At 39.1% G+C, this 144,179-nt stretch overlaps 6 protein-coding genes and 2 long non-coding RNA genes across 13 annotated transcripts in view; 4 read left to right on the top strand and 4 right to left on the bottom strand.

Moving 5' to 3' along the window:
* MSTN (myostatin) overlaps positions 1–2,777 on the top strand; it is a 6,845-nt gene extending 4,068 nt beyond the window's left edge. For both annotated transcript variants that reach the window (XM_052791391.1, XM_052791390.1), the window contains exon 3: positions 1,035–2,777. In XM_052791391.1, the coding sequence (XP_052647351.1) occupies positions 1,035–1,415 (381 nt within the window). In that variant the 3' untranslated portion in view covers positions 1,416–2,777. The remainder of the gene's footprint in view (positions 1–1,034) is intronic.
* Positions 2,778–36,883: 34,106 nt separating this feature from the next.
* Positions 36,884–90,169, bottom strand: PMS1 (PMS1 homolog 1, mismatch repair system component). 2 transcript variants are annotated; one of them, XM_052791388.1, is made up of 13 exons: positions 90,131–90,169; positions 86,939–87,092; positions 81,928–82,110; positions 79,754–79,856; positions 77,923–78,086; positions 67,803–67,919; positions 63,895–64,017; positions 61,685–61,828; positions 59,433–60,328; positions 53,776–54,231; positions 53,106–53,236; positions 45,164–45,324; positions 36,884–42,448 (listed from the first exon to the last, which is right to left on the bottom strand). In XM_052791388.1, exons 2-13 carry the CDS (start codon positions 87,068–87,070, stop codon positions 42,257–42,259), a joined length of 2,802 nt encoding a protein of 933 aa, XP_052647348.1. In that variant the 5' UTR covers positions 87,071–87,092; positions 90,131–90,169; the 3' UTR covers positions 36,884–42,256. The 2 variants fall into 2 exon arrangements, with proteins under 2 accessions (XP_052647348.1, XP_052647349.1); XM_052791389.1 differs by lacking the exon at positions 63,895–64,017.
* Positions 90,170–90,281: 112 nt separating this feature from the next.
* Positions 90,282–97,062, top strand: ORMDL1 (ORMDL sphingolipid biosynthesis regulator 1). 3 transcript variants are annotated; one of them, XM_052791393.1, is made up of 5 exons: positions 90,282–90,364; positions 91,468–91,620; positions 91,914–92,107; positions 94,516–94,667; positions 96,169–97,062. In XM_052791393.1, exons 3-5 carry the CDS (start codon positions 91,934–91,936, stop codon positions 96,302–96,304), a joined length of 462 nt encoding a protein of 153 aa, XP_052647353.1. In that variant the 5' UTR covers positions 90,282–90,364; positions 91,468–91,620; positions 91,914–91,933; the 3' UTR covers positions 96,305–97,062. The 3 variants fall into 3 exon arrangements, with proteins under 3 accessions (XP_052647353.1, XP_052647355.1, XP_052647352.1); XM_052791395.1 differs by having other exon boundaries at positions 91,465–91,620; XM_052791392.1 differs by lacking the exon at positions 90,282–90,364 and having other exon boundaries at positions 91,465–91,620; positions 91,927–92,107.
* Positions 97,063–98,169: 1,107 nt separating this feature from the next.
* On the top strand, positions 98,170–103,828 carry OSGEPL1 (O-sialoglycoprotein endopeptidase like 1). 2 transcript variants are annotated; one of them, XM_052791960.1, is made up of 8 exons: positions 98,170–98,235; positions 98,886–99,135; positions 99,775–100,162; positions 101,060–101,264; positions 101,348–101,496; positions 102,009–102,139; positions 102,286–102,357; positions 103,486–103,828. In XM_052791960.1, the coding sequence occupies exons 2-8, from the start codon at positions 98,924–98,926 to the stop codon at positions 103,595–103,597; spliced, it is 1,269 nt and encodes a 422-aa protein (XP_052647920.1). In that variant the 5' UTR covers positions 98,170–98,235; positions 98,886–98,923; the 3' UTR covers positions 103,598–103,828. The 2 variants fall into 2 exon arrangements, with proteins under 2 accessions (XP_052647920.1, XP_052647921.1); XM_052791961.1 differs by lacking the exon at positions 98,170–98,235 and having other exon boundaries at positions 98,424–99,135; positions 99,780–100,162.
* Positions 103,829–105,785: 1,957 nt separating this feature from the next.
* LOC128143922 (uncharacterized) lies at positions 105,786–110,671 on the bottom strand. Its single transcript, XR_008235929.1, has 2 exons — positions 109,699–110,671; positions 105,786–108,602 (listed from the first exon to the last, which is right to left on the bottom strand). It is a non-coding gene; the product is annotated as an uncharacterized LOC128143922 (long non-coding RNA).
* Positions 110,672–112,174: 1,503 nt separating this feature from the next.
* Positions 112,175–116,950, bottom strand: ASNSD1 (asparagine synthetase domain containing 1). The gene is made up of 3 exons (XM_052791958.1): positions 115,469–116,950; positions 113,642–113,823; positions 112,175–112,504 (listed from the first exon to the last, which is right to left on the bottom strand). Exons 1-3 carry the CDS (start codon positions 116,948–116,950, stop codon positions 112,243–112,245), a joined length of 1,926 nt encoding a protein of 641 aa, XP_052647918.1. The 3' UTR covers positions 112,175–112,242.
* Positions 116,842–120,396, bottom strand: ASDURF (ASNSD1 upstream open reading frame). Its single transcript, XM_052791962.1, has 4 exons — positions 120,233–120,396; positions 118,594–118,647; positions 117,974–118,049; positions 116,842–117,043 (listed from the first exon to the last, which is right to left on the bottom strand). The coding sequence occupies exons 1-4, from the start codon at positions 120,314–120,316 to the stop codon at positions 116,973–116,975; spliced, it is 285 nt and encodes a 94-aa protein (XP_052647922.1). The 5' UTR covers positions 120,317–120,396; the 3' UTR covers positions 116,842–116,972.
* A 390-nt stretch (positions 120,397–120,786) lies between these two features.
* Positions 120,787–123,055, top strand: LOC128144508 (uncharacterized). The gene is made up of 3 exons (XR_008236102.1): positions 120,787–120,870; positions 121,911–122,036; positions 122,754–123,055. It is a non-coding gene; the product is annotated as an uncharacterized LOC128144508 (long non-coding RNA).
* Positions 123,056–144,179: the final 21,124 nt, after the last annotated feature.

Below are 144,179 nucleotides of genomic sequence, written 5' to 3'. Positions count from 1 at the left end.
GGGAGAAGCGTCTCCAGCAGCTGGACAACTTGCAGCCATACAGGCGGGTATCTGGGAAGGCACAAACCTGCCTAACAATGTTAGCTGGGCTGTTATTTACTCCTGAGGAACCTCTTCCTTCATGGGACAGCCCGGTCAGTGCCAAACCGACACATGGGGCTGAAATCAGTGCGTAGAAGGGAGGAAACGTCGGGAGCTTTTTCAAACTCGTGATTGTAAAGGTTGCAATTTCTTTCTATTCTCAGTTGGTGACTGTGGAAACACACCTTCAGTAGGAGGCACGTGGCTCGGAGGCCTGCCAAAAGTACATTCCTGGCCACAGGGCTCTTTCAGGAGTCAAAATATTAGCTGCCCCTCCAAATTCAGTACGGCAAATTCAGCCCTCTGGCAGAGGCTGAATTTGGCTGTGAAGCACAAGTAACCTGTCCCAGCAGGTGAAGCATTCATTTCTACTGCCACTGCAGTCATTCAAGAGCAATAGCAATTACAGAGTGAATTTTGTCCTCCTTGGTCTGGACAAGAAGCCTTCCTTGATATCCAGAAAGCCTGAACTGAACAGGATTTTAATGGAGGGAATTTCAGAAAGACTCACAAAAAGGAGACCAACACCAGTTGGTCCTGCCCTTTAAAAGTTTTTGGAGTTCTTCTATGGCAAAAAAGTAGCTCTTATTATCAGTTTTAAAACAAACAAATCCCACAGCAAAAGTAAAAATCCAGCATCCTCAAGATTTCTGAAATGTTCTTTTAGAAGTTAACAGAAATGATGCTAGCACTGAGATGATGGTGATTTTAGGAGATGCTGGTCCTCAGTGTGAAACAGAGGAATAATCCTTGAGCAGACCTCAAATGTAGTGGAGATTTGGAGGAGGACAGAGTTCTCCGAAGGGTGTAACTTCAGAAACGTCTGCAAATATTATTTGAAAATACTGACTTGATACAATACATCAATGTCTGAAATATTATATATTTGCATGGTTTTACTGAACTTAGGCTTACCTCAGTAATGCTTCTGATTCCTTCTCCTCTCCTCACAGAACCCATTTTTAGAGGTCAGAGTTACAGACACACCGAAACGGTCCCGCAGAGATTTTGGCCTTGACTGTGACGAGCACTCGACAGAATCCCGGTGTTGTCGCTACCCGCTGACAGTGGATTTTGAAGCTTTTGGATGGGACTGGATTATCGCACCTAAAAGATACAAAGCCAATTACTGTTCTGGAGAATGCGAATTTGTATTTTTACAAAAATACCCGCACACTCACCTCGTACACCAAGCAAACCCCAGAGGTTCGGCGGGCCCTTGCTGCACGCCCACCAAGATGTCCCCCATAAACATGCTGTACTTCAACGGGAAAGAACAAATAATATACGGCAAGATACCGGCCATGGTTGTAGATCGCTGCGGGTGCTCATGAGATTATTGTGAGATCCACTGCTTCGTAAATTGTGGAAGCTACGAAAAAAAAAAAAAAGTTATAGCCCCTCACCAGTCTTTGAAACTGTGAAGTTACGTACGCTAGGCATTGCCGACATCCTATATGCTGCATGATAGGCTATCGTACAGATTTAGTGCAGCACCAGCTACAGAACGTGAACTAAAGGACGATATAGTTATCTAACGGCTGGCTTTGAGCCAGTGAAACAGAAAAGCTACAATCAAAATCACCGGATTTAACACATGAAGTTCTTACATTGCGAGGGAATCAATATTCAGTCATTCAGATGCAAAGTTATACGCAGGTTTCAATACACGTTGGTAATCAAAAGCAAGCTCCTTCTCATCTGAGGACGGAAGGAGCGGGCTTTTAAGTCCATTTCTTCACAGCTTCACTTAATATTGTATTTACAGGAAAATATATACTGGTCAACATATACACCGCTACACAATACCACCAGAATCATCCTTAAACACTTGAATATATAGTGCAGAATTGTGAAATGTACCAGATGAAATTCCACATAAATGGACAAATCCTGAATTAGGGATGGCATAGTGTATTTAGCGTGTTTCCATTCCTTTCTCTCATTAGTATGTTAGTAATCAATGGCAATGGTGCTATGTAAGCAGGCTGAGTAAATAGAAAGATAGTTATCTAAGTGAAAGAATTTAGACTAATAACGCATTTGCCCTATCCTCAGGTACACTATTCAACATTCGCAAGAAATAGGTATTTTTTAAATGAAAGGGAATAGTTTTCTAGACGTGGTAAAACAAAAGGCAGCAGACAAGTCTTAATGTTCAAATCGTAATCCCACATTATAACCTGCCTTTGCAACATTACCGTTTGCACTATGATAAACCAATGCAAATAGTTGGTTGCTACAGATATTGTTTAAAAAACCACTTTGATATAACTGACTTGTGTAATATGTATGCATCAATATTTTGTAAATAAATGTTTATTTTTTAATCACTGTTGGTATATGTTCATCGCACGAAAAGAATGACTTTAACCTGTAATTTAGTTTAATAAACAAAAAACAATATTCTCGTCATAATATAATTTCCTGGATTTTAACACAAATAACATGTAGGAACAATGCAACAAAGTAAACCATATGTTGAGAATTATACTACATTTTATATGTTTTTTACATTGGTATGGGCCATCTGTGATAAATGATGGGTGTTGACATGTTTATAAGGTTCTTTGGGTTACTGTTTTTATGGTCATTTTGATCCAGAACTGAATTTCCATACTTTGAATGTTATGTCCATAAATAATGATAATACCACAAAAGATTGCTATTAAATGCATTTTATTATAATTTAAAAATTTGCAGCAAAGTATTATCTTTATTTGAGTAAACACAGTACATGGATTTCCACACAAATTCTGTACATTTTCCTTAGGCTAAAAAATTGTTAATTGAAATTAAAAATTCTATTTACTATAAGTCCATTTCATTTCACATGTGAAATACAACTGATAAAACAGGTGTTTGTTAAGACAACGAAATCATTGTTAAAACATCTTCATGTTAGTATGATACACATTTTTGTTATATTCTGGAATTCAGTTTCCTTTGTGTAAAACCACCCTAAAATTGCAAAAATGCTTGATTTTCTTTCCCTCCCCCTTTTATTCATTTTCTGCCTAGGTGGTAAATATTTTGTATTGAGTTTTCTACTTTTTTTTATTTGTATGTAAGGACATTAAAATTTAAAGTTTGAGTGATGCGTTTTGAAACTTAAAAGCAAACAGATTTTCTACAATTTCTTTTGAATGATTAGGAGTTCTGCTAAAGCTGTGTCCGAGCATCAAGCAGATGTTCAACCTCTCCCGATGGAGCTCATCCGAGCAGGTCTCTGGGGCCCTTAAATACACTTTCAATTTAGTTTCCCACAAAACACAACCAGAGCAAATAAAAGATAATTTAAAAACACTTAGAATATGGAGTCTTGGTGAAGCCACAAGAAGTAAAAGTACAATGCAATTCCTTCTTGGCCAAAACCCAAGCTTACAGAATTAAGGGAGAAATCCTAGGTTTGTTGAAGTTAATAGCAAAACTTCTGCTGGTTTTAAGGGAGACCAGCTTTTTGCTCTTCAGTTTTTAACTCGTGACATTCAGGCACCAGACAGTCCCGGCTCATTTGAACTACCAATAGTATCTCTCTGCACGAGGCATACCAAAAGCCCCACAAACTGTTCAGAGACTTCAAACTTCCACTGTATACCAGGTAGTTAGACCTTCACTAGCTTTATTTGGGTCAGTTCATATAACAACAGCCACAGAGATGTGGCAGCATGGATTCTGGAGCTGAGAGCAAACAGAATGTATTCCCAGGCTGCACTGAAGTCCTGATACAACACCTGCATGACTATTTTTACTCATGACAGCTAAACTAAAGCTAATGCAAATTCAGTTACCCCCACATAAGTGACATCATTGGCTGCCTAGTAATAACTGTACCCTGCACAAATGCAGTGCACAAGTGATGGAATTTTTTTTTTTGCTGGTATCAGTGAAAAGAAAAATTAACCAAAACTGAGAAAAGAAATAATATGAGTTCCCAAAAGCATCTACTCCAACCAACGTTCCATCTGGATGTTCAGATAAATTTTATTCCATGGAAATTTTATGCAGTGTGTGTCCTTCATATTTTGCCAAGCTTGAAATTGTCGTAGAGCAGTCCTGGCTCCCATGTTTTTAGTATTGACCTCACATACAAGTGGCTACTCAAGGAACATGTACTGTGCTTTGGTCTTGTTGATTCTAGCTGCTGAATGATTCATAATGAATGTGTTTATCGACAATCAATTTGAGATGTCAAGCATTCATTCAGTTCTTATGGTTAGGTCCTTCTATTTCCAAGGCTCAGGTCCCAGAGACTTCAGCAGCATCCGTAAGTGCTTTGTGTGTCAAGAACTCAAATCTCACTGTTAAGCTGGGTACGCAGAAAGCCAGAAATATGCAACAAGGGATAATTTCTGAGAAATAAACAGCCTCATTTCCTTGCCTGACATCTTAAGAACCCTATAGGAATGACACAGGTAGAATCCAGCTTTCCAAGGCAGCGTTCACGCGCCTCAAGATGCGTGTGCACACCTGCGACGGGGCAGTCCCTCGTCTCGATTTTGCATTAGCTCTTCCTCCTGGCTCTACTGCCCAGCTCCTCCCCTCCCAACACGAGCCAGTCCTTTGCCAGTGCTATTCTACCCCTGCCTCTCACCCAGTTCCACAGTTCCAGTTACACCGTGGTTCAAGTAGCGCTTCCCCTCCCATTTTTCCCAACACCTCCCAGCCCAGCCCAGCCCAGGTCCATCCCCAGCTCACAGCACGCTCCGCGCTCTGCCCCACGTTCCCTTCCGCAGGGGGAACAGCCCCCGCCGCAGCATTGCCCTCCTGCCCCTTAGCCAGATCCAACACATCCTGCTTCTGCGGAACACTGTGGCTTGTGGGGGAAACCTTCCAATATGCTCGAATGGAGCCTTTGGGGAATTTAACAGCTGACACAGAAGTCATCACCACTAAGCATATGTGAACTGCAATTTTTCACAGATGTACTGTTTTGCTAAATATGAGCAGATTTCAAAGGAACAACTAAAGGCCAAATCCATTCATAGCTTTAGGTAGCTTTTCCTCAATTCTGTAGAGTCTGTCTGGTTTTTATGGTTGTTCATTGGTGTTTTGGGTTTTTTTGTAGGGTTTTTGGGGTGGTTTCTTTTTTAATCAGGGAGATTATTGAGTTGACTCATTTTTGGATGTGAATGAGCTCTTTTGGCTAAATGTCTTAAAAAAGAAATCAGCCTGAGACTAGGCTTGGACAGTTCAGTCCAGGCAGTTACATTTCATTAAAGTTACAGCAAGACAAAGCAGGGTAGTATAATGTGAAGTACTGGATGGACAAACTTAATAACCAAATGTAGTGAATGATAATTTTAAAAAGTTAGAAAATAGTAGGTTATGGAAGGCACTAATAAGAAGCTTTATGTGACAAGTTTTTTTCAAAACAACATTGCACCTATGCAATTCAGCAAAAATGTCATGAAGAACCTTAGGTATCTGTTTTAACTGACCCAAGTTAGCCGTGTGCTTGCACTTTAGCTTCATCCCAGCTATGATATCTACAGCAAGTAGATATCTATACATTGATTTAATACCAAGACACATGGCAAAGAACCACTCAGTAAATTACTAATGCGACTGCATCTGCTTCTCTATGCAATCTTCCCCTGCAAGCAGTACGACCGTAACTCTCCCTTGAAATGCATGTGTAGCATGGTTGAATCCATAAAAATAAGATGTTAACAAGCTCTGGAAACACTGAAGCACCAATTCTCTCCCCTGTGTAGTTTATAAAGCCCTGATGAGATCCAAAGGAAGAAGTTGGCTACAGGCCAACTTCTGAATTTGAATAGGGAAGAAGTACAGCTCTGTTCACTCTTAGCAATTTCTAAATAATCAAAAAATAAGTGATAGTGCCAGCATCTGCTGAAGCAATCTTGTGGGAAAAAAAGCAATGGAGAAGTGCAAACATACAGTTCATTCAATGGTAAAATACTGCAATTAATTATTAGGTGTACTGACAAATTAAGCAGCATCATTCTCTTTACTGGTTGGACAGGGTGAACTTGAGGTATGAAGAACTATTACAGTGGGTATTCTACTGTCTGTTTTTCAGTACTCCAGAAGTATAGATGACAACGAGCTTTGAACCCCTCTGTAGATGTGGTGGCAAGATCAGCAATGAGCTTTGCAGCATTTTGGATGTAAATCTGGCTGAGTTTCACCAGCCTTGACCACTAAGGCTTTCTGAGGCTACAGGAAAGACTGTTCCTTTTCTTCAGAAATGGACATAATTCACACTACGCATGCTTTCAAAATAGCAGTTTCCAGAGAAAATAAAATAGCTTAGTGTCCATGAGTCAGCCTGCGATGCATCAGTTCTTAACCTAGAGGCTATTTGTGCTTTAAGTCTAATTATGCATCCAAAGTAACCAGTGACCCTAAAAGCTCTTACCTTTTGTCCCTATAGAAATGTCTTTCACTTACAAGTCAATGATCAAGTTTAATTTCAAACCTGTTGCTTTTCTGTTCTATTTATCATACTACCTTGAGTCTGTAAAACTAAAGCCAATCCCTCTTCAAGAGCTGAAAGGATTTGGTTCAAATGAATCCTTCCTGTGGAAAGGCAGAAGGACAAGCCCTGGCTCAGCCCTGTCTTTTCTGTTACTCCTGATGAATGCTGCATGACCTTTGGGTGAGATCTGGTTAGGTTCTCTGGTTATAAAAACATAATAACACTCGGTTTTGGCAGGGAATGCACCTTATGTTCCATGTTTCACAAGTAAAATTAACAAGAGCCCTTAAAGACTATGATGGTATGGAAAGAGTATCTGGGAAAGCATTATGGAGGCATTACTTGGTAGACAGTTTCCACAAAACTTAAAAAAGGCAGTTTGGGAGACAACTGCAGAGACAGAACAATATACTGAAATCACGTAAGATGCAACTTTCATTGTAAAGCAGTCGTGCGAAGAATGGTCCGCTTCTATGTATTTCAAGGAACTGAGCATATATAAAAATTGAAATTTAAGGGAGTTAAATAATTTGATGGGATATACCCAAGACAGCAAGAAAGATTTTAGCTTCCCAAATCCAGGATGATATTGGAGGCATTTGCTAAACTTTGACTTCCTCTACCATAAGAATACTTAAACTGAAAAGGTCTGTCCTTTGCCAAGATTAGAACGTGTTTTAAAGCTGTGCTGCATTGACCCTGGCTGGACGCCAGACGCCCACCAAAGCAGCTCTATCACTCCCTCTTCTCAACAGGACAAGGGGGAGAAAATATAAGATAAATAAAGGCTCATGGGTCGATATAAGGACAGGGAGAGATCTTTCACCAATTAACGTCACGGGCAAAACAGACTCAACTTGGGGAAAACTAACTGAATTTATTACCAATCAAACCAGAGTAGGGCAATGCTCTGGCGTGGGGTCCTCCACGGGCTGCAGGTGGATATCTGCTCCACCATGGACCTCCATGGGCTGCAGGGGGACAGCCTGCCTCACCATGGTCTTCCCCACGGGCTGCAGGGGAATCTCTGCTCTGGCGCCTGGAGCATCTCCCCCCCTCCTTCTTCACTGACCTGGGGGTCTGCAGGGTTGGTTCTCTCACATGTTCTTACTCCCCTCTCTGGCTGCAGTTGCTGTTGCACAGGTTTTTTTCCCCCTTCTTAAATCTGTTATCCCAGAGGCACTACCACTGTCGCTGATGGGCTCGGTCTTGGCCAGCGGCAGGTTTGTCTTGGAGCTGGCTGGCATTGGCTCCGTTGGACATGGGGTAAGCTTCTAGCAGCTTCTCACAGAAGCCACCCCTGTAGCCCCTCTGCAATGAAAACTTTGCCAGGCAAACCCAATACAAAAGCAAATCTAACTTAATCACAATCTGTTTCATCATAATCTGAATATGTAGCAATCCAAAATATAATTACGCATGACTTGGTTAATAGCTTGCAGATATGATTATTCGATTCATTGACTCTTCCTGCAGAAATACAGTCAAAACTTCTTTTTCCTCACTGTTTTTTTTCACCTAGGAGGGGAGCAATTACCTTCCCAACCAAGCAATAGTATTAGGAAGATAGCACTGCAAATTCAGTGCCATAAAGCACTCTGAAATAATGCTCTTTCTTAAGCATCATACACAAGACCATGCAGAGCAAAGACTTGCTTTATGCTTTAGCATCTGCACCTTTGAATTAGAGGTTTACTCTGATCTTAGTCAAACAGCAACCTGCTCTCCTACTAACATTTTCACCATCATTTCTCACATTGGTATTCATCGAGTTTGGTAACGCTGACATATGAAACAGCAAAACTGAACACCTGGCTGTCACGCATTGTAGCATCAGGTTGCAGCTTCGCCTCGCACACGGTGCCAGGTGGTCGGAGGAGCGGGAGGCACGTCAAACACATGCCTTCAGGCTGAGCTCAGCTGCCTACTGTATGCTGCTGTCATGTGGGACAGCGCAGCCTAGGTGCTCGTCTAGAGGGGGGAAAAAAAGCCCGTTGCTTCGCTGCTATAGGTGACACCTACCACAATATGCTGAAGCTTCAGCTGACTAGCTGGCCAGTGGTTTCTGTTCAGTTGCGTTGCTCACCCATCGCAGTGTGGAACAACAAATCCCATAGGATTCCAGTAACGATCATTGTATGCCCAGGGGTACCAAAGACCATGAGTTACTCCAACTAACAGCAGCATCGTTTTGTCTTAACTGAGTATTTTCCTTCTAGACAGGAATTATTCCAAAATTCCAAATTCCAAAGCCCATTAAAATTGGGCTTTTCCCCAATGCAGAAGCATTCCTCTAAAGTCACATCACAAAAAGCAGCCACAGCATCAAAATTCTATACACTGACCTGCAGTCAGATCTCATGGATCTGAGTCTGCGCAATGCTATAAACCAACAGTTGCCAACAAACTCGATAAATCAAATTAATAAAATTTATTTAATCTGTTTTTGTTTGCTTGTTTTTTCTCCAGAGGTAGTTGTTACCTGGCACCCATTCAGACAGTACATCCCATTTTGTTTAATATTCTCTTTAATATCTTCATCAATGATTTGGATGAGGGGATTGAGTGCACCCTCAGCAAGTTTGCAGACGACACCAAGTTGGGAGGGATGGTTGATCTGCTCGAGGGTAGGAAGGGTCTACAAAGAGATCTGGACAGGCTGGATCGATGGGCCGAGGCCAATCGTGTGAAGTTCAACAAGGCCAAGTGCCGGGTCCTGCACTTCGGTCACGGCAACCCCATGCAGCGCTGCAGGCTTGGGGAAGAGTGGCTGGAAAGCTGCCCAGCAGAGAAAGACCTGGGGGTGCTGGTTGACAGCCGGCTGGATATGAGCCAGCAGTGTGCCCAGGTGGCCAAGAAGGCCGACGGCATCCTGGCCTGCATCAGAAATAGTGTGGCCAGCAGGAGCAGGGAGGTGATTGTTCCCCTGTACTCGGCACTGGTGAGGCCGCACCTCGAGTGCTGTGTTCAGTTTTGGGCCCCTCACTGCCGGAAAGACATTGAGTTGCTGGAGCGTGTCCAGAGGTGGGCAACCAAGTTGGTGAGGGGCCTGGAGCACCAGTCTTATGAGGAGCGGCTGAGGGAACTGGGGCTGTTCAGTCTGGAGGAAAGGAGGCTGAGGGGAGACCTTATCGCTCTCTGCGACTACCTGAAAGGGGGTTGTAGTGAGGTGGGTGCTGGTCTCTTCTGTCAGGTGGCTGGAGATAGGACAAGAGGAAATGGCCTCAAGTTGAGGCAAGGGAGATTTAGGTTAGATATTAGGAAAAATTTCTTTACTGAGAGGGTTGTCAAACATTGGAATAGGCTGCCCAGGGAAGTGGTTGAGTCACCATCCCTGGAGGTATTCAAAAAGCGAGTAGACAGGCTACTCCAGAACATGGTTTAGTGGGCATGGATGATGGTTGGACTCGATGATCTTGAAGGTCTTTTCCAACCGAAATGATTCTATGATTCTATGATTTTCCTAGGGAGATAGAGAAGGCAGCTGCCCAAAATATTCTCTTTTGAGGCCACTGTGTTGCCTCTGAAATATTCTCAGGCTACTTGCCTCACCTTTTATTTGTTAGCTTTCATGTATAACTTGTGGCTTATTCATTAATCTACTCTTTTGTAGTGATGTCTTTTAATTTTAGTTTTCCAATATCTTACTAAAACTGGAAATACTATTAAAGCATCCTTACAGAATTCTCTTCTGATTTCTATGAGCATCTTACCCTTCTTGTTCCCAAACAACTGTCTCAACTTTCCTTATCAACCAACTCAGATCTAGACTCCAGCTCTAGTTGCCACAAAATGATAAGCCCAAAGGTGACTATCATCTTAGGTTTCTTTGCTCGTCAAAAATTTTATCTGCTCTTAAAACTCTCTTTTTCCTTCTTTTTTTAAAGCTCCTTCTTTGTTCATGAAAACATTCACTGTAAAGTTAAAAAAGTGCATCGACATTTTCAGATTCCAAGGAAAAAATACACAGAAAAACCCCTAGCTTTTTAGTACTTTATCCTCATTAAGAACTTCCGAAGGGATTAATTTACTTATTTATATTAAAAAATAGGAGTCTTAGGAACATTTAAAAAAAAATTAAAAAAATATGTTTTTCAGTAAAAGACCTTTTCCATCTTAAAAACAGATTTCAGACAGCAAGGTATTGGTCTGGTAACAGATCCTACACTGACCTGTGCCTTTTACCACCATTTTCTTCTGGCGACAGTGATACTCCTGTTACCTTACTTTTATCTGTGTACTTGTGTGAAGACCACTGGCCTTTACAAAATGCTTCAGAAGTCTGTAGCTGTCCATGACCGCCCACTTCTTTAAATCTCCCACCACACTCATACAAGATCTCATCTGACTAGAGCTACATTAATTGTTACTACCACATAACCACATATGACAATTTTCTTTCTTTTTTTCTGGTTTCGAGTGGATCTCAAAACAAATTATGTCTATAGAAGGTACAACACAATCCTCGGTGTCTGTTGTTTAGATTAGATATGGCTGAATTTCAGATCTTTAGCTGAAAACCAACCAAAAATTGGTTCCACAAATTTCTCTCGACTGTGATTAAGCAGCAGCTTAGTTAGAACAAAATGCGATTACTCAGCTTTGGCCATGCAGCCTTCAGAAGGCTTTTCCAGATCCGCTCCCACGCACCCTAATTGTGGTTTGGAAGCCAATTGTTCCTTGGCAGCATTACCATGGATCTCACTCAGAGATTTAGCAACACCTTCTCCACCAGCTTACAGCAAACACCAACATCTCCAGTACGCCCACAGCTTGCTTATACCACAATTCGTAAGTTATCCATATTAGATCCTGCCCATCACAATAACAGGCAGGGTGGAATGCTTTTTCAGTTGAGATTGAGCTCTTGTAACCATACCCGATACCGTGCTTTCACAACAAAAATGTAAAGCTTCTTGAAAGTAGAATATGCAGTTACAGACTAGGTAGACATAACTGCACTAAGCATAATCTACTCGATGCAAGCGCAATAGTCAAGCTGCAGTGGCAAAGAGTTGGATGTATGCCTGCAAGTCAGCACTTGAGCTGCTCTCGCTAGAGCTGGTGAGGTTGAATCAACCTGGGCTTACCTAACACCACTGCACAAGCCTCATGGTTTAGTTCTTTCTACTTGTCCACAGAGAGACGAAACTATCCCTGCTGTATAAGTCTTGTATCTAAGGCAAAACAACATGGTTAGTACTTTAGCAGCAAGGAAGCCAGGTCAGAAAAGCCAGCTTCGCTCCCAAATGTGCCACCACGTGCAGATGAGGACCTGACTTCCCCATACATACTTGACCTACATAGTTTCTGCATGGTTCTAGAAGTGACACCAACTCATACATGGTTTATTAAAAAAAAGTATTAAAGTTTCATTTAAACAGTTAACGACAATTGCATTTGTATGAGGCTTATATAGGCAGAACAAGGCTCTCTTCTGACAGGGAGAAGTAGCAAGAGTGCTGTAGAAGCCTCCTTTGCTATTACTGAGGCTCAGCAGCTGGCTGCACAGCTGGTTGCAGGCAGGGCTCTGGTTTCTGTGATGACAGGACCCTCTTTGAGGGTGAGCACTGCTGGGGAGAGGTAGGATCTATCTGACAAAGTGGCCAAGAGCACCTTTGCCAGCAGGCTCGCAAACTAGTGAGCGGAGTTTTAAACAAGTTATTTGAGGGGTGGAGTCCAAGCCCCTAGTGAGTGCGGGAACAGAGGAAGTACGCGTGGACGGAGGGGTGGTACTGTCCCCAAGCAAGCTGCAAAGCCATCAGGTCCATCTCCAGTGCCCATACACATCCTCATGCATAGCGGGAAACATGCAGGAGGAATTAGGATTCTCCAAGTATTTGCAGAGCCATTGGGATCAAAGAGACGTCTCCCAACGAGGAAGACACCATGGTGGGTGTCTGTTATGGAACACCTAATCAAGAAACGAGGAAGCCTCCTTTAAAGAACTAGATGAAACTTCATGGTCACAGGTTAACGTGGGGACTTCAACCTCCCCAGCATCTGCTGGAAGGGCAACACAGCAGGGCAGCAGCAATCCTAGAGATTTCTGAAGGATGTTGGAGATGGGTGTGGGATGGGCTGCATGGGAGAGACTTTCCACTGCCTCTGCTACTCATACCTGGATAGGAACGTGATGACTGAGGGTAACTGTGTTGTCGTGACTATGAGACAGTAGGGAGAGGGAAATGAGGGAGGGAGGCAAAATAACAGAACAGCAGCCCTGGGCTTCTGGCTTGTTTCAGTTGGCAGCAGGTGGGATCATGGTGGAAAGCTGCCCTGAAAGGTGAAGGGGCCCAGGAGAACTCTGACCCAGAGGACAACCTCCACAGAACCTGGCAATGGTCCCACCTGGCGTGCAGAAAGGGACCTTTCTATTCGATATGAGTTACTACTATCAGTGTGGACAATAGAAAGAGAAAATAACCACATAATAAACTTGATGTCAATGTTTGGAAGGCTATTTCTTTGCTTTTAGTAGCTGCAACATTTCTGGGTTGTTTCTTGCAAACTCATGGAGGCAGAACTGATGTTTGAAGTCAGTGAAATGACTTAAACCCTTTTCTTTCAGAGTATTGTCTTATCATAGAATAATGTGGGTTGGAAGGGACCTTTAAAGGTCATCTAGTCCAGCCCCCCTGCAATGAGCAGGGACATCTTCAGCTAGATCAGGTTGCTCAGAGCCCCGTCCAACCTGACCTTGAATGTTTCCAGGGATGTGGCATTTACCACCTCCCTGGGCAACCTGTTCCAGTGCTTTACCACCCTCATCGTAACAAATTTCTTCCTTGTATCTAGTCTGAATCTACCCTCTTTTAGTTTAAAACCATTACCCCTTGTCCTATCACGACAGGCCCTAGTAAAAAGTCTGTCCCCGTCTTTCTTAAAAGCCCCCTTTAAGTACTGAAAGGCCACAGTAAGGTCTGCCCAGGGCCTTCTCTTCTCCAGGCTGAACAACCCCAGCTCCCTCAGCCTGTCCTCATCTCTTCTGTGTGCTTCACCTGTTCAAGAGTGCTAAACAACTTAAAACAAGCATGAAATGGAAAAATTGAAATAGAAACTGATAAGCTCAAAGGGAATCGTTTCAAGAATGACCTTCTGTCCCTTTCTTGAACCAAAGCATAAAGTTTTCATGTCTAGAGCAGTTCTCATCCACCCATGTAAGTATGATGTGATGATAACAGAAAGCCAAATCAGACAGCTGTCATTCCATGAAAGCACCTCTTGCACTTCACTCTGTTGCCTCTATAACCTTTACCACCATCAGACCTTTTATTTTGCATTCGATCTGTAACCATAGTAAAATTAGATACACTTCACTTAACAGAATTTCAGTAAATGTTTCCAGGGTTACCAAAGATTATGTAGGCACTTATAGCCAAGGCCAAATTTTCTTCTGTAAGAGCCGAATACTTATCATAATAAAAGCACCCCCCCCCCAAAAAAAAAAACCCACAAAGCAAAGCAAAACTTCATCAACCCTTGCTTTCCTAAAAGCTTGTGAAACACTGGCAAAAATTAAGGTGGTGTGGCATTAACACAGAAATAAGAGTCAGGCATCTTGAATTGCCAATGTTTTTGATTATTACTGAAATGATGACAGAAAAATAAATGTTTTCTGGATCTGAGAAGCCCCTGTTCCACCAGTGCTCCTACTGTGCCGGGGCATCTGGCTTTAAACTTCTTGTATTTAACAGAATAACACATTTTACATTCTACACAAAATATAAGCTTTCAAATATCCTATAGATAATATCCAGAAGGTCATGTGAAAAAAGTATAATAAATTAATGAGATAACCGATCTCCATCTTACACCTAAAATTATTGTTGTTTCTCTAAAATCAGAGAATACTATCTCAAACGGGATGATCTTTTGGAGAATAAGTAACTTGGTAACTTCTCCTCTAGGACTTGAGAAGGTGACATATTCTTGGATCAGCATCTTCAAAAGTCTCTTGGCATTAATATTCTCTCTCTACTGTAAATTACAGGAGAGGGATACAGTGAATTAATATTTTCCAAAAGACGTCCCTGAAAATCCCCTTTTCAATCCAAACCTTGACAACCTGACAACATTAAAAGAGTAAATCCAAAACAGACCTTTTAGATAGTTAACTCTAACACATAGGTGCCACTCACAAGCATCTACCTTTCTCTGTCAGGACCCAAAACTGCCTAAGTCTTGTTATCCCTAACACCAAATCTGTCCTACAAAGGTACAACTACGTAACACAAAATTCTTTTGGTTCTCCTTCCCTTTTACCTAACTGTGTTGTGCTGCTGTTGTTTTTGTTTGTTTGGTTTGGTTTGGACTTTTTTTTGTTCTGTTTTTTTGGGTGTGGGGGAGCGGTTGTTTTTTGTGGGTTTTTTTGTTTGTTTGTTTTGTGTGTGTGTTTGGTTTTTTTAAACATATGGGAAGCCTTCTAAATTCTGTGTTTCTTTTCTCCTGGATGAATGCACTCTCAAGCTATGGGGTAATTCTACTAAAGCGCTACTACCTAACATGGAATAAGTAATTATATACTACGTGGGGCAAGGAGAGAATGGTATAGATTTGTTCACCAGGTAGGAGGAGGAATAATATTTTCACACCCTTTGTTCCAGTTAATTTTTAAGTCTTCTCTCACCATTCATCGGTGGTCCAGGTCATGAGACTTCCAAAAAATCCCCCACTCTGTGAGCTGCATGGGCTTCAGACAGTAAAGAATGTTTTGTAATTTTTTTTTTGTAAAAAAAAAAAAAAATTTAAACCTTCCAGTGAAATTTTTTAAGTTTAATTATGTTGTTTAATGATTTTTTTTTAAATATTTGACCTTTTCTAATAATGCTTGGCCAGCATGAATACCTTGAAGAGTTATTGACATTATTAAAAAAAACAAAAACAAAAACCACAGGAAGATTCTTTCTTTTGTCTGTCCAGATGGTCGTATTTAAGCAAACAGTAAAACAATGACTAAAACCCCTTTGGACTCAATGACAAAATCACAGAGTGGAATCTGAATTTCATGACCATTATTTCATGAGATGTAAGTCTTCAATTCCAGATTTCAGTTGTGCTAAAATACTCAAGTAATCTTTATTCTATACACGTGGAAAGAATGTAAGAGCGTATTGCCATTATGGTGGCTTGCTTTAGTGCACTACAAAGATTACTACGAGTAAATGTATTTCATCCCTGGAATTTAGTTGGGAATACCAAGAAAGCTACACAGGCAGTTGGATGGAAACACACAAACATTTATTTGACTTGCTATTCAGAAACCAGGAGTCTAGATTTCTGGTTTGAGTTCTTTGTATACCCGTTCTTAGCCAGCTTTCCTTTGACTTTGGGTACACCTGTTAAGAAAAAAAATGAAGTTTCACTCACTCTCCCTGTCCGTAAGATAGTGGAATTTGGCTGTTCAAAGTTGAAATTTCTAGTTGGATATTTTAAATGCTTTTTTATATTTTGCATATTTGGGATTAAAGGGAAGTCTGACTGCACATAAACCTCTGGGTGGGGAAGTGGCTTTAGCACGAAACTTCAACTTCAGCATAATTCCACAGTTTCATTCCTGCTCAGAAGTTCAATGCAGAGCAGGCTATAATTCATATTAAATTATTCTTAGAGTGCACAATTCTGTCGGTTTCACTCTTGTGTTGTTCAACGCACTAAGCGACCCTGATCTGAGACTGTTGACCAAGCACCCCTCAAGAACTACAGATTTTCCTCAGCTAACGCACAGCCTCACTCATCAGTGCAGGGCTTGCTTTAAAACCGGAAGAATAATGAACTCATGTTCCCATTACCCTGAATAGTGCTACATAAATAAAAAAAAATTAGAAAGACTCATCTTACAGTTAAGTATTGTAAGAAAATTATGATGATGTATATTTGTCACTCACGACTCACATTTGCTCTAAAACTGTGTATCATATAGTAGAATCATTACTCCTTAATCATAAACATAATTAGTTGCATATTTCAAGGATATATTTTTCATATTGTTGTGAGCATGAACTCCCATTGCCACAGACTGGATTACATGTGCACTCTGACCAAAGGGATACCCTGTTATCTTCTGTGCCACTGTTCAAAAACTCCAGACTATTGCCAGATGCTAAAAGCAGACTTCATGATTTGTACTAGTGATAGTAGAGGCACAGGAAGTACCGTACGAAGAAACAGAGACATAATTTCAAATAATTCACAGATGACTTAACGGTATTATTCTTTTTACCAGCAATTAAGCTAATAATTTCCCTGTTGAAAACTAAAACCACTGATTACCTAGATTTTGATTCATATATAGAATATTTGTAAATTACTTATTTAGAAAGTCCACCCTTTCTAAGTGCATCATGTAGATACAAATACATATCGTCATCACAAGATGGCACTAATGAAAATAACCTTAATGAAAAAATGAAGTGTAAAATGGCTTCTCTGAAGATTTCACAATGAATTTATGATAATCCTATGGCAACAGCACAGTCACTGAAATAGTCTTATTGAAGATTTTCCATTCCTCTTACGGGAACACCCTGCATGAAATGCTGAGGTCTAGAAATGTACCTCTGGCTACGGTAGCTGTTCTTAACCCCATCAGTAGCGTTAAGAAATTAGAAGCAGCATCCTTTGCGTTACTCTAATTCACACTTTGGTTCACAGCTAACTTTTAAAACAAAACTATGCAAAAGTCTACCTTCAAGATTAAATCGTATAAACATTTGAAAATATTGTGACCACAGGATGGTGAAAGGTAGGTTAAAAGCTAATACATGCTCCAGACTTGATCTTTTTGGGTGAGTGTGACACTCTTGGGGGGACACAAATAGCTTCTCATCTTCCTGCAGTTTGTGGTGATATGCTTGATAGGTTTCCCAGGATAACTGTATCTCCTCTTGCCCTGCAACAGGCAAGTCAGTAATCACTCCTAAAACTAAAGAAAGTATTTGTGCATACAGAAGACTTTATCCTAATTAACTACATCCCCAAACATTCCCATTCCTATTGGTACATGGTAAAATGAAGCAGCAATATAAAGGAAGATTGAGAAAAGTTACTTTGAACGGATTGGAGAATCATTAGGCAGCATCAGCAAAAGCCAACTACTAGTGAGCTTTCTTATCTTCAAGACAGCGGAGGACAGGCAACAAAAAATCATCCTTCCAGAATGTATTAAAATATTGGTACTAAAAAAAAAACCATCAAGAAATGCATACAGCTCTTAAAGCTGGTATGACAGTAGCTATGTGCACATATGTGAAAATTTCAGAGCAAAGTAGCTGTCAAATACAGCACAGTGACTTAAACATCTTAGGAAAATATCTGCAATACCACAAGATATGTAATATAACTTCTTAATACTGCAAAATGATGAAAACTCTAAAAAAATAAAAATGAAATAAGTTTTCCAACCTTTAACATGCACTTCACAGCATATTTAAGATTGGCTAGCTTTGACTAGCTCTATACTCCTTGATTAACTTAGGTTCCCTACTGAATGTACACACCACTATAGCAGGAGGATCCCACACCACTGGATGCCTTTGAGAAAAAAGAAATTCCCTATCACAGAACTGAATGAGAAACTTGGAATACTTTAAGCATTTCAGTGAGGATACACCAATAATGGAAATACAATGTTTGCGTTTGGAAGTACTATTCCAGAAAGTGAATTGGCTCCAAGAGCAGTAGGAAACTGCAATACCCTGTCTAAAACATTTCTTTTTTTTTTTTTTTTCTCCTCCCTCCACTTCGGCATAGTTTACAATAGCGTACCTATCCTGTAGGGGCAATGTATCGGTATGCAATGGGGACCCTGTCTGTGGAAGTCCAATTTCAAATCAAGTAACCTGAGCTAAGTCACAACTGGGGCAAGCCCATACTTCACCTCCAAGCAAAACATCTTCTCTGAGCATACCAGTGCAAAGATTCCCCCAGGATTTTCACTGTCTCTGAACACTCCTTTGCGATTTTGACAAAAACTTGCCAGGGTGTTTTCTCTGAGACTTCACATCACCTCAAAGGAATGCTGTCGACACGTAATCTCATAACATAAAGCGCCAAACATTTTACAATCTGTTTTTCTGAAGCTGTTTGTCACCAAGTGATCACTATCTATATTCAATTGAAAATTCAATTTCCATCCCTAGCGCTAAAAAACTATCATGTGATAAACACCCCTGCACCCCCCATTGCTTCAAGAACACTGGCGCAAGTGGCCTACTAAGAGCAGAGACTTAGTGCTACTCATCAAGAAGACAAACTGCAAACAGTCCTTCAGAATAAAACATTAGCGAAGAGCTATTCCAGAATAACCTCTGCAGGTGGATGCTTGTTTTTAGGACAAAACACACTTTAATTGTGGAAGAATCACTCCTCTCAAATGTAACATACAGAAGAAAGGGAAAAATATGTAGAAAATATGAATCATTCCTTGATGGGACAAGGATGCATAACACATCATCGTCATCCCCATCACCTACACAAAGAGCAGCCATGCAACACAAGGTATTTTTTGTATGGTTGCCAGCTTCTTAGCCTTCCTTCAGGACCTTAATGCAGTTTTTGGTAATTCTTGCCTTTCCCTAAAGACACCCGCAATTTGTTGTATGTTGAGCTCCAATGAACTCTCAACAGTGATCTGCTGCTTTTAGCTTTTCTTTGTATACTATCTACCACGGTTACTCTGGAAATGCCATGACCCAGGGAACTCCTCTGTTCTGGGCAGTGCACGGTTGGGAAATTGAGAGACTCCTACAGCTTCCCCCACAAGGCCACCACCACTGTAACACCTCCCAGGCTTCATGGACTGGATAGGTACAGAAATTATTTAAATATGGTTAACTTATAAGAAGTTTGCATGGTTTTGTCACTACACCCCGTGCATTAATGAAGAAGTGACAGTAAAAAAAAAAAACCCAAACCACAAATTTTTAAATTATCACCAAAAAGCTGCAGTCTCCCAAAACAAAATGACTTGAAAGAGATTGCAGTTTTGCTATGTAAGTACAAAACTCCTGTAAACATGATTTTGCCTCATCTTGCCAAAAGGTTGTTGAAAAATGATGTAGAGTAGCAGGAAGCAGAGATTTTAGGATCCTACAGGCTTCCATGTGTTACTCTGAATCCTGTTCCTGTAATGGAAAGCCTTCCTAGTGAAAGGAGACACCTGCTTTTTCGAAGCACACAGTTCCCCTATGGGCCATGAATAATCTGATACACTTCAGCAGTGGTTTTCATCCTTCTGAATCCAGCAGTAATCTAATTTAAAATACAGAATGGATTTTCCAAGGTAATAAATTATATCTATTATTAACATAAGATATTTGGACAAATTTGTCTTTGCAAAATTAACTAGAGTTTTCTAAATACCTGGATAATTGGTCAGTACTGTCTGTTTTGGCATCCTGCTTTCTTAATATTGACATTATACTATTCAATCTGAAATACAACTCAGAAACAAGGTAACATAATATACTGCATTAAAAAGACTATGTTTACATCTGATTATGTTCACACTGTTATATGTTGAACCAAACATTTAGAAACAGCTGGGAAAGCAAACACATTAGTGGAAAGCTAAACCACATTATATATTTAGTACTGGCACATTAATATATTTCCCAAGTCCAAAAGTCCAAGGCTAGAAGAAATATTTATTAAGAACCTCTCTCTAGTTAGACTTTTAAACCAAGTGGTCCTGTTCAAGTTTGTTTATGCATGCTATACTGAATTAAAAATAATAATCTTCAGTTAGCTAGTGATGCTTCTGCTTTCTTGCTCTCCTTTATCCACAGGAATATTATAATCTTTGCTGCACAGGTTTTTATAAGACATATTGATATTAGATGCATAAAAATAGATGCTCTGAACATAAGGCAGTGACAGCAAGAAGCTAAGTCAACATTATGATTACATCAAAATTGAACATGTTTCCAGGCACCTGTAGCATGAACATAGTGAAGCCAAGAAATGCAGTTTGCAAACAAATTACTGTTAATTTTCTAACTAGCATTAGTCTAGCAACTGTCACTAATTGTCCTAGATTAGGGATTGCAGTATGCAGCACCTACAACAGAGTCCTAGTGCTATAACAGTAATACTGGAAAACAATCACGAGCTGCTATCAGACTGGCCTGGTGAGTGGTCCATTTTCAAAGGCCACTTGCCACATCAGAGAGCAGCAGTAGTGACAAGTTCAGGGGTAAGGTCTTTTATAGCTGTAGCTCAGGACTTCAAGTGATACGGGTTTAAAGAAATTACCTGAAAACTCAATCAGTAGCCCAGAGCTCTTTTGAAAGGTTCCATAAAGGTACACTCATTTACTAAAAATCCCCCCCTCCAAAACCCCCCTTTTTGTAAAGTCTATTTGATGAGTTTATTTTAGTATTATTTTACATGGCTGTGTTCATTTCAGCAGCACAGAATGGATAATGAAAATCATTCAATATCATTGCCTTTCCAGCTGTAGTTCTAGCTGAAATATTAAGCTATCACATAACAGTGGCAGCTCTCCAGGCAGGGTAAAAAAAAAAAAAAAATGTTTTGCACCTGTTTACAAATGTATTTAGTCATTATTGATCATTACCTTGACTCTACATCTCATTAAATACATTCATGCCAGACTCACTTTTCTGTATGACTGCTTCAATGCCCTCTTACAGTCACGCTTAAATCCTTACTTTCTAAATGACAGGAAACCCCAAAGGCACTTGACATTTTATTTTCGTGCATCAGTGTGGTGGGTTGACCCTGGCTGGATGCCAGGTGTCCACCAAAGCCACTCTATCACTCCCCCTCCAAAGCTGGATAGGGGAGAGAAAATATAACAAAAGGCTCATGGGTCAAGATAAGGACAGGGAGAGATCACTCACCAATTACCGTCACGGGCAAAACAGACTCAACTTGGGGAAAACTAACTGAATTTATTACCAATCAAACCAGAGTAGGGCAATGAGAAATAAACCCAAATCTTAAAACACCTTCCCCCCACCCCTCCCTTCTTCCCAGGCTCTATTTGACTCCCGATTTTCTCTCCTTCCTCCCCCGCAGTGGCACGGGGGCATGGGGAATGGGCGTTGTGGTCGGTCCATCACACGTTGTCTCTGCCGCTCCTTCCTCCTCAGGGGCAGGACTCCTCACACTCTTCCCTTGCTCCAGCATGGGGTCCCTCCCACAGGAGACAGTTCTCCATGAACTTCTCCAACATGGGTCCTTCCCATGGGAGACAGTTCTTCACCAACTGCTCCAGCATGGGCCCCCTCCATGGCGTGCAGTCCTTCAGGCACAGACTGCTACAGTGTGGGTCCCCCGTGGGGTCACAAGTCCTGCCAGAAAGCCTGCTCCAGCGTGGGCTCCTCTCTCCATGGGGTCACAAGTCCTGCCAGAAAACCTGCTCCAGCGTGGGCTTCCCATGGGGTCACAGCCTCCTTTGGGCACCCACCTGCTCTGGCGTGGGGTCCTCCACGGGCTGCAGGTGGATATCTGCTCTACCGTGGACCTCCATGGGCTGCAGGGGGACAGCCTGCCTCACCATGGTCTTCACCACGGGCTGCAGGGGAATCTCTGCTCTGGCGCCTGGAGCATCTCCTCCCCCTCCTTCACTGACCTGGGGCTCTGCAGGGTTGTTTCTCTCACATGTTCTCACTCCCCTCTCTGGCTGCAGTTGCTGTTGCACAGGTTTTTCCCTCCTTCTTAAATCTGTTATCCCAGAGGCCCTACCACCATCGCTGATGGGCTCGGCCTTGGCCAGCGGCAGGTCCATGTTGGAGGCGGCTGGCATTGGCTCTGTCGGACATGGTGGAAAGTTCTAGCAGCTTCTCACATAAGCCACCCCTGTATCCCCTCCACTACTAAAGCCTTGCCACACAAACCCAGTCTTCTGTGATTTAAAAAAATCCTTATAAGTGTTTATTCAACATTTCCCTGAAGATCTTTGAAGCCACACGTCTGCCAACCTACGTCAAACATACATAAACTAACTTCTCTGAGATGCCCCTTTCTAACAGAAACTGCATCACTGAAGATTGTCATTTGCTACTGAACTTACTCCTCAGGTTCATAACATATACAAACATCCTTCCAAGTACAGGCACAGGGGCGAACAGCATTTACACAAACATTGACCAGTCCCTCTTCCCATTTTCAGTATTACAGTTGTCTAGGAGTTTGAATCAGGCTTGAATGATTTTGAAAGAGTTACACAACTTGGGAATTGAAATCAAAAGCACAAACCAAACACGATGACAATACTTAGTTATTTTGGAGCCATAATATGATGTAAGGAACTACTGGGAAAATTTAAAACTAATATAGTTCCTTCGCTGAACTTTGTCCAAGATACTGACATCACTGCTAAAATCAAAAAATATAGGAGGATATTTGAGAAGCAAATAGGACCATAAGGAAAATGTATGAATTTCACCATACCAAGACTCTGATTAATTCCAGTCACCACTTACCGGCTATAGTCAATGTGTTTTCCCTTAATTTGTCAGACTGTCTCCTGTTCTTAAGGAATGTGATAAAAAAATTTATAGAGGAATAGATTTTGAAAGTGTTTTGCCCACACAGAGCTGCGTAAGCTGCATATTTGCTATATGCCTGCAATCAGATTTTCTTGGAATAAGTGTTCCATCAGGTGTGACTATACCTTGTTTGCCCTCCTTATTGCTTTATAAGGGTAGCAGAGCCTTGACTGCACTTCAGCAGGGCTGTCTGGTTGGGTTTGCTTTTTTTAACCTAGACTTCAAAGTTTTGAATCTATATTTCTTCAGCTAATTGGGACGGTGGGGGGTGAGGGGGATGTGTCAGAATGAGGATCATTGCAACTATACATAAATTTACTTTGAAGGCATATACATATGTCAGCATAAATGAAATTTATTCCCCAAGCAATTGCCCACACAGAGTCTCACCTATGTGATTCAAAGGTATTCTACATTGAGCTTCAAGATAGGAAAGTGCTATTTGAAGAGTGAGGAGAGCAGACTAACTCTGCAGACTAACTAATCCTTTCTACAGCTCTGCATCAACAGGTAAAGGAAATCAATGCATGAGTCTAACCCTAAACAGCAATACCTGAAAAAAACAAGGAACTGCTGTAGTTCCTTGGGAAGCAGCAGGGACTGTCTGAGCCTCAGAGAAACAGGGCTTTAATATGTTCCTTGTTATTTGATAGCTAGTCTTAATATAGTTAGAAGAGTCTGAAACCGATTAAGGCTGGCTTTATCAAGACAGGATTGATAAAACCTATTATTTTTATGGAGCAGGCACAAAGACATGAAGGGTATGAAAAAGGTCTAGGAAATAATGAAAACGATTCATTCTTCTCTACATTGAACCACAAAAACCTTTTCACATAGAGAGCGTGAAATTTAGCACGGTTCAGAATAAAACATGGGATTTGAGAGGAAAAACAGAAGATAAATCATTTGGTTACACTGAGAGTCTAAAACAACCTTTTACAGCAACTTGAGAACATAACCTAAATCTTCTTGCAACATAGGATATGGGAGACTTTCTACAAGATCCTTTCCATATCATCTTTTCCAGCTGAAGCAATAGCTATACAGAAGGCTATATTAATTTAAAATTCCCAGTATTGGGTAGGTGGTTTTTCAGCGTGGGTCCAACGACACAACAGACACATGAGGCTGCTTACAAGTTCCCAGCCTCTGATGGAAGTGTGGCTTCCCAGAGGGCAGCCATCCGGAGCACAGGACAGCGCGCCATCAAAGCGTCTGGAAAGGACACAGTCAGCAGGGACTCTGTCGGACACCTACACTGATCAGAAGGGATAAAAAGCCCAAAACAAAACACCAGGCTGAATGGAAGATGAGAAGCTGTACAGGGAACATTTCCTTTAGATCCTTTGTGGGATAGAGCCAAGAGAGGCAGCGGTGCTAAAAAGGGACTTGGTGCCAGAACAGCCCACGGAAGCAAGAACAGGACCATTAAGGAGATGATCAGACCTGAGGGCAAGGCAGCCCATAATGTTCTTTCCAGCCCGGAACATGAAATACTGCAAAAGTGGCTTGGAGAAGAAGATGATGTGGTTGAAGCTACTTATCTTTAGTTCTTCAGACACAAAAGCAAAGAGGGCACCCACAGGGCAGGTGGTGGCAGCTTTGTTTCTAATAATCAAACCTTACATCTGTAGGACTCGCGCACACAAAATTATCGTAACACAAGAAATTTCATATTTCCAGAATGGAGTGCACATTACTATACATCTATATATAGGTTATATATAGGTTCTCTACATATTTTTTACTTATTTCAAATTATACCTTCAGCTCTTGGTGTCCAAGAGCATCGCAACACACTCTTCATTAGTCACACAGACTTTCCACGTTGTCTTGAAGTCACACGTAAGCTGGAAGCCCAAGCAGATGCAAGGAACAGGGTGGTATTATCCTTTAGATACACACCTCAACAACAAACCACGGTTGTGTTTCAGGAGGAAAACAGAGAGCATACAGAGAACAATTCAGTAACCAAATGATTTACCACACATCTACAACGTAAGCTAAGGCAAAACAGACAATTGAGGCATCTGAGAGGAGCAAGGAGAGGATAAATTCCATTTTATTGAAACCTTTAAAAAAAAAAAAAATCAAGGCTAAATTTAGGTGATTGGGTTAAGGAAAAAAGACAGACATTCTAAAGGAGATAAAATGCTAGAATAACATTTGAACAAGATGATGAAACGGTAGGCAAACTTTACTTGATGTCACTAAGTTTGTGATGAGTTCTGAAGAGCGTGACTTCTCTCCAAGACAAGGCAAAGGACCGGGTTTCTAAGGGAACCAACAAAAGTAACTTAAATATGAGAACATTTTGAGGAAGTCACACTTACCGATCATCATCTTTATAAACCATTAAAAGGAAGAAAAAAACCCCCAGATTCGACAGCACTTCATAGTGTGAGAAGTTAATAAGAAAACAGCAGGATATAACCCTGAATGGTAACATCTCCACGTTAGCAATTCTCTTCAGTAACTCTGCCAAGGCAAACACGGAAGATGGCACAGCATAAAACAGTTACAGGTGTCTAGTTTTGCTCCTGGGCACACACAAGCCATATGGCTGCAGCTGACTCCCCTTCACCAGTCCTATGCTTCATTTGATGTCACAGATTGACTCCAGGCTGGCAAAGGGGGGAAAAAACCTCCCAAACTTGTGCTCTGCCGTGCATCCATCAGCACAAGAGCCAGAGGAGCCGCAGCGGGGAGAGGGAGGCTGTGGACTTGGCCACGCAAGAAGCCCTGGCCAAGCTGCTGCTCCCGCTTCTGCCAGCGAGGGCTCGGCCCACGGCCGCTGCTTGCCCTCGGTGGAAAGTTAAAATGACAGAGTGGGAAGAAACAGGAAGGTTTTGCATTATGCTGTTATTTGCGGTGCCAGCAACAGCCAAAACAGATTATTCGGTGTCCAAATTCACGAGCACGTGCTTCAGAGCCAGCTTCCCAGTTGTTCACCATTTATCTACCCCTCATCTCCTCCTAAGAGAGCATTAACTGTTTCAAAACTTAAGTAAGTCACCCTCAAGATATTTATCTCAATTTCAGTTAAAGTGCGTATTCGTGGTATGGCTGATTTCCCCAAGAGCGCAGTGAAATTTTTTGTAAATATCCACCTGTCTCCACAACCAAGTTAACATAATAGTTGTAAAAAACCGTAACTTAGAGCAGTCATTAAAGACAACATCCCATAACGAAGATGAATTTTTGAGTATGTACAGATACTGCTATGGTTTCACTCCAATGAATGGCAATAATAATCTACTCTTCTGGGTAGACTACACAATCTCCTAAATATGAGAAGGTTGGGGCTCTGAGAAAAATTGCTTTAATGCTTTTTTTTGAAATTTCTAAAGTATGTTTCCCACGTTGACTAGGAGATTAGTACTGAAAATCATTTTTCCCCAGAAAAGCTTAATGCAAATCCACAGAACTGAATTTTGCACATATTTTAGAATATTTAATTATCAGACTGTGTCTTTAATGACAAGCAACCACAGAAGGGAATTTTTGAGTTTGGAGTGCTAAAGAGACAGTTTTGAGAAAGAAGAAAAACAGTATCAATGAGAAAAAAAAAAAGAAGAAATAGGTAGGAAACTGTGTGAAATAGAAAAAAACCTTTTTCTTTCAACCTTAGATATGAAAGCTTCTACCGAGTTCTATAAAATTGAATTTTATAGAACCAAAAGGCATTTCTAATTAAATTAAAGTTGTTCATGACAGCAGTGAGTGCTAGGGGGGAAAGAAGCTGTAGATGGAGACTTTAAAAAAACCCAACCAGACAGTTGTGGGTAACAAAAAAGAAAGAGACAGTGAGAAATTCATGCATGAGTAGAAGAAAAGAGCACATTCCTCCTTTCCAGAGGGAGAGGATGCAGGAAGCAGCAGCAGCAAAAAAAACAGCCAAGGAGAAAATTTAGTGGACAAGAATGAAGTCTGATTGGGTGGGGTGGGGAGCACAAACAGCAGACACTATTTGCTGAAAGAATAGAAAATCAGAATTAAAAAGAATTCAAAATAGAGACACATTTAATACATTGTTCTTTGATACTAATTTCTGAAAAATTACATGATAATTACATTAATGGAAAACAAACGCTTAAAAAGTTACACCACAGTGTCAGGTAAAGAAAAAAAGATACAAAACTAGAAAAGCTAGAAAGATCACAGATGCACAAAATAATGGGGTATGCACCTCCACGACATCTAGCTATGAATCATCTTCCATTTAAATAAATCCTTTGCTGCCTTATTCTATCAGACTACCTTTACCTAAAAATATTATTCAATAAAAGAAATATTCCTATAGTATTAGAATACATGGATTTTTTTCTGCATGAAATTTTCCAGGAATTTGTGTCTCATCTTGGACACAGAAGCTAGTACAAAAGGTAAAAAGATGCCGATTTGCCAAAGCTCAAACAAATAAAAGAATATAAACACTTTAGGATGCTTAGAAGACATGAGTGCATGTGAGAGTTGATGGCAAGAGAGAGTACATTGCTCTTGTGCCTGTTAAGAGACCATCAGTATGAATAAAGTTGTTTATGTTTACTTACACATAAACTAATTAAAAATAACACATTTCCTTCTGTAATATGTAAAATGTAATGTAATATGTATTTTTAAACTGCAATGGTAATGTTAACTATAAATGATCATAAGAGAAATGCTTCATAGCACAGCCGTATTTTATGCAAATATTTACTATTATATATTGCAATTAAAGGACATTCTTAAAGGTTACAGTACTAAAACCATACAAATAGCTTATTTCAATCCTAAATGACAAACTGTTTTTAAGTAAGAATATGTCTAAATTGATCATATGCAAGAGAACTAAATTTCCTATTCCAAGTTAAAATCCATTAAAGCCACACTGAGTGGGATTATATAGGCATAACTCATTTTAACATCTGGCTATGTAGTTAGTATAAGCTGCTTTCTAAGCAACAAGCAGTAGAGCACATTGAGCTAAATTTGGTGTCAAATATTTAACTAAATTTATTTCAGCTTTCATCACAGGTCAAAGAGAAAGATATCTTATGTTCATGATAGTGTAGTTTTTCACCGAAACACAATGAAAGACCTTGCAAGGACATTTTAAGCTTCAGGCTTTCAAACTTATTGTATCAGAGTAGACAGGTTTGTTTATTTATTTATTTATTTACATAAAGAAGAGTTTTTTCAGTTTGATTTGTTGGTTTTGCTTTTTTAACCTTCTTCAGAAGCATCAGAGAGCGACTGGCTGATGCAGGGGTCAAGATGCTCGGAGATCTGCACTGACTCAGAAAGTAGCACTAAGAATCCGCTCAGGTAGTGCATCATATTCACTTGCGTAGGGTCATGTATTGATTTTTGCCATCTGGGACTGGAAATACATTTCTTGTGCTACCAGACAAGTCACCTGCAAAACCTTCAACTCTCCCTGCAGCATAGTCAGTAGTTCACCTGCTTAGATAACCTCGAGAGATCTCACTTAATTAGTGAGGATGTTATTGCACAGACGAACAGTGATCTTTTGTTTCTACCTGTAGCCTATGTGCTGATGTTCTAGGAGGGAAATATCTGACCTAAATAAATATTTAGGCTTGACACTAATACCAAGTGAAATGCAATGGCCTGTCATACACAACAGACCAGACTAAGTGATCTCAGGATATAAAAGTTTAGTTCATTCAGGTTAGCGTCTGTACAAAGATTTCCTATGTAGTACAGCTAGGCTTAGTATGAGTCACTCCACGAGCGAAGAGAGAAACTAATGTTAAACTAAGACAAAGATGTCCCCCAGAATTGCTTTATCGTATTCGTATTGCAGATATATGATAAGCAAACCCCATATTTCGAGAACACTCTATTTGAAGTCTCTGTGTATTTGACACATACAGATATTGCCTAACTACCTTGTTAAACGTTGAGTACTAACTTTGTATCTCTCTGCTTATAGGCAACATTTAGATTTATAGATAATTAGTCTACTTCCGATTAGTATGCAATATCTTTAATAAAAATTATAGTGTTTTTATAATAAAAGGCATTTCTAGCATAAGAAGTGGTAGGAAAAGAGTAACTTCCAGAACACAAGTGTTTAGATGCTGCTTTTAAGGTTACAACAGAATCCCTAAGCAGAGGGAACATTTTATATATATGTGTGTACATATATACACTTCAATATGTACTTCAGCTGAGGCAAAAATCGCATTAGCCTTACTACATAGTTCATATTCTTCCTATTTTGTAATGAACCCTTTAGAAAAGCCTTCCTATATTTTTAGTTTGGTCTGTTGCTGCTTCTATCTAAAAGCGCCTGGGAAGAAGTTCAATGGGGAACGAGAACAGCTGTTGATACTGTCTCATTCCAGGTCTCTTCACACAGTTCACCCGCATTCAGGGCTCAGATTAACCTAGTCCATTTTAACCAGCAGATAATTAAAAAATTAAGCGTCATAAATTATATTTCATCCAAAAGGCTCTTAAAATGCTTTATAGACTCTACACACAGATCACTCCATCAGTCACTGAAAGCAAGTACCTCTGGGATGAAATGCAACAACTGTTCCACGGGGCACGGCAGAGGAGAGGAAGTGAGGAATACCAGCACATCGAATTGCAATTGCAGGGGGAATTTAGGTAGGAAGAATGTAATTACCCCGTTTGGAGCCTGGCCAGACCATGGGGGTTAACATCTTATAAAGAGCCCTATGAGAATTTTAACAACCCCTAGTGCTCAGGACCTTTAATTTATATTAGCCTCAGGAGCAAGGCTAACAGCTCTGCTGAACTGGTTTCGTATGCCGCTACAGGAAGCGGGGGAAAATCAACTTCTAGTTGTTCCCTGCGGTTTCCACCCAACTACTAAGCAGATTAATACTACTTAGTCTGCAATATCTGATGAAAATGCAGCAGAAGGCAACGTGATTGAAAGCTGCACTGAATCAGAGCAATTCTTACTGATCTTTCAAAAGCCGTACAGGAAGGAAATGTTTCCTACTCCTGTGAGTCCTAAGTCCTCATAAAAAAAGCACTCAAGATCATCTCAGCAGGTATAACAACAAAGAAATACTATAAAGATACACAGATAGGAAGATAGCATCAGAAATACCTATTCCCTGTCCAGGAGCAACCTCTGAGAAAGAGCAGGAAACTAAAGCATCTCTACAGATCAGTTTCTTTCATATACGAAGCAAGCAGTTGTCACCAATTACACTCATTAACGTATCTTGTGTTAGTAGCTACATGTGTGTGCATTTTAATTCTTTTTGCTTAAGTAAAACTGAAGGTTAAAGGCAACAATGAAAGTAAGAAAGATGAGCAGGTAGGAAGCAATATGAGCATGCAGCTCATCTTTTTTCCATTGTCACCTTTAAGCAATGAAAAAAAATGTAGGCTTGCTTCCAAGTTTCCTTCCTCCAAAATAAAACATCAAGTGAGGCTATAATGGAGCAAAGCTTTTCACTCCCATTGAACCGAAAGCATTTGGAGCAAATTCCAAGAGACTGCCAAATGCTCTTTGAAATTGTTTACATTATGTATCCATAGCCCACAGAAGTATCTTATTTCTTCAACTAGGTTACACACAATTTAGAACCATTTAACTTCTTTAGCATAGTCTAATGTAATGCACTGCAGATATTTTTATTTCATTGTTTTTAAACTTCTGAATGTCCACAGGGGTGCATTTTATTTGCCTTTGGCTAATTTATTTTGTTCACATCAGACATGCATAATAATAAAAGTATCATGGTATTCTATATGATTTTCTCTTAAAGACCCTTATTTGTTCCATCTTATAACATGAATTACTCATTAGGATGCAGGAAACTGTGAAAGAAGAAACAATGAAAGGTCTCTCCAAAGCCAGCAAAGCAGAGCATTTTGGGTTGTAAATATCCCTTGGCCACAGCAGAGATGCTGTATATCATATGGACAACGCTACTGCTGCAGGAGCTTTGTGATTTATGCTAATGAGAAAAGCCACCTTGACGAACAGAAAACAAAGGACAGAATAGTTCAGTGCTGATGCAGATTTCGAACATTAGGTTTAAGTTTCACAGGAAATACCGAAGACCCGTGGTTACAGGAATCTCACAATGCTGTACATATCTGGGAGTCTTCACTGGAGAGATGTCAGTCAGAGGCACAAATCACTTACGAGTTACTTGGAGCACGCAGTTTTATCCCAGGTCTTATCAGCTCTCCCGTGGGCTCTGGTGAAGAGTGGACGGTCCCTGCTTTGTAAAGAGGGTTCACAGAGCAGTACTTTAACTACAAAAACACCCTTGAAAAAGCACATCAGTCAGTCTTTTATGTAAGACCGTCATGCAAGAGTGCTCCGTATCACTGCAGCCATAAGGAAAGAACTTGTCTTGCTACAAGTTTATGTTTGAGCAGCTCTCAGCACTGGATTGGTGTGATACTCTCCTCCTCCCCCAAAACAGTTCTGCTACATTTTTCAAGGGCTAAGCAAGTGTTTAGGAGTCTAACTTTTCACTGACTTTCAAGATTAAAGGAGCTTTTCTGAGTCCCTAAGAACTAGAGTTTGAAAAGCATTTAGGCGCATACGAAGTTTTCACGTGTGCTCATCCCTTACTGACTTCTGACCATTTAGGAAAACCCCAGTGCTGGTTTAGAATCTGTGTGTCCTTACTACATTCAAAGATGACCAAAACCAACAGTGCAAGGTCTTTGAAAGACCATAAAAGGCAGAAATTCATACTTCATGAACTTGTTACAGGAGACACTGACCTGCTCTGCTTGAAGGTCTGAGTTCGTTCCACAGAAACTGATCCAAATAGGTAGGTTACTTTTAGGGATAACGTGTGTCTTTTTGACCATACAAAGAATCGGTCTAAGTTACAAACTCATTTCTTGTCCATATCTACTATGTGGAGAGCATGTCAGCTTGTTGGTGAATAAGAGCCAACAGCAGTGACTTGAGAAGTGGATTTACTCCTTTATAACAATCACACTGTGCAAATTATCATGCCCATAAGTTAATCTCGTGCTTTCACTTTTTGTTTAACAGTGTCACAGGCCATGGAAGAAATTTTGTCCTCGTGATTACTAGAAGTGTTCTCCCCCTCCAACAGCTGTAAGGAGGGGACCTGTACTCCTATGTATTGCTTTCAAGATATTTATGCCCCACCTTGAATATAGAAAATGCTACACAAGTAAAGAAAATGCTACACAGGTAAAGACAAAATACACCCCCCACTATGCAGACAACTCCAGGTTGGATTTAGGAGTAGTTCCAATTAGGCTCCCATGCAGAAGACAGCTAGTAAGTGTCCCTATGATCATGAAATGGATCATTAAAATAAACCCGATTAGAAAACGTAGCCAAACCCACTCTGGCTGAAGAGGCTTAAACCGCAGAAATATCTATGCTATTGAAACATAACTAAAATCTTTTTCAAACGACAACAACAACAACAAAGAGCATTTTTGCAATTTGCAGGGTCAGCACTGTTAATTTATAGCAAGACCACGGCATACTGAGGACCCCTTTTTATATTTCTCTAAATACATACTGTCATAGAGATGCAGCGCACTGCATTAATTAATTAATAATTAAACAACATGGACAACTTCATCTAGTTGTTTGCTATGACATATTAAAAAAATAAGAAAACCCAGCAGTTTTTAGGTTTAATACAAGGTGGAGAAAAACAAGGACTGTATTTTGCCCCATTGGTTAAAGTGAACAAAAGTGGCCATGTATCTTAACACCTGGGAAAAGTCAGGGCATGCACAGCTGGCCGCGAGCTGGTCACACATTCCTGAGGTTACAATTACAGCCAGTGTTCTCAAACCAGGCTCATTGACAAGCAGTTGCAGATGGCCAAAACGCTTATGTATGGAAATAGCTTTACTCAGCAAAATCTTAGAAAAATAACGTATCAATAGGAACACTTGTATATGTAGATATAGCACTTTCTCAGTGATGTTTTCTTCAGTTAGCCCACAGGTCACGTCATATATACTGAAAACAGGAAATCTTTTGTGTTGCACATCATATATATCATTTGGTACCAGCCTATCATTTTCCCCAACAAGTAGACTTCCAATGTAGTTAAAGTGGGGAAACACTATCAGCGTGTTAGGTTCTGTTCCCAGATTTGCCAACAGCCAGCTACGTGGCCAGTCCTCTTTTCAGTACGCCAGTTTAATGAGGGGACAAAGGGGCATAATATGACTCTCATTACAACCTCACGTTTCTGACACTTGGATGAACAGCAATGAACACTGCGAAGTATCATTTTGTAATCTCTGTAACACAAGAAAACAAATAGTAGTCATGTTTTCTCTCTTCAGAAATTACATTTTAAAAAAATACACCTACCTGAAAACTTCTCTGATGCTAACTGAAACAACCAAAATTCAAACATGGTAAAAACCAAAAAATGTCCTGTCTAGATATAAGAATATGAAATGAAGGGTTTAAGTTACTTGCAAAACAATCCTTGCAAGATACTACTTTAATGATGGGGTGATCACACAATTGGGTGACAATTTTTGTGACGCTGAAAGCATGGACACTTAATATAGAAGAAAGGACAACAGTTATTCTTGTGTTAAAATACAGGAGGAAAAAGATATTTAAGCGCAACATATAATATGCTTTTAATTAATAGTTTTCAAACTCCTGAGTGTTTGGCAATATCTGTACCAGAAATGGTACAGTAGAAATTATCAGACTTCACACCAACGTGGCCAGTGCCAGCAACCAGGGCAGAAATATCAACTGAAATTTAAACTAGGGCACTGATGTCTATTTGCACCACAGAGTGAACCCTTTTTCACAAAAGAAAAGAATTACTATCTTTTCCAAAACAGAACATGCAAACATTGCATCAAGGTGTGATTATAAACATTTTAATTGCAAAATTTCCTCAATAAAAACCACAGCAGAAGAACAAGTATACAAGAGTATTGCTCATGCCTGCTATCCCCTGAGAAAGAGCCCTGTTACTGTGATTAGTACAGACCAACAGATGAACATCTTTATGCACTTGATCAGCAAGACCAAAAGGTCACTATGGTTTTAATTTACTATTTGCTGTAAAACTCGTATCTTAAACTGACTTCGCCTGTGTTTTTCAGATATTATGTGTACCTTGAAGTCAACAAATCACAGGTTAGATTACAAATCACTCAATGTAAACTATTAATATTTTGTCCCAAACCAGCCTGAAGCAGAGAAGACCTCTCCAGAGCTTCTGGCTGTCCATTTTATTGGGCCTTACACTGCACTCCTTGAGACAGAGAAATCTTCCTCTATGAAGATTAAGGAGTTTCGCCAGGGTAAAGACTGCAGGAGCAGACCTAGTGTACAGCAGTAACCATGAAACTCTCTTAAAACTATTACAGTTTGCACACAACACTTCAACTCATTATTAAAAAGATCTGTAAATAAAATAGCGAATGCGATTCCCAGTTTTGCAGGTTAGTATTTGTGAATATGCCTAAGTCTCTTGAAACAGAATTAGTTGCAAGGTAAATTTGAACTTGCATATTCCCTTCTGTATATTGAGCTTTTCAAAGATTATTTTATTCAGCTTGTAACTACCAGCACAAATGCTGATTCTAAATATATCTGCTGAACTCTAAATGACTTCTGTTTATAGAAATAGGACATAACAAGCTATTAAATCTTCCTTACAACAAACTGTGCTATGCCAAAATACTTGCTCCAGATTTTTGACCTACAGTTAGAAGACTTAGACAGGCAACCAGAAGAAAACCAGCAAGACAGTTATTATTGCAATATATTTTAACATTTAAGCCTTTCCTTAGATGGACTTGATTTTAGTCTTACTGATTCTGCATCCATACAGGTTTTCAAGAAAGAAAAAAGAAAAAAATCTAGTGGTGCTTGAAACCTTCGTTACTTTACATAATTAAAGAATTCAACAACACACTTTGTTGCTATAAAGCATCCAAATTCAGAAGAAACAGGACACAATATTAATGAAAAACTGCATAAGTTTTGATGACTGAGTAGTATAGAGTCCGAAATTATACAGCCCTGAGGACTCCACAAGGAGTTCATTACCAGGCAAGAATAAACTGCACCCACCCATTAACTATTAGGTATGTGCTCATCATAGTAAACAGGCAACAGTGTTGGCTGAATTGCAGAGTTTGGGGTTTTTCCCCCCTGTAAACTCTGCATCCAGCTCAAGCCTGATTGAGCTGTTTCTTCAGTTTCCATAACCTATAAGCAGTTGGTGCACTATTAAGTGTTTCCAGGTTCTACAGTGAATCTCACTAATAGTATAAAATACTACTATTCTAAAAGGCCAGTATCCCTTTTATTGCTGCTGATGCACAATCACATTTACTTATTTGCAGACATAGACGAAAACTGGAATTTCAAATCCACATTTCCTAAAGGAGTTGGCAGCATTTTCAGCTGCTCAAAGGTATGGCTCTCCTAAATGGCAATGGGATCTTGGGCAAGCAGTTTTGAAAGAGGGGATTTTGAAGCTGAATGTGAAGCTCTAAGTGCAACAATTAAGGAAATGTTCTGTAACGGAGGAGGCTACCTTATGGGAGAAGTAATTGTATGAGTTCTTCTGATGAGGGAACATTTTTCTAGAACTACGTGTATATAGTTTCATGTGTCTTAGTAAGTATTAACGGGCTCTTGTTCTAAATTATACACACCTAAGCTGTCAGGGAACATCAGGGATGTTAACTGACTGAATAACAGTCAAACTCTGCCTGCTTAAGTGAAGAAGAATAGAAATGCAACAGCACATTGCTTTGAAATAATCTATTTACTACTAGTCAGTTTTGGCCAAGTCTGACAAGAATCATACCTAGATTTGCTCCTCCCAGCTGAAACTATTTGTCTTTCAACAACTACTTTATATGAAATAAACTCAAACTATTTAAAAAAGAATTTTCCTTTCCATTCTCCTGAAGTGAGATGATGGGACTTTTTTAAAGCTACTTAACGAACACGAGAGGGTTTCTCCCTCCTGCCCCCCCCCCCCTTTTTTTAATTGAGAAAATAAATTCTCTTATCTTTCATCAGGAACACTCTCTCTCATTTATCTAACATAAACAGCACCAGGCTAACAAGAACAAGGAAAGACATAAGCTCTTTGTTATTTTATGTCAACTTAAGATAATTTTACCTGACTAAGCCTCTTTAAAATTCTCCAAAAATAGGCTGTCCTGACATTAGAAATAAGGTAGAACCTTAGTTCTACCAATGCCATTTTATTACTGCAATGACCTGACAAGTGAGCACTCGCATATAAATGCTTCATACAGCATTCCTCTGTCAAAACGTTTGTTCCTTGTGAATACTGTAAATTAAACAGGCATTTTAAGTGCTGAAGCAAAAAATATTGGTGATCTAAAATATCTAAAAAATGTAATGATTCAACTAATGCTGAGTTACTCCATGCATGAATGAACAATTTGACCTGGGCTTGAATACAATATTTTAATAATGCAGCTGCCATATTCATTGGTCTCTACATTTCCTGAAAACTAATCTGCCAAACAAGTTATACAGTATTAATCTTCTGCGCTTCCGTTCTTGGAGTGCTGAGTTAGTAATGCTCCACAATCGCATGTTATTTAATTGAAATGCTACATTTTTTAAGAACATTTACAGATACTGTAATTCTAAAATCAAGACACATATTTTCCAGCTGAAGAACTACTATTGCCACCTTTGAGCATCTGAGTGGCAGGAACTGGTTTCTAGAAAACTTCAGGTCAGTTTAGGCACTAATTTTTAAATGTTTTTAAATAGTTGGTGGTTTTTTTCTAGGTACACATGGTACTGCATCTGCAGTTTTGAGGGTTTTATTTTTTTCAAAGAGGCTGTCAGAACCATAGCTGTTCTTTATTTCAAAACCTTAGTACCACAAAACATTTGTCATAAGACATACAGAAAATAAATGAACTAAGATCAAAATTATTGTCATAAAACAAAAAATCCCATGCACTAAACAAGAACCTCTCCTGTACCACCTCATTGGTACTATCCCAATATGCAGTGCTGGACCTAACTGAGCATGCTCTGGCAAAGCTTCACCTATCATACCAAACAACTTCATATGGAGTTCATACAAAATGTGGGTTAGCCTGGGTCCCCAAGAGCAATTTTTTTCTCCCCTTATAAATATAGCTTATTTCATTTCAGGGGGAAATTACAAATACAGAAATAACTTTTCAGCAAAACCAAAGTCAGGGTCACTTTGGCTGAGTAATTCAGCCCAATGAAATCATCAATAAAATTACTGATGTGCAAAAAGACTTATGATGGGTTGATGAAAGACTGCAATAACTCTGGATAAACATTTACAACTTCAGATACAAAAGTGATTAAAAAAAGTAAGTAAGAATTCTGTAACTGCATATGACAGCAGCATTACAGTTAATATTTAATCATGATATTGTAAGAATGTTCAGTAGTGGAAGACAAGATTAACATATTGCTTTAAAACATTCCATTACTTTCTGCATCTGTTTACTGATAATAAAAGAAACAGCTGTTCTAAATGTAACATTAACAGGTGTAAACTGTTCATCTGAGATTTTAAAACAATAATTCTCCTCCATTTCCTCCTTAGCTATTTTGAAATGACATTACGAACACCCCTCCTATTAGCTTACACAATTAACTTGTAATTGTTTAACCTCTCCGCATGTCCACAAAACGTATACATGTGGAGTTAGCTTCCTTCTCATTTTGTGCAAAAGGCTCTGTTCTTCTGCAGTGCACATCCTGAACTAATGCACCAGATGTGTCCCATAAAATGGTTGGTCACGCTATTCAGCAGCTTTCCTTTAGCAACTGTTCTATATCAAATTTACTGTAAAAAAAGCATTGTAATTATGAAGTAACACTGTATCAAATTCACAGACCTAATATCTCACTACGTTCAGTTAAACTATGAATGATAATTGAGCTTGAAATTGTATATTTACTTTAAATAAGTCCTCCAAATCATCTGCAACAATGTGTGCTTAATTCGAAGCCATTAACAAAAGATTTAACATTTCCACATTTATACTCTCCGTAATTTCAGATATCATACTCCATACTTAGAGAGAGGAAAAAAATAAAAGCTACTTGTGGTAGCTTTCCATTTACAAAATTAAATGGATGTACCTCAAGTTTCTTTCGATTGCTAACCCAGCCTGTTAAATGCTGTTAAAAGAAACAAAACATTCAAGAATCTTTCAATATTGCTATTGCAGACAAAAAAGTAATTCCGAATTATAAGTTTAACAAAACCAAACCAGACCCCCCTAACGAAACCAAAACTAGACCTGCTTTACAGAAGATAAAACAAGCTCTGAAGACCAAATATTACAACTCTTTCAAAAACCTAAGCACCTGCTCTTTGATGTTTACTTTGATGAAAGTAATACAAATATGAGGAGGGGGGGAGGAGGAGGAATGAAACCAAATGCATAAATTGACACCGAGGAACGAACGGGTGCTTGTATAACTAACTAGAGTATTGCTTGGAAGTATTGATTCTATTGCTAGATATTTTAAATATTCCATATTAGAATATGGAAATGCATAAGAAGTATCCATTTTAACAAATCACAAATTACATCATACAGATTTTACTGTTGCCAATGACTTCTAAGTGCTCCTGATATAAGTCAAGCATTCTACTGTTTTTGCTGTTATTTGAATTGCTACTATTCATACCAAAGGAACAAAAAAACCCCCAGAAATACTCCAAAACCCTTCACACACACACACTTCTTAACTGAGAGGAAACAGAAACTTCATTATTAAGCTTCCTAGTACATTCAGAAAAGAAACATGTAAAAGTCACTACCTCCATTTCATGTTTATACCCATATTTATATGCACGGAAAAAGAATTCTTTTTTCAATGAGATTTTCCTGTATTTAAAAAGAAAATTGACATTCAATGGTTTTCTATTAAAATAATATGCAACTTTTCAGATTTTGGGCAAGGCAGACACTGGAGCTGCAAATACACCACCAGAAATGAACCTGCCCAAACTGACTGTACAAACGATCCTCTGAAAAACGCAAAGCTACGTACAACCAAAAGGTTTTGTAAGTTTTATTACGAGATCATGCCTTAGTCTGGAAAGCTCCTGATTATCACTTAGGGAACACTGCTACCTGCACTAGGCATATTTTAGGAACGCAAACGTGCACACCATGAGAAGCATCACAAGCAATAACACTTTGACCTGCTGGTGGCTGAAAGGAAGGAAGGAATGGTGCTCGTTCATGGTCCTCAGACCTGCCTACCCATCATTTTCAGTGGTCAAAATTGTACGAAAAGAAAATGCCAGCAGAGGGCAGTGCAAATACTAGAAGTCCCCCGAAATGCCCCGACCTGGCCACTTGCGGTAGAAAGAACTGCGTGGGTCCACAGTGTGGGATACACCGACACGGCAGTCTGTCCGCTCGCTGCTGGGACATGCACCCACCAGGTCCTGCCCCACTCTTTTTTCCTCCAAGTTAAGAGGTCAAGCACAACAGTAACCAAGTCTACTCATCGTTACACATTTTAGGTTTTCTTGTCCTTTCAAACAGCCCATAGAGCTGGGGACTGCAAGGACAGGCAGCCTGTGCACGCTCTCCAGAGAACCTCGTGGGGTTCGTCACCTAATGACGCATCTGAGCGGCACCAGGTGCTGATGCAACAGCAGTAAGTTGATGTGCCTTCCTTTTTGAGAACGATTAAATCAAGTGCACCACTTGACTTCTTTTAAACTTGTAAATCCAGAAATGGGGTACTTTTATTGTTTAAATAAGGAACATAAAATGGATGCATCACCAGAGGCATCAGTAAAAGCATCTCTAGAAAAAGGAAGAGCACCTCTAGAAACACAAAGTAACATTTCCTCCCATCCACACTGGATAAAGCAAGGAGAAACTCACCCTCTCTAAAGCCATCTCCCACCAGCACGGTATCAGAGCAACTCACAATTTCAACTTGCACTCCCAACCATGAGTACCACGGTGGGGAGACACCTAGACTTACAGCTCCAAAGCCGTGCTACAGCACTCGCTGCTGGCACCCAGCCACACAACAACCCCCAATATCCCAGAGAGACAGAAAACAAACTGTACGTACGTGTACCTAAAGAAGAAATCCACTGCAGCCCTCTGAGGTAAAGGACAGCAAACCTAGCCAGGAGAAGAGGAGAGAGGGGAGTAGGGAAGGAGAGAAGACCCAGCTCCCAACTGCCCAACCTGGTGCACCCACACCCACAGCAATACCTGACACTAATTTTCTTCCATAGCAACTAAGCCCACCTTGGCACCTGTGAGTACCAATTTACCAATCACTTTTTATCCTCAACCTAGGGCCTGAATACCTATTAAACAACTTGTCCTCTGCAATGGTACTGTTATATGAAAGCACTTGGTGTTGACTCTAGTCTTCCCAAAGATGCTAGCATTTGCTCCAGTATAATTAGGATAAAGCTACTTTACCTTTTGGAAAAGAACTAGCAATTATTAATCTCATTAAAGACTACACGTTATATTCGCAACTGACTAAAACTGGCGCACATTATTTAAGTCCAGACAAACTTAGTTTGGAGATAAATTTCAGTTCTCCGGGTTGCCTTTGGCTTTTCTCACTGTAATGGCTACTCTCTAAACTCTCACAGTTTGTATCCAAACAAGAATAAAAATAAACAAACTATAACCTTCTGCATCCACCGCAAGGCTGGGATCCTGTTTCCCCCTCAGAGCCAAGAGTCACGTCTCCTTCCTGTGTCTCCATCCACCTTCTCACTTCCATTCTAAAAATTCACATCTTCTGCACCGAGTGACATTTACAGCCAACAAGTGTCCAGTTTTCCACTGACGTTCTCATCTTGTGCCTTGCTCACTGGTTAAGTTTGGAAAGATATCCTGCTTGTGCCCTCTGATCATCCCAGCTCTTTATGAAAAGGATAAACTTACTTTAGTGGCATAAAAACATAATCATTGCCTTTCAGTTTAGAATTTATATGTTGTCATGTATTGCTGTGATGTGATTTCTTAACTTAGTTCACCAGTTCAGCACTGTTTGATACAGAGCACTAGATCAGTAATTTACATTTTCAGATTGTACATTTGCTTGTCTAGTCCGATACTGCTGTCCACGAACTAGCTTGCACTCAGTTCTTTCAGCAACCTTCAACCATTTACCTACCAGCCACAGAAACACTACAAAGCTAGGTCTTACCACCACATTTTCATAGTGCCAAGATTTGCTAACAACAGAACAACTGGGGATGGACAGAATTTTCAGGTGATCTTTCTTGAAACTTTTAAAACATACTCTTCCAGAGACATTGCATCTGCTATGCAAAGAAGGCATAATTGGGTAGCTTTACGGAAGTAGGCTACTACTTGAGATAGAGGAGTAAACATTCTGGTAGAAAGAGAATGAACAAGTTTACCAGAATCAGTAGCTCTCTGTATGGCAGACTTTGCCCTAGTTATGCCACATTCTCCTTGAGTGAGGACAGTTTATGTTTCCCACCCCCAAACAGTTTGTGTATAGCATTGCACCAACACACATGGATTGGCATCTGCTTTCAGTGCTAACCTGTGCTCCTGTGACTGATCCTTTCATCTTTCACGTCATTAGCCAGTTTTTGTTGATCTAAAGTTTTAAGAGTGTACTATACATTTAAGAATCACACTTTTCCAAGTGTGTAAAAAAGCTTTTTGGAGATTGGACACTAGGACTTCAATACTCATTTACGCAAGTTAAACGTTTCCAAATAGAAATACATCACCATAAACGTGTAACTAACAACTGCATATGGCAATGCCACATTTAAATACCTACAGCTACCTGGCATTCCTTTGAAAATTAACATCTCATGTCCTCAGTACAATAAAGTTTGTCAGGCTCCGATGAAAGCAACTTCTAACCACTTCACATCTAAAAAATTTTGGCATACTGATATTTTCTAAACCTGCAGCAGTAAGAAGAGCATCAAACCAGTTGAGAACATTTCTTTAATAAATTCTTTAAAAAAAATAGTGATGAATTGTTTCTCTACAGTATTTATTTCCAGTTTTCAAGCAGCATTTGAATTTAAATTAAAAAAAAAGTCTCTAGGAGGCGAGCACATGATAATGAAAAGTCATTATACAAAAGCTTTGCACAAAACATGCTGAAATTACAGAGTAATGATCAAAATTAAGCAAGAGAAATATGATCCCAAACAACATGTTCCATTTACTGAATAATTTCCATGGAATTCTGCTTGTCAGCTTCTGGAATATCTGTTAAGTGATGAAAAAAAGGACGACCATGAACACAGCCTTTATTTTCCTTTCCAAGCTGTTGCTTCATCCTGTAAATTGTGTTTTGTACATCTTCTCTTGACAAATGTAAGGGCAGCTGCCGAGCTAAACGTACTGCTTCTCCCTGTGGAAAAGAAAAACAAAAACAAAACCCCAATAGTTTTAAAGTACCACTTTTAAACACGTTAACCTGGGGCTACCAGAAAGCAGGAATTAAGCACTCACTGTTCAAAGGTTACTCTTCTCTGTTCTGCTGAAAAATATCCCGAATCCCAGAAACCCAAATGTAACTCTAAACATATCTTATTGGTTATTTCATGACACTTTTACAATGGAGTCACACAGTCAGTCTGCTGGTCATGTTATCTTTTTCTTTTAGGGTCCGCTTTTGCAAGATGCTTTGTGTTTCTGAACATCTTGCTTCCCGTTGGCACCAGTATCAGCTGAAGATATTTACCAGTTCACAAGACACATTCTACACCACAAACTTTAGAACTAACATAAATGAAGTCAAACAGTCAGCTAAACAAACTTCTAAAAATACTATAGTGAAATTTTAGATTAATGTTGTATTAACAATTGTCTATTGCATCGTCATCTCACAATACTAGAAAGCAGAAATGACTGCTAAACAGAATTACTGAAGCACCCATCCTCAAAGAATCAAGCAACTTCAAAACCAAGTTGTCAGGTTTTTTGTTTCCTTCCTCCAAGATGGGCCTTCCTGCCATTGCCTTCTCTTCCGTACTTTAGTAAAGTTGCCTAGACAGAAATGGATGTGGCATACAATCTCCCTTCACATTGTACAAGCCTGAAGCAGTGTTCACAACATTTTAATCTGAATCTTCTCATTTTGTTTGTCTGGGATTTTCTCCCACTCTTCCAAATGGAAAAAAGATCACTGTAGACTATTCTCTACCTAGGAAGGCTGCTGCTTTAACCATTACCCTCTTCTTTCTTCTGGGTCTACCAAAAGACAGCAAAAGTTGCAGACATGCTGCAGACATAAAACTTTTATCATAAGTTGCAATTCTGAACACAACAGTGAATGGTGTTTCTAGTGTTTACTCCCCAAAATGGTCAAAAAACTCAGTGCTTACTTTTATTTATAGGTGGTTTTTTTTTCATGATGGCAAGCCATGTACTTCCTAGTTAATATGTATTTTCCAGCTACTGTTACTGCTGAACGTGTATCTTCTTTCTAACAGTTCCTCACAGGATCAACTTTGGTCTTAATAAGCCTTCCTTTGATAGTCTCTTGATATATACCTTTATATGTATGTGTCTGTATATCTCTATATATCTGTATATAGATATATACACACGTTTGTGTGTGTATCTCTCTCTATGTAAACCAACTCCATCCCACTCAATCTGACTGATGGGTATTTTAAGTAGAGGAAAAGCTTCCACCTCCAAACCAAGTTACAAACCATTCCTTTCTCAACATTTAACTCATCCTTTCTTTAAGTTTCTTTCATGAGTGCATGAGAATGGTTCAGTAGAACACAACAGAATAACTTGCTCCAAAGGCAGCTGTAAACTAACTGCCCCAAAAAGACAGGGAAAGATTTGTATAATAAATGTTTAAATGATAAAACACATATTCTGTGTAAATGCCTAAGTCCCATTTTGAAGTAGCCTGATTCAGGAAAGCATGTTAGTAAATGATAAGTAAGAAGAGACTTAACATATATTTTGGTAACCTTTTTGAACAGAGATCTTAAGAATTGGGATTAAAGATAGCATAGTGAAACATCTAGACAAGAAGTGATAGAAAACTACTATTTGTTAGTTACTCCAGCTTTAACTAGTACCCCATATATTAGTTCTGTCTGAAACTTCATGCCCATTATCATCTCTGGATGGATGATTTTATCTATTTGCATATCAAATATTAACAAGAGTCATTCCAGTTCCAACTGTTGCATAATAACTTCTGTAAGAAAACAGATTAAAGATTCTTTTACTCAAGTACTGTATTTCTGGCAACTAATAATGCTGGCTGCTTGTGAAGAACACATGGTTTCCTCTCTGTCAGTGCACTGCAGAACTTGGTCACTATTGCATTGAATAGAATGGACTTCAAAGACTACGGTAGTTGTCAGTATGTGCTTCCTTTAACTGCAGAAGTTATTGATGTTAACTAAACACAAGCATTTGCAGAGGCGTATGGGGTTCACTGTATGTGAGCCTTCATTTTTTACTTCAGTGTCTTAATTCCAGTGACAGCTTGCTTTTCTGGCAAAAAAAAGTTGCCATTTGTCTCTCTCTGCCCTTTCTTTGAAAGAATCATAGCAATTTTTCTTCTTTAAGTGGAAATGGTGCACCTTCTGATTTTCATGATGTACATCTTGTTGAGGTTTACATGAGAATTAAGCTTCAATTAATGCCTACTTTTCATAAACTATCACCTTAAATAATTTTCTAACTTCTTCATAGATTTATTTATAAAGGAGTTGAATCTTGATGATTATTCTGGATTCAACTACCTTCTAAACTTTGTAAAGCAATTTTATGGCAGTTCTGTATTCTAACATGGAGAAATTTCTAGTCTGAAAACTGCTTATACAGAAACACTTTGTGAACATCAGCTTTCAGCATGTATTGTATCACATTGGACAACTGTTTTTGGATATGTCTCATGGAAGTATTTTGGTAAGCAATGCAGAACCCATACACCTCAGAGAGGATATGACATTCTCCTTTCCAAAAGTAACTTCTGTTTAGAACAGAACTACGTTAATTAAAACAGAAAGCTAAAGAAAGATTTTCAAGCTGTTTAAGGACTTACTATAAGCTTAGCTGGCCAACACTTAAAAGCAAACTTCTGTCTTACCTCCAAGTAATTTATCACTTTGAGAGGCCTACATTCATATACTTCCTTTGCATTTCCATTAACTACTGCATTCAGAATTTCTTTCAAATCAGAAATACCATAATATGGCAGACAATTCGCCTTCCCTTCTATTTCCAGATGACTTTCTGTAGCTGAAGCACCTGAAAATACAAAAACAAACCAGGAATTTATACACCGTTTTGATTTCTATTCTGGAGCAATTCAGAGAAAATTAAACTGATAAAAATCACTTAGTAAATTAGTCTCACAAATTCAATACAATTAGGAAAATTTTTTTGCTCCTCCCTTGGAGTGAAAAGCATTAACTTTCATTATGATGATATGTGCATATTCACATCACAAATGCCTCAGCTTATTTTAAGTCAAATCCTAGCTGGCACTGTTTAAACGCTTAAAACATTTTGCAGCATTCCCAGTCTTCAGCATAGCTTTAATTAAAGCTTCTATTGCTTTAATTAAACATACATGAAATTAAAGTAGAAGCTAGTAATAAAAGACAATTTAGTTTGAAAAAAAATAAAACAGAGTGTTGGCATTACTTCCTATGTAATTGGTTTAAACATCTGTAGAGTTCAAATGTTATCATAACAAATTCAGCTTCTACTGAAATAAAAAGCATTTTCTTCTCCTACCATAGCAGACAAAGAACTCAAGCCCATATAACTAAAGGCTCTGTGACAGACTTGATACTATCATTCATATGACATCACTGCTGCAGTGGGTACCACTCTGAATAGGAATGATGAATGAAACATTTAAACAACCTTCTCAACAAAATATCTATTCAATCTTTGAGGTGTAAAAGATTTCACTTCTTATTCACACTACTTGCAAAAAATTTGAATGAAGTGGCTACTGCACAGCTAACTGTTCTTCCGCTCCCAGGCAGAAGCAAGTTCTCTAGGGGTCAGGCTCACATATTCTTATGCAGTCCTTCAAAGCTCCTCCAACTCATTCATGCTGGGTGCACAGAAATCTCAACCCAACCCACATGGCTACCTTCCCTTTTTCTCCACTACAAGTCTAAGAAGTAAAGAGCTTCACAAGGAGAGCATGGAAGAATTTAATTCACAACGAAAATAAATCCACTCTAGTGTAATGGCCCCAGGTAGAATAAATTACATTCAACCTGAGTCACAATTGTTTTTGCGAAGTCAAAAAAGATGGAGACAAATAGATTGCTACAAAGTAAATTAAACTAATAAACTGTGATATGGGATCATGCATGTTCTTAATCCAAATGACAATGTGAAAGATTTCAGAAGGGAGAGAAAATACATACACAATGTAAGTCACCACAATGTACTTTCATTAGCTAGTAGAACAAGACTGTTATCCATGACTAGGCACTGCTTATTTGACAGTCATTAAATGAGAGCATAGATGGACAGGAGGACTGTGCAGGTTGAAAATTTTTCTAAATATGGGTGTGTCACCAGGTAAATAATGCTGTTGGGCCTTTCTAAGCTTCATGGCAAGAGATACCTTGACCGGAGTGCAAATTTTGATATAGGGAACAGCTCTCCCCCCCCCCCCCACCCCACCAATCACATAACCTCCTTCCAGCTACATATTTAACACTGCTTTAAATTTGAAACTTTATTTCCTTTTTCACCCAGCATTGTCTTCCTTCTCTTTTTCAAGCTGTCTTTCCCTAATCGTGGCCAGCAAAAACAGACATATTTTTTATGTACTGCTGTAAGCCTGTTATCAGATTCAGCTTAAAGCAAAATTTAACTATCTGAAAGTTAGCCAGTTATTAAAGGTGAGATAAAATGATGTACTATGCCAATATTTCCCCATGAGAAAGGCTGCCAGTAAGAGACAGGAGCAAAAGATCAAGTCTGTTTTTAATCTCCTTCAGCTCTCTTCAATTTTATCCCAATTCTGCTTTAATGGAAGAGTAGATTTGAGTAACTGTTCCAGACCCATTTGATTATACTGCTTTCTCTCTAAAATGCAAACTTAGTCTATTTGACCACCTTCAATAATTACCTCTCTATATGCTACCAAAGATGGGACAAAATTTTGTTAAGTTTCAAGTGTTAAGATTTTCAGTTTGAAAACTTGTTTTTCCAGTGTTTCCTCTTAAAATGTCATGACAGTGAGGTTCTGGATTTGCCAAACTTTTTTTTTTTTTTTTTGCAAATCCAGTAAACCAATCATACATGCTTGCTATCGAGACTGCTAATGCTCAATACTCTTCAGTTTTACCAATAGCAATTTTCCTGTCTGCAAATTTTGACAGCCAGATTTGACTTCACCGTACTGTTCATTAATTTGAAAGTCAAAGGGGGCTTGAAAGAGTCTAACATAAGAACAATCAATACAAATCCTGGCTAAGAGAAGTCTTTTTTGGTATTTCTGTTTGCGTGTCATTCTCCTTTTCTGCCTACATTCTTCAGACTGCAAAGCTGATTGCATGTCCACTGCATGCTGATTAACATATATTTATCTGCAAGTCTTTGCAGGAATTCCGATATTGGCAACAGTTGATGATATAAGCAGATGTCCAAGCCTCAGTGTACTTGGAAATTTTTGACAAAAATATACATTAAGGTTTTTGAGTATTCAAACAGCAGTCTTCAAGCAGTTTCCATGGTAGTTTCTACAAAATGCTTTGCAACTTCCAAGGAAAACATTTCCATGAACAAATAAACTAGCTTTCAATTGACTAAAAATGTGGATTTCTCATTGCTACAAATTTCCCCTTTCTCTTTCCAAACAAAGCATTCACAATCATCTTTGGATAATTCCTTCTTGATGGCCAGGAAAAACTGTTCTCTTCCAGATGCCACCTAGATTAGGTGATACTATAAGACTATCTGTCTTCCAGTCTATGGTCAAAATCAAACTGAAGTTAAGTAGCAGCACGATTTTCCACTGGTCGGTTACAAGAGCTGAGGCAGCTTATATTACCAAGGAAGATGGGTTATTTACTTATTACTTCTCTTTGAGGCCTTGTAAGCACATTCTTTGTATATATGTATGTTGGGTACACATATTCTATCAAGCAGGCAATTGTACCCTAAAAGCCTGCCTTGGAGCATGGCCCAAGGCCCACCGTCGTTACAAAACCAGGTAAGACGTGTTCCTTGCTCTCAGTCTCTTTCCAGCCAAGAATTCACATCTCTCTCTAGGACTTTCACAAAGGCAGACAGATGTGCAGTGAAGGTACATATAACAAACACATCTTAAGAAGAACTGGACATCGAGTAATCCATCTTACTTCTTGAAATGCCCCTCTGTATGTAGGGGTCATTGCAAGCTATACCCAACAAACAAAGGCCTGGCAGATCCCAGAATACTGAGTTAAGTAAAAGCAAACACACTGCTCTCCCAAAGGTAGCATCACTTGAAGCCTCAGTAAGGCCAGAACATGAGGGGGCGGGAAGGCAGTGGAAGACAGACTGGAGCTTAGCGTCACAGCTTTGCAAATCACAACTGGCACGTTCCACAAAGAAACCATTGATTTTGCCTAACTGACATACTGACAGCAAGAAGCTTTTTCTGAGCTATTTCACAACATGTTTTTCACCGTCAGCTATTCAGAGAAAAATCTAGTTGAAAACTCCTTAGACTGCTGAGCAATCAATATAAAGAGAAACAAGGAGATATTACAAAAGATCTTAGCCTACTGAAAACAAGAAGATAGGGCACATCCAAGATCTAGGATACTTGGAACAACTTTGGCTGCAGTCATACAGAGTCTTTGAACAATACAGAGCAAAGGTAAATTACATTCCTGTCTTACAACAACAGAGCACTCAAAAGGACAGACTTATCCTCAAATGAAACAATAGGCGAGTAAGGCCTGAAACTTGCATGGGTTTGTAAAAATAACTACCCAAAGGCTGCATTTGTGAAAAAGGAAAACATTGCCAGAAGTTCAAACAGTTTTCCTACCAAAATGACAGAACAGGAAAAAAACCTCCATGTGGAACTGAGTCCTTGTTAGGAAGAAAAGGCCTAATTAGACCTTACAAAAACCTACTACAAGTAGTGCATCTGGTGTCACATGATGCCATGGGGTTCAGAGTAAGGCATGTCATGCTAAGCCTGTGAGAAAGACTCCTGGTAGATTATTAAAGTTCAGAACCTCCCCACTAGCTAAAAGGTCTTGGCCATTAAAGAGTATAGTTGTATTCCTACAAATTCCAAGACTGTGAGGGAATAAGATTCAATTTCCAAGTATTAATCCCAAGACCTGCTAAATTTAGTGCAAGACTAATGTTTTTTTTTTTAATCCTATGAGAGAAGTTGTCCCTTACAGACAAGTCATCCAAATAAGGAAAAAACAGTGCTACGTGGTGGTTTTTTTTTTTTTCAACTAAGAAATTATCAGAACCAAAATCTTTATAAAAAGTTCATCTGTGCCATAAGTTGCCAAAAGGTAGGAATTTAAACTGCAAAGAAGCACCTTTAATGAAGACCAGTTGAGATGCAAGCCCAATGCAACAAGGAAATTACCAAAGTCACCTTCCAAATTAAGGCAGCTGTTCAGATTTTCTTGTTATTGAATAAATAGTCAGTCCTGTAAAACACACCTCACACCAAGAGGAAATAAGGAATGAATCTATGGTCCTATATTCAAGTCATTACACTCATCTAGGAAACAGTCCTAGTAAAGTGCTCAATACCAAAGCAAGAGGTCTTGCATTCCAAATTAATATCTGAGTATCATGAGTAGACTTAATATATGATAATGGGCAGCAATACTCAGGGTCCTTCTCTTCTCCTTTGGCAGATTATATGTGGAGATTTAAACAAATAATCAATGCAACCTACTACACTGACAATCCTCTTCAGAGATCACCATGGGTCAAGGAAAGCCTCTTCCTCTGCAGCCAAAACTGCTAAACATCAAATTGGAGCAGTTAAGTTTCCTTTGTTCTTGTTTTGGAAGGTATCTTAGAGCTTCTGATGGCATCACAGACTTATCCGCATGGATCAACAAAAAGGTTTGTTATTTTGCAAGAAGAAACTACCAGAAATATCACTTTCACATTCAAATTCAAAGCTAAAGAAACTGAACCTTTGCTTGTGACATAAAAGAGGATGTCTATTTCGGAAAGAGGAAATTTGCTACTACAGAAAATAGAACTCTTAACCCAGGACGAAAAAGGAAGCCATGCACTAGTGGCTATTAATAAGAAATCAACCATCAGTCAGAAAGGGACATGTAATATGACCGTGTCAGGGTTGAAGTCCCAAAGGAAAGTACAGACCTTCAAATATACTCCAGTGGACCTTGACAGCAAGAAAGGGTTGATAGTTCAGTTGAGAAACAGCAAATACTAGGACTGATCCAATTCACCCCCAAACTTGGAAAAAAATGAGTTATAAAGGTATTCGCACAAAGAATGGGGTTCTGGTGTGCCTCTATGGTTGCTGCTAAGGTGAAACCCTCCAGCTACCGTGGGTTAAGTGCATATTTGCATTCTGGACACCTCTCCACAGCAAGTCATGACTTTATCATCCACCATCCAAAGTGGCAACCCCTGTCCCAAAAAATTAACAATGTATCCTGAAGAAACAAAACTTTTCTTCTAGTTCAACTTCAACAACATCTGAATGCCTGCCTTCCAGGCTGTGTCTGAGTTTCAAAAAACCACAAAAATAGACACTGAATTCAGACAGCAAACAAATAAAATGCTTCTATAAGGATAACGAAGAATGTTTTATGAGACAAACTTGTTCTCTCAAAGTTGAGAAAACCTATAGAATACTCAAGTGTAAGTGGGACAAATCACTCCTGGTCTGCAGGTCTCTTTCAGAAAGATTATACTACAAGAGTCTATAAACTAAAGAACCTCAAACTGCATAGTGAAATTTCCAGAGAAGGACACCTAAGGAGTGTAAATAATTGATACCTGTGTTTCTAAAAATCAGCTTTAATAAGGATTTGTAGAAGATAGTAGCATATTTGTAGAAGATGGCATATTTCAGGGATGAAAAGGAGGGACTGATGAAGTATTAAGTAAAAATGCTTGGGTTGGCTGGAAAAAAAGCTGGGAGAAATTCCATTTGTTTGCTGGTATTTCTACCTTCATCTGCAATGGTATGCTCTTCTAATAACAGAACCCATAACTACTATAATGTCATCAGCAGAAGCTTATAAACATGAGTGACAAGCCTCAGATGTTATTAATGTTTCATTCAAGTAGTTAAAATATACAGCTGGGACAAAAAACTGAATTAGATTCCCATTCTTTGTATGGGCTAGCTGTATGGTACTGATCAAGTCCACGACCATGATTCATCAACCTGTGTAGTGCATATAAAGCACTTTTACTTTCACTAACTGTAAACCAAATGAGAACAGTTTCCTCAGAAGATTTTATTTCCTTAATTTCAGATACTTAGGAACACAGGACTGGAAGACTGTTACTACCTCGCAGTTACTGTGTTGAGTCCCTTGCTGTTATATTGTACAATTCTGTTCTTAAACTAATCAGGCTGTCTTAAAACTATTTTCCCATCTCTAGTACCACAAGATCAGTCAACAACTCTCCCCCATTGTTGCCTAGAAACTGTCTTCAAATTTTCACATTCAATTTATTCACATCCAGTTTATATTAATTAGATTTTGAGCAAACTTCCAATATCAGGAGGCGGGGGAAAAAAAAAAAAAAAGGTATGTGAGCAAAAAGGCTAAGCAACAATCCCTTTCTCCCATATTTGTCCACAGACATATCACAGACCTCCTCAGCTTTTGATTTGCTAGACTGAATAAACCTTTTAAGAGCTGCCTCTTACAATATGTGCTTTATTCCCCTAATCATTCAATCTAAGATTATTACCATGAACACCTCTCCTACAAAGTTTTTGCTGTTTATGTAGGGATTTAGCCAGTCAGAAAGAAGTTTCATTGGTTTTGCTGTGCATGATTCACTAAAGAAAACAGCTTAGGCTCTGGTCTTCCCAAGAGCCAGCCTCTGAGTGAAGGAGTTGCTCTCCATCCCTTTTTTGTACCTACCCTTAAAAGATCCCATATGTTACAGTAGATCTGTCATCACTGTACATATGTGGGGATCTGTAACATCCCCATGAAGCTATAGCATATGAAGCTATAGCATTTCTAACAGCTCTTATAGTGAATCTTTACTCTGAGCTAGGTACTACCCCCAAAGATGTTTACTCTTCTTTGAATTCTGCTAGAGAAATCCTGATCTGCAGAATCGACCCTGGGTGGGTTGCCCCAGGGTTTCCAACAGCATCCCTACAAATCGTTCTTCAGAAAAATGTATAAACATTTGATCTCTCTTGCTAAGGTAAAAGGATCTTACATGAAAGATTTATTCTGTGATCAACGTAGAGGCATTGAAAAGTAGGCTGTCTCAAAAAAAAGTTCAGATCGAACTCTGTTGAAAGATGTGATGGTGATCATGTCACCCTCTCCTTACTGGTCCCTTTGGGCTCTGTGTTACAACTCTGATATGCAAGTAAGTCAATAACCAGGTCCAGCTCCTTACTGGACCTCCTCAGCTGCTCAACAGCAGAGTAGTCATCAGCTAAGGCACGTACTTGCAGAAGCTTCTGCAAGTACCGCCTTGGAAGAAGCTGCCAGGACTAAGGAATTCTCATCAGTTTAATCTAAATTCTGTCAGAATGGCAATTAAGGATATCTACATCCAGCATTTTGAGAAAAGAAGAAAAAAAAAAAAGTGGATTTCAGAGCATTCTTTGAAATACTATTAAAGTTTTCTGTTCAGTTATCAGTTTCCATTACTCAATGTTCTATGTAGAAGAGTACCTTCTTTGCCAAGTAATAAAATCTCAATGTTAAGGAAAGCAGGATGTTAATGCTTTAAATGATACGGTGATGTAGAATAACATGATCTACATTAATAATCATTTAAATCATTAAATCAGAAGAAACAAGCCCAAATACGACTAAAAGATTTTAAACCCATCATACCTTCGATTACTTTTATCTGGAATCCATTTGCCACAAGCCTTGGATCTGACAAATAACCTGATCCACTGAAACTCTGGTAATCCTTCTGCATTTTATAAAGAGCAGCCATATACTGAGATCCACCAATAAGACTGGAAAACAAAATATTCCCAAAGTGTTAAAAATCAATATCCTTAATGTGAAAATTAAAACTGTGAGAAAAATACAGAAAAAAGTAGTAAGTGATGAGGAGTGATTAAGATTTTCAAAAGTATTCTCAAAAACCAATTTGTTTAAAGAAAGAAAATTGCAACTATTTGCGTATCTTAAAGAGTGACCAAGTTTATATTATAATAATTACATCAGCAATTCCCTGATCCGCAGGGGAAAGTAAGCTAGAATGAAATCGTGAAAATGTGGAGCATTTAATTTTCCTCTGGGGGAAGAAACTTGTCCTTGCTGCATTACCAATGAAACTGGTCAAAATTTTCTTATTTCAACCGGAGTATGACCAGGCCTGCTCATTACTATGAAGGTAAAAGCATACAAAACATAAAAATCTGTTCTTACAGATAAACGAATGTACAAATAATCACAGAATTAGCAAACAGGGCCTTACCAGAGTTTACTGTAAATAATTATCAAATGATACTTGAAATAACAAACAAATTTTTGCTCAACTGTACTATACCTGTCCGTTAACACAACTGGATTGTCAAGTTTCTCTACTGGAAGCTTATGATTCATCAGTAATCTTTTACGTAGCAGAGCTTCTTCCAATCTATATGGATTCAGCAACATTAGTTTTTTTTCAGTAGCAAATATCCAGACATCAGGAAAACTCTGACGACGGATCAGGAAAAGCTCGTGTTCATCTGAATCATTTTTCTCATGTCTCTGAAGCTGATGTCTACAGGAACTCAGAGAAAAAGGCACTGTCACAATTTTCGTAGGCTGTTCATGCTTCTGTTTCTTTTCAATTTGAGCATGAAATATCTTGTCAAGCTTCTGCTGGTCAGATGGGGAAATCTTCAGCTTGGGTTTCTGTTTTTCTGCCTCCTTTGTTGGTCGGTGCGCTGTCTGTCCCATAGCTTTCTTGACCTCTCTGTTGTATCGTTCCAGGTCTTTAGCAGCTTTTATTTCGTAACTTAAAAGAGAAAACAAACCAGTAGCATAATCAGATAAAAAACCCCAAACCCCAACTCCTAACATACTAAAACAAAAGGCAAGGTAACCATTTCAACAGACAAGAACAACTCCCATGGTTCATTCAAGTAGCCACATCAATATGCTTTCCACTATGACGGAGATGGAAGGACATCGGGGACTGTGCCTGTACATTACCCTTTGAAGATGATGTGTTGGAAATTTTCCTTCACCATGACAGCCAGCAAAACCTGAATTACTGAAGGGGGAGGAGTAGACTGCATCATACAAAGAGCTATAGCAAGTTGCTTCTGACCTCAGTCCCAAAGACTGTGTTTAACCCTAATTTGCAATCAGATATATAGTTCCAGAAGGAGTTTTGTCACAGGCACATCCAGCCCAATTCACAAAGCCATTTAAGCTTCTAGAGTCTGCAGACTTCAAGGGGAGTCCATGCGGTTAGGTAAGAGTTCGGACCCTAAATAACTTCATAAGCCTCAGGCTTTACTTAATATAAAGAAGTACATTTGATTTCAAATGGCCTAAAATTAGCCACATAAATAAAAAGTATGAAAACACAGAATAGATACAATTAACACAGAATTCTGTAATTAACAAACTTCCAGATTTTTCAAAAAGTACTCGATAACAAACTACTCCTAAATGCTGTCTAAATGGTTAAAACATTACTACATACTAAATCTCTACAACCTGAAGGGAGTCTTAATGAGTTTACAAATGTCAGGAAGATAGGTAAACTTTTATTGATGCCAGGTTTATGCTTGCCTACTGCATATGAATCTTACTTTTTTGAAGGCCAAAGGAGTGATTTGCTGAATTCCCTCTTTTTGCCCTTAGTTGATATTCTGAATTCTAGCAGGTAATTCAAACCAGTCCAATCTTCAATAAAAAAAGTAGTACTATCATATGTAAGAATTGGAAATAAGTATTTTAGCTGGTCATATTTATTTATTGCTACTTGCTGGAACAGTTTGATTCAATTATGTGTATGCATGCTGGAAAATTAAGGTCAACAAAAGGGTCACCATTTGCAATTAATTATGATGTGCTAGCATTCACATATGGTATCAATATTTAGTTAACTAAAAAAGTCAGCTTAAATAGTTTCTTGCAATAAATCATGTCCTAGAAAATATGGAGTAAACGTTGAGATAAAAAACATCTGCTCCTTTTAAAATGAAGTCACTTGAACAGTAATTTTTTTATTCCAAATACATTTATAGCTTTGACCAGATCAATAAATACTTTGTTTTGAATAGACCCAATTGTAATGCAGGAGAATATTTAACTAAAGAGAACTGGACACTGATAATCCAAAACAAAAGCACTTGCAAAGAAAGTTCAACTTGCCTGTCATTTTAGGCTACCATGAGAAAAATTCTAGCCTTACAAGCTTTGATTGTGAGGGCTTTGCAAATTCATATATAACACTATCAGTGATATGCTCAAAATCAAAGAAAACACCAGGCTTTTCAAAAATCCTTCCACAGAGGCAAGTATAATCAACAAGTGCTATAAGAACAGTTTCTTCTCTGCTTTGTGAATCAAGACTGCAAATTCAGGATCCTTTCCTGAAGTTACTAAACCTAAAGCCAAGGAAATTTGCAAAACTGGGTGTAAGTAGGGAGTGGAAGACTAGAATAAAGTCTAGTTTCAAATGCAGCTTTTATTTACCTAGAAAAATTGATCCACGATTTATTATTTTCCCCTTGCATCTTAAACCCAAATGAAATATTTAGCATACAACAAAACCCTTTTAATATAAAGTCTCTCAGACCTTATAAGACAAATAATCTGAATTTGACTATTTGGAGTAAACTCTGACTGGAAATGGCCACTTGTGTAGATTCATGTGTGTCCAGAATACAGAGGCATCCCATTCTGAATGTAACACATTTCAGCATCAGCCTCCTCACATAATGAAACCAAATCAACTCAAACTATCACCACAAGTACTTCTGTGTTTCCCTGCTTTGTGAGGAGGAAAATGAAAATACCTTTTAATTGCCTGTATCGGCTTTTCAGTTTGCTTCTGAAATGCATAGGTTTCAGGTGACTAGCACCATTTCCTAGGAGTGGACAATATGGACCTACTATTATGACTGAACAGATGCTGGGGACAAGCAACAGTATGGAAGGACTGATACCAATTATTAATACCATTACTCATGATTAGTATCTGGCAGTATATGAATGGAGCTGGCTAGAGATACGACGGATGGCCAATGACCAGATGGTATCACCAAATGACCTCCATCCAAACGAAAGAGAACATGTTAACTAAAAGGTTAAAATACAGTAAAAAAGAATTTTTCTGGAATTGTTAAGCAAGCATATTTACCCCAATGTGAAAGAGTTGCAAATAATGCATACACACACACAAGCCATGAGATGCATGGAAAGTTTATCAGGCAATAAAAAGCTACCACACATGAGCTAGTTACTACTAGCCACTAATGACTGTCTATGTGCACGCTCTTACCTGTCAACAGACAGCAAAGGCCATGCTACCTGAAATGATGTTTCTCCCAAGGTACGAATATACTCATGAAGAATCACTGTAGAGTGCTGACAAGGTAATTTGTTAGTCCCATGATAAAGTGTGTGTAGCTCTGAACCTTTCCTACACTTTCAGGATAACTACTGCAGCCACTGTCATGGCACTTGGAGGGACTTCTCCCACTCCTACCTGAGCCTGATATACAAGAAATATTAATGCCAGAAACGTATGTAAGCTGTGTTAAGTAAGAGCAGAGCGAGCGCAAGAAATTAAATCCTGGCTTTGCAAAGCAGGGGGATATGCAATGCTGCCAACATGGACATGCATGGAAGGTTTCCTCTTCTATTATAACCTAAAGACCATAAAATTTTACATTCCGGTTGAGTAATAAATGCTGGCTTGTTTTGAAAAGGCTATCCTATGTCACTATGAGACATCTGTTGGTTGTATTGCTCCCAAAAGGGATTTAAACTCATTTAGACCTGCTGGAGGAGCCACAGAGAGAAACAGAGATGCTAAAGCCAAGCACACCCATTGCAACAAACGCGTGACTTCATCACAGAAGGATGGAGGACTAGAACCCAGGAAAAGTGGTGTCTTGCCAGCAAGGTTGCATTAAGTTGGAGGTATAGTGTGCTCAGTAGAACTGTGGCACTTTGGCTGCCCTGTTGTATATACATTTGTTGTTACCTCTAGGTGGCCCAATTTATCCAGAGTATCTGGTAGGCAAGGCTTATGTTCTCTGCCAGACGTACAACAGTTCTTCTGGATTGTTGCCTTGGAGGGAAGGATGTCTACATATCTCTTCCTATTTTTGTGATTTTCTGAGGCAATTTTAAAAGATTAAAAGCAGAATAGAGGTACACCAAAGCTGAAATGTGCAGATACAACTAGTGGTAAATTTTTCATTCACTTCAACATCCACTGGATTCAATCCTACATATAAGGAAAATATACATACTATATATAATATACTGCATTCAATCCTACATATAAGGAAAACTTCATTACCAGAGAGGTCTCCTTCCTGAACTAATACAAAGTTAATCTGTAGGCACACTCTTAAACATAACAGTTGTACCAGGAAAGCGACCATGAAATCTCAAAAGCTAAAGCAGAGCAAATTAAAATTTTCTGAAACAGCTGGCAGAACCTTTTGTTTCATTTCATTAAAAGCATGAATATCATTGGAGTAGATTTCTACTATTACATTAATATTTCTGCTAATGCAGAGATGGACAAAGCACTTTCTCACATGTATGGTTTTGTGATCATGGCATGTGCTTGCTTAGTGAGTTTTAAATTAGGTAAATCAGAAGCTAGATAAAAAGGTTTTACTTAACTCTGATATAGCTGGTATTCAGAACAATGCAAATGTTTTCAAACAAAGTCAGGAAGTCAAGGAAAAAACATATATATTAACAGTAACTCAATAGGTATAGCTTCTCTTTCTTACCATTTTCCTAACTGAATCTCTCATTAGTGTTAAAAGTACACTGTTTTGGCTAGTATAATTTCCTTTTCAGTGGTCTTTCTTAAATCTCTCTCCTTGCTTCCGTAACATGAAGAAAACACATTTTCACAACAGTGCCAATGAGTTTGTTCTTCAGAACCAAAATTTAATTTCCCAAACTTTTTGCTACAAATCACAATATGAATTTAAATCACTACATGTAAAACTCCTGAAGAACTACTTCTATTTTCCTCATTTGTGTGATGCCCTACAGTGTTTTACATTTTATAAAATTACAAACAAGATGTGGAAGGTTTGGTGTTTCGTTTTTTTTTTTTTTTTTAAACTGTCTTAGAAAGTCTCAAATTCTGTTATTCTAATGCATCTTTTACCATAATCTAAGTTCCACATAAAGGACAACATACACATATTTTAACTAACTACCCCTCCCCCGCCCCAAACTAGGCTACAATATTTCCCTTACTTGCAGATGGATTTCAAAAACTCAGCGACAATTTGTTTTAGAAAAATAAGAAATTTAGCCATTCAGATTGTCATCTAAAAAGAGATTTGGTTTTGATTGAAACAGATTAAAATTGAAACTGTACTATACTCTCTAAACCAGCACTGGAATAGCTGTTTAGGGGAAAAAGAAATTCCTTGTGTCATTTGATTGGGTTTTACAAATACAATTCTGAGGTAGCCTGGCTTGGGATACGTACTAAATTTAGAGGAAAGGAGTTTACCAAATGTTCAAGTACTAAAGATCCTGAAAAAGAATTCTCACTTTGTAGCAATAAAAAAGAACTGTTCACTGGAAAAGCTCTGGAGGAACTATACGGTGCCTCATCCCTCACCATGCTGGTTTTCAACGACAGTGCATCAGGAGTGACAACATACAGGCAAGCCCGTAGAAAACAGAAGTTTGCAGCATTCAAACAGTACATTTTCTTGCCTGTTCTCTCTAAATAACAGTTCAGCAAAACTGTCCCTACCTAACTGCTGCGTGGCACAGTGGCAAAATGAGTAACTCAAATCAGCAGTGCACGTCTGCACACAGCAAAAGATGACAACTCACAATACTGATGCTGATCTTGAAAAGTCAAAAATAATTTTCTGTTCTATTTTTTCAAAAATACCAGGGAAGCTAAATTTTTTTTTTAATTCACTACAGGTGACTCATTGGTAACTACCAGATTTAGAAGCAAGTCACAGCCTGAAAACTTACTTCTTTTTTTCCTCTTCATTCAAATTCTTCCACTGCTCTTCAATTTTCAGCAGGATATCCTCCATGCTGGTCTTTGGATTATCAGTTATCAATTTTGGACGACATTCTTGAGTGAAAAATCCAATTGCAGACTTTGGTTTCCTTATTATTCTACTACTAATTAAGTCATAAGCTGTCAAATGTCCAAATTTATCACTTATCACATTTCTTTTCTTTATGCTTTGATTTGAGATTTGTGGATCATTGCTTTGTTCACCAATATGTTCATTTTGCTTATTAATTGTTCCTCCAACTTCAGGAATCAAAATCTTAACAGGTTCCAGGTTGTCTCCTAGATGGTTTTTAAATCCACTTCCCATACTCCAATTATCAGCAGAGATTTCAGGTAAGTCTTTAGGTACTAAGGCTTCCTCATTTTTTTCTATTTCATCAATATTATCAGAACTCAAAAGATGCTCATTGGCTTTTTTAGATTTGGGGTCCACAGGAACACTGTTACTTTGAATATCAGTCATATTCTCTCCATTCTGTTCCTCCTCACACACTAAATTTAAGGAACTCTCTAGAAAGGCATCACTCTCAGAAACCTCTTTTTTGTCCAGGTGACTACGTACATTATCGCCACAAAACGTCTGATGATTTAAGCAGATCTCTGTGTTTCTTCCTGCTTGACAGTTTTGCACATCACTGCTGAGTGAAAGGAATGAAGTATGAGCATGTAGATCATCGCTTCCAGATGGTCCCATTTCATTAACAACCACATCTGTTGGTTCTGTTCTATGAACAAACATGTCTTCTGAGGTAACATCTGGTTTATTACTTTCACCAGGGATGGTAGCAGGTAGTGGCCCATACAGTGATTTCAACACATTTTCAACAGCAAGTAAGACAGATTCCTGGGGGGGGAAAAAAAAAAACAAACACAAAACCCAAAAACAACAAAAACCAACAGAAAAGCCACACACGCAAGCACACCTGAAAATGTAACTGATAGATATTGAGAATATAGAACAATAAGCAGTGTGATCTTATTCAGATTATTTTTCAGACAAATCTGGACAGATTATTGCATTTCTGTTGTTCACACATACTCAAAAAGACTCTGAACTGCACACCCTTAGCCTCAAATATTTTGTGATAGTTATTCTGTTTCACTGGTTATCACAAAACTGATTAACTGCTTTCTTTAGAACAGGGTACTGACTGCTTAAACCAGTATCAGGTAAAGCTATTCCCACCTAAAACGGCATTAGAAGCTTACACTCAAGACAGAGGCACCAACAACATCCCATTTCATGTAAGCATGTTTGTGTAGGTGCTTTTATGGTGCATGCTTCCAAGACAGCTTTGCACCAAATGATGGAAGCGAAAAAGAAAAAAACCCCACAAAATAAAAGAAGAAAAAACAACCCTTTTTCTAATGCCAAAGAAAAATTTTAAACTAGATCAAATGTGAGAATGCTGTGTTAATTTTCATACAAGTGGCACTTCACAGGCAGTACATTTACAAGATTAACATAGATAAATACAAAACAAAAACTTTCAGTGAAGAAGAGGATTAACATACTGGCGTGACTACCTACATTCACTTTGAATAACCACCTTACCTATGTTGCCTTCTTAATATCTGTGGCACTGTTTTTCGTATGAAGTACTAATAAGTGAGAGTGACTTTATGGAAATTTATCACTACACAGCCTCTAAAACATGGGCATATATGGTCTAAATTTCAGGTCCTGATAGTACAAACAGGATATCCTGAAACTTAAATGATGTCAACAATAATCTATACACATAATGGCAAAATATTGCTTTGTTCAGAAATCAACTCCCCCACCCCAGCCCCCACCTTAATACATTTGGTGTTTAAAAAGTGATTCTTAGTGTAATTATGAAGTTAAGCATAAGATTTATGTAGGGACACACATCATAATTCCATTTAGCTTCTCCCACTATCAAGCCATCTGAAAACAAAGCGATACACACATATATCTGACAGCGTAAAAATGATCTTCGAAATCAACTGGGAAATTAATTTTGAATAATCCTCCACTTAGCCTGTTCAATACTTTTCAAACAAAACAGTCCTGTGATAAAGGCAAGCTATCATGTAACTAAAAAACAAACAAACAAAAAATCAGTAAATCAGTGGCACTGTTTACCTTCAAACATTTCAGTAGCCCCAGAAGCCCTTCATATGCTTACATAAGTAAAAGGTTGGCAACTCAAAAACAGATTAAACCCTTAGTTACCTTATAATGCAGTAAAACTTGAGTTTTATCAGGTGTTAAATTCACATCCACAGCAGAGGCAGGTACAGTAATATTCAAAAAGAAAACAGGATATAAACGAGTACAGTCCTTGTGCATCACCACACTGTAGTACTGTCGAATTAACTACAGAATGATTTAATAAAGAGATGTCAGTAAAGGCAATAAAATAGACACAAAGGCACAGAAACAAAATCTGACATTATACGAGCATAACTGGTTTGTTGGGGTTTTTTTCTGAAGTTAAAGGAATGCTAAAAAGGTCCTTGTGGGTATACATGTATGCCAGAATAATCACCAAAAGGGCAATTATTGGTGGTTTCCACGTCTCCATAGCTAAATAAAAAAGAAGGGGAACCAATTCCAAGACACTAATAGTAGCTACTTTGACCCTCTGAATGAATGTATTGATCACACTTGGAAGAAAAGATATATGCCCAAATAGGACTGCAACTCCAATACTTACTTCCTCAGTCAACACAAATACTATTATTTGTTTGCTTTTTAAAGAAAATCTACTTATATAGCATGCCACTATGCTGCTCTCTGTTTCAGCCAAACTAAAGTCTGTTTGAGAAAGTAGCACTTGCACCACAGGCCTGCCCTTTTCCCAGAACAAGATCAATTTGTTCCTTTCATTAACCCAATTATAAATCTACAGCTTTTCTCAAACTCTGCTTGCCCTTACTATTTTCTCTATAATCCTCCCAAAAACTCCTCCAAAAGACTACAAAATAATTCAGTAGTTTCAGAATTTTGGTCTCATTAACTAGAAGGCTCAAATAAAGATCCTCACATTTCCCTCTAGTATCAGGGATCCTTCAACAGACATACATACTGGAGAAAAGAATACATTAATGAGACATAAAAAATTTAAAGCATAAAAAATGAAGAGCTGCTGCAGATTAAATTTCAATTTTTTAATTAATTTTTAATTCTTAAATATTGTTTAAATAACATTAAACTTAATGAAATATTTTTCAAGTTATTTTAATCTTAATATTTCCACAGTCTGTCCTTAGCTGGCACTGAACTGTAGTAATAAGAGGTCCACCAGCACTTCTTCCCCATACATAGCATGGAGATAAAAGTAAGGGATCTATGGCTTGTTTTCCAAACCCATCAAAATGTATTCTTACAGATGTATTGTTATCCTCACCTGGGCAAAAAACCCCAACAATTAAAACACTGGACCAAAAAAAAAAGAAGGAAAAAAAAAAAAAAAAAAAAAGGCAGTGGCAGAGTATCACCTGCACTACTACAAGAACAGGCCTAAATGAAGGGCAACATATTTTTACTTTGTATGATAGTACTCTGAATCCCACCTTGAATCTAGGCCTCTGCACTCTGGTTAAAAAGCTGTCTCTGTCATGGGATTCAAGCTGAGCTTTGAACTCCCAGAAGAACGAGGCACATCAAATACTGCATGGATATGGATTACACTTATTTGGCACTTAATGTACCAACACAAGTTCAGAGTTTACATCTACAAAGCTTTGCTTGTCAACTGCAAACTACTTCGTTGTCTCCACTTTAAAACGTTCATGTACACTTTGGCATGAACATGATTGTCTTTTCTGGGGAGGGCAAGGATTAGAACAGCAAGGCTGCCCAAGTGAGGTGCTGCAAGGTTCAGTAGTGTGAGAAACCCAAGAGTATCAAAATCTGCCTACACAATGCCTAGCTGTAGCCAATGCTGCTGCACTATCACTTTCATTTTTATCCAATGCATGCACAAATTTAAAGGGAAAGTATGTGTATTTGCTTGATAAGCCCACAGCAAGAAATGGAAAAAAATCAAAACTTTATTTTCAGAAGAATTCTCTTACAAGAAACCACATAAAGTTCCCTCATGGAAAAATGAACAGGTGTGTTTCTGCAGGCTAATATGAAGAAAAAATCAACTATTTCGATCTTTCACATAGAGTACCTGAAATTACTTTTTTTTTTTTTTAAACAGCCATAAACATAACCTCTGGCTCTGTAGTTGTAACTGACTGCAGCAAATGGAACAGAATTGAGGCACCAGGAGCATCAGACTTGTGGAAGAGGTTTCTGTTGTAAATACTAGTATCTTCACCTGTAATACTCCAGTTATTCTATGTGGGAAAAAGGTTGTAGATTGCATAGGTGTCTCTGTCCTCAAAGAAGTCACATTTCTATTCCTTGAATAAAAAGCTAGAGCATGTTACCTTCAGTATTTCTTTCTGATGAACTGGACGATTATTTATAAAAATGAAACTCCTTTCTGAACTTGAAAGGCTTGTCAAAGAACTGTCTGACTCAGCTTTTGGCAGAAATCCAGAAAGATTTATCTGCAATGATAGAACAAATAAAGTGCAAAAGTCTTTAAAAAAGAACCCCAAAAAGGTTTTTACGAGGTGAGAGATTAAAATGGGATTGTACAGGACTCCAAGCCATTCAAATGCATGCGTTGCTTCTTGAAAGTTATGATACAAAAAAAAAAAAAAAAGGCACTTAAAAAAAAAAAGAAAGAGGTTGAAAAGGATGGGTCTATCCCCATCTATTTTTCTTGATCAATTTATTGACAAACTTCCCATTTGAACTGCCAGTTGCACCAGGTTGCTGTCTGCAGCTGAGGGCTGCAAAGAACACCACCAGCCAGCTTTAGGCTTGCTGCCTGTAGGGTTGCCAACTTAACCCCTGTACAAGCTAAAGGCATGCACTGCTGCCCCACCTGGTGAAGGCAGCAGTGAATTACCCCTATGGGGAAAGCCCAAAACACACAATCCCTCCCATTCTACACTCAGGGCACCTTAAATAGCCTGTCACAGGGCATTTATTCAGGGCACCTAAATTTACCTACGCCACCTGTATCCAAATCATCTGACTCTCGAGAGTGCTGAGCACCCACGATTCACAGACCGCAGCAGAACCTGTGAGCACACAACACTGCCAAGGAGCCTCAGAAAACCACGATTCGAGTACCTAACTAACTCCAAGTTTTAAGATTTTTCTGCTGAGATTCTTTAGCTTAGTGTTTTTTAGGTCTAAATGAGGCTGATGACTTGTGCTGCCTGTCCCATCACCTGCCCTTCTCCCCCACCAAGCAACTTGGAAACTGTTGGACAGATTTCAATTCAATCTGATGAAGAAGCAGAAATCCAAAAGATATTATATTTCCACAATTTCTGTGATAACTGACAGCTGTTTGGAGAGGCAAGCCTCATGATAATGACCTTACTGAGGAAAAGGCAATTGTAACTTTTCAAAAGCCAGGATCCATCAGCATGTAAGAACTGACATGCCGACCAGCCCACATACTGCCCCACACATCGCCCCACTGCCACTTGCCCCAACTAGTAGGTGAAGGAACACTGGGGCATCATGAGGATGGAGATTTTGGAGATATGGGAAAGTTTTGAGAATGTTCTGGTAGCAGGGTGGATCACTGAACGTAGAAATCAGACCTCGTTAGCTTTGCTCTTGGCAGAACCACTTGTATTTACTAAAATCCAAATTATCATGCATTTGAAATGGAATTTAAAAATCCCTGGGATTTGGCCTATCCTTCCCATTCATCTACGTCACGCTAGCTATTTGCTCATGTGCTCCCTTATTCCCTCTTGACCTTGTAATAAGCATTCTGTGCTAAAGCTGGAGCGTTCTGGTCAGCAGCATCGCACATAACCAAACACCACTGGTCAAGTTAAAGAGGTGTCAAATATCTGTTGGATGATTATCAGAAAACAACAAGCAGGACTCCTAGATTTTATTCTGCAACCTTAGCACATCCTCCCTGAATGTTCCTCCTCTATGCTTCAAGCTCCTTTTCCAATTCCCAAATATTTGTTTAAGTCTTTCACTTCAAACAATATTTTTATAAACAGACAACATTAAAGCAAAACTGAAAGTCTCTAAATAACTCATTTAAGAAGCTGCCAGATTTAGAAATGGCTGACTGCTGTTACTATTTAAAGCCACGTAGAATATCAGTATGCTCACTAAAAGTTAGCAGCAATTTCTAAACTGGTCTTAATTATTAGACTTTTCATATATGGAAGTGTATGAATTATAAAGACAAAATTACAGACTGGAAAATATTAAAGAATTTTTGCTTTTAAATTAGATCAGCTGTTTTCAGAATTAATATTTTAATAAAAACCAAGTTATATATGTATTAAAATATATCTGTGTTGAGTGGACAGTAGAATGTCTGTCTTAAGGACTTACCTTTTTCCCAGTGGCATATGTATCTGCTAAACTTAACCTCCACAGAAAAAGAAGAGACTAGGAAAATTTCCTGTGTGAAAGTTTTCAACCAAAATAGATCCATTCATTTACAAGACGGGATGTGAAAAGCATAGATGCTGTTTTGTACAAGTAAAAAGTTGTGTCAATTCTTTATTTTCTTAGTTTTATTTTTATTTTACAAGTAGCTCCTGAGTTTGCATGCTTTGAAGTCAGCTTGAAATGTGTTCTTGTTTCATTCAGGTGCTCATAATGGAGATGTTTTGAAGAAGGCCCCGGATCACTTGTTACAGAAGTTTTAACTCTGCAGTTAGTAAGGTACAAGTTACAGAAAGTTGTTTATAGCAAGATTAGTTTTGTCTTCAGAGTAGGCTTTGCAGCAAAGGAGTATGAAGCTACACAACGAACAAGTAGGAAAGGAAAAGATTAAAGAGCTACCCTCTGGTCTGAGTACTGAATGGCATGGACCTAATGGGAAGGAAAAAAGCAGCATATGCCTTGTCATTAAACACCTATCCCAATACCTGCACACAAGGGAGAAAGAAAAGGTTGCACAGGCAACCTTAATTCTGTCATTTCATAGTGTTTGGCTGCTTAATTTAGAAATGTCCATGGTTTCTGAATGTAGATTTGTTCGTGAGCAATATGCATAGATCACTTACACACCTAGAAACGATGCACGTGGTATTTTACACACTATTTAGAGACAGAGAGAGAGATAGAATGTTCCCCAACTTCTATTCAAGGAATATGGATACCTCATGATATAGCAGAGAGGTAATGTGAGAACCTGAGTGCCTCCTTCAAGCTAGTCCCTTCTAAACACCCCCATGTCTTCCCTTCGGAGCCCCCTGCACTTGCCCTGTGGGGCATATCCAACCTGCATTCAGGTAAGAATGGATGTTCTGTTCAGACATAAGCAACTAAAACTTTGTAAACTACAAGAAGCAACTTTGCTTTTTTCCCCTCATTTCCCTGCATATGTATACTACAAGCATTCTGTCAAACTCAAGATTTAAGTCTGAATAATGCTATTAAACTTTAATACATATATATATTCAGACTTCATTAAAGTCTGAATAATGCTATTAAACATAACTTACCATGCTGAATGTAGCATGGTAAGTTGTGTTTAATAGCCACTGTGACTCTACAGACGGTGATTCATCTCATCTATGTGACTGGTCAAGATTTATTACTACAAGATACAGGAAAATGCAACTTTGAAGGATCAGCAGTAGCAAGACTCCCCTTTATAAGAACGTCTCCAACAAAAATGGAAGCAGATTAAAAATTTTTTTTGAAAATATTAGACAAAGGAGAATATAACAGGGAACTCCCTCAATTTCAACAAGGGCAAAGGAAGCCAAGTGCACTGAATTTTTTTGAAAACTAACTAGTATTTCCTTGACATACATCTTTAGTGGAAATTTTGCATAACTTGACTTCTAAGTACGTGTTTCTTTTCCTGCTCAGGTGCCCCTCACTGAAATTGAGGGGATATTCTTTAGAGTATAAGGCTAAGAGGCCACGAGGATGAGAACTATACAAATGCTTAGATATTAATCACAGCACAACCTGCCTGTGGGCCAGGAATCCCAACTTAGACAGCTCTGAGCAATCAGCAATTCTGCATTTGTCATCACAACTGTTTTTACTGCCATTTGATCAGTGCCACATGAGTCCTGACTAGATGATTCTTGGAGCGGATTTTCAATCACCAAACCAATTAATTTTACAGAGAGGACAGTAATAGAATCAAGTGCATTAATTGGATATCAATCTGGAGATAATACCCTCTGTTGCAAAGTCTCCTTTTTGAATATTGATTTAGCTCTCTTCATTGACAGGCTTTAAGTGGATTTGGGAGAAGGAAGTTTAAACTCACCTCAGGATCTTCACAGCAGTGTTGAAAAGGTACCATACTGCCCATAACGGCTGTTCCCAGAACTGACATACAGGCCATTTTGTGATCTGACACCCTGGTCTTCTGCCAAATAACTGCCTGAAACAAATGGCACAGAGTCAAATTTTTGACATTATATTTGTTGAACTCAAGTCATGTCTATGAACATGCATATGCAACTGCACACATACTGTATATGTAACATTCTGTACTTTGAAGCTCTTAGATTCACAACTTTCAGTGTTAACACACACGATATGGTACTTTTTAGCATGACTTCTCATATTATATTACTTATTTAGACTCGTAGTGATTGGAAAATTAAGCAAAGCTTGTATTTATGGATGTTATATGGCTAGTCTGGACTTCTGCACCTGAAACAAATCAATAAAAATACTACTTCTCCTCTTAGCTATATAGCAGTAGGCTTTGTCTTTTCATCAAGCATATAAATTGAGGGTTTATGACATGTCCCTGGCATAGTGGTCAACATTTGAAGGTAGGCACTGCAATGCTCATGGTACTTAAGAGATAGGCCATTTTGGTAAAATCGGGCTATTAGATGTCCATTCATAGCTCTCATCTGGATACTCTAGGTCTATGATAAGCCTGCTGATTAGAAAGGAGAGCAATTTCTAAGGAAGTAGTTATAAGGAAAGCAGTTGTTTGTCTAATGAAAACATTGTAAAAGTTAGAAGGATAAAAGGGTATCTGCTCTATTAGCTACATATCTTGCGACACTATTGCAAAGATTTAATAAATACAGTAAGGCAGTATGAACTGCAACTTGCATCAAAAGTTACCTGTCAAGTCCACTTACATATACAGAAAGTATTAGCTACTTTGGGAAGTGAAATTTTGTCTCTCACTAATGAGAAGTCCTATACTAAACTGTGACAAATTTAACTCTGAATCTGCTGACTTTTATTGCTGTGTGTCAACAAAATTGGCTTAGTTGGCTTTCTGCTTCTAGGCAACTGAGACAGCTAGATTCAGATCCACTTCGTATCTATTTCTGTCACTGTTAGCTGACAGTGTATTTCAATGTGCAACATTCAAACACAAAAGGAAAAAAAACGCAGCAAGTTGCACTTTAAATTTGATGTTACAGTGCTGGATAAAATTGATGTTTTAAATAGGTGCTAGATGTCCAATAAATTCAAAATGAGTTCACAGTATTCTGGTACAGGATGTTATGAGAAAGCATGGTGAGCAAGCAAAGAATACACAAGCACCCATCTCAAGAAATGCAATACATAGCCTTAAAATTCCACCCGTCCAGTGGAATATTTGCTGGCCTTGAGGGGTGAATTCCATGGAAGAACACGGTGCTCCTGTAAAATGATATTCCCTTCCTACAGGACAGGTGGAATTGTAAAACTTTGAGACTGTTGAGCCTAAAAGTATTCCCCAAATCTTTAATTTTCCATTTCCATGTACACTCTGCAGCATTTGTGAAGTGGGGCCTTTTAGTCCTGCCTGAATCTAACTCACCTCCTAGACACCAGCCTGACAGCTCTTTGTACATGCTGGCTCACAGCTCAGTCATCCTACAGCGAGCGCGAACCCCTCAAACATAAAGGACAATTTACATCAGGGAGGGCAGCGAACACAAAAAGGGGAGAAGGAGAAACGAGCAAGCAGAGCCACAGGCTGGGTGTCCACAGCTCTGGCAGGGAGAGTCCCCACTGTGCTTTGGCAGCAGGCAGCAGCAAAGGACAGCCCGGGGCTGCCCGAAGCATGCTGCCTCTCAGCCTCTCTCCTCTACACCTGCTGTAAACCTCCTCAAAGACATTTTGGAGTGATGAAAGAATTTGTCCTCTTCTTTACAGCTCCTCTTATAAAACATATCCTGTACTGCTTCTATTTTAAAATTGATTACTTAAAATGGAAACACAAAGTGCCAAACAATTTTTTCTTTACTGGATGTATTTTAAATTAAATGCATGTGGCCAAACTGAGAAAGACACTTGTTACATGACTAACATAAACATCATACTGTTTATTTTAGGTTATACTAGTGTGATGCCACAGGTACAGATATAAATCTTAGCTGCTGATTAATGCAAGGTTATTACACTGCTTGACCTGCTGAATGGCTGATACTCAGGACTGTGAAAAGATCACTTCAGTAAGGAGGTTTTAAGAAAGCTGTGGAAAATGAGAACTTATTAAATGCAAACTTGCTAAAAGTAGATACTGTTAATAAGTTGAGGGGGTATTTTTTAACTAGTCATGTATTTATCAGCTATTAATACTGAGAACTACAGACAAAATTTTATGAACTAGTTACCACTGTAGGTTAAATTCAAGCCTACATACTAAAGAGGCCAGGCAACCCCTAAATTTCTGTACTGTATAAACACAGAATAGATTGTACGTTCATTTTTAGCCCTGACTGCACAGTATGAAGCAACAACATAGGAATAGCTGGTAATTTAAAGAAAATTATTTTTCTAGACTCTCCAGATGTTTCAACAGGCATTAAAAAAATCCACAAAGAAACAATGCCTGTTCCATTTCATTTATTTTAGAAAGTGCCTGTTTCCATGAGGTTCCTGCAATATCCTATTTTTTTAACCTTGCTTATACCCTTTAGTTTAGCTAAAAATACACACACACACCCCCCATATTTTTTTTCTAGGTCATATAAAGCGGGTGTCCAAGATGAGCCAAGGAAGAATCTGACTCTAGTCAGTATGATGACACTGCAGAAACAGCCTACTCAAAGATATATTATTACATATGGCCCATCTTAGGTTTTGCTAGAGCTAGCCAAATATATCCCACCTCCCTCCTTGTTTCATTGAAGGGGATTACATGATCTAGACCTTACAAAATGTCTTAACATATATAAAATCTATTGCACATACACAGAAGATAAGTATGTGTGTCTCTGTGTGTATGTATTTTTCCACCCTTATCCAGCCCTAGGACATATGCATACTTTTGTGGAGGATGACAACATACATGCACACATGGAGCAGGCATCTCTGTTATTTCAGGATGCATACACATAGCCCAGAAGGATTCCTTGAAAAATGTGAGAAAAGTGGACAAAGAGCATGTAATCTCTTCCCACTGGGGTCCCTAGTACATGGCACTAAGGAGAATAAGAGCTGCTCATTATTTGTCTCCTCAAAGACACCAAGGAAGGACAGAGAAAAAAATGCAGCCACCCCTCATCCCTAACTATCCTTCATATTTTAGACCTTCTACCAGCAGCCACAATGATTTGCAATCACAGACAAAACAAAAATCTTAACTAGAGCTGGGGATCGGATGCTGTTGCTGACTGTGGCTACTTCAGTGCAACTATGATGCCACAAGTTAAACAGATTCATCCCGTTCACCTTATTGCCTAATGGTATTACCTTACAAAGTAGACTTTTACTACCCAGAAACCACCTATTTTCTTTTTTTGTTTTACGATAATTGTTGTGTTATTTATCCTGTAATAAAGGTTGAGGGTGTAAAAGTCTCATACAGCAAGCACTGTACATGAACTGTAGGTTGGTAATGTAACATGAGTTAGCTCTATAAGAGAGCGCTGTATTTCATAGTCTCTCTAATTTTGTTTTAGATGCTTCAAAAATCCTGTCACCCTGCCACCAGAGATCTCACTGCAGATAGTTAACTCTCTGGGCCAGCATGTTCCTTAGCTTTCCTGATTTAAAACCTAATAGTTTATTAGGCTCCAACATAATGGAAAACATCACTGCCTACCTGTTAAGAGAGTATAAAACCAGGAACAAAGCCAGGCAGCAATATCCAAAGTTTGAATTGAGCCCAAGGGAAACAAAAAGACATTACCCTGTACAATGAGTATAACCTCTTTTGCTTGTGATGCACAGACACCTAGCTGCAAGGGCTGGCACACCCTCTGCAGTGGAAGAAAGCCTATCAGCTAAGATCAAGAAGAGATCAAGATAAAGTCTTAACCACATTCTTTAAAATCCCAGCCTTGAAAAGTGTTGACATTGTTTATCAGCTCCATGCCATAACTGGTGTCTTGTTTTAAAACCAATGGTAAGTTATCTTACTAAAAAAGAGCTCTTGAATAATCTCCCCTTGAAAACAGAAATCACAGCAGTTTTTCAATATAGCTTGAAGAGAAAGAACGCAACTATCTACATAACCATAATTATTTTTCCCATATATTTCATACTTGCCCCTGAGAAATCAGTTGTCCCATCCTTTTCATAAGTGATGGTGGGACAACTACCAGTGGAGGTATGCAATAGAGAATATCAAGGCACCATTTTTCCCTTCATCAGCTGCAGTTGACATACCTGTCTATCCCATGGGCATCACACATTACAGCTATCAAGGGGATCTGTTGAAAGACAGTGATGTTCCACAGCACTGTTCATCCTACAAATTCCAACATATTTCCTGCTCAGATTTCCCTTTTGTGATATGAAAGCATCCTCTCAACAAAAAGGCTTTCTTGAGCATCATGCAGTGGAGAAATGCTTGGATTTGGGAGCTGGGAGGTAAGTTAGGAGAGGAGCTAACAGATACTACAAGGAGTCAAGAACCTTCATCTGGTAACACATGTCTTCAGAGCCTTTCAGGAATTATGAAGACTATAGAGAGTTGTAAGTTTTTTGGCTGCTTTAATCACACACGTTCAGCTATAGGTGTTTAGAGAAATTCCACCTCCATAGCAGAAGGAAAAAAAAACCCCAAAACCAAAACACCAAAACCAAACCTCCCAAACAATTAAACTACTGTCAAAAAACCACAGTTCCTAATCCTAAACTGTCATTCAGAAGATGTACATCATCACAGCGAATTTCATTTAAATACAGGGACGTTTAAAAGCCTTTTGTAAAATAGTGGTTAACAAAAATAGCATACCTAACTGTGACAAAGTACATTGGTAAGGAAGAGGGAGAACTCCCAGGCAGCTTTGGAAACATCATTTTCCTGTTAAACTTCAAGTGTACAAAGTGAGCGTGAAAGCCTTGCAAGAGCTAGAGGCACATCTCAGATTCTGCAACACACATTGCATATGTGAAACAGTAATTGTTTTGAGATTTCATACATACACTGTGCTGTCATTTGAAAAAAGTGATGGATGAGAAACTGGAAACCTCAAGGAATTAGTAATAGGATATAAAGCATTTCACCTCTAGGTCACCAGTTCAAATTCAACCAGGTTGGTAGTGACCAAAAGTAGTTACCATCTGGCAGCTGTTCTCTGGCTGATGTAAATTGAGTTGAGGGTCTCAGCGAATTTCCTAGTGGACAGGTGTCCTCAGCACAAAAAAACACCATAATTAACTCTCTGTTTGGCTTTCTCAGCAAAGCCACTAACAATGAATGGAAGCAAAGACTGAGCTATATTCCAGGTTAGCATGAAAGCATGTTGGCTGCAGAGCACTGCAGATTCTTAATCATAATTCCTCTTTATATTTTAAAACACATAGATTAGGGAAGGACTTAATTTATCACCATTACATTAAACGGAGTAGACTTTCCAAATCAAGAGCAAGCTTACGTGCTGCTGTTTCTGCTCAATGCAAACTTCTTTTCAACATGCAGCTACCCTAGAGTTTGGAAGCACAATGAATGAATGCAAAGTATAATCCCACTGTTAAAAATGGTAAATTTACCCCAACGTACTTACTCTGTCTCAAAGCCCCCACATTTACTACAGAGGACTCAGACACAGAAAACAAACTGGTTTTTGACTACTGGATACAGACTGTAGGTTGCGATTATCCAACTTTGGAAGTAAGAGGAGACTTACTGTGAAGAAAAAAAATAAATGAAGATGGCATCCTTTAAGTCTACACCAACCACAATGGGGGTTTGGGGAAAAATACCATCCACAGTTATAATATCAGCTTCAAAATGGATCTCTTGCATCCAGAAGTTCTGACCCATGACTCTCAAGAAACAAACAAGACATAGTTCTAGGCAGAACTGTGTGTGACCAAGGCTTCAAAATATTATGCGTGAAAAACTCTGGGAAAAAAATATTCCCTTATGCAGATTTTTCCTCAACAGGAACTGAAAATTTATTGAGTCTACATATGGCCCACCTGTGCTTTGCACAAGACATAGGACCAGTTGTGTATGGTATGAGCTGCTGATAGGCACCATCTAAACCACCTGTTGCCATAATTTGTTCAGCCTTATTATATCTGAAATTGTTAAAACAGGTATAGTTACTGAGTGTCCTCTCTCATTTCGGCGTCTGTGGAAGAAAGGCAACTAGAAAAGAATTAAAGCATTCTGTATCATCAGCTTTTCAACACACAAAGGCATTTCTTGAACATCAGTGGCTTGTAAGACTAAGTTGAGGGCTACTGGTGTTAAACAGTGAAGAGTGTGAAAACTGTTGTTCCAGGGAAGAGCCCTATACCATCTCAGGTAAAATACAGCCAGGGCTCAGAGGTGGCTAGAACATGGCATTTCAGGCTGAAGAGTTTGACACGGTTTAAGCAGTAGCTGACTTTGGAATGTTCTTAGCATGCCTTCATATAATGTTAACTTTAAATAAACTTGCTGAATACTCATGTAAATTATTTCCATTTGGCTGTCTCATTATTCAATATGCTTTCAAGGAACATGGTGATGAAAGAAGAAAAATACCTCTTTCTAACATAACCATACTGGCAAGAGGATCAACATTATCAGTATTCAAAGAATGTCTTGGCAGGATAAACCTTCATAAAAAGAAGGAGCACTAGCTAATCCAAGTTGTCAAAATAGCAATAGTACTTCAAGGGTTGATCTGCAAAGTGATTCATTATTTATTGCTAATGCAAACAAAACATTCTGAGCAGAAAGAGCAATTGAGTATTTCCTATCTTGGAAATCCACTGATGGAGAGTACAGAATAAATGAACCCTAGGATGACTGATAAAAGGATATCTATTTTCTTACTTACTAAAAAACAACCCAAAGGCAGGAAGAGCATAATGGTTCTTCACAGAGAAATCAGACACTTAATGGTAATATTTTCTGAACAAAAACACATATGAAATGTGGCACAAGACAAAATTCTTGAAATGTCATTCAGAAGCACAAGAAATACACCTTTAAAAAAACCATGGTGGAAATAAAACATGCAATGTATTGTGCGTCCTAAAAACACATATACATTCACAGCTCAATAAAAGACCTGACTTGTCAAAACAAGTTTCTGCTAGAATCGATTAGGCAACCATTTTCTGATGCCTAACCTCAGACACTTCTATGAAAGTTTCAGCCTCATAACATTCTTCCTCGGTAAAGCTAGGGCTATGCTTTCTTCCATTGTCCTTTAATTTCTTATAAAATACAAGACTTTAAAGACTGTTTGGGTTTGTTTTTTTTTTTAAAAATGTACTGGTTTTGTCATTTATTTTGAAGATTTCTTTGAAATACACTTTTATTTACACTTTTTTCACTTACTACCCTTTCTATTCTTCCGACCTGTCTTTCCTCATCTCCTTCCGTAATACCTCATCTCTGCTACCTTCTTGCTCTTTTAAGCCTTGGAACCTGATCTTACTCCTGACGTGTATCTTCTTCCATTGCAACAGAAAATATTGGCTCAGACTCAAGAATTTGGGATTCTAGGAACTCCTCTGAATAACTGCACATACAATTTTTTAAACTAATATATAATCTATGAGCTACATGAAAAATAAAGCCATTCTAAGAAGTTGATTCTTTCTTTCTCCTAGTACATTTCAAACAGAAATAAAACAGCCACTGCAAAAAAAAAAAAAATGACAATGCTATTCAGTAGAAAGTATTATTCTAGCACAGATACACTGTAGGAAAAACAGCTTCTGATCTGAATTAATAATTTTAATGACAACAATACTTAACATCTGAAGGTAAAAGAACTAAATATTAATGTTCTGTGATATGGTAAAATGGATGCACATAGACCTGCTGAAAGTTGTTATGCATTGGAATTTCAAAATTTCAAATTTCTTAAAAGGTACGATGCAATAGGTATTTTTTTTTATTTTGCAAGGAATGACAACAGCAGTAGAAACACAGGAATCTGCATTCAAAGTTTTTTAATATTTTCTGACTATTTTAAAGCATTTACACATGCCCAGAGACACACTATGCTTTCTGTATGATTTCTTAAGCCTTTAATTTTCCCTGCTCAGCAATAGCTACTGAGCGACCTCTTGTGTTGAAACATTTGAGCAGTTTCTTCCTTGTTTTCTTTTTTTTTTTCCTAAATAAATTAAATGAGCACAAGGCTGGCAGTGCAAAATGAAGAGCCCAAAAAATCAGCACCATCTCTGTCATTACAATGAATAATACTGCCTGCAGATAGCAATTGTACTGATTTATTTTACCTACTCAAATTGTATATTAAAGAATTTACCTCTGAAGCTAATAGGATAGGTAGTCAAAAAATGTGCAATGGCTACTATCATGCTGCTCTCCGCACCATTTTTGCAGTAAGTATTGTGAAAAAAACGTGACCAACTTCTTGCACATTATTGCCATTAATTAAAATAAGCAGAGGAAAAAAAGAAAAACAAGAATCACAGAATCATAGAATAGAATCATAGAATCATTTCGGTTGGAAAAGACCTTCAAGATCGAGTCCAACCATCATCCATGCCCACTAAACCATGTTATGGAGTACCTTGTCTACATGCTTTTTGAATACCTCCAGGGATGGTGACTCAACCACTTCCCTGGGCAGCCTATTCAATAAAGAAATGTAATAGTCTAATCGAAGGGGATGAAATCAAAATACCATAAAAAAAACATTTGCAACTTGTGAGAGAAGGCAAAACAAACACCAATAAAAGACAAAATTAGTTTTAACAACCAACATTTAAAGACCAATACTGTGAACCACTGCTAGATATGTCAAGGAGCTTAACACAATCTAAGTACACACCCCTGAGATCTCTGGTTTCAAACTTTCTGTAGTCCCAATGAAGTAAGACTGAAAGTAGCTACACTTTCTCAGCTTTGGAATACTAATTCTGTAGCCACAAGGCTGGGTGTTGTTTTTCACAGTATCTACACTTTGATATTTAGAAATACATACATAAATATAATCAGAGCATATTATACAACTCCAGAAAGTGATGGGCAGTCTGTTGTCATTTCAAGAAAAGCACGGTGTCATTCATCATCCCCACTGAAAAGGAACTGAACTGTGAGTGATTGGTTGATAGAGTAACTGATCAAAATTGCTCAATGAACAGGCCAAATAGCAAGATCAACACACAAAATTATTTTAGAACAGAAAAAGAATTGCTGTGGGATCTGGCCACGAGATGTCACTCTCTACTTTGTGGCAACTTGGAAATTCATTAGCATAACTTTCCTCTCAGAGGTGTCAAAAGCAGCCAATAAAATTAGCTATGTTAAATTGGGGTCAGGTAAAGGAGAACTGCTCAGTGTGTCATTTCTGTAGCTGTGTGTGTAATTTCTGTATCTGTGCTGTAGAATTACTGTTCAGTATGCTGTGAAGTCAAAGTAGCCTCCAAGCAGCCTCTGAATTTGTTCCCCCAAGTCTAAACAAAGAACAACTAGCTCAGTTACAGCCTGTTGTTATATTGTTACTCTTACACCAACGTAGCAAATTGTTTTGAATTTTTTTTGCCTTTTTAAATAAAACCATCATTATGTATTGAGCTCTTAGGACTCGGCATACAGCAAGCTACCTGTATGTGCTATAGTGTCTATCTAGATAAATAGCCTAACCAAGTTTTTGAGAGTTTTTTCAGTTGGCTTAGGTTAACACTTGATCAAGTCCCATGGTCTAGTAAGGTCTCACTTCTCTGTTCTGCAGACCACCAAAATCTTTACTAACCACTAGCACGTAAAATCATTCTTACACCACTAGCAAGTAAAATAATTTTTATACTTCATATATCTAACCAGGCATCTGTTGCAGCAGACCAAAAAGATCCAAGCCTGAGTTTTAGAAGTTTAGGATCAAAATCTGTAACCATCATAAAATACACACCTATGAAGGGAAGAAAGAAAAAAACCAAACCTGTGTTGAAAGAAAATTCCTAGGAATGAAAGATTTTCTGTAAGTATTAGATGAACAGCATAAGGATCAGTTTCCGATTAATTTAAGATAGCTGATAGAGAAAAACTCTGTTACCTTATTATGTGTTAAGGTTATCCTCAGGTCCGGTTTTATGATACCATATGCTGTCAGTAGATCTTGGACTTTTTTCAGTTCTTCCTTACATTTTCTATTTGTTGAGTAAAACTGCTTTCTTACAGGAAGATTCTTAAACAACCTTAGGACTGTTACTGTAGTACCTGCAAGCAGGCGACAAAAAATAAGTAGAAATTACACTGAAAGCATACCACTGACCGGATACTGAGGAAACTTCATTTTTACTTGAAGACACCTGTCTGTATGCTACTGCATACAAAATAAACCATAGTAACACTAAATTAGATATTAGCATGAGAAGAAATATACCAAATTAGCAGTCATCCTTCCCCAAAACGTACCCATAGAGCTGCAATTCCTCTCCTTTAGAGTTACGATTGCAACATTAAGCTTTCTTTGGTACACACTGACGACAGCGAGAATCAGCACTAAATAAAGCTGAAGACTCTTTCAGTGCATATTGAGTTAACTTTCACTAGTAAAATGATTAACAGACTAGAATCTAATTGGACATATCTGGAGGCAAAGGAACACTGGGCTCCATTAAGGCCCTCCACAAGCATTTGCTTCAGGGTAGTATCTGAAGAGCCAGATACCTCTGCTCAAGGCAAAGTACATAGTAAGAGGAGGAATATTCATCAACCAACACAATCACATAAATTCCTAGCCCGTAAGGATGTTGCAAAATATTAAATATATGTCACAGAATTCAGTCAATCATTCAACAATTTTGACAAAAGACAAGACAACGCAACCCACAGGCTTTCTGGCTATAGAAAATACTACAGTCTAAATCTTAAAAATAGTCCCTGGTTAAAATTAGCTAAAATTAGAGTTCTCAGCTTCAGCTCTTTCTTCAGTATCTGCCCACTGACTAGCCCGCAGCAGCTTCTTTTGGCTTAATGGCTCCCTGCGGCCAGTTAGCGCTGAGGAGGATGGGAGCTGGGTTGGCAGCCAGCTCCCCGTTGCTGTACGAGCACTGCAGCCAGCTGGGGGGCAGCTTATGGGCACAATATTGACAAGCAGCCACTACGGCTCAGCTGGGAAAAGCTGAGCTTTATGGAAAAGCTGCAACTGCTTCCTCAGGAGCTCTCCGCTGTCACAAGAAAGGAGCACCCCTCTTCTGGGAATGCACACCGGCTAGAGTGTGAATGCAAGGACACAGTGTGGTCTTAACGGTCCTCCTTGCTGAGCAACAATTAGCTGAGCAGAGCACAAAGTAGAGCAGATGCCACCCCAAACCTACACCACATCTGAACCACCAAGTCTGCCTCTGAGATGAGGGCAACCTTTAATCTTTCACACAAACATGCAGAAGGATTTCTAGCAACACACCCTTCCTGCAGGTTAGAAAGAACTGTGACTTTGCCTGGTCCTATAGCCATGCTGCTTCCAACAACTCCTTCATATAGCAGCAGGGCAACTCTTACTCCTTTAAGCAAGGATTTTGCTGTGTACAGAAACATTATTTTGGTCCTGAACAAATCCTTCATATACTTATATAGTAAGTCTGCCTGGACCCGGGGCACTGAATTTTTATAGCTTTTATTTCCACTGTCAGCTTGAAGAAGCGAGTCAGAGAAGGAGAAGCTAGTTTATAATTACTATCTAAAGCAACTTCCAAGACATATTATTTCTTACAATAATAACACATTCTCAGTTAACAGACAAAAGGCAAGAAATGTTTATAGCTGCAAAGATTTCATACTCAGCCTTCAAGTACAGAACAGGTATTTCAACATCAAATAGACCCTCAGAGAAACATAGAATACTTCTGTCACAGCGCAACACCAGAACAATGATATCCTACCTTGCCCAAGATGGGAAGGCTTTTTAGAAGTTATATGCCCGTTGCTATCCAAAGCATACTGAGTGCTGAAGTCATCATCAGCTGTCTTTGTTGTGATCAAAACCTGAAAAGAGTGATTTAAAAAAATTATGTTAATCAAGGATTCACAAAGTTCAGAATGAGCTTAGGTAAGCTTTGCTACCACTCCTACCATTGCATTATTTTAATCACCACAGTTACATTTAATTAGTTTATAACATTTTTTTTTCTACAAGTGTTTCTTACAGAAACACTCTGCATTATTACTCATTTTTCCACCCATTTAACTAAAAGCCATGCATTTCTATCACACTAATACACAAAGCATAGCAATCCCTACTACCTACAACACACACTTCTCTCTTCTATTCTAACACAGGTTAAACAAACAACTAAATCAATTGATAATTTCGCATTTTCATCCTTCATGAGAGAAGGTATACTATGACAACTTCTTAAATTTATGTGAGATTCCACAAACATAATAACTACTGTCAAACAAACAGTACCTTTCCACACCCAAACATATCTAGTAATCAGTAGTAGCATGTTTTGTAAGCTATTATGGTAATACACAGATCAGCTTTAGCAAGACCAGTCATAAACCAGAAGTTCAATAAAACTACAGTTCCTTAAGTTCAGGTATCAACATTTTGAACAATAGAGCCACTGCACTTTAACCGCCTAAAAGACACAAAGGTTATCACACATACAGAGCTTCAGGATATTTTGGTTTATTTTAGTGTCTCATAGGAATCATTCAGAGTTCAGCCATGCCTCTGGAGAGAAAAAACAGTAATTGATTAATTGGAAACAACAATATTACAGACATACTTAAGGGCCAATAGTGAAGTACCTCTTAACTGAAACTTCAGGGGGCAGTTTGGGTAGGCAGAATGCAATCAATGCCAGGAGTGTTTAATTAACATAATTACTGATTCAAGGATTAAAGTAATACCTATTAAAGTACTTAATACACTCAGGCCACCTCCCATCTCTTATGAAACGTACCACAGAGCTGATTAAAAACTCAGAACAGATGGCATCCTGCTCTGACGACTCATTAGAAGGAACCAATGATTGAGGTCTGTCATCATCTGTCAAAACACCAACACTTTTGAAAGCATCTTTGGAAATCTCCATCCAAACATACAACCCACTCCTGCTTAGTGCAATGTGAATGTAGCCCAAGGTAGCAAGGAGTCAAACTCTAACATCTCTCCTGGCTTTGACAGTTGACCGTTCCAATCAGACACAGGTATCAGCATCTTCTCGCAGGATCTAATCCTTGGCAGACTTAGAAAGAAGAATGCAAAACTTGACCTTGGCGCAGCATGAATACAGAAAGGCAGAGCACAATGGAACAGATAGATGCTGTGCCTTTCCTTAACAGCCTGAACACTTCTCAGACGGTTCTGAACAAACTTACTTTCAGTCAACAAGTTAAATCCTAAATATCAGTATGCTGTCAGTCCTCTTAACACAAACATATGGATCAGACTCGGATAGGCCAGGGAGCAGGTTCCTGTTTACTCATATGGACAACAAAGTTTGTGCAAGTGCAGTCATATACATGTCAAGGAGCAATATGGAGCCCAGCAAGATCCCATGACTGCTGATCACCTAGATAACATCAAGACAGAAATCATTACTGGAATGGTAGCTATGTGGGCCATCAGTTCCCTGAAATTATTTGTCCTGGCCACCATCTGCTGTTCCTCATTTTGATTTACACTAATTCAAGTAGAAAACTCAGCCATACTCTTTGACATTATATTTGCTGACAACACTAAAGAGAATAAGCCAGTGTTCTAAGAAATCACATATCTATACCCTGATACAAAAGAAAAGGAAACATTAAGCAAACTCTGACCTATTCTGACTGAGGAAAATAAATAGAGCACTGCTGTGACCAGTATGACAGAAAGGCAGGACTGACACTAACAAATCCATACTGCTTCCTAACCATATGACATGACTTCTGGGGAGCAGGGGGAAAGGCAGCATACACAAGCCAAACTATTTGGAAGACATATCCCTGCCAGGCTGCTGGAACAATTTGAAGTCTTTGCACGGATATTTTAATAAAACTTTCACAAACACACACACAAAAATCACAACACAAAAGACTAGACACACTTATAGCAACTGCTCACCTCTGATATGCAGCAAATTGATCCCAAAGCTTCCCCGCGGAAACCGTACGTTGTCAACCTTTCAAGGTCCTCAGAGGAGCTTATTTTTGAGGTGTAGTGTTTAATTGCCATAACTGGAACATCAGCTACCTTGATTCCATTGCCATTGTCTCTTACTTCTATTTTGTTAAACCCATAATTCTCCTAAAAAAAGAACAAAACAGAATGGAGCGCTAAAACAACCAAATGAATTAAGACTCAAGTTTGAAGCAGCTAAGGTTACAGCTTCTAGCCATCCAGATAGAAGTGGGAGTTTTGCTTATTTGGAGAAACTGAGCAACCATTTAATGTCTCTGTTTAAAAAAAAAAGAAAAATAAAACATGTTAGGATAGTAGTGATGGTTTCTCTAATTAAATAATGTAATTCATACCCTGTGGTTTGGAAACAGCATGTTAATATAAATGCAGTAAAATTAAAACAGGAATTAAGTAAATTTTTTTTAACTATGATGAAATTTGCAAAACCTAAGCTCAGAAAGAGATCTATAGTTGGAAAGCTAAAGACTTTTTTACCTCTTTTTACCTCCCTTACCTATTTAGTATCAATTTTTTTGAAATCACCACAAATCCAGCCCTGCATCCATTAAAGTCAGTGGGCCCTCACTTAGAATTGTTTTCATTTTCAGTCTTGATTTATGTGATTTCACTACTTCAGTAGTTTTCCAGTCTCTATATTGTGTCTCAATATACAGATGCTGAAATTCTAATGGGGGCAAGGCATGAATGCGGACAGAAGAAAGCTTGTAAAGAGGTACAATACTTGACAGAAAGAAGTAAAGGTTCCTAGAGGCTCTTTTAAAAACAGCTTTCAAGGAAGCAAAGTTCAATCTTTGTGATTTACCTTTACATACATGCAACACAATTTTACTGAATTCCAATTTAAATATGTTATTTCAATAAGCACCAGTATAAATAGGGTAAAACTCTGAAAATCCAGATAATTAGGAGAGCTAAATGAAAGATGGAATTCAGGTTCTATAACATCTCAAACAGGTGCAGCAAACAAATGCTTCCTTCCAGCTACATTATAATCTGCACATGTAAATTGCACCCAAAAGAATCACAAGCCAGGAGGAGAAAGTAATTAGAGCTGCAGGATCACTAACTAAACTTCTTTTACAGAAGCATGCCTGGCTCTTTGAAAAGATTATGATGTAACATACATAAAAATGTGCTATAGTGTGTAATACATCTAGGCAACTTTAAAACTGCTTTTGCTTAGAATGAACATCTTCAATGAATGGCTACCACCACGGATGCCGTACAGAGTACGTGACAGTTGCTCACAGAAAGCTGACTGATTAAACAGAACTAATTTTATTGTTCCATCTGGGCATATACTGAAAACAGTTACAAAAAAATATAATGTACTCCCAGGGTTATTTCTTGAAGTAAAAAAATTATGCAATTAAAACCAAATGGAATGTATCTAAAGATATTATCTGTATTCACACACAATCTGCATTAGGAAACACCAAAAGCCTCTGAGGTAGGCACAGAACTTATTTAACTGATACACAATAGAAACGTGGGTACATTTCACTTTCCATATTAGTGAACGGTGCTAAAGCTATCTTTGGGTGCAAAACAATGCTTTCGCTAATATTTGAGTCAACCTCCTACTGGGAAGCAGAACAGAACCTAAGCAATACACTTCAACTGAACATAAAAACACATAAGGAGATATAAATGGGAAACCTTCTACCCCACTGCCGTATGCACTAACAAAGGGTTTGAGCATTTTCCAATGAACACCTATTTTCTATTCTAATTTTTACTTCCAGACCACTTAACTGCTTAGGAAAAGTGAGATTTATCTTCTTCAACTTGCATCAAAACGTTACATGAATGATTCTCTATTTCTTTTCTAATATTATTCATTTTCACTTGCACATGTTTTACTTTAAATATTACAATGCTTAAACTTTGTATTCTGTAACACCTTCCACCATGCTACACGACCTAAATACTACTGCGGTCGTCATCTCATGAGAAGTTAAGTTGCTCTACCAGATCACTGATGCCAAACCATATGGTTCGACTTCCTCCTCTTTCACTAATGACTGCATGGTCCCATCTTTGTTTCAGCTACAGCTCTGTTACTCATAAGAACTCTAAGGTCAATTCAGCTTATTAAACTGGCACAAATAATCCACTTTGATTGCCAGGTTACTTTTCTTTTGCATTAGCAAGACGAACAGATCACGAGAGGTAGAAATGTCTAACAATGCCGTGCAGATAATACAGGACTTTGCCTTCCAGGAGATGAGATGGAGCAGGTGTACAGCGGAACCTCACCTTGAGCTAAACTTGCTATGAGAAGGTTCTAAGGATTAAAGCTCCCACTTCATGCATTGGAAAAAAGGTATAGAAACGAGTGTCTGCCTTTTACAACAGCCATTTCATATAATAGTAGCAAACCTGTAGCTAAGATTCATCCTTCCTGAACCGCAACTTTGCTCCAACTACTAACACAGGCTGTTGCTCATCTTCTCTGTTAATTAAAATATGCAGGTCTCAGTCAGACTGTGCAGATTATTCTCATAAATTCCTGTTGTTAGAGATCAGTCAGGGAAACTGGCAGACTGATGCCCATAGAGTCTCTTTATCCATATACAAGCAATTATATTGCTGCATCAATGGTTTTTAGTATTCTTTTAACCTGAAGGCAGGACATCATGTCAAGAATAAAACCATCATTCTACAGATGCTTAACGCACAGCCATGCCACAGAGGCAGTTGACCCCGCTGTTAACAAGGCAAGCTCTAGTATGTTTACATTTCTAAAAGCAATAAAGCTGAGGTTCAAATTAATAAATAGATACCACTTGACACCTTATAGAAAGGCCACAGTTCAGTTTCTAATCAAATGACTTGCTTTTAATTGTAATTAAAGTAATATCACGTTATCTAAAACTACAATATAAGCTGATGTTCTCCCCAGTGCTGTGTAAAAGCTAGGTGATACACAGTGCAAAGACGCTCCAAAAACATCACCTATTGGAGTTTGGTCAACCAAGAAGTTAACAAGAGTAAAACACTAGTCAAACCTTCCCACTACAACTGACCACTGCCATGGTTTCTACCTGAGAACTATTCCACCTGCAGGTTAACTCCTATCTGTCTCCAAAAAAGTCATTCCTGTCTTTGTTCAGGCAAGCTGGGTAACAAGTCTGAATGAATCAGCTAGCCTTCCTAATCCATCTGAAAAAGATTAAAACAATTAAAATGTTGCCAGTTTCAGGCAAAAACCATCAAGCTGTAAAATGAAATTTCAAAGTTTCCGTTCTCTATTACACTTTTGAACTAATCCAGAGTTAATGTGGTTGTTGAGCTCTATTATGTGGTTGACCTTATTTAAATTTCACGCACGGAAAATAGTATTTTGATATAAAAATATTCTTATCACAAAAAATCCCAGAAAAAAATCCACTATTTTACAGTATTACTGTGTACAGCTGTACAAAGTGCAGGTTTTCTCTTCTCCCCTAGTACCCACAGAAGAACAATCAGCAAATCTCATTTACTCACTGACAACCTGTGTAAAGCCAGGTTGGTTGGTTTGTTTGAGAAATACAGTGATTTGGATTGGGCTGAACTGACAAAGAATGTAACAGCAGTGCAGATGACTCATGCACTGGAAATGGTTGAAAATGCTCTTTTTAATTGATTTTGGACCTCCCACTATGGAAACAGCTGGTTATTGCACTGTGAAACGCACGCTGATTAGAGGGCTTTCTCCTCTGGCTATCTGCATAGCTATACATTGGCACTCCAGTAAAAGAGACAAGGTTTGTTCTAACAATTTTTGAATGCTCCAAAGCCTTCTGTTGATTTCTTGCAGTTCTTGATCGGCTCACAGGATCTGATTCTGACACCCTTACCCCCAGAACTATGCACACACTACTCACTTTGGAGTTACTCATGAAGCAAGATACTATGCAGTCTAAATATTGAGAAGACAGAGATCATCACAGACCATTGTGAAGACAGAGTATCTTCAGCTCATTTAGGGCAAATAACAAATAAGCATGTTCCTTGGCATCTGCAGGAAACCATACTCAGATGGAAAACACTTGAGACTCATTCAGAAGGTAGCAGTGACATGGACAAAGACACAAGCAGTAACTGAATTGCCCACCTAATTAAAAGCATTTGTCTAACACTTAATTCAAGAATAGCTTATACATTCACTGTTATTTTCAGGAAAGGAAATTGGATGCAATTCTGGATACATCCATTTATACAGACTATAACAACACACGTTCTTACTAAGTAGGAGATACTGCTACTATGCAGCTGTTGACAAAATACTGCAAAACCAGAAATGCTCATGGCAGCAAGAGAAGCTGATCTGTTAGCCATTTTACCCAATTTGGGAAAAAAAAGCACAGGTTCTTTATTATAAGCGATATTTTCTATTTTCAGAGAGTATCGTTGAGTGAGATGCCAACTTTTTTTAACATCTTATAAAAATAAAATGTTAGAAGTAGCCAGAGCTCACCATGTTAATTAGGGACCATGTGGTAATTTATATTACAAAAACATCTAGCATGTCCATTGACCTTTTCCATTGTTTCCATCTTCACCTTCCTGACAGTATTTTGTAATGAGCATTAAATATGCCAGTCTAGCAGTGAAACTGAAGTCCAACACCTTTTAAAACAAGCTATTAGTCAGAAAAAGTAATTTGTAAGTAGGAAAAGAGATATTAAAGAAGTTGACAGTTTTTCCCCAAGATACACTCAGAAGCACAAATATGCCCTACTGTTTCAGTGAGGCCTCAAAAACGTTAATGGAAACTGATTTTGGACCATTTTTATTTGAGGTTAAAATATATATCTACAAATACTACTAATACCCTTCCATTCCCCAAACCATGACAGCCTAAAAAATACATTTGCGGTGGAACAACTTTCCTTGCATCTTATTTTACATCCAATTCTTTTTAAGAGAAAGAAAGAGAACTTACCAGTTTAATATCAATATTTGTGGCATTGGCATCCAAGGAATTTTCTATCAGCTCCTTCACCACACTGACAACTGATGTAATCACCTGAGAACTTGAAAGGAGACGAATAGTCTCTGCTGACAGCTGTTTCATAGTGCAATAAGATTCAGAGAAACTGCATAGAAAGATAACAGAAAAAGAATGTAAAAGACACATTACAAATACACATTTCTAAGTAATTGTTTCACAGCAACTTTTAAATGTAGGCGAAACATAACACTATGGCTGACGAGTAAAATTTCAAGATACAGAAGGACCCCGCTTCCTCTGCAGTCAGTGGGAGTTTGACTTGTGGAAGAAACAGAACACAGGTCTAGACTAGAAAACACTAATTTAAGTAGATTAAATTTCTAATAAAAAACTTCAAGAATTCAGAGATATACTGAGCAAAACAGTGTATTATCTCACACTTATATCGTCATCTCCTCTAAATTACTATAACATGTGGTTGTGATCTTGCAATGACAACAGAGTAGACGGACCAGATGGTAATGCAGAATGCTAGTCAGAAATGTCTTCAGCTAGGATATTTACCCAGCATCAAGTCTAATTCCAGCACTGATGCAAAAAAAAAAAAACCCCAAACACCCAACGTTTTGGGGTTTTTTTGTGTGTGTTTTTTTTTTTTTTAAAAACTCCTCACATCATTTTTCCCTGCCTACATTTAAAATTTCTGAGCTCAGCACTGCTGTGTTGTGTGTATGATTCATCGAAGAAATACAACCTGAAGGTAACCGTTTTGGAGTTGGGAAAGAAGTGGGGAGGAAGCACAGTGGTGCTAAGGCAGAAGTCATATTCAATGCCAACGTGATCTACTGGCAGTAATGAAAAACAAAACAAAACCAAAAAACTTCTGAATTACAACCTTGTCTTTCTGATCTGACTTACTGTGTGCCCTCAGGCAGGTCAGTTTATTTCTGTGTCTCTGTATCTTCCACTTGAAAATGGAGATGCCTCATACTATAAGCCAATGGAGATTTTTTTTTAATCACTGAAAAACTTAAAAAGGGTTATAGAATTCCTGCTGCATTATAGAGACAGTCTACCATGAAGAGACTGTAAGTGGATCTGTAAATTTTTGCATGCCTTTCTGTTTAACTACCCAAGTACTGTAGACACAATTAACCAATCTCCAGGAAAAATCTGTCAATCCTTGCAGCCAGACGCAAAGAACTCAACAACAGTTTTTCATGCATATGAGAAAGGGAGGAAAAAGAGCATTGCTAGACAGCTCTTTGCACCTCAAGAATGGTTCAAGGCTTTGGTTTCTTCTCTCCACAGTGGCAGTCTTTACTGGGTTATGTTACGTAATGTTATTTACATTGAAAGGCAAACAATCCAGGCAGTCCTGCCCTCCCCATTGATTCAGTCCAAGCTATCTGCTGGAGAACACAGATCACACACTCAGCATCCGTCCCAAGGATATGAGCACGTGTGGAGGAATGGAGCAAACCCAGATTTCCTCCTGACAAGAGTCAGGATACAGCAAGGGACTATGGCCAGCACCCCAGGGCAACACTATCCTGCAGGGTATATGCAGTTGACACAACAATTACAGGACACTCCTCTGCCGCGATATCCTTCTAAAGACTGCCAGTCTTTAAACATAAAAGACAAAGCAAAAACATGGTTACTTGGGAAAAAAAAAAAAAAAAGGTACAGTGTTTTGAAGAGAAAGCAGCATTAATTCTAAGAACGGCAACAAAGAGGTTTTCTCTTTATACTTATTTACTCCCAAAGGGAGTTTGCCTTTCAGATGCGATAAAAAGATCTGACAAATCAGTTTTCCACCAAACAAACTGGAAAAGAAGAGGAGCATGGGAAGACGTGTATTGTTGAAGACAAACCAATACTAATCATGTACACGCATTCGGGAAGGCAGGTTTCCTCACGCGTTATACAGGACTCCCATGTCAAGTGCTTCATGATTTACTAATGACAAGTGCCAGATCAGAGCTGAGTATCTTTATCAAAAGACACTAATTGAGACAAGGGAGGGTCTTAAAACAGAAACGTTGCGGAACCCAAAGACAAATTTTCTATGAGGTGTGACTGATGCAGGCGGTTTGGGAGAGGAACTAGCTCCCGGTGTGCCCTCCCTTTCCCTGGATCCAAACCAGCCCACGCAGGACCGCCGGCTGCTCGCTGGGTAGCAGAGGGAGGATGCGCATGGCCATACAGACACGCTGGCCACATCTCGGGGGCACCTGCTGGGAGGGAGGGACCTCTGGGACTTGCTACCTATGGAAATGCATCCAGCCCCTGATTACTTTTAGCTAAAGATAGGTATTTCAGCTCAAGCCACGTTGCTACCATAACTCCTCACCAACCGGATGTATTACAGTCAGTGCTCCGTGGGAAGGCACAGTATTTTCTGTGTTTGAGCACCATCACTGATGCAATCCTTTGACCCCTCTGAACGAAGTCAGACACCCCAGTGACGGGGGCCCTCTGAACAGCTGTAACACTGCACGCCATCAGGTAAACTGCGAACAAAAGCTCCTTAAACTTCATAGTTGCGGCCTCACAGATTTCTGGAGCAGCACCCAAACCCCACTCCAACAGCCACCTTTCTCAGGAGTCCACCAGCACACGTACTAAGGTAATTCTTCAGTTTACGAGAAGAAAAACAAAAAAAAAGGGGGGGGGGAGAAAAGCTGCAGATAGAACCTGCGGACGGTCACCCTCGAGCTTCCCTAAAACCACACGAACAGCCCCCAGTCCCCAGTTCAGCTTTTCGTCAAGAAAAGCTCGGGGTGCCGCGCCAACAGCAGCGTCGCCGCGCCCCTCGGCCAGGCGAGGGGAGAGCAGCAGCCGCCGCCGCGAGGGACGCGCGGCTCCCGCCCCGGCCAGCGGGAGGACCTGGCCCCGCACAGGGGGACGCCGCGCCGGGCCCGGGCCCGGGCTCGGGCCCGGGCCCAGGCCCAGGCCCGGGCCCGGGCCTACCGCGCAGCCCGGGGCGGCAGCGGTTCCCGCCGCGGTGCCGCCAGCTGCCCGGGAGAAGCGGCGTCCCCGCCCCGGCCGGGGCCTCGGGGGAGGCGACGGCGTTTCCCGCAGCAGGCGGGCGGCAGGCGGGCAGCTGCCCCGCGCCGCCCCTGGTCCCTCCGCCCTTCCCGGGCGCCCGCCCCCCGCAGGGCCCCGGGGCTGCGCTACCTGCGCGTCCGCGGCGCTGCTACTGCTGCTGCTACTGCTGCTGCTACCGCTGCCGCTGCCTCTCCCGGGGCCTCTCCCGCTCCCGTGGGCGGGGCGGGCGGCCCGGCCCGGTCCTCCCCTCCCCTCCCTTCGCCAGCAGCCCTGCCCACGGGGGCTCTACCTGCGGCCCGCGCTCCGCTCCTGCTCCTCAGCGGCTGCGGCCGGTGGCTCTTGGGCCGGCGGGTCTGCGGAAAGGTGGGGCCGCGCCCGGGAGGCGGAGGACGGGACGGCGGGCTGGGCCGCCGCTACCGCCTGCGCGCCGGTGCTTGCGAGAAGGCCCTGGGGCGCTCGGCGGCTGCTGCCGGGCCGGGCCGGGCCCTGAGGCGAGCGGCGGGGCCCGGCGGGCCGGGGCGGCGGGAGGGGGGTCCGCCGGGGAGCCCGCACGGTGCGTGGCCGGGAAGGGAGGCGGCTCTGCGGGGAGGCCCCGGCTCCTGCGAGGGGGGCGACCTGCGCGCCGGGTCTGCGGGCACAGCGTCCCGCTGCTTTGGAGCGGCTGGGCTCCTGGCGAGGAGAGAGGGAAGGCAGGGGTACAGCGAACTGGGAGAAGGTCCCCATCTGATTAGAGGAGAAACATGGGGGAAAAAAATAGGAAGGGAGAGTAGATTATCTCAAGATGTGTGTCTAGGGACTGGCTCACCGGCGGTGCTGCATCCCGGGGAGGGAGGAAGAGTCTCGCTTCAGCCGTCTCGGGTAACGTGTTCCCTGCACGTACACGTTTGGAAATACTTTGCAACAAGTGTTGGTTAAAATCGGCATCGCTCCCGTTCAGTTTCAGCTTCTTCGCACCTATTTTTATTCTACAGCCTACTGTTAATACCGCAAGATAGTTGGGTATTACAATGCTCTACAGCACCAAGCCAGTATAAGAAACAAAATTCCTCCCGAAAGCAAGCTATTCTTGCCGGTTAAACGGTGCTTTTGTAGACTGATTCAGAAGGAAGTTAAAAAGTCTCCATCCCAGTCCCATAAATGAACATAAATAGTCTCACAGATCACATGAGTATGAAGTACACAATGGGGTTTTTTAATTATCATTACAAATTTTAGTACAACAGGATGAGAGTGTCGCTTCCAGTAACTTCTGTCAATCTCCTGAAGAAATCAGCATTACGAAATTGTTCTGTGTACGTCTGTCACTTAGAAAACTTTTGAACCCGTTGGCTAATTTCAGCCAGATTTGAAAGATTGAAATGTCTTTCTGAAAACTAACAGATGGGGAGAGGAGGAAAATCTGAAGTCTGCACTCTGCTGCAAAAAAACCCAGGCATAAATTAGTCCCTGTTTGTTCTTTCTAGCAGTAGGTGGCTGGGCAATCGGTATACACAGAATTCTTTGCTAGCCGTTACATGAACAAGAAACAAGAGGAAAATTGTGGAAAAGAACTGCAGATGTTGTCGTGGATGGAGAAAAGAATTTAGAGGACAACAGTTACAAAGCTTGGTTACTTACAGGTTTGCAACTTCAGCTTCTAACAGCACAGCTTACTATGTTTTTTTAAATATCCCTTCTGTAGCAGGCCTGTGGGTTTTCTTTGTTTGGGCTTTTTTTAAACAAACAGTTCCTAACAGCCCCTTTGTACTGACTTCTCTATAAACCATACTTTGAAAATCTTGAGGTACACCTTGGCTTACCTTGGCTTACTGTGTTCCTTCCAGACCTGCTTATTTAAAACAGCCTTTTCCCAAATTTGAAAATTGCATATGTTAAGTACTTCTCTGTAACAGTAGTCTTAATCTTCAAACAGATCTGTTTTTTAGGGGAAAAATGAACGTAGGAGTTGCCCACAGCGAGGTAAATCCAAACACGCGGGTGATGAACAGTCGTGGAATGTGGCTGACATATGCGCTCGGAGTCGGCATGCTGCACATTGTCTTGCTCAGCATTCCTTTCTTTAGTGTCCCTGTTGCCTGGACTTTAACAAATGTGATTCACAACCTGGTAAGTACCCTCTCTTGTAACAAAATTTTAAAACTTGTTCATACGTATTTATTTTCAGTAGCAGGAGAAGAGAAAAATAGCCAGGCTGTATGGATAATGAAATCCAGCTAGCCAAAACACCACCTCTACTTGGCTTATCCACTATTAAATGAGTTGGCTGTTTTGGGGAGGAGGAGTGATACGTGATCACTTTGGGTTTAAGCACAAAAGACCTGAAATACTCCTTACATAGTTTATGTGTTCTTTTAAAAGGCATTTAATTAAGCTAGAATCTTGCAAACATAAAATCGTCATGCCAACTGACTTTTACAGTGGTTTTTATATTACTAGAGAGCTGTGCTGAATCCATAAAAATATATTACATTTTTAATTCTTGGATATTATCTACTAACGTTTCTACATAAATCTGTTAGTATCCCAAAATGTTTAATTTCAGCACTTTACCTGTTTCCATGGACAGAAACATTTGTGTTCTTTTTCTTCTTGCTTTGATTTCTGGTCAAGCTAGATAAATTTTAGCTTAGAATGACTTCAGCATACAACTTTGTCACTATGCATGACATAAGAAAAATCTTACTTGAAAGCAGTGGGAAAAACTGGACTACCTTGACCCAAGCCCTGAAACCATTTGTTATTCAGTGGGTTGTGATTTGGATGATGACTTTTGTATGCAAAAGGATTTGGAAACTGAAGACCTTAAGAATCTTTCTGCCTCCTCTCCCCAGGATACTATAATTTTTGTTGTAATCGTTTAAAGTAATGCAAGTATGTGTACTGATCCTGCCAAGCTTAGAGAAAAGAGGGCCATAATCCAGCAATTTACATCATACTTGAGGTTTGCTAACTCAGCTTTCTAAGATTAACAGCAAATAGTCTTGAGAAGAAGATAGCTTCTTCCTTATTTAGGAAAATGATAGTTCACTTTAAAGACTGAGGTTGGATAATAGCCTCTTTAATCCTGTTAAAAAAAATAACCTTTTTAATTCGAGCTTTTTATTTTTGTAGATAGGTTTAAAACTAATAGTGGGATTGTAAGCATCATAAAAGCATTTTATACGTTATCTTGGACAGCATCAGACATGCCTGACTTTGGAGGATGTTGGCAGAGACAAGTATTACTGAATATTTCCCAAATGCCTTACCAAATTCATTGCAAATAGCTATAATGACAACAGGGATGAGAGCATGCGCTGGCAAGTAGTTTACTAGTGAAACACTAGAAGATGAGTATAAACTGCAGGTTTGGATATTTCAGCATTTAAATGGTACTTTTTTGGAAACAAATCCTTGAAAGGTTTGACAAACAAAAAAAATCTTGGATTTCCACTAATGGAAAACTCTTAGCTGACCTTGAAAGCATTTTTGGTGGTCCTTTCTGCAAACACCAGTGTGAAATAAAATATATAGTAAGCATTTGGATCTGTCCTAAAAGTGCCTTTTTAGTTAAGTTATTAAAACTGAGATGCGGCAAACATCATGAATCGAAGAATTAATTAAGCAAATTGATTCTTTCAGGTTAATAGGCCTCCGGTCAGGGGGCTGTTCCAAAAAAAAGTAGAAGACGACGTGAAGTGACTTGCTCAAATTTCACCTCCTTTGTAAGAATTTGGAAGAAATGTGATTTTTCTACATAAAGCTTTCTATAACAATTTCTGTATGTGCATAAGAACCTGAAAGAAAGAAAAGGAAGTCTTTGATATCTTCTGATAGAGGCTCTTGATTCGAGTTGCTGTGCTCTCTTTGATAGAAAGCAAATGTGTGTTAGAACTGGAAGAGGGCAGGCAGTCCTATCTGAAATCAATGGGCCTGAATTGATCTTTCAGAACAGGCCAGACATGGCATGCTCCCATCAAACAGAAACAATCACAAAGAAAGTCCAGTGTGGTGAAGGACAGCAGCAAAGAGATGGACAGATGGTGTTCAACAGATTGCTGATAGTCAGCTTCTAAGTATTTGAAGCTGCTGGGGGGCTCAGAAAGCTTTCAAAAGTTCTTGTAACATTGCCAGTATTCACAGATAGATTTTTGCTTTGTGCAGACTCTACCTCATAACTTAATTAACACTGTGTCAGGAAAGTGGTAATATAAATCGGCAGCCCTAAACTTGTTACAGTGCTTGTTAAAATTCTGTGGATTTCATGCAATTTTTGCCATCTAATGTGGAAGGCAGTGGATCGGATGTCACGTAGACTTTGGCTTTAATTCTGACTGTGCCACTGACTGCACAACCTTGGGCAAAATCAAAATCTTGTCTCTTCCTTCGTCTTCGATAATTTGTCATTACAGGCTAGCAGCTCTTCTGGGTGAGGATTCATTTACTCTCTTTTTTTTACAATGCATTGAACAATGTAACAGTTATTAAAAAATACAGCTAAAAGTGCCACTGTATTCACTTTTTATTTTCCCCAGGGAATGTATGTGTTTTTGCATGCAGTAAAGGGAACTCCTTTTGAAACACCTGATCAGGGGAAAGCTAGGCTACTAACACACTGGGAACAGCTGGACTATGGAGTACAGTTTACATCTTCAAGAAAATTCTTCACAATCTCTCCTATAATTCTGTGAGTTCGAAACTGTATTATGGATTAATTGAGTCACAAAACCTTGACTTCAAAAGCTGCAACAAAATGGGTTGCAATTTACATTCTAAAAGCATTTTCTTTCTTTTTTTTGCTTGTTTGTTTCTACATCACAGAGGTAGGGAGTACATATTTACAGGCCATATAATCAACAATCTTTCTTCCTGCAGCTTTTGACACTCCAGTTCACATACTGAAGTCGAAGTTTGTAAACAGTTAATAATGGGGCAGGTTTTAAAGATTAGAAACGTTGTGAGGAAAACTTACTATTAACTCTTGAAGTTCTTTAAGAGATTGTGAAGTCATAAATACTGAAAATCTAAACTATTTGCCTTTAGCACATGACAGCATTTATTAACCATTTTGCAACTTGTGAGTTAGGAGGAGTGTGGCAGTCCTCACTGAGTGGGGTCCAGGATTTTGCTTGTTGGTTTTGCTTTGTACGGATTGTCTTCTGTTTACACTAGTTACGTAAATAGGTTAGAAATTCTACACCGCCTGTCTCTGTTGACCAAAGTATGGTTGTGTAACTAAAGGAAATCAGATATGTATTTAATATCCAACTCTAAAAAGGCTTTCTGTTTTTCCCTAAAGGACATTGTCCACTTGCATGGCAGGGGGCGAAGGGAAGATCCGGCATCGGGTTTAGAACATTGGTTCACAAAGGATAGAAACTGAAAAAATATATATATATAAAACTCCTCAAAAAAAAAATCCTCTTTCTTCAAAGATTGCTTCCCACTTTCCAGTGGGAATTTTGTATTCATAACACTTGCGTGTGGTTCTCTTCATGCACTAGTAATGCATAAGTAGCTGAGCACATGTCTCCGTTTTGCTGGGAAAAAACCAAACAATCTGATAGCCTCATTTCTGTGACTAGTTTTTGCAAGGAATGAGATGAAATTATTGGCTCAAAGCGTAAAGAAGTTGGTAGTGAATTGGATTTTCTGAGGCAAGTTTCCTTATTGTTGCAGTTGAACAGGTTGTGGACTAGCTTAAAAGAAAAATGTACTGGAAACATCTGCCAGACGGGAAGCATTTTAAAATCACACCAATCACAGATGTGCTCAGCATAAATTATTTTTGCACTGAAAAATGTCAAATGCTTTGTCACTGAGCTTGCTACCGTAGCAGAACTGCGAGTGTTTTGGTAACAGATCTTACACTATTTAAAACCTCTATCATAAATCAGGCTTGTAGCTGCAGAAGTCAGAGAACTTGAAAGGCGGGGAGAATGTTGGAGGCAAGTACTAGCTGAGAGTTGCTTTTTAGCACCTTGAGAAGTATGGGAAGAAAAGACTTAGTCCGTAATTTTGCTGCAGATATTCTAGAACCTCAGGTGAGATATTTAATACAGGAATAGATCGGTTGTTACCCAGTAAAATATTACTGATTACTAAAGCACTTTTTTCAACTATGCTTTGTTTGTTTATTTTTTAGACCAGGGTGTCATCGGCTAAGCTTGCTCCCTTTTCTCCCACAGGTACTTCCTGGCGAGTTTCTACACAAAGTATGATCCAACACACTTTATCCTCAACACCACCTCTCTCCTGACCGTGCTTATCCCCAAGCTGCCACAGTTGCACGGGGTTCGAATCTTTGGCATCAATAAATATTAAGCAGAAGGTTTGATGCTACTGCTGCTCCCCAGGTGAAGGAAATGAGTAGTCCGCTGTGCCATGTATCTAATCGTATTCAATGAGGGATGCTTTTACATCTGAGATACAGTTCCTACTTCCTGCAGCAGCATCTGGGATGAAAGTTGAATTTATAAGATGTCTTCAAATACTTAAATGTGAATTGGAAACCTCTATAAGAAAAATTTCCATGAAGAACTGGGCAGGCCCAGCTCTAAAGCATAATCCCCGCTAAGACTGTATATATGCCTGGCTGATGCAAGTGACTTGTAAAGAAGGTGCGAGTAACAGCTGAAACGGGGAGCAGTGTTTCACAAATACCCAGCCAACCATAATGCAAATGGTAACTTTACATATAAATCCAGGGTCCTTGATGCCAAGGACTGGTGAGGCCGCATTCTTAGGTTAAGTGAAAGTAGCTAGTTTCTGCTGTGTGGATTGTAGGTGGTTGTGCTTGTTATTGCATTGTAAAAGTTTGTCTCACAGTAAATACTGCGACAGCTAGCATAAACTGATGGTGTAATTCATGCCTTATCTGTTCTTGTGATTTTTTTTTTTTGTCACAAAGACCGAAGAAAGTCCTTAACTGTCAGCTCAGGGGATTTCTACGTCAACTTGATAGCTCAGTTTATGTATGCTTTTACAAGTTGCCACTGTTGTGTTTATTTCATTTTGCTCACCAGGATACTGACTTTTCTATGTGTAAAAGGGACAACCTGAAAAATTGAAATTTCTTTTAAGGTGTGGATTTTTTACTGTTTTCTCTGATACTTGGCTGATGGGTTATTTTTCAGTAGTTGAGAGGCCTGTAATGGTGGGGGAAAGGGTTGCTGCTGTTGTAGGAGAAACAGCTCCATTATAGAGCAAGTGTCAGAACACGAATGAGAAGCTCTGTATAGGTCGTAATTTAGAATAGAAGCCGAGCTAGAAGTAGGTGAATAGGCAAATCACATGGACTAACTGTATGCTTTTGCAGAAAAAGGTGTGGATAATTTGCATGTCTTAGAAATGTGGAGGAATGCTGTGTTTTAGGTGTACTGTGTAGTACGGAGCGATCTTGTATATTACCAGGTCTGGATCTAGAGTGAAGGAGGTACATCTAGAGTGAAGGAGGTACATCTAGAGCTCTGAGCACTTATTTCTCTGCCTTGGAAAAAGGATTAATTTTGAAGTCTACCAGCCAAAACCGGCTCAGATTTAACAGAAGACTCCATTTAAGACTTGATTTACACTTTGGTTGCAGCGACAGCCAGTGAGCTGGAAAAAAAAATAAAAAGGCAAAGCAAAAAAAAAAAAAAAAGCCCAGAGTGGCATACTTCTTTTCTTGCCAAGAGAATTTTCTGGCTGTTTGCTTTCTTGATAAAGATGTTGTTGAAAAGAAAAAGAAAAAGGTAATGAGTTACGATTTCTTTTTTTAGCACTGGGAAGTAATTCTTTATTTGTGCAGAACGTGGTTAACTGGTTTTCACATAACGACGGCCACGCGGCTGTGCTAGCCCTTTGAAAATCCCGGTCCCGCGTACAGGTGACCAGGACTTCAAGGCACGGACGGAATGTCGCGACACGGGGGGGGGGGTGGGGGGGGGTGGTGAGGCGCCTCGGGCAGCGCCGGGACCCCGGCGGACGGGGCAGGGCTGCCTTGGGGCGGCTGGGCGAAGCTCTTGACCTGCGGCATCGAAATCACTCGCCCTCGGACGGCTGCCTTTGCTTCTCGCCCTTCCAGCGAGGCAGGGGCGCAGGGCCTCCCTTACGGCCGGGCCGCTCGCCGCGCTCCGCGCCTGCGCCGGCCCCGGCCCCGGCCCCGGGGGAGCCGCGCCCCGTGACCCGCCGGTGGGCGGGAGAGCGCCGCTGCCTGAGCCGGGCCGGCACCGTGCGCGGCGGCGGTGCCTCCTGCCGGTGGGCGCCGCCCCGGGGTAGGAAGGCGGGCGGGCGGGCGAGACCCAGGCCCAGCCCCGACTGGCAGCGTCCGCCGGCGGGGCGGGGGGCGTGGCGCCGGCAAAAGGGGGGGGCGGGCGGCGTGAGGTGGCGATAAATCGCGGCCGGAGGGTACGGCGCGAGTGCCCGGCGGGGCGGCCCGGGGGGGTCGGCGCCGCAGCCCGGGGCCGCAGCCGGGGCGCGCCTTCCGGCTTTGCCCGCCGCCCGCGCGGCCGGGCCTGTAGAGGAGGGAGGTGAGCCTCTGGCCGTGAAACGGCGAAGAGGCCGCGGCCGGGCAAAGCCCCGAAGAGCGGGGCGTCGGGCCGTGCGCGGGGGGCGGCGTGGGGCTAACCCACGCCGCGGTTCCGCTGCGGGTGAGGGGTCTGCTTTGTGGTTTGTGTCGCTCGCTCGGGACTGCGGGAAGCGCCGGCCGCACGCAGCAAGCAGCGGCGTGGGTGAAGAGCTCTCTTGAAGCACCGTCAAGGTGAAGCAAAGACGTTCGCTCCCGACTCTTAAATGACCTTTTTTTCCTTAGGGTCTTAAATTTATCAGCTGTGGTCATTCGTAACTTTAAAAGTAATGCCGCCGCCTCAGAAAATCGGACTAGAGCGCGTGTTTGCAAACCCTCCTGTAATAATAAACTGCACAGTTCTTTTCCAGACATAACCACCAGGTAGATTTTTAACAATGAACAGCGTTGCTAAAAGCCTTTTGAAATCCGTTAAACGCGGCCGAGCAGCATGGCTGAGAAGCAGCTCTGCTCGCTCTGGAAAACAGCATCTTCGGAAACTAGTTCTGGGAATAGAGACAAGCTGTGACGACACCGGCGCTGCCGTGGTGGATGATGCCGGCAATGTTCTGGGAGAAGCGCTGCACTGTCAGAAGGAAGTCCATTTACAGTAAGAATATACTTCTCCCGGGGCTTTCACCTTAATCATGATTTTATTGTTATTCTCACTTGTACTATCATCCATATAAAAGCCTTCTCCGGAAAACTCGTTAAGAAGTGGGTAGGCGTAAAGATGTATCCCTTGGGCCACGACATGTTCTGCTTGAGATATTCCAAAGGGTGGGGGAAGAAATGCTGTGCATTTAACAAGTTTCCTCCAGTTATTTTCTTTCAAAAAGAGACAGATTACTGACCTAGCTTGAATTAAAAGATTAAATCATTAGTACTGTTAAAACCACCAAATGTCTCAATTTTATTTTAATCAAATATAGGCATCAGTGGCTAAGTACATGAACTGACAAGTGGGGGCTTGTGGATATTAAGTTACAGATGTCGTTTTGGAACAGCGTTGAGGTACATTTAAGAGGTACATGTACCAAAAAAGGGCAAGTTACATCCTTTTCTGACCTCCCAGTGACAATTATGCTCTCTTCAGTGCATAGATGCCCTTTATGCTAAGCAAGGCATTTGAGAATGTACTAAGGAAACAGGCAGGACACAGCAAAGTTAAGAGGTGTTTGAAATCTGTTTTTATGCCATTCTATCTGTTATGAAATACAAATGTATTGTAATTCTTTGTTTTTGCTAGAGCAGGTGGAATAATTCCTGTGGTGGCACAGCAACTTCACAGAGAAAACATCGAGCAAGTAGTAAAAGAAGCGCTTAGTGTCAGTGGAGTTTCTGTATATGAACTTGCAGCTATTGCAACTACAGTAAAACCAGGACTTGCACTAAGCCTGGAAGTGGGGCTGCAGTACAGTTTGAACTTGGTGAGCAAGTACGAGAAGCCGTTCATACCCATTCATCACATGGAGGCTCACGCACTGACCATCAGACTAACACATCACGTGGAATTTCCCTTCTTAGTTCTTTTACTCTCTGGAGGCCACTGCATCTTGGCAGTAGCACAGGGAGTTTCAGATTTCCTTCTGCTTGGACAGTCCATAGATATAGCACCAGGTGACATGCTGGATAAGGTAATACTTCCTTACATCAGTGAATCTAGTTTTTTCTTCTTTTTATTGCAGTTATACTACATAATGGTGGTAGTATCATCAGCCCGAGGACAGTAATACAGTGCAATATGAGCTTTACTTAACTTTTTTTTTTCTATTTTGAAATACCATAGATGTAAGACACAAGAGGCTGTTAAAAATCTATGTATGGCATCAGCTGTAACATATGTAAATTAATTATATTTTCAGCAAACAGACAACATAACCAAAACTGACGTTGGAAGTTTCATTGACACCTGTTATACAAACGAGCTGTATGAATTAGAGAAGATTGATAGTGGTATTTTAAAGGATACTGTCAGGTTTAAAACAATACATGTTAAAACATTTCTTACCAGGTTTTTTGTGGTAAGAACAGTCTGGCTTGGCTTTCAGAATCTAAGTTTTCTGGGTCACCGAATACAATCTGTAAAATTGGTCACTTACTGTTTTGTTCTCAAACACAAGCAGAGTTTTTAAATAGTATTTGTGTGTATTAATTATAAAAGTGGGGGAGTGGATTCAGAAAGGGGATTGTCGAAAGTTGAAACCAACTTTGTTCCTGTTTATCGTGCAATACAGTATGGCAGTCTGTGTGTGTTTCCTATAGCATAAAAATTGGGTAATTAATGTTTCCTGCAAAATTTGTTGATCCTTGTTTGCCCAAATTGTTCTAGAATTGCATTTCTTATTACTCCAGAAAAAAAAAAAAAAATCCAACTGACGTATATCTTGTCCTTATTGTGCCCTGTTCGTAATTTCACGTTGGATTGGATTTTGTGGTGTCCAATTTTACTCCACGGACTACAATACAGTGATGCAGTTACAGGAGGTATTAATTTAGCTCTCTATTCCAAGTCTTGTTTATTTTCTCTTTAGGTAGCAAGAAGACTCTCTTTAAGAAAGCACCCAGAGTGCCACAGCATGGCTGGGGGGAAGGCGATAGAGCACTTGGCTCAAACTGGAGACTGGCAACAACACACGTTCAGACTTCCCATGCAACAGTATCGTAACTGTGATTTTTCTTTTTCTGGACTTCAGAACCTTGCCAATAAAGCCATTATACAAAAAGAAAAAGAAGAAGGTATTTTTAAGCAAAGTCAGATACAAACCATGTTTTTGATGACCTATACTCAGGAAAACCCATTTGATCATACATTTTCATAGGTATTCAAGAAGGTGAGATCCTATCCTGTGTTAAGGATATTGCTGCTGCTGTACAGCATGCAGTGGCTGTTCATATTATCCAGCGGACATATCGAGCCATGCTGTTCTGCATAAAAAATAGCATATTATCATCAAAAAATGCAACTTTGGTGCGTATACATTTTTTTTTCCTTTTTGTACTTGACTGTATAACATCATTTGAAGATGCAGATGCCTTGTTGTACTTTTTCCCTTAACAGGTGAGGAAGATGTCAGTATGTATTACATTGTTAAAATACCAGGGTTAAAGTAATAGTCATGTAAATATGTAGAATAAAGTCTTTCATAGTTTGGTTTTAAGCTAGAAGAGATTTTCTTTCTGTCTAATCTGACCTTCCATAACAATTCAGGCCACATAATTTGACCTAGTGCTCCCCAATACTTGACAGCTGTTGTAATTATAACATGCTTTTATTCAGGCATCTCTTTTAGCATAATAAGTTCGCTTATCATATTCTTTTCTGGTATGTTTTCATCTTAAAAGTATGTTTTAATCTTAAAATGCTTTATTGCGGCCTTCAGAACTTCATCTGATAACCTTATTTTAAATAATGCGTTAGTTGAGCGTGACTTGTCAGTACTTTTGAGTTAATGCCTTTTTTCTTTTTGAAACTGCTGTCAGGTTGTATCAGGAGGAGTTGCAAGTAATCAGTATATCCGAAAAGGTCTACAGACTTTGGCAGATGCAAATGATTTTGCTTTTCTGTGTCCTCCACCAAGACTGTGCACCGATAATGGTGTTATGATTGCATGGTAAGAGTTGTCTCTTTGCATGTGTTTCTATAATGTTCTTTAAAAGCTGCCACTGGAGTCAAGAACTTCTGTTTATGGTGACTGAACCACATACACGTATTCAGATAGTTATGACATACATTTTATATAATTGCTTTCTTCCTTAGGAACGGCGTTGAAAGGTTACGTGCAGGACTTGGTGTTCTACATAGTACTGATGGCATCCGCTATGAACCAAAGTAAGTGACTTGATTCATTCACAGCCTATTCCTTCACTTATTCACTACGGTCAATGAAAGTGGAAGGAGGTGTAGACTAAAAAGCGTAGCAGAAGCTGATGAGGAGTGTCTTTGCAGTGCACATAAGCTTTAAAAGTTACCAGCACTTCCTTTTCAATGTAGTTCTGAAATATAAATGATTGTGTCTGACACTTACGGTGTTTTTGGCTCAGAAACTTAAATTACTGTACATCATAACAGTTCTATTTATTTTCCTATTACCATTGTGGTATGGGAAAACTGGAGCAAGTTAAGCTGTAATACACTCCCTTTAGCTTCTCAGTCACTGTAGACATAGGTCAAAATGCTCCCAAGTCAAACTGTGGGTTCATAATGAGCAATCACTCTGAAAAAAGAATTTGACATATATACTGGGTTTTTTACTGATAATACTGATTTCTTTTTTTTTTTTTTTTTTTAATGACTTCTTAGGTAAGGCTTGTTCTACAGATTTAAGTAGATCCTAGGCTTAAGGCCAAACAAAATTCTAGTATTTCAAAAGTACCAGCTGGTCTTAAACTTGAAATTTTTTTCATGTTTTTCCCCTTTCCATTTCCAGGAAAACAGACTTGGAAGGTCTCAGGACAAAAAAAAAAAAAAAATTATAGTTTTTCATGTGAAAAACTATAAAGTACTCTTCTGCAAAAATATCTTGCTTTATATAATCTCAGTGAATAAAATACTAAATTTTATTTGCTGTAGACTATACATTCTTTAAGACTATCACAGAAGGAGATATCTGTGAATCTCTATTGTGTCCTGCATTCATCAGTGAGATGTAAAATGAATTATCAACTAAAATCAGAATCTAAATAAAATCACGTCCCCAAAAACTGGCTTTAAAATCAGAGCTGTGTTTCCTGAGTTTGGAATGGCTACAAATGCAAACATTTCCTCATTGTAAAGGTGTTTCTAGGTACAGCTTCAGATGGACCATTTTAATGGTCACACGTTCTAACAGTGCAGGGAATCTGTAAAAATACTGACTCCCATGCTCATTGTAAAAAAGGTCTGTGAATTTGCACATGTGTGTGATACGGCAATAATGTTATTTATTATTAAAAAATACATCATTTTATTATTTTCTAGAGCTCCCCTTGGAATTGATATTTCAAAAAGAGTTGAAGAAGATTCCATCAAGGTGCCAAAACTTAAAAAAGATATGATGGTTAGCATCTTAAAAAGTAACTTAGTAAAGTAAATGCAACTATAAATTGTTCAATAAAAACTGTTTCAATGCTGTTACATTTACTGACAGTACTTAGTTTACAAGTGTTGAAAATCACCTCAGAGAAATAAATGCTGTGTCGTACCACCAAAATGATTCCAGTTACTGTTCCACAACTGTCTTAAGAGTTCTAGGTATTTGAACAATAAAAAAAAAAAATTAAAAGTGCACTTTCTAATAAATATAAACTTATGCAAATGAAAATATCTCCATTGTTTACACTTTATAACTTATTATAAATATCGAAACCTGATTATATATGCCATATTATAATTTAACAATGTAATTCATATAAGGTTTAGAATTTACACTACATGTTAAAAAAAATTCATACCTTCCATGCTTGAAAAGTTACAGAAAGTAAACACAGGAGAGCACAGATTTTCAAGAAGATCTCAATGTGTTAGCTGTGCCAGTACAACTGAATTTCAACAGTACCTAGTTCTCTGCTGCTCGTGTAAGAAGCCTATTCTTACTTATACAAAATTAAAATTTTGGGGTATAGGGCTAGTGCCTTTTAATTTTCTCCCTTTTTTTTTATAAGCAGGTCAATAAAGCTAATCACAGTGTAAGCGAGCTATTAAGATGCAAATTCTGAGTTTTGATGTGAATAATGGGTTATTTGACCTTGCCTTTTGATAATTAGACATTATTATTCATTGCAGTGGTACTTACAGGAATAAACACTTCAAGTATTAAGTACCTCTTCGACAGGAGTTTTCTAGTTCATAATGCGTATGTTTAAAATTGCCTCCATTTAAATACAAACAAGTAATTGGGATTTGTGGGACAGTTATAAGCAGACAGGTAAGTTGCCTGCTTTTTAAATTTTTTTCAACTCAAGGGCAAGATGTAACAAATTAACAAGGTACGTGCATTTTTTTTTCTCCCAGTAAATTTTTGGAAGAACCTTAAGATCCCTCATTGAGCAGAAAGCATTGGAAGAGTACATAGTATTTACATTTTGTTACGTAGTATTTCTGGAGTCTCATTTTCATGGGATTTCGACTACAAGTAATTTATCTTCTGGTAAAGTAATTTGTATCATTAAGTAGTTTTATCTTCTTGGTAAAGTAATATATCATTTAATAAATTGAACTATCATATTTCATAGGCCCTATCCAGCAGTATGTTTATACATCTGGCTGACTGATTCCAACATAGGTGAAAGACTGGAATTTGTGAATATAACAGTGAGCAAAACCTTTTTTCCCTCCGTATCATAACTGATCTGTCTGTTATCCCAGTTTTTAGTGCTGGTCCTACCTTCCTTGGGACCAACAAGCCAGTCAGTCTTTCTGCTCAGAAGTCTCTTCCTGCTTCCAAACTTTCTGAACACAGAGGAGGAAGAAATCCCTATATAGCTGTGTTCTGAGATGATAGAGTAAATGCTGATAAAATCCAATACATATATCCCCTCAGGGACACAGCCTTATGAACTGGAGGTAGAGTGGTTCCAGTATATCCCAGGCCTCCCAAAACTACTGTTGTTTGGACCAGAGTGCTTGATTCTAACACCACAGAAACTTTCTTGTGTGATACTACACACAAGTTAACGGGTCACTATTATGTTTATCTCAATTAAGTGAGAGTTTATAGAGCAAAAATGATTTTTTTTTTTTAAATTGAAAAAAATACTTAAAAGCTCTTCCAAAACAAGTAAATGGGAACAATGCCCCAAGTAATTCTGTTAAAGACTTTTTGAAATATTTAAATGGAGATGTCTTGTAACAAGGGATTAGAAATGCTATCATGACATTTTCCTGGCCGATCTCAGTAAATCAAATAAAACAGATTACACCGTTGGTTCAAAATCTGTGCTCAATGAGTAGTTACTAATGGCCTTTTGATGAACTGTGATTATGGAGCACACAAGGTCTTGAAAGGTTTGCTTCAATGTCTCATTCTGTACATTTTTTTTAAACTGTGGTTGAAAATTGAAAGCACAAAAGGAAGTGGTGAAATTGCAGCTTATACTGTTTTGAAAGGAACTGCTAACACTTATGAACACCTACTTTGAAAGAAAAGGATCTTTGGTTTTAAAAAAAAAAAATTCAGTAGACTAGTACACTTAAAGACAAACAAATACAATACACCAACTAGGAATAATGAGATAGATTTGTAGGACTGTAATGGAATCAAATCTAATATGAATCAACAATACAGTGCTAAGAGAGTCTTTATTTATACTTGGTCTTTATTATAGGAATAACACATAAGAGAAAAATACAGGGCTGGGTTTTTCTGCTGCAGCCACAGGCTAACTAAAACAATGAAGGTGATAATACTGAAGAACTCTCAGTCTATTAAAATGTGTCATAAAACCAGTGTTCAGTTGCTCTTCATTGCAGGAAAGATTAAAGTATTTAGCTTAATTTGCAGAAAATGCTTAAAAAACTATTAGGAAAAGCTCTCTATTTTAAGGAAGGGAAGTAATGGAGTATGTTACCTATTGAAACAGGTTCCTCAATCAGTGCATGTTACGTATTAAAATAACAGACTGCTCTGCAAATACTTCATTCTTCACTCAACAAGGCTATAAACTAGATGACTTCTGGAGATGCCTTGCAGCCCCACACTGGTATAATGTACACAATATATACACCTTATCCTCACTGCATGTTAACCTTCTGGATATTACTAAAACCCATAGAATGTAATAATTTTATATCACTTCAGGAGTCATTTTATTTTTAAAGTATATTCAGTAACCATAACAGTCACACAACTGCTAAGATTGTAAACCTAAAAATAATTTAATCTTGAAATTCTATCTTCATGAAATACATTTGAGTAAGTTTTAGAGTAGTTAGTACAATGGAAAACTTTTACTTGGAATTTAACATATCTATAGCAAGACGAGCAGTTTTCTTACATGAACTAATAAAACTGCTGCCTCCTATAGGACATTTTAAGTTTTACAGCACTCAAATAAGGGAATTAAAAAACGTCCCACCAGTGTCTCTGCTTGTTTACAGTTTAAACCTTGGTTTTGTAATGCTTTTGTAAGGATATTTTCTCATGCTTGAATTTAAAGCATCAAAAACCCCAAGTTTTTGTTTTGATGAACAATGATGTTTTTCATTTGTTTCTACAGAACTTTCATTTAATTATTTGCAGAAAAAGTAACTGCATTATACAAAATAAATGGTTGCATAATACTTAGCCAGCAAGCTTGTATGTTGCCAACAACAGTACTGTATGTACAGAACTTTAACTAGTATTTGATAGTAAGTGCCATTTGTTTAAAAAAAAAAAAATCAAACTGGAATCAAAATACATTTTCTTAAGCTACAAGAATCTTTATTCCTCTCAAACCTTCATAGTATACTGAACAATTTCAGTTAAGTAAATGCCAATCTGAAATCAGAAAGGACCTGTATTATTTTAAAGACTATACTACAGTATCTGTATTACTGTGCACATCCCTTACCTCTTACTATCAAATTCCGTCACTGGAACGGGATAATGTTCTCTACCTGGCATATCCATGTCAAAAAACTGAGCTTTATATAGCCTGATGCACAACAGGCGACCTATGAGAAAACAGTTACTAAATCAGCCATAAGGATTGTTTACATCAACACCTAACTGCTTACATCAGTAAAATGACCAATAGAATTGCAGCTTCAGAAGCCTTACCAATGATCAGCAAACGTGGAAGCTGAAGTACAATTTTGATTTCATGTTTAATAGTGCTTTGCCTCTTTATACAGATCATTTGCACGCATCACAGCAAATTAAACCAATGTCTAATGAGAAGCATCCCTCAGGGAATAGTTTAAACCTTCTCAGGTGAATCTGTTTTGATCATTCTTCAGACTGCTATTGTGCCATCCAGAAATGCCACCTAAAGGCTATGCTGCTTTTAGGGCAATGCTGCCCTTACAATTAAGGTATCTTGTGCCAGCTTGTACAGTTCAGTATTAGCAACAAATATTCTTACAGCATAGCCACTTGAGAATTAAGTACTGAACTCTGTATTGGCCTGGTCTATAAGAACTACGTAGATAATCAAGCAACAATGTAAATCTAGACAAACTTATTAACTCCTGGAGCAAGCATGTTCTTTCATTATCTCTGATGCTAATTTTAACCAAGTACAATATTCTCTTATAGTTTATTAGCTGTAAAGACATACAGATGCATCCATTCCAAGACAGACAGCAAACTAGAATCATGATCTCTAATGAAATATTCTTTACTGACAGAGTACCAACATCAAACTCAGTTCCCCCATGGACATAAAAATACTCATTCTGTGCATCTTGAAAATGCTGACATTTGAAATTTGGTCCAAAAAACCCCCACAGAGGTAGTTCTCTTTCAGTTTTAACTCCACAAGATAAAAAAAAATGTGTTTTTTTTTTTCTTTTTTAGAAGTAGCAACACAACAATAGCTTAAAACACTAAAGTTATTTTAGTACTTAATATATAAAAGATATATTATCATTTAAATATTAAAAAATCTACAAAATATATCTGATATAAAAATATCAATGGCAAATTTGAATTTTAAAAATCAGTAAATTTACAGTTTTCTTACTCGAATATGGCTGAAGATGTTTACTAAATTTGGGATTTCCATCTTCTTTTTAAACCCCAGTAAAAATGGAACCAGAGGTCATTAACTTGAGGTACTCTATATTCCTGCAGATAGCTATGATTTTTTCCAATTGTTTCTTCAGAAGCTTTTGCTGAAGAGCTAACCTCTGCTGCAGTCTGGTATGTTACTGTATCTTAATAGGCCTCTGTTGATCTTATCACATTGGTGAACCTATTCAGTGCATCAAACCTAAATATATTTTCATGTAGCTCAACTTGTGTAGTGCCAAGTGTCAATTTAAATAGCATATTACCAGCATATTGCATAAAGATTTTTTTTCCGCCTGTATTGTTTGGGTTGTAAGTTGGATCTTCATTCGTATTTTCATCATAGGTTCCCTATAATCATGTTTAGTGGAAATATCAATTAGACCTGCAAAATAGGAATGAGTACAAAAATCCACAAGATCAAATGAAACACTTCAGAACGCTATCGTTGCCTGCCATAAAAATAGGTTTGTACCACCTAAATGTAAACATTATTCATTTTTAAAAATGTATTTGTCAGATGCACTTTGCTGTTGCATCTCTAACCTGACAGTACTTTTATTAATATGTTGGGAATTATTAGTTCTATGTAAGTTAGAAAGTCAAAAGATTCTTTAGTCTCTAACACCACCTTATTTATTATATAGCAAGGCAACTAATTTTAAATCTTAATTACACAGATATGACAAATAATATAAATAAAACTATTTAAAATGTTGGGGGGGAAGCATCTATCTTTAGAGATGTATTTTGAAGAATTCATAAGCCTGGAGCTCTTGTTATTCTTAGAGAGAGCTTCCAAGAACTGAAGACTTCTGAAAACCTGACCAATCACTTAAGTATCACAGTGGAAGCTCAGCTCTTTTGGAAATGTGTTAATTTACAGTAATTCATATCAGCTTATAATTTTACATGACAGCCAGTGATCTATAGTTTTTCAAGTAATGATCCCACAGCTTTTAGGAATGCCACGTATCAACTACATGCAATATTAGGTATTTTTTTAATAGGAATGTTTTTGTACTCACCTCCTGAACAATACTCAAAAAATATTTCCATCTGTTTGAGTTTTCCCATCTGTATCAATGTTCATTTCAAAGCACCAAAACTCTAAGACACATTTCCCTGAGTATGCATGCCCCAAACTTCTACCATGTAGTCAACACTGATCAAAATTAGTCCAATTTTTGTATCACCTGGAGGAACCTGACAAGAAGTGCTGCGATGGTAATTTGCATCTGAACTGATGAAAGGTTTAAACAGCAAATTCCAACAGCCAATTCTCACAAAATCTGATGGACTTCTTAATAATACAACGGCATATCTGAATGCATCAGTGCTAGCAAAGTTGCTGTCTGGGTACATGATTTTTTTTAGCTGGCCCAGCAGCCTCTCACTGGGAAGCTCTACTGAGCACTGTATGTCATCTTTTGAAGCCAACCAACTAGAGGACACGGTAGTAATTAATTCTTGCTACTTACTTCTGTCAGACTTCACAAACAAGGCACTAGCATTTTTCTGTGCTACCAAGTTTGACAAGCAGGTTGCCTCATCAGCTTATTCAGCTCTGGGGAACACCTGTCAGGGCTGAGCATTCTTCAAGAATATTCTCCAGTTTCTAAAATACAAAACTTAGAGAGGCTAACAAATAAAGAGAATATTATTTAATCAAGAACTGTACTAGTATTTGCAAGAAAACAATAAATTTCTTAAGGACAAGATTAAAAGACAGTAACATTCCTGTAGGTTGCTCCAAAATGTTATAGAACGTGATTTCAATACATCAAGTACTTTAAAATGTCTTAATTTCTCCCCCCTATGGAACCAAACATTTGGTCAAGAAACTCCATAAATAATAGTAAGTGTACTATAAATAACAACGATAAATTAATTTCTCAAGAATAACTGGATAAATGGAAAAGTTTGCCAACACCAAATGATATGGTTTCTTTTTAAAACTACTACCTAAAATTATTTAGAAGCCTTCCAAAATTATTTCTCATGTTTCTCTAAATATCAGAGGCCTCAGTTTGGCAAATAAATGATTTGCCTGGGTACAAAAAGCACAACTTTTTGCTTAGGGTCCTAGGTGACACATAACTTCTAGAATCACTCCAACACTACTACAGAGATAACAATGAACAATAGTCACATTTCATCAGCTTAATGTTCCTCTTGGTCCAGTCTCCACCTGCTTTGGAGCATTAAGAACTCTTGCAAACACCCCAGGGTAAGGTACTAGGGAGTCAGTTTTCCTCAGAGCACCAGTAAGAAATCTGCCAGTGCTTTGAAGCAGTCTGAAATTTAAGTTTTTTTAATAAGTATTTCTTCACAGACTTGACAAATTACTTTGAAAATCTACTTACACCCCTGGAGATACTTTGTAGGAATGGATATATTATATTATGCTTTATATTATGCTTTTTTCTGGTAGGATTTTTCCTTTCTCTACTTAATTGGTGTCCTGGTTTCAGCTGGGATAGAGTTAACTGTCTTCCTAGTAGCTGGTACAGTGCTGTGTTTTGAGTTCAGTATGTGAAGAATGTTGATAACACTGATGTTTTCAGTTGTTGCTCAGTAGTGTTTAGACTAAAGTCAAGGATTTTTCAGCTTCTCATGCCCAGCCAGCGAGAAAGCTGGAGGGGCACAAGAAGTTGGCACAGGACACAGCCAGGGCACCTGACCCAAACTGGCCAACGGTGTATTCCATACCATGTGACGTCCCATCTAGTATAGGAACGGGGAAGTGGGGGCAGGGATTCGCCGCTCGGGGACTGGCGGGGTGTCAGTCGGCAGGTGGTGAGCAATTGCACTGCGCATCATTTGTACATTCCAATCCTTTCATTATTTCTGTTGTCATTTTATTAGTGTTATCATTATCGTTATTAGTTTCTTCTTTTTCTGTTCTATTAAACCGTTCTTATCTCAACCCACGGGTTTTGCTTCTTTTCCTGATTTTCTCCCCCATCCCACTGGGTGGGGGGGAGTGAGTGAGTGGCTGCGTGGTGTTTAGTTGCTGGCTGGGGTTAAACCACGACATACGTAAAAACCAGAACTGTGAGGTAGCATGTTGAATACTAAGCTCCGACCTTACCAAAAACACTGGACCATGCATCCAGATTTTCTTACATTAACTTTGCAATCCTTCCATACACAATTAGAAAGACAAGCTTCTCTTCAGAGGAAGTCCATTCATATTTTTATTTCAACCCCATGATTGTATCCACATACTCACCCAGCCTGCCTTTTTTTTTTTTTTGAGACCTTTTTTTTTGTTTTATTCAGAAGAGATCTTCCTTGAAGTAAACAATGGATGCTTTGCAATTTTAGAAGCAAAAGTAGCAGAGCTAAAGCTAAAGGACAGTCAGCAAGCTAGGGAGCCAATGAGGGATGAAGAACTGTCTGGAGGGAGTTTCCCAGTTTCTCTGGGAGCCGAGGGAGCCTGAGGCTGGGGACCACCAACCAACCAGCCCTGCAGAACTGGCCAAGGGCTGGGAGGCTGCACAGGATGGCCCCAAAGCACCCAGGTTGTGTGTGGGGTGTCCCTTTCTCAAGTAATGAAAGGGCAAGCATGATGCTTGGAGGGCAGATCTCCAAGAGGTGACAAGGCCAGAGACCCTCAGCTCTTTTTGGCTCTGGCAACCCAGACCAGCTCCTCACTGCACCCTCCCTTCTAAAACCATAACCTGAACCCTCTCCTAAAGCATAGCTGCAAGACCAGCCCTGTTCTACAACAGAGGAAAATCTACTGTACTGAATTCAATGTGCGTGACAGATTGGACAGATTCAATACGCTTTTTGTGACACTGACATTGATTAGGAAGGGTGGGAAAGCCAACCTTTAGCTATTCTCTCTTCCCCAGAGCCCAGTATTCCCTTCCCCACCGAGGATGAGTGAGCCTACATGTATTACTTTGATGATTAATAATAATAATGTGTAAAAAACCAGACCAAATATTCTAAAAAAACTCCAAAGATTTACTGAATTTACATAGAGAATAAATGCAACATCTCAATATGTAGCTTTATAATTCATCTACTGAAAATAACTTCAGTCTGCTGCATGTGTCAGATGCTTTTTCACTGTTGCTCTCTAGTTTTGCAATCCGAGATCCAAACTGTACAGCCCTTTTTGGCAAAATAGTCGAGGCTGTAAGGCCAAACTCCTTAGCAGCAAGGCGCAGAATCAACTTCTCACCAATTCCTCGAGGTAAAGTCAAGTCAGCTTTTTCTGAGATGGGCAGAGAATTGAGGAATGAAACAACATCTTCATCAAGAAAAGGAAACCTGAAGGGAAGATATACATGGGGAAAGACCCTTTAAAAACCTCATACAAATAATCTTGGTTTTCCCCTTTACCACATGCAAAGACTTAAAAGTCTGTATCAATTCCTAACTATAGATGTACCTTAGATGTTAGTGTCACAGTACAGAGGCAAGTCTCCAAAGCAGTTACACTGTCTTGGAGAAAGGAAAGATAATATATCCTGTTAAACTCATAAGCCTGAAAGTTTTCAAAAGTCAGGCAGAGAAAAAAGAGTAAGAACAAGCATCAGAAATGTTGAGTTCATACAAAAGTTAAGAAAATCAGAAAATACAATGGAAGAGCAAGACAAATTTTAAAGTAACACTTCTCAAGATAACTTCTAAGTATTTAAAAATACTGTATGAAGCTACACTGTAATTTTGAAACAAAAATATTTACACAACAAATTCTCACAACATTCCGAATTCCAGGTGTTCATATCTAACCACATGCATGATTAAAAGCATTGCCTGTCTACCACTGCAACTGTTTTTTTGCTAAACTGAAAATGTGCAACTAAGAACAGGTTTGGAAAAACACTGGCTCAAAGATCACATGAAAAGACCTTTCATGCACCTGAGTGGCCTCTGCTACACCTAAAGAATTTTTTGCAAGTTGGTGGTAGCATGGAGGAAGTAAACACAAATCAAATGATTCTTTAACTACTCTGACTTAGCAACCAGGAAATGCAGTGGATATTGATCATGCCTTTACTGCATGGACAGGAATACATGGCTTCTATGTTATGTTGCCATTTTCCAAAAGTCACTCCCCAAATGACCACACCAGAACACTTCAAAGTTGCACAGATGACTGTTCCACTTAATATCATAAAACCAACTTGATTTTGCCTATTTCAACATCTGTTGCTGCTTCTTAAAACTTCTAGATAGAAATCCAATGTTCAAGTTGCTACATTTCCTTAAATAACTCTTCCACAGTACTACAGACCACTTTTTAAAAAACAAAAAACCCCACAACACAGTACACGTAATGAAACTGCAACAGAACTTGAGACAGTAAAATGCATAGAAGTTTCAATTAAGCTTTCTGTTAGAGTGTTAAAATCAGAATCTAACTGGCAAAACCAGTTTTGCTTCATGTTAAAACAATAGTACCTGGCTTCTTTCCCGTGATCACCAATAATCCTGTCATCTCTACCAAGATTTCTAGAAGAAATGCGATCTAAGTCCACTTCAAGTTCTTTATTCAGACCTTCTAAGCCATATTTTTTGAAGCAAACACGATGTCGAGAATACCCAGCAAGCTGTTCATCTGCTCCAATTCCTGTAAGCACAACCTAAGAAAGCAGAATAAAACAAATCTTTCTTAGTATCTATACAAGCTAATAATATGTAACAGATCTTAGACGTTTAACTACATTTTAAGGAGTATAACTTTAATACACATATTCTAAATACATTACCTATCATGATGGGATATGCCTTACACATTTACAGAGCCTGAAACAGTTCCAAATAAAGTCACTGGAAACTTGAAATAGGTTCGCAATCAGACCTAAATTACAAACATTTCTACCAATGCAAGGAACAAACACCAAAATAATGTTGTATGCATCACAAATACACCAGTATCTTTGAAGAATGTCTTTGTTAGTTTCTGTTACAATAAACAGCATTTGTTACACACCAGCCTTTATCAAAAAAATTGTTGCCAAAGATCATGTGGTATGTTCTAAATAGTTATCTAAATGTACACCCAGATTACTATTCCCTTACCAGCTACTGGCTTAGTAACAACTGCATTACACAAAGTAAAAACGTCTCATACTGTTCTGTCTACTCAATAAGTACATAAAATGTTACAAAGAGAAAAAAACACTACTGTATCTGGTCAATTACTGTGCCTTCAACAGCAATTCACTATAACAGTGGAAGTCTCTTAACATAAATAGTCAAGTGTGTTTTACTAATCTGACACCAGCTAGTGATCAACTAATTTTTTACCTGTGCACAGTAGTAAGTAACAGATGGGAAAATGACACTTTCGCTTTATGTTTTATTAACTCATGACTCATTTCAACATATTCTGGACCTAAGATGAATTTGTATGTTTCGCAAATCTGAGATGTACATCCTTAAGTAGATCAGTCAACTAAATCAACTGTGTTCTACAGTAGTAGTTTTTAAGCAAACTATTGCATTTGTTGGAGGGTTTTTTGTTGTTGTTTTTTTGTGGTTTTAGGATCTAGCAATTAGTAGAAAAGTAACAGGAGCCTCAAAAAGCAAAGGCAGCAGTGGACTGCAAACTCCTGAAACTAAAATAGTTTATTCTTCCCTACACAACCCACCAGGAAATTGGGAAGTGAGAAATAAGAATCAAATTCCCAAGAAAATCATCTAGTTAGTAAGAAGATTTTACTTAATACTACATACATCAAAATAAGTTACAAAAAAGGAAAGAACGACTTTTTTTAGTTCTGCCATTCAATCATACTCTAATTACAAAAAATTCCAAGTAGTCATCTTTTGTGCCATTATTATTTGCTATTTTATCACATAAGTAGCCTGCCTAAATAAGAAGCTAGTAATTTTACAAGGGATGGGATGCTGGCACAAAACAACACTACTTAATAATTCATTAACATTTATCTCTAAATTTGTTAACCTATTCAGTTTGGACTGAATAGCTGTTACCCACTACTGCAGTTCAAACACCAAAAATGCTAGATGATGGTTATTATTTTTTTCCTAGTCATATTGTTGCTTATTCAAGCGCAATGAAAAGCCATACACATTACATGACGAACTGAATGCAGTTTTTAACTCCAGAATTAAACAAAGATTATAATTACAGAATATTCTACATTCTGCCACTGAATTTCAGAAGCCTTGTGAGTATTAAAGAACCCTGCTGATTTCTGAAACAGAACTGGTTTTACATTCACAGGTCAAGCATAAGGCAGAAAACAATAAAATCAGTACCTTTGCAGGACTTTTATATGGTTTCAGTTCTCCTTGGTTACTAATAAAACCCTCCCCTCTGGAAGCAAACCAAAGTGCACAGCCAATGCTGTCATCCAAGACTGTATCCAGTGGATAAATTAAGTGATTAATGCATTGTTGTCTCATTTTTTTCAATTCCTCTAGTGTAACATTAATTTCCACAAAGTTCCAGGTTCTTGAAGGGTTAATGGCTTCTAATTCTTTCAGTCCTGCCCTACCAGTGATTCTGTCAGGAACATCAAAGCAAGATAAATGAGCACCAGTTTTAGCATCAAGATCTTGACAACTTTCTTGAGGACAAAGCAAATCAAGCTTTACTTCCTGGTTGGTATGTTTTTTAGCAGTACCCTTTTGCTTAGCTTGTTCTTTTATCATGAAGGCTACATTGAGAAGATCAATTGGTTCCTCCAAAGGCACATGTTTATCAGCAAGGGCTGCAATAACCATAGAATCAATGCCACCAGAGAAGAGCACTGCAACATGTGCTTTCCTATTAGACATGCTTGGAACTTCTCTTGTTTTCTGATCTTCATCTCTAAAGAGAGATAAAACCCGTCTCTTCACCGCTTCATTTAAAACATCAATAAACTGACAGACTAATTTTTTCTTGGGTTCCTCTGCAAGAAATCCTTGAAGGGTTTCTACAGAAACTGCATGGATAATGTTGCTAGTATTAGTGCCTGGACATTCACCTAAAGCTTCAGAAATTGTTTTATTTAAGGGGATAACTGGTGCTCTGAGACATAGTTTTGATTCATTCATCACGAGATGTATGTGGTTCGGTAAGTCTTTTGAAACTTGGTCCAGAACATTAAGGAATATTTCTTCTGCTGTTTTCTCTGTGCAGCTGTACTTCCAAGGAAACAATGTTAAAGACAAAGATTTACTTGTTGCACAAGCTTTGAGATCAATTTTGAAAATTCCAGATGCTGGGACTTCTTGCCATTGGTTACCTGATTCAGAATAAACACTTACAGATGTGAGACAGAAAGCACTGTCAACGTCATTACTGAATTGCCAAAGCAAACTACGACGACCAAAATAATCTCTACCAAACCATAAACTGTGTCTAGAAGCTTGATAATAAATAAAAGACCACGGACCCCGAAGTGATGAAAAGAGTGACAAAACGTCCGCTTCACTACTGCACAATGCAAGATGATGAAACACTACTTCGGTGTCATTCTCTAGATCTCCTACATGCACGCCATTGAAAATTTCTCCATTCCAAAGAAAAATATTGTTATTGGCATCTTCCAGAGGTTGAGGAGTCACCAGTCCTCTCAAGTGAAGTACATGGCCAGAAAACAGACACTCATAAGAGAGATCTGACACAGTTTTTATCAACTGTTGGCTACTGTCTGGTCCTCTTCTTCTAAGACGGCAGAGTATGTCTTTGTTAAAGAAATCATGAATAGCATGCTGGCTACACAAGGTAACAACGCAACAAATACCACACATTGTGACTTTGAATTCAGATGGACTATTTCTTGATTTTAGCCTTTTCTGAATTTTCCATCTCCTGATGTGCCTTCTTTAATTCATCTAATGTATCTGTGTAAGAGAAAAATACACAAATAATCAGTTTCATAAACTGGTAAGTTTATGAGTGAATTTATGAATAGGTAAGTTTAAGAGCATATGTAAGAAATGAGCAACTCCAGCCACTTGTTCAATTAAAGAGATAAACATGAAACGCTAAGTAACAAAAGTGCTATGTTTGTGTTACATCAATACTGTAGCTCACTGTAGCTTATTCCTCTTTAATCATACAAAGATTATGATTTTTTTTTTCTCACAAAGAAAGCCACCCTACAAATATAAGAATTAGGGGAATGGCCAACTGTTGCCTGTATAATCAGTACAATTTACACATTTGTAATGATAAGAAAAGCAAACTGTCAATTAAAGGGTCAACACTATTAACTCAAATCAAAGGAAAGAAAATGAAAGTAGCAATTGTTCACTGCAGAAAATAAATTTATACTTCTAAATTTATACATTTCTAACATTTGTTCCATCATCAACTCTCTTTATCATCCATTCTCCTATCTTCATAATCCCACACATCCATTCTTTCAAGTACCTAAAGATTTCTATCTTAACCTCCAGTTTAACTTGGCATTATTGTCTTCCCACTCATCCCATGCAGTTTTTAGACTTTTTTTTGTTTGGGTTTTTTTTTAAGGGACAAAGTGCTATACAGCTTCCCAAAGGGCACTGAGAATAGTGACTCCTTTGTTGGGCAGATATTCTCCCTCTTCCTACACCTTCAGCACTTGCTCTTTTATCACATCCATGTATCAAGTGGAAACACTTTTACATTTATCCAATCCAGAAAAACAAGCACTGTCTGAAGTCTACTTCGTATTTGATACACAGTTGACAGGTTTTAATTTTAATATACCTTTGAAATCATTAACAGCTACAAATACAGCTTTTAAATAGTTAACTACTTGATCAACTTTTACACTGCAAACTTACTTTTGCATTGAGATAGCGTTTCTGTTCGGTCTACAAGGAAGAATATGTTGCTATTGGGTTGCTGCCTATAAACTTTCTGTAAAACAAAACCAACGCTGCATTAAGACAAAGCAACAAAGTGCAGCAACCACACTGCAACAAAAGCTGATGTAGGTCCACCAAGATACCCCTTCACTTTTATGACAGAAGGATAAGTTCTGCCTTGACAACACCAACATTCTAATGTTGTACCACCAAAAACATTTCACAGTCAACCAATGACTATTCTGCTTTTCTCTTTTCCTCATACATGAGGGATCCCATTCTATTTTAAAACACAAACACATGGAAAGTAAGAATACTTCATAAAGTCTTCTGATCAACTCAAACATCTTAATGAAGTAACTCTGATAAAACATAAAAAGGCAAAAAACCCCACAAGGTACTGTATTACACTGCACAAGTGTACATAATCAAATCATTTGGAGGACAAATTATTCTGAGAATAGCAGACGACGTCTGTATTAAAATCCGTATTAAATTAAAAGACAGCGTGTCTGATTTTGCTTCCCCTCTTGTCTCTATGCTTATTTCTCTGATGCTAAGATGACATAGTCAAAAGCAAATTTGTAAATACTTACCCGGTTCTTCTTCAAATTAGAAAGCTCATCAACTACAACCTTCTGCTCTTTAATCTGAAAGGCAAGAGATGCACTTCAATTTAATAATTAAAAATAAACTACTGTATTGTAATCCTGGTGGTGAACACACTGATATTTTAAGACAGCTACATGCATATATAGTTGCTGTTCTCCGAATGGACCGTTAAAGACAAAGTGGAAGTAGATATAAAAATGAAACACTTAACCGCTCTAGAAACAGGTTATCTTGCATGGACTGATAGTTTCTCCTACCCTCAAAAGCAATCACCACTGGGAAGCCAGAGTACCTCTAGCTATTTATAACCAGAGACCACATTTTTCTCCCAGAAGAAAACATGCATACAACTAATAAAACATCAAATAACTTTAGAAAGCAAAATTTAACATAATATCTACAATACTTTATATTACAGGTATTCTCCAGATTCAAAATGAAACCACTAAAACCCCGAGACCCCTAAAACTGTATTAAGAGCAACAGAGGCCTTTCTATTGCTCTGGAGTTTTGCACGAACTTCCTTAGTGGGATTTACCACTCTGGTCAACTGCACTGGCATTAGTGGCAGGTATTCCCATTTGCTTTTACAACGGCAGCTACAAATGCCAAAGAACAATCAGGAGGACCATCATAAAGGCTAAAAATAGAACAAAATCTGGTCATCAGGCACTTAATGCTTTTTGTTAGAAACAAACAATATGGTTTTCTTCATTCTTCCTTTGTGTCTCCTAGAATTGGTACGACAGCAGAAAGCTGCCACAGAGCTAGGTTAGCCCAACTGAACGTGGCCTACAGAAAAGACAACTTTTCCAGCAGCTACATCAATGTCTTATATTTACAATTCCAGCAGTGTCATCTTTTGCTACAGACTAAACCAGCCACTTTAGCATAACAGAAATTACAACCTGCAATGCTGTTATGTCCTAGCTTTACAGCTTCCCAGACAATCAAAGATACCACTGACTTTACACAATACGGCCATATGTCATTTTTTGAGGGAAAGCAGTTCCATAGGACTTGAGATTTCACACTAAACAAAGCTATTGGCACCACGGAAAACAGCAGATTTATGAGGAGTGCGAGCCTCTGTGACTGAAATCCTTTGGGACTTTTTCAGTAGATACAGCTGAAGCAGATACTACTACAGAGAAAAACCTCACTGCGACTCACTTGACATTTCGAGCTCAACTTGGAGCAATAAGAACCCAAAAACCCCAACCTGACAAGAGAGCTAACAGCGGCGCCGACAAGAACTGGCTACACGACAGAGGCTCTCCTCCGAGCCCTACAACGCAAACCCCGTACCACAGGAGCCCCAGCTTCCCGAGAGGACTCGCCCTCCGCTTCCTCACGCTGATCACACCCGAGGTTACAGGCTTCGCGGGGCCGCCGCCGACCTCCCACCCCTCGGCAGCACGGCCCTGGATGTGCCTCAGCCCGCTCCACGCAGCCGAGAGCGCCGCGGGGATACCGCGGGTGGGGACGACGGCGCGGGGACGACGGCGCGGGGACGACGGCGCGGGGACGAGGCCTCAGGCGCCGCCGTTAGCCGCACCGCGGCCCTCTCCCTCCCTCCCTCCCTCCCTCCCTCCCTCCCGGCAGCAGGCCGCCTCAGCTCACCCTCCGGCTCAGCTCCTCCTTGCGGCGCAGCTTCACGCTCTCCCTCTCCCCCTCCTCCTCCTGCCGCGGCGCGCGGCCCGACATCCCCCCTCCCCCGGCGCGCACCCCGCCGGGGACCACGCGCACAAAGCCGGTAACGACAGCGGCGACCGGCGACGCGAGCGGCCCGGCGGCGGCGTGCGCGCATGCGCGCGGCGGGGCCAACGCGGAGCGCCAATCGGCAGGCGCAACTGAGCACGCGCCAACCGGCAGGCGCGAGCGGGTCGGGTAGGGCGGGGTGGGGCCGTCGCCGTCGCCCCCTGAGGCGGCTGCCGCTGGCGGTGAGGGATGAGGGGGTCCGGTCCTCCCGGTAGCGGCCTGCCGTCCGCACGGGCAGCGGGCGACGTCCCGGCCCAGGGAAAGAGTTCCCGGAATCATGCGCTCGCGGTGAGCCGTCTGCTCGTCCGTCAGAGGATTGGCAGGGCCAAGGTGAAGCGAGGGCTGGAGACGACGGGGCTGTGTAGAGCGTGAAGGGAAAAAAAAAAAAAAAAAAAGACAAATGAAAAAGAAGAGGAAGCGCTTTGCTTCGGAACTGTTTGGTGGGGTGGTGACCCTGGGCCCGAGTCAGGCAGCTTGCTCTGAAATACCTTTAAATAAAGGTATTCCAGAGGAGATAGGAATTCTAGAATGTTTGCGGATATTAAGATTATATGTTTTCCTCTTTGGTAGGATGGTCTTAATCTTTCTCTGTCTCTTCCAGTCTACTATCGATACATGGCAGTAATGCATCTGTCTTCCTGTCTTTATAAATACATCAGGGAAGAAGTTGTTTAAGCGGCAGGATGATGATAGCGCAAGGACAAATAATATTACCGTGATTTGCTATCATGAATAAATTGGCTGAGAAATGGTAAAAGGAGCCAATTACTGTGACAAGAAGGTTTTGAAAATGTCTTCTGGTAGCACTAATGAGGAACAAAAAATTAATTTGAGGTAGAGTTTGACTTATTTATGAAAGGAATTACATGCTCTGGTCACTGAGTTGATTGGTGAATGAACTGCGTATTGCAGGAAATTGGAAGTCTGCTGATTTTCATGGAAAATAGATCATATATTTATTAATGAGTATTAGTGGATATCAGTGGGGAGTTTGGGTGAGACTTTGTCAAGGTGGTTGACGTAGGAACATTACAGTTATTTTTTCGTCTCGTGTTATCCCTTCCCCTCTTTTTAAATATTGTTGTGTAATTATTCTAAAGACTCAAGAGCCATTCCAAACTTAGAGACTACTACCGATAGCTCAGTTGGGATAGAAATCTCATAAAATCCTACCAGTTCTTATGCTACTGACTGCACTACAAATATTGTGCAAATCTTCATGAATTATTTGACATATCTGCTACTTTAATAGGTGAGGTAGAAGTGTTGACTTTTGCTGCTTTGTGATTTGTGACTCACATAATCATACGTGTTACGTATTTTGATAATACTTGGAGCTTGTGAGCAAGATTACACCTTGTTTTGGTGGTATCCATAAGCTTGGTTGGAATATCCGTGATGTTAATTGGAATTTTTGGCAGTGGTATAGGGACAATAAGGATTTTGGCTCCTAATAGAAGCACGAAAAAAGACAATTTGGCTATAAGAATATTTAATAGTACAGTAACTTGCAAATGTTATGCTTATTTGCCTTTAACAGAAAGAGAAACTGAGACTACACTTCCATAAAAGGGCCGTCTTGCTCTTCCTTCCACCTTCAACCAACACACTTCTGCCTCCACCCTTGCATCAGCACACTTGTGGGATTGAGTGTGTGGTGAGACAGGTGAAGCAGCTGATCCGGCTTTCTCTGCAGTGTACCAGTGCTTACATGATTCTGGCAGTCCCAAAGCAGATTAACTGAAGCTGCTGGGGAAATGTTCCCTAGGGGTTGGAGAGGTTCTGGGGCTTGTCCTTCAAATTCTAGAAGGAATACAAATGCCTGGGTCACATACAACAGTTTTGGTGCTATTGCTCAGTGTGCTTCGTAGTTTGTGACTCTTGTTCTGTGGAGTAATTTGTTTAATCTGACTACCTCCCAACCTTTGCTGCCTGAGTATTTTATTTGCTGTTGATATGTTACAAAGGTTGATGATCAAGTAACCCAGTAGTCAAAGTTTAATTTCTGTACTGATGATCCTTTTCATGTTCAGTAATAAATACAGTTAATGTTTATTAATCAAAAATTCATCACACTGTTCCTGAGCATGTTTCATCAGTTGGTTTGTAAGAATGATGATAATGGTCTTGAGGCATAATAGCGAATGTGGAATGTTTTCAACTTCTGGTCTTACCATGAATTGCTGATTCTTCTACTGATATGGAATGCGCTTTTGATAAGTCCTTTTTAAAATGAATGGATTCCTGTGACATCATTACTCCTGAAATTACACACATTTGTACCCGCAATAAGAGCAGCTGTGTTTAAAACTTAACAAAGGAAAAGGTCGGCACCTTTCTTCTCCCCCTGCAGAGCTGTGGCATCAATTCAACCTTATTTCAGGGCTGCTGTAGTTCCGTTGTTTGCGATGTGCTTGCACTGTTCTTCATGAGAGGTGGGAGGTGACTGAGGAGCTGACCTGGCTGACAACTAAGTGAGCGATGTAGTTCGGTGATACATCTCTGGTCAACCTGCTTGTGTCTGTGCACTTCTCTCGTGCCAGCTCTGGTGCTCTGAACTGTTTATACCATAAAACTATTTTGGGAAGGTTAGTAATGCCTGACACAATGTTAATAAAGATCAAGGAATATTTCACAGTCTTTTAAAGTCCTCACCTTTTCAGCATCTGGGATCTTTAAAAATGTACAAAATAACACATACTACCTAACAAGCAATGTAAACAGTTACAAAACAGGCAGTGGTTACTGATGCCAGAAAATATTGGAAGTTGCCATCCTATGTTAGCAAACACCTGACCAAAACAGTACCCTCAAATAACCAAGCTCAAGCTCTGACAGACTGTTGTTAAAAGCATGCTGAAAATGTTAGGCCATCCTTCTGAAAACCACTATCAGTCTTGAAGACCTTTTTTGAAGATGTTGGCAGTACGCTTGTGTCAGATGATTTTACAGATGTGAGAGGTACAAGGCAGCACTGATAGTGCCTTTGGGGGTTAGCGGTGCCACATTTCCATGCTTTGCTGTGGGCTAGTAATGTGCATGTACTCAGTTCTCTATCTAAGCTGATGCTTAGTAACATGTTAAGCCACGATAACTTGATTGTGGGTTCAAACTCGAGTCATTTAATAGGTTCAGCTGTAAGTGACTGTAATCTGAGGAAACTTGTCATGCCTTAGAAAAAAGACTTGTGAAGGTCCTTGGAAGTGAACAGTACCAGGACAATTGCAGCTCTTACGTTGGCCACAAGAGAGCAAGCCAAAACTGTGCTGGCTGTTTGGTGAATCCAGAGATAGTCAAAGAAAAAATGGACCTGGGATTAAGACAGGTGGATGAGGTCTCTAGAATGGGGAGAGCATGGTCAGAGGGTATTTGCATTTATGGTTTTTTGTCTTTTTTGGAACATTTTCAATTCTGATCCTGGGTTATTTTGTATTTAGACATTGTAACGTTAGAATCCATGTGAGTAAATTCTGAGATGTAACATTGATCTCTACGTTAACTTCTTGGTTGAACCTATCTTTTAATAACTTTCTAACTCATACCAGTCTAAGAAAATTCAAATTGTTGAAATTATTTGGGTTTGCTTTATGGTAATCCTTCTGCTAATTTGATTGAGACATTAGGATTTGAAGGGAGTTAGGTTAGTTTATACAACCAAGGATCTGGATCTGTGTACTGGAATCTATGTAAAGTTGTGGTTTGTTTCCTTAGGTTAAGTATCTAGATTATCAATTGCACAAGAAACCTTGCAAACTCTCTAATTGTTCCACCTTAAAAGTCCTATTATTGCAAACAAAACAAGAAGCCTGAGCACTTTTATGAGCTTGAAGTACAGTCAGTTTTTTAAGTTTTTACTTCTGATACATTCTTACAGCAATCTCAGAAGTCCTTCGTACAAAACTTCTGCACAGGTCAGATGCATAAAATTGTTAATTTTCGAATTAAAAGCAGAATTTCATCACTTTAATGTGGAAGATTTTAAGGCTATTGTGAAAATAGCTGAGAACTTGCATAGCTTCAGTCTATTATTAGTTTTTACAATCTGATTGCATTCCTTAAAGCTTCTAAAAGTGCTGAACCAAGCAGCTTGTTTGTAAAATACTCCCAGCATAGTCTTTTGTCTGATGATTTAAATAAAAGAAGGTTTAAAAATAGACTACTCCCAAGTCCACTCTGTGTTCATCAGTGTAAAACTGAAGTAACTCTAATTAATACAGGGGCCTCTCTCTCTTAGGTTGCTGTAGCTGAGAGCACAGTTTGACCTTTAGTTCTCATAATCTTTCCTTCCTTAGTGCAGAGCACCTTGTTGTGCACTTTGCCTAGAGTTTAAAAGAGAGTTGAGAAGTTCATGTGAGTGGTAGTTTGACTTAGAAGGGTAGAACTAAAAGATTTGGTTTCATCTCTTGTTTATTAACTCTCTTTTGTTAGAGTAACATAACCTGGCACTGCAGTCCCTCACATACTTTGAATAACCAACACACAGGTTTACTATAGCAACAGTCTAGTTTGAATATGGGATCAGACTTCCAGATACACATTTGGAGCAGTGAATGTTCAGGGATCTTAAAAAAAATCAAGTGCTCTGTCTTACAACAACAAACATTTTGTTTGCAGTATGAAGCTGGAAGCCTGGTGGCTGGAAGATGGAAGCCCTTCCATTGATGCCACTAAGGAGCAGGCGTATGAGTGGCTTAGAACTGCTCGTGAACACTGGATGGACCTATGCCTCATTTGCATTACCTTGGATTGGGGCATCCTGATGCAAAATCAGATCAGTGCTAATATTTCTGCCTCATGAGAAAAGGAAAAGACAACTGCGCCAAATACACTCTGAGCGAAGAGTCAGCCTGCCCAGTAAGCCTGCTCTTTGCAAGCTGAGCTAGGAAGCCAGGAGAAGACTAGAGGGATAATTATGTGCTTACTTCTATTTCCTGTTGGGAGTGCCTCCCTGACAGTAAGTACTGTGTTTAATACTATGTACAACTGATATTTTCTTGAAGATAAAACACACCGATTAGGTTGCTTTGAAGGAGTAGGCAGGCCTGAGCAGGATGGGCTGAAGGTACAGAAGTAGCAGCCTCCTTGTGTTACTCTAATACGGGTCTCTTAGAATCAGGGACTTGATCATTTTGGCTGAGATAGGTTACAGTCCCCTAAAGCATGTTCTCATAGAGACAAAATGGACCTGCCTAAGTGTGAGTTTGGGCAGACCAGAACATGTCTGAGTAGCCTGGGGAAAGGGGGAAATGCCTAATACCTTTGCAAGGCTCTCTGAGGCAAGAGTGAAGGTAAGGCTGTTTGTTTTAAGACGCCCAGTTGGATTAGGGTCTTACCTAGATTGATTTATTAAATGTGTTGCTCTCAAGTGCTTTTTGTCCCTTTGTTCTCATTGCTACAGACATTTGGACTTAGTGCTTGCTAGTGAGCAAATATAGCCACTTGGACACCAAGGAGAGAAAATGTAGTTTTTCCAGGTTTGGAGAGGGGAGTTAATTGAAAGGAAACTCTTAGGTTTTCAAATTCTAATGTGCCAGAGGCCATGTTATCAGACAGTTTGTTGGGCTTCACTTATTTTTCTACTTCATTCTTTGTGTCTTAGGCTATGCTGAGGGCTTCCCATTTACTCATTGTCCTTATTCCTCTCTAGCCTTTTTTTTTTTTTCCCCCCTCTACTTGAAGTTTTGGTACAAATCAGCCTGTGCACATGGCAAAACAACCTAGGACCCAAATAACTGAAATCTTATTAGAACTTCCGGTCTTGAGGGTTGTACTTGTTCACCATCATTTTATGATGAATATGATACTTTGTGCTCTGAATGCTTTAAGGGTCCATAGAACTCAAAATGACTGACTGAGATAGATATATACAGAGAGGAAAACTAAGCCAAAGGTGTGTGAGTTGGCAGAGTGAGGAACAGAACTTTGAGGTCCTGGCTTTTCTTCACATGTTCCACCTATGATCATTACTATTTCCATGTTTAAATTACTATTTCCATATTTAAAATGAGGCTGGTTTTGCTTCGTGAAGTCACAGTCAGAAAATTACTCAGTACAAAAAAATTCACTGCACTGAATGGTGAATTTGTATCTATTTATCGCAGTTTTTATATTGACTGTTTTAAACCATCGTGCTTGCTTGGCAGCCCAGACACTTCATCTCAGTAGCTGGAAGGAAAATATTCTGATCAATTTCTCATGGGGCAGCAGACTAAGGATTCCACAGCTAGGTGAGCTCTGACAGAAAAGCTAACAGAATAGATCTCATGAAACATTTATTTTGGAATATCACAGGACAAAAGCATCTTCTGTTTGTCATGTTGACGTGAAGCCTGAAGAAAGGCAAAATTCACCAGTTGCAAGTTGCTGTGTCCTATGCATTACTATGATTGTCATCTTAGTAAAGTCTAAACATCACTGAGATTTAACTGTTCTCCCCAACTATCCTCCTGTGAAATACCATCACTGATCCTATACTCTTTCCCACTCTTACCACAATTTTTGGAGTAATTACAGCTGTTACAATTAAGGAAGAAGGATGTATAGTAGTACAAAAGGGCTATAACTACTGTGATGTGCAAGAACCTCATCTTTTAGATAGTATAATAGCCCTCAAATGTTCGTTCTCTTCCAAGGCAGAACCACTAGAAGCTAAGAAACTAGCAACGTAAATGTTGGTAGGCTTTGAATGTTAATAGTATTATCTGTAGCTGATACAGTTACTTGAAATGCAGTAATGTTGACTGAGTTCCTAGTCTTCACAGTGCTGATTTTTTAATACAATAGTTTGTCATCTGGAGCAGGAATAACCACAAGGGAGGGAGAGGCATTGTTACATAATTCCTGGCGTGTATTTTAACTGGTGGATATTTAGCAAAACATTGACCATGGCTCAGAATTTAACAGTAGGTTAGGTAATAGAAAGCTTAAAAAAGGTCTTCCTGCTAGTGACATACATTAGCATATGTGACTGAGGTAGCCTAGATGAATAATACAATTTTGCAACACTGAATGTTTGAGTAACATATCATCTTTATAAATATTCCAACATTTCTTTAATGAAAGATATTGGTATTTAGCACTTTGAAATCAAGACAGTAAGGTAGCTGTCTGGAAAAAACCCCCACCCCAAACTAACATTAGAACGCTGTAAGTTAAAATCTCAGCCTATACACATTGTAAGTTCAGTTAATGCTGTTGGAGTAAACTTTTAAAACCTTTTAAAAAGAATATGAGGGTATCAGTGTAACTTAACAGACATACTCAGAAGTAGTGACCTTGGATAGCAGTGGAAGTCAGAAATAAGAATACTGCATTTAGCATAAATAACCTTTGCCAAATTTTGCTTACGGTCTCAATAGGTTGCAGGTGACAGTAATGTCAGTACCAGTTTACATAGGCATCAAGGAGGAAAATTTAGAGTGGCGTAGCAGTAGTAGCATATGAAACTAAACTATGGAGATACCCTTTCTTGGTAGAATTGCAAGCAACGTGAACAAGATGTGACTACATTTGATTCTCTCCGGACCAGAACAAAAAAAGAGGCATGACAATGAATTGTGATGAAGGAACATAAATTTCTAGAATTATTCCAGTCCAAAAGGATGAAAGTTCTCTCAAAAGAAGGGAAAACTGGAAACTGTTTTTCACTTGATTTGTATCTTCTTAGCCTTCTCAGCTGGTTTCCATCCTCAATGAAATGTTGAAAAATTATTATCAGGGAGATAATGAATTTCAGTCCATGATATGGAAGCTGAAAATAGGTATTTGAGGAATGTGGTAGATTTTTCTAGTGTGGACTATGTTATATGGATATGGCTCTTCCTTGTAATGAACCAAAAATAGTCAATAAAGTTACCTCAGTCATAAAAGTATGTCAGTATACTTACATCTGAATTACAGGATCAAATTGGTATGATGAAAATTCTGCTACTTCTGATACATGGCACTCTGTGGGCAAAAAGAACAGTAGGTTAGAACATAAGATAATACACAAGTAGCTGCAGGGACTCAGGTCAAAGGTCCATCTAGCTCTATAGGCTGTCTCCATCTCTATTTGATAAATGAAACCCAGGAAAGAACATGCAAAGAAGTATAAACAAGAAAAGAAAAATTGTTTCAAATGCTGATTGCACTAAAAAACGTGATCTATGTGGCAGAAGTTCTTTTGTCTTTTGAAATCATGCTGCCACCTTTAACAAGATGAGATGGATTTATCTCCTACTGTTTGCTGATCAAGGAGAAGTTGGGTGTGTACTTTCTCAGAGTAGAGAAAGCAAGCCCAGTGTGTAACAAAATCTCTTGGGAGCTTGTTTCTCAGTTGTTACAGGTGGACAGCTAAGGATTTGGGAGGAATTTTTAAGGAATAAAAGTTTCTTTGCTTCTTTTAGCTTATTACGCTAGGAGAACTACAGTTTTCTAGCACAAGTGCATGGTGAAAAGGAAGAGCAAGCCACATTCTCTTTCAGTAACAATCTGCAAACGAAGTTATATTGCAGTAATAATGTGTGTTTATAGTATGCAGAAAGTAGTAAGTGGTAAGTAATTGATCCCCAAAATGGCTGCTGGAGACTATTTTAATTTCTGCATAACATAAGTTAAATAGGAGACTGTGGTAAATTGATCTGCCCCATTCTCACTGTTCATGTCAATGTCAGCATTACAATTTAGTCCCTCGTTTATTGCTGTGTAGAATGCACAAGACTGCTACTTCCTCTTTAAGAATTGTTCAGACTTCATGTTTTGTAGTCTGTAAGTGTGGTCAAAATCCTCTTAGGAACAGTGTTCAAAACTCAAAAGGCAATTCAAAATTTAAAGCAATCCTTAGGCATAAGGAGTATGGTTAAGATGTTGACAGTCGGACTACAAGGACTCTTGAGGTATCTGTCCCAGTGGGGAAAAAAAAAAGATACCCAAGCCCCTGAACAGTAGTGTCACAGGCTGTGCTTGGCTTATTGGTGAGCAGAGTTTAAGTGATAAATTTGTCACAACTGTTAAGTATTCAGCAGAATTAAAGCAGAATGGACAGGTTTGGCAAATTATCTGCTGAAAAGGCCTTGTAGCCAGCCCTTAGAACTATCAGATTTACTCTATTAGTTAAATAGCTACTGCAGAAATTACATTAAGATATCTAATTAAAAATTACATTAACTAGAAGGAGGTAATGATATTTTTAAAAAATCAGAGGAAGATTATTATTACTCTTTCTTTTTTTGCATTTTACTTTTTATCTGAAGTATTTAATTGACTTTTAATCCTCTGTTAAATAAGTCCTCATGGATTGTCTGCTACTGAAATGGGTGCAACAGCTCCTTAACAGTACATAGAACCATTCAAAATATTTTTGGATAAGAAATGAAGGCTCTAGCATTCAGTTACTGTGCATGTAACTTACACTTATTTGTTTACTGCGTCTTTACACAAAGTGTTGCCAGGAGACTTGCCATGCTTATTTTCAGTCATGCACTAGAATAGACTCCTGCAGACTGTATGCTTCCTCTATTTTTTTAATAAATGAGCTAACACCTTGGAGAACAAAATACATATTTGTATGACTAAAAATTTGAAAAATTTTGTTCATACATGATATTGGGGAATAAAAAGCATTTCTTGTTCTGAGTAATAATTGGAAAATGGATTTATTTTTAGTTTGCAATCATATTTGATATTTTTAACTGTAATAAAAGACATGATCATCTTCTTATATAAGAACTTGGACATGTAATCTGCATCTTACTTGTTTAAATGAATAGTAGTCCGCAAAGCCAAATTCTGCTGCCTTCCTCTTGTAGGTAATTTGAATCGAATGACTGTTGATTACAAAGCCAGATGAGCAACACTTAGCTGGTAAAGAACAATTTGAGTCACTGCATTCTTTCTGTAGGGAATATAAGCAACACAGTCTTGGAAGTCTTGTTGCTGGAGGATTTCCATTAGCTTTAATGGAACTTCATGTCTCATTCGTATAAATTTAAGTGTGTGCAAGTTTGTGTGTGAGTACAGAAATACAAGTTTATATATATGCACATAAGCATACTGTATTAGATAATAATCATCCTAGATATTCTAATTATTGTTAGTACCATTTCTTTATATTGTAGAATTCTGTTTCATACATATGTATGGTGTTGGAGTTTGTAGTTAAAGTCTAAAGAAAAATAATTTCCAAGTTATGTCATTCCTAGGGAAGAGTGAAGCAGAGATAAAATATTGGAAGCATAGACAGAAAAGTTTAGGAAATTGTTAGTGAAAATCAAACAAGAATAATGTGAAAAAATTGGCAAGGGCTGAATCATCTTAGAGAAAAGAGTTTGGAAGTTGAGAACTGTGTATTAAAAGTATACACTAAGAAGAGACTAGGAGACTCTTCAGGTGGCAAAGCAGAGATGATGATGCAATGCAGATGCTGATTTGGCTTGTAAAAAAGCTTCCCTGCTTAAATAGTTCTAGATTTTTGTGACTTTTCAGTTAGGTCCAGGTATAAATCACTAGGAATCTGTAGAAAAGTGCCCACAGGTTTCAGCAAGCTCTTGTGTTGAAACCTATGCTAGTTTCAGAATTAAGTTTGGACTTGATTAGATTCTGTTGATATGCTATGTATAAAAAGCAAAACTACAGTACACTATTTGGAAAACATTGTATGGGTAGTGGAATATATGGGAATAATTAGTGCTCTGTGTAGGTGACAAGGTCAGACTTATCCTAGAGCATAAACTCATTTCAGGATGAAGCCCTAAGTGACAAGAATAGTTGTTCCCAGGATGAAGAATCTAGAAGTTACTCATGAAAAGAGTCTGGATTTTTAGTGGACCAACATTGTTTGAAATATTTAACAATTAATTAGAAGTTAAAGAAGGAAGTTAGGTGATACTAAACACTTAAAAAAACCCCAAACAAACAAAAAAACCCCCCAAAACACTTAAGGAGAACAGGAAGAATTTTAATTAGTTTTATACCTTAATAGATGCTGTTCTTACTCCACTTTTGATCCGCATTGCCTACTGATAAATTTTCTCTTAGGCTTAATGACCTCTGAGTTTGCCAGATCCTGTTTTGAAAAGGATTTTTAAATCATCATGGATAACCCAACTAATATTTTTTTCAAGTTTACAGAAGTCATTAAAGCCTAAACTCAGGTGAATTAAAACACTAGTGGAAATGGAACAGCAAAGGAGGCAGCTTCCATGTCACATGTAATGTATCAGACCTAAATATACATCTAAGATCACTGCAGTTTACTATTTTCTTTCAGGCACTACTCCATTCCAAAACCATGCAGAAGGTCTTAGTATTTATCTTGATAAACATACTCAGTATTCAATATATACCTCAATCTATTATCTTGATACTATATTCAGTCTTATTCAAGCTGCTTTGAGATTTTCAAAGCTGAAGGTATTTTTGTTTGACAAGGCAGAACACATGGCTACCTCATGCACGTGGCTGATGAAGATTTGACTCTAGTTACTGGACAATTCAGTTTCTAGCCATTGCAAAGTTGTGAGTGTGTGTCTCATTCTGATGCTGAAGACAAAGCTGAGGATATTGATGATAAAGATTTTCTGTTCTAACATGCAGATAGGGAAGTGATTTGGGGGAGTGGGGGAGGAGAAGGTTTGCAGTATTCAGCCTCTTCCCAGCAGAGCTTCTAATGACAGGTTGCGCCATCTATTCTGCCTACATGTCTGGCCCTACACAGAACAACAATGAGGAAATACTTGCTAGATGATTAGCAAGATGATTGCTAACAGTGTTGACGTTAATTATCTTTCTGATCTAACACTTCACTGGTACTATATGGTTGATGTGTGAGAGAATTTATTTACAATTGTATTGGTTAGAACTGGAAAAATGGTTGAATGAGACATCCAAATAGTAGGGATTGTTGTCTCTAGTTTTATAACAGAAAAGCAGGGATGGGTGGTGGCATTGTAATATATTTAGAACTGAAAATATTCATGTTGCACCCAGTTGGTGGGTGAAACGTAATGCCACAGAAATTCCTAGTTTAAAATGCTGATTTGTTTTTTTCAATAGACTAATTTTGTGACCATTGATGATATATTTTGTCATAGGGTACAGTAGAACAAGGAGAACCAAATCTCATGCTTCAGTATATAAGCGGGTGTCAGAAAGGAATTGGTTTAAGCCCTTAAGTATCCTTCTGCACTAGTTTGTGCAAATGCAACAGTGAATTGCACATCTACTGAAATCTGCTCTGTAGTACTGGCTGTTGGTCAGAGCAAGGCCAGGATGTCAGACACTTAGATGAATGCAATAGATCTTATGCTCCAGTATCAAATGTTCCTTTTAAGAAGTCAACAACAACAACAAAATGGCACAGTATCTTGTGCTATACCTAACTGCTACTAGCTGTTAAGTAATAAAACAATTTCACAAGTGCCAGTATAGTCTGAGTTGTCTTCTTGTACGGGAAGATAGGCAGTTGGCAATGCTAACCTTTGGTTATCATCTTCAATTTTGAGGTTTTTACTATGCTAATTAGCATAATTAATTAAAAATAACTGGATTCACTGAAGTTATTTGCACTTTAGCATTAGAATGTTTTTTTTGTTTGTCCACTGAAGCATTTGCTACAGTTTTTACTGATACAACAAAAGGGAATTCTGCTTAGGCATTAATATGATTCATTTTTAATAATTTTGTAACTAGTTCATCTTTAAAAGTAAGACTTTATAATATAGCTGTAGATAGTAAATAGGTCTTTTTGCAAGGGTTTAAATGTGTCTGTCAATTTCTGATTAGCAGAATAGATGGCAGTTGTTTTCAAATAGTACTGACCTCATGCATAGAAAAATTATTTAGCAGCATTTCATTATTTAATTCTTAATAGTTTATTTCTCATCAGAGTGTGGTGCATGCTTGGATCAAGTAGTTCTTACTGACTATGGAGCAGCTTCTGTGTGATCCAATAGCAGGCTAAATATTTTTTGTAAACTCAGCAGTTGAGGCAAGTAGGCTGAGGATATTTTTACTTGTTCCATGTGTTACTGTAATTTTATGTTAGACTGTACTTTTAGTCCTTCATATTTGAAAGTTATTAAGCAGGCTTCCTGCTTGACTTTGGTGCCATTGCTTCATGTATTTATTTTCTTGACATTTTATTGTGAAATAAAACTTCGCCTCTGAGAATTTTTAAAAATCATCACCAGCTCTGCATTACTATGAAGTAATTTCTGTTTCCTGGCCTGAATTATTGCGTGATATCACTGTGCACAGTGGTGGAACAGCTGCAACATCCTGACTGAAAATTTTGCATTTTGTCTGTGGAGGGAGTGTGGTGTAATTGGGCCAATATTCTGCCCTTGAGCACATTGCAGTCTCTACAGATTTATCCAAAAAAGCCATCTTCAAACACGAAGGATTATTAATTGGAGGAAATTTCCTGGGTAACCTAGGCAGGTTTAGAGTGTGCATTATGAAAGGCTCTTACTATGCAGTAGCTTTATCTAGCAAGCTGTTTTCCTGCAAATAGAGATTTGATGAAAGACTAGAGCACCACACCTCTGTGCATAGGTGTGGGAAGAACATTTATCATTGCTTTGTCTGGAACACAAACAACGTTGCTGAGTGTTAATTCTCTGAGGTGGTGAGCATCCTGGCCCCTGTCTCAGAAGGCACACATGCATACCTCAGAATAAATAAAAATCTGTTATCATGGAGTATCTTGCTGTCCTTTTCTATTTCCCCAACTACTTCTTCCACAGCTGTTGCTCTCACTTTGCCTGCGGTTCTCAGGGTGCAAAATATACAGCCACTTACTCTAGTTACTGTTAGTTACTGGTTTGCTGATTATTTTGGCAGGAATGCTTGCACAGCTGCTTCACTTCTTTCATAAAACATCCCTAGGGACTGAAGTCCATGTTCTGATGACAGTCAGAATGTTTTCAGCTTGCACTGAAGTCGGATGGGAGCTCCTAAAATCACTACACTAGAGCCTTTTAGCCTACAGAATTTAAATATACTGTGAGACTGTTCATAACTGTGGTGAATGGGGTTAAATCCACTTGGCAACGGGTCACTAGTGGTGTTCCCCAGGGCTCAGTGTTGGGCCTGGTTCTGTTTAATATCTTCATCAATGATTTGGACAAGGGGATTGAGTGCACCCTCAACAAGTTTGCAGACAACACCAAGTTGGGAAGCAGGGTCGATCTACTTGAGGGTAGGGAGGCTCTACAGAGAGATCTGGACAGGCTGGATCGATGGGCTGAGGCCAATTGTGTGAAGTTCAACAAGGCCAAGTGCCGGGTCCTGCACTTTGGTCACGGCAACCCCATGCAGCGCTGAAGGCTTGGGGAAGAGTGGCTGGAAAGCTGCCCGGCAGAGAAAGACCTGGGGGTGCTGGTTGGCAGCTGGCTGGATATGAGCCAGCAGTGCGCCCAGGTGGCCAAGAAGGCCGACGGCATCCTGGCCTGCATCAGAAATAGTGTGGCCAGCAGGAACAGGGAGGTGATTGTTCCCCTGTACTCGGCACTGGTGAGGCCGCACCTCGAGTGCTGTGTTCAGTTTTGGGCCCCTCACTGCAGCAAAGACACTGAGGTGCTGGAGCGTGTCCAGAGGAGGGCAACCAAGTTGGTGAGGGGCCTGGAGCATAAGTCTTATGAGGAGCGGCTGAGGGAGCTGGGGCTGTTCAGTCTGGAGAAAAGGAGGCTGAGGGGAGACTTTATCACTCTGCGACTACCTGAAGGGGGATTGTAGTGAGGTGGGTGCTGGTCTCTTCTGTCAGGTGGCTGGAGATAGGACGAGAGGAAATGGCCTCAAGTTGCAGCAGGGGAGGTTTAGATTGGATAATAGGAAAAATTTCTTTACTGAGAGGGTTGTCAGACATTGGGATAAGCTGCCGAGGGAAGTGGTTGAGTCACCATCCCTGGAGGTATTCAAAAAGCATGTAGACAAGGTACTCCAGAACATGGTTTAGTGGGCATGGATGATGGTTGGACTCGATGATCTTGAAGGTCTTTTCCAACCTAAATGATTCTATGATTCTGCGTGGCAGTGCCATCTGCTAATGCTTTACAATCCCCTGAACAAAGGTGGTTTTTCTGAAGTTTATAGCACAGCATCATCTCCCATGTATTTTATTCTCGTCACATTGCCACAGCTCATACTGTATGAACTCTGTAAAAAAAAAAAATTAAGCTAGTTATACCTCCTTAGCAGAATAAAAGCAATTCCAGGGTGCCAATATCAATGCGGATGAAGCTGGAACAGATACAGGAGATATTTGGCAACTGGAAGCATTAATTAATTTCTCAGATGAGATAAAAGAAGATGCAGATGAGGACAGGGAAGCAGTGGAACAGGTTGTCCAGAGAGGTTTTGCAGTCTCTGACCCTGGAGGTTTTCAAGACCAGATTGGATAAAGCTTTGAGTAACCTGATCTCATAGCTGACCTTGCTTGGAGCAGATTAGACAAGAGACCTTCTGAGGTCCTTTCCAACCTGAATTGTCCTATTATTCAAATCTTTGAGATCAAGAAAAGCTTGAAGGTGTCTAGCATCTCACAAGTCCCATAAAACCTGCCACAATCTGGCCTGATATTTACCTGCAACATCTTCCTTTAATTGATTGCCCTTCTTTCCAGTGAGGCTGCTCACATCTGCTTCTCTTAGATGACCTGCGTTGGTGTAGAATGCTACCTAAAACCCATTTCCCATATGCACTGATCTGCCCCAGACTCCAGTACAAAGATTTTACTGATCCATTGTCCCCATGGCTGCAATGGAATTTCTGTTTAACTTCCATGAAGTTACACTGGAAAGAGGAGAGGACAAGGACAGTGTGCACCATATTTATTATATTTGCAGGAAGTCTTTATTTTCTTTAGTGTGCTCAACTACTGAAGTTAATTTCCTTACCTCTTTCATGTTGATAATAGTACTGTATGTGATCAATTAACCTGTTTTCCTACCTTTCATGCTTTTATCACACTGTTTGAGATAGAATAAACTTTTTGACCTGGCCAGTTAAGCCACTTTCATCCTTTTGCTTCAGCCATTCTGTAATTCCCATGTTTTCTCTAACACCTAAAATAAATGAATCACATCTTGCATTTCAGATTTTACTTCTTCTAATTCCGCTTCCCCTCGTGTCCCTCTGTTCAACAGACAAGCATTCTTTGCTCCTGCAGCTACATTCTTTGCTGTATGCTGCACAGTCACAGCTGTAACAGCTGTACTTTATCCCACAATTCTTGTGCAGATTGGTCACCAAAAACCTGTTTCACATAAGAAAGCACATGGTAAACATGTTGGGAAGGCATGCAGTGGTGAGAGGGCTCTGAAGACCTTCAAGGAAGGTGATATCTATCTGAACGTCAGCACCTCTTCACTGACTACGTAAGGATCTTCTTTCCTTGGGAGAACTATAGTAAGGTTAGATACACTGGATATTAGCTGGTCAATAGTTTTCAGTGTGACAAGTCCAGTGCTGTTAGCTCCATTTATATATATATATATATATGAAATGGTGGTCGAATTACCCAAACGTCTAGTATAATATATACATATATATAGTAATCAAGTAGGCGAGGAAAAACATAGTGGTAGCCCCAATACTTAGCTTTGTTCAACTGCTTTGTTTCCTGAGGAGCACCCAGTACTGTGGACAGTGTGTAAACATATGTTTTAGGTGTTAGCAGTGTGACTTTCCTCCCAAAGCACAAATCATGACACGTGAATCCTGCAAACTGCACACTTTCCACTGGGATTTTTAAAAGTGCTTAGCATCCTGCCACAAATCAACCTGACTGGTACCACTGGGGGAGGAGCTTCAGCTGAGTTTTAGGCCTTTTGAGTTTCTCATTTTTTAGTACAGTAGATCTGAAAACTGAACTACATGTTTTTTCTATGCAAACAATGCTCAGCAAATAGCCAAACACAATTAGCCCAGAGAACTGACCTCATTTTTATGATCTCTCTGATTTATAATGTCACGACTAATTTAGTACTGGGTGCTAAGCCTTGGCCATTGTTCTGTTCAGTTGATAAAGTATCATCAGCTTATAATGGTCATTGTTCTAATATCACTCTGGGCACAATAACATCACTGTTCCCTGTCTCCTGCTCCCTGGCCTCTTGGTAGAGTTAAGCTTTATGTACTATGCATGTGGTGAAACTAATAATAATAATATTCTTTGAATACTGCCTCCGTTTTCAGGTTTCTAGAATACTTGACCGACATTCATGAATTTAACCTCTTAGTGACCCATTAATGATAACACATAAAATAATCCTCATTTACAGATGAGGACCTTGGAGGATATAAAACTAGACATGACTGTATATGACAGCACTCTGAATTTACTGTGCAGGACACTGTTCATCCACAAATTTTAGAAGACTTTAGAAAATCTCTCTTTATAGCACAGGAAACTGAGAGAAAATGTGCACTTGTTTAGGAATACACAAAAGACCTGTGATAGAACCAAAAATAGACTTGGATCAGTGGATTGTCACTCTACAGCTATCAAGCTGCTGATAAAGCATAAAGGAAGGTACGACACACTATTGGTATGTTTCTCCTGGAGTTAATAGCGTGTGCGGTATTAGTTCAGTATCAGTACCAGTAGGTATGCAGCATAAAGCTTGACATGGACTAACTAACTGAGCATGTGCCCCATTTCCTTGACAGACTGTGTAGCTTCTGCTCAACTTAGTGCTGCCATAACTAGATTGGTATTAGAGACTGCAGTATAGGTGCACCCTGTATCAGTGACAAAGCCCGAAACAGGATGAATCCAAGATTACTGATTAGCAAGCAGCTATATAATTTCATTTTGGTTTCAGTAGGAAGAAAGCAAGCAGTGAATTATCAGTGGTTCCATCCAATTTTCAGTTAAGCCACTCAAGCCACAAAAATATTGTTGTTTTTCTTTCATATTCGGATGTGAATATTTAGATGTAATGTCACTTTTTGCAACTTCTCAAGTGATGTTATACGTGGTGTTCTTGAAAACTAGCGATCGTGTGCTATGGTTTGGAGATACAGCCGGTGTTTGTTTTTAAACTAGCTGTTATTTTGCTTGCTAAATAATTACAACTTGCTGTCTTTTTTTACAAAACCTATGTGTATGTTTGATTGTGTTCCCACTTGAAAATGGGCTGGACAACAAAGTTTTCTTTTTGTTTGGCAAATAAAGGACACACTCGTGCTTCCTACCTTGCAGAGATGATAAATTATTTTTCACTTGGTTGCCCAAAACTAAAAATGTATTAGGCCATAAAAACAAATTTTGTCTCAGCGTTTAACAATATTTCGGTCTTTCAGCAGGTTTTTTTGTTCTCCTTAGATGGAAAAAATGGTTTACTCACTGATGAGGTACAGGAGAAGCAGAAGTGGACTAATCACTTGATTATTATGGCATGTCTGGTATTTCATGTACTAATTCACACTGAATAGCAGTCTTTTCTATTGCTGTATTAGGTCATCATAATTTATTTAAGTCAGTGGCAGTATCTGACCCAAACACAGCAAATTTTAATTGGCAGCAAACTAAATATATAGTTCAATAATATTTGTTAAATAATTTGTTTGAATAGTTTACGAATAAACTTCATTTAGGGATGGCTAGTGAAATTTCTCAACTGAGCTTTCTTCTGTTACTCAACATTACGAAATTAGGTTAAGTTGTGATTTCATAGGTAGTTGCATATATAAAGTCTGGCATGCAAAACTTTAAATAGACTCATAGAAAGGACAGGCATATTAAGTTGGATAGAAATTACAGTTGAATTTTGGCACCCATAAGACACTAATGGCCTAACAGCTAAGACTGTTTTGCCTTCCTGAAAGAGCTCAGCCTTCAGTAGAGGAGTCATTAGGGAAAGTAAGTAACCAGAATTTTACCAGCCCAGAATACTAGTCTGCTTCTGGTCTGATTGTGACCAAATAAACACAAAGCTGCCTAAGATGTAGTAGGCTTTTGACATTACATGAAATAATAAATGTATCCTATAGTTTGTGGTGATTTTTTAAAATATATTTTAATAATATAAAATTCTAATGAACACCCGCCATCAACAGTGTACTTTGATGCTAAGGAACAAAAATAGACCTTAAAAATGGTCCCAACTTAAGAAAGCTGATGACCAATGCTAAATGTATTTGTCACTTTTTTATAACTTAGCAGCTATTATTATTTGTATTTGAAAAAGTGTTTATCAGATGCTTCTGTAGATACATGATAAAAGATAGCCCTCTACACACCATTTAGTCTTGGAATCTAATCTGACAAATCAGGTGGGCACGTGATTAACTTTAGCTGATAAATAGTTGTACACATATGATTTGCTTGAATCAAACATTAGGTAAATATGGAGTGTAATCATAGGTGAAAATAGGTAGAGGAGAGAGTAGACAGCAGTAACAAATCCATGCTGGCATTTTTTTTTGCATGCTTTCTGTAAATATAGACTGGTTTTGCTGAAAAGGAATGAGCAAGTCAGTTCGATGCCCTCCTAGCCATTACTGTGAATTTGGCCTTTCATCTTCAAAGTACTTTCCAAACATTTATTAATTATCTTTACAACATTCCGTGAGACTAGTAGATAAATATCACCCTGCTTATGAGAAACTGAAACATACAAGGTGGAGTCATTTGTTCACGGCCACATGGTGAGTCAGCAATTAATCTAAGATCAGAATCCAGAAGTGCCTGGCACCCAGCCTGTTGGTCAGTCACTGGATTTAGTCTCTTTCTCAGTCCTGTCTTCCTGTGTGCCAAAGCCTTATTTTTTTTTTCCTTTGCTTTCTTCCCATTTGCCTTCTACTTCCCGCTGGCCCCACTGGCGATCAGATTGTGTCCACACTGGCACGTACAGTCTTGAATTTTCTTTCTTCCTCTGTCCTTTCCTACTTGTCTAGCTGCCTTGTTCCCTTATGTCCTGTCTTTGGCCTGTGCATTTTAGAGAAAGTAATAAACCTTGAATTGAATGCATCTTGCATTTGTTAATTTGATAAATCAGAGCATAATTATGTAATTTTACTAATTAAATGGCTGTACCTAACAAAGCTGAATCACAAGAATGAATCTCATGTCTTGAATTAGTTAATGAAATACTTCTGTTGATGGCTTCCTTTAAATCTCCAAGTCTAGGCACCTATACAAAATGTTAAAGAACCGAACCATTTTATTCCAAACAGTGATTCCCACAGCCAATTTCCATGTGTTTAATTATCTAAGGAATAATAATTGTGAAGACAGGCATGTTCCCCCAGACGATTTGGAATGATTCTCACCTTCCTAGTGAGTACCTCCTTCAGTTACTACTACAACCTGCTATTCACTACAACAGCACAAGCTCATGTATTGTAGAGCCCTCATTTTCTCCTCTCAGACTGTCTTCTAAAAATCAGTCAGGATAAGTTCCCCGTTAAGACTCCATCCAAGGGTTCTTATGGCCCCCAGCGATCATCCTGGAGGAAGTTACGTAAGGCCAAACTCACGCCATCCAAATTGCAACTAAGAGATAGTGTTTTGATTGGTTGGCTGTAGGCTTTTGTAGTGGAAAATGCTGGACACAAGGACTGAAGTAGAATTTGGGAAAACTGAATGTGGCCCTCAATCTCCCTGGACCTCAGTTCTTCCACAGTGTAGCTGTAATACCTAGTACAGAAGTGCTGCTGAGTCTCAGCATAGAAATATTGACAAAGTACTCTGAGGATTACATACAAACCAAAAACTTACCATACTAATAAACACATACTGTCCTAAAGATTTAGCATGTCTCCAGCAGACTCAGTAAGGTTTTTAGAGAGTAAAAGTTTGATCTGTTTTTCTAAATTTAGACATCTATTATAACCTGAGATGACAGAGAGTATCCTGTCTGCCACCCAGTTAGTACACCAGAAGAGCACAGGTCTCTTAGGGGACCTATGTTGTATTTGCTGTTTGGGTTTTTCAGATATACAGGGGTCTCTCCAACTAGATGGCTCTGTTTAGGTGGCTTATTTTGGCCCTATGTAGCATGTAGTCAGTCTGCAGTTTTCAGCTAAATTAATCACCATTTTGAAAGTTGTTATGCACAACAGCATAAACAAAATACTTGTTTTGCAACGGGAGGTATGAAATCGATTGCTGACAGTAAGAACGTGGTCAAAACAGAAAGACTACAGAAGAAAGGAATTCACAAATGAAAAACCTGTGCTCCTCAGGATGGATGTGAATATTGTGTAAATGGACATTAGTTAGAGGTTTAATTGTGTCAATGTTTTCTTTAATAATTATATGTTACAACAACTCTTCTGTTTGTTCGCAAGGTTAAATACATCACAACAATGCTTCTGACCATGTCTGACATCCAGAATTACACCTTCACTTAAGAAACATCCTCTGCCTGTTTATCCTATATAATTTCCCAACCATTTTGGAGCCCTATACTTAATTGACTTTGGCATGGACTCTCATGCTGAAAACACTTGGAAGCACGTGCATAATGAATACTTCACTATTTCTACTGAATACAGTAATGGGCAATTATGTGTTTTTATAGGACTGAAGACATAATTAGTGAGCAGCCCATAGATTTAAAAGACGACTTACTTGAAATTTACCTTGAAAAGCAACTTAAGTCAATCTCTCTTGCAGTGAAGCAAGAGCCCTGCCTCAGCCCCAATTGAGGTCAGAAAAAAAAATATCAATATACTGTATTAAGAAACAATTTGAAATCCATTCATCTTGCCATTGTTTTACTTTTTCCATGCACAAACTCATGCAGTGTAGTTTAAGAATATAGTTAATATATAGCTGTTCTTTGCAGTACCAGTAATATACAGACTTTGTTAAATCTTTTCTTCTCAGAGTTATTTGAAGTTGTTTGAAAATATTTGTCCTTTTTCCTGACACTTATATGGCAGGAAAGGATTCTTGCTAACTCACATTTGACTCACATGCCAGGCTTCATATGACCAGGACCCCCATGATGTTGCTAACTTTCCATATCTGTTCCCTTAATTTATTAATGTTTGATCTCCTGATGTGCAGAATCTTAAAGATCTGATTGTGTTTATTGTATTAATTTAACCTTAATTTAAATTGAATTCACTCATGAGCATTGAATGCAGACTTTTTTTTCAAGAGCAGTTCTTCTGGTAATATCTAGTTATGTACAACCCTTCCCCAAATTCAAATCAACATTGCCTTTTCAAAGAAACAGGATCACTTTTTGACCATTTCTTCTTCACATACGCTGATTCTACTTGGTGGATCTGTAATGGGGTTTATTTACAGTTCCCCCAAAAGAGAGGTCCACAGCCTGCAGCTTGTGAAATTGAGTGCTGAAGGTGATAAAGTTTCCATGATCATAGAATCATTTAGGTTGGAAGTGACCTCTGGAGGTCTAGTCCAACACCCTGTTCAAAGTAGGTCCCAGAACATGTTACTCAGGGACTTGTCCAGTCATGTATTGGACACCCCCAGGATGGGAATTTCCCAGCCTTTCTGGGTAATCTATTGTAGTATTTGACCACCCTTGTGGTAAAAAAAAAATAATTATTGTAGCTATTGGAATTTCTTATGTTCAAACTTGTGTCTGTGGCCTCTCGTCCTATTACTGTGCACCTCAGAAGTCTGGCTCCATCTTCTCTGTATCCTCTGACAGTATTAAGATGTGCCCTGAGCCTTCTCTGTCAGGCTCTCCTCTTATGCAGTGTGCTGCAGCCCCCTGACCATCTTGGTGGCCCTTTGCTGAACTCACTCCAATATGTCAATGTCTTTCTTGTCCAGAAGAATCAAAAACTGGTCACAGTACTCCAGATGCAGTCTCACAGGTGCCAAATGGGGGAAAGAATCAATTCCCTGGGCCTTCTGACTACACTCTTGTTAAAACAACCCAGGATGCAGTTGGCCTTTGCTGCAAGGACACACTGCTTCATGTCCAACTGATTCATGTTCAAGTTGTTGTTCACCAGGCCTCCCTGATCCATTTCTTCAAAGCCGCTTCTTATATAGTTGTCCCCCAGCCTGTACTGTTGAATAGAGTTATTCCATCCCAGATATAAGACTTTGCATTTGCTTCTGATGAACTTTTTCTTGAAATGTTGACCACACTTGTTTCTCAGATTTTCAATCGGCACTTATATTGAGACTTGATTTCCCTAATTATTTAAATGTATCACAATTTAGGCCACTGAGCATAATTGTTCCATGAAAAATTGTACTTTAGCCAGCTATCTGGGTTAGGATAACAGGTCATTCCATCCATTTGGGAGTGCTAGCCATAATAATAGGGTGGAGAAGTATTATAGCAAGATAACAGCAAGCTATCGGTCATACTTGCATTTTCTTGTTAGCTTGATTTAAGCTAATGAGTAGATTTGTGCTTAAGATATTGAAAAAAAAAGAGCTCTGCAAATACTGTAAGCCACATTTTCAGCTCTGATAGAGAAGTGCTTGCACAAAGCTGAAACTGAGGGCTAAGACCACCGCTGTGGCCAAAGACTCTCTCTTTGAAAAACATCCTGAGGCAGAGTGGTTTGTATCTTGACCCTGAGCACAGCTACATAAATATACTGGTGCCAAGAGATTCCACATACCATTTTGGATATTGGGGGGGTCTCCCTGGCAGTATCTCTGTAATATGATTCAGGCCACGGGTGTCATTAATGGAGCAGAGAGGGAGTGCTTCCCTTGGTATTACCTTAACTTTCACTTCAGATAAATTAGAAAATTAACATAACAATATTAATATGAATGTTCTTGCTAGAGCCACTATAAAATAAATTTTAGAGCAAACTTACATTTTCAGGTTTTCTTTTTAATTTTTCAATTGCTTATTAATGCTAAACACCTTTT

The sequence above is a fragment of the Harpia harpyja genome, chromosome 7, assembly GCF_026419915.1.
Source record: "Harpia harpyja isolate bHarHar1 chromosome 7, bHarHar1 primary haplotype, whole genome shotgun sequence".
NCBI classification, from domain to species: domain Eukaryota; kingdom Metazoa; phylum Chordata; class Aves; order Accipitriformes; family Accipitridae; genus Harpia; species Harpia harpyja.
The sequence above is the reverse complement of the archived record's forward strand: the minus strand, read 5'-3'. Positions and strand labels throughout refer to the sequence as shown.

Excerpts from the sequence above, each read along its gene's own strand:
- PMS1 (XM_052791388.1), bottom strand. The coding sequence starts at position 87,070 with ATGAAACAGCTGTCAGCAGAGACTATTCGTCTCCTTTCAAGTTCTCAG. Across the intron at positions 82,111-86,938 it reads CAAATATTGATATTAAACTG|GAGAATTATGGGTTTAACAA; the intron begins GTAAGTTCTCTT and ends TTCTTTTTTTAG. Across the intron at positions 67,920-77,922 it reads TAACCTTAACACATAATAAG|GCAGTTATTTGGCAGAAGAC; the intron begins GTAACAGAGTTT and ends CATTTGTTTCAG.
- ORMDL1 (XM_052791393.1), top strand. The coding sequence starts at position 91,934 with ATGAACGTAGGAGTTGCCCACAGCGAGGTAAATCCAAACACGCGGGTG. Across the intron at positions 92,108-94,515 it reads CAAATGTGATTCACAACCTG|GGAATGTATGTGTTTTTGCA; the intron begins GTAAGTACCCTC and ends TATTTTCCCCAG. Across the intron at positions 94,668-96,168 it reads ACAATCTCTCCTATAATTCT|GTACTTCCTGGCGAGTTTCT; the intron begins GTGAGTTCGAAA and ends TTTCTCCCACAG.
- OSGEPL1 (XM_052791960.1), top strand. The coding sequence starts at position 98,924 with ATGAACAGCGTTGCTAAAAGCCTTTTGAAATCCGTTAAACGCGGCCGA. Across the intron at positions 101,265-101,347 it reads ACAAAAAGAAAAAGAAGAAG|GTATTCAAGAAGGTGAGATC; the intron begins GTATTTTTAAGC and ends ACATTTTCATAG. Across the intron at positions 101,497-102,008 it reads CATCAAAAAATGCAACTTTG|GTTGTATCAGGAGGAGTTGC; the intron begins GTGCGTATACAT and ends AACTGCTGTCAG.
- ASNSD1 (XM_052791958.1), bottom strand. The coding sequence starts at position 116,950 with ATGTGTGGTATTTGTTGCGTTGTTACCTTGTGTAGCCAGCATGCTATT. Across the intron at positions 113,824-115,468 it reads CATATAAAAGTCCTGCAAAG|GTTGTGCTTACAGGAATTGG; the intron begins GTACTGATTTTA and ends CTGCTTTCTTAG. Across the intron at positions 112,505-113,641 it reads GATCACGGGAAAGAAGCCAG|GTTTCCTTTTCTTGATGAAG; the intron begins GTACTATTGTTT and ends TCTTCCCTTCAG.
- ASDURF (XM_052791962.1), bottom strand. The coding sequence starts at position 120,316 with ATGTCGGGCCGCGCGCCGCGGCAGGAGGAGGAGGGGGAGAGGGAGAGC. Across the intron at positions 118,648-120,232 it reads AGGAGGAGCTGAGCCGGAGG|ATTAAAGAGCAGAAGGTTGT; the intron begins GTGAGCTGAGGC and ends CTTGCCTTTCAG. Across the intron at positions 118,050-118,593 it reads CTAATTTGAAGAAGAACCGG|AAAGTTTATAGGCAGCAACC; the intron begins GTAAGTATTTAC and ends TTTGTTTTACAG.